The 102,150-nt window shown below is 41.8% G+C and overlaps 2 protein-coding genes and 1 pseudogene across 2 annotated transcripts; all 3 read left to right on the top strand.

Annotated features, from left to right (window-relative positions):
• Positions 1–9,546: 9,546 nt before the first annotated feature.
• Positions 9,547–10,311, top strand: LOC122647676. The gene has a single exon (XM_043841030.1). It carries the CDS (start codon positions 9,547–9,549, stop codon positions 10,309–10,311), a length of 765 nt encoding a protein of 254 aa, XP_043696965.1.
• Positions 10,312–19,907: 9,596 nt separating this feature from the next.
• Positions 19,908–20,666, top strand: LOC122647675. Its single transcript, XM_043841029.1, has one exon. It carries the CDS (start codon positions 19,908–19,910, stop codon positions 20,664–20,666), a length of 759 nt encoding a protein of 252 aa, XP_043696964.1.
• Positions 20,667–42,544: 21,878 nt separating this feature from the next.
• On the top strand, positions 42,545–102,035 carry LOC122647674 (annotated as a pseudogene).
• Positions 102,036–102,150: the final 115 nt, after the last annotated feature.

Genomic DNA, 102,150 nt, shown 5'->3' with positions numbered 1-102,150 from the left:
GGTATAAGATGCAACTATAATTGAAGGATAAGAAGAGAAAATCAGGGTATTTTTCTATTTAAATCAAATTGGATCCAATCAACATGATAAAATTGGGGATTTGGTCAAGTTCTTATCAATCCCTTAGTTTAGGACTGAATTGGGTTTAAAACCCAAATGAAATTAAGAGAAATGAGAGGAAGAATCAGGTACAACAATTATATTCAAGGCCTACCTGAAACTGAAGATGTAATTGATGATGGCAGCCCTCAGTTTTCAGTTCCAAGACCAACCTCCAAGCTAAGCTTTAAATTCCCTGGAACACTTTCATAGGAGAGATTTATCCGTTCATTCAAAGATTGCTATGCTCATTCAACTGGCCAATTTCCTATAGGATATCTACTGGTGGGACACTCTAATTCATGAGTATCTATTTGCCAATGATACTCACCCATAGTATCTATTTGGCGGTTTCTTAAAATTTCACCAGAAATCCAAATCATGTAAAAGTAAATAAAATGAAGTGAATAGAACCATGACCCCCCTTCCTCCTCCCTCCATCACCCAACACCCTGCCTCCACCACCCCTCCTGCAGGCACCGCCACCTTTACCAGCAACACTGCCCTCCTGCCACCTCTCCCCCAGCTGCCACCACAACCAACTCCTCAAACCCCTCCACCTCATCTGTTACCACCCCTAACCCTGCCCCATCCTGGTCATCTCTGTTGTCCAACCTCCTACCTCATCGGCTTCTAGTCACTCTCTCCACTTCATCGAACCTTCTTTGGACGATTGCTCTTCGTATGCTTTCTGTCCCAGCAGCCTTTCTTCACCAGAATCCTCTAAATGGCAGTCCTGCCTTCTCGGTCACTTTATTGGCTCCAAGCCCTGCTTCAATATTGTCAAGAGCTCTCTCACCAAGCAATGGAAAGCCCAAGGGGCTCTAGACACTTTCCTGCTGGACACTGGAGTCTTCGTGTTCAAGTTCTTCTCCGAGGACGTCAAAGCTCGCGCGCTTGAAGGTGCCCCTTGGCTCGTGGGATCTAAACCAATTTTCCTCAGACAGTGGGACTCCTTCATCCTTCTCCACAAGGTCGACCTCAGCTCCATTCCCTTGTGGGTATCCCTTCCTGGTCTCCCCTTTCAATACTGGTCACAAGATTGCCTTAGCAGAATTGGCTTGGTCTTAGGGAAGCCGCTATACTCAGACTACAGAACCTTGAAAATGGACAGGCTCTCCTTCGCGAGAATTTGCATCGACATCTCTGCAAGTGTCCCCCCTCCCTCCTCTGTCACTGTTATGGAAATCGATGGCTTCTGCTTTGAGCAACCGGTCAAGTACGATTGGCTCCCCCCCCAGCCTTCACTGCAAAGTTTTTGGCCATTACTCCAAGGATTGCTCCGGGAAAGACCCTCTCTCTACTACGGCCCCAGCTACAGGCTTGAACTCCTCTTCTGCTGCAACTTCTCGACCAAGCAACTCCTTCGTTGGCCCTGAAATAGTCTCTGTTGGTGCTGCAACAAACTACTCCTCTCTTCAAGTTCCCCCTACGGCATCGAGCTCTGTTTCTCTTCAGGGAGCTTAGATAAGCTCTCTCTCCAGGCCAACGTCTCGTGGTCGAAGTCGCCATTGTCGTCGTCGCCGTGAAATTTCGGCATCAGCTATTCCGGCATCAGAATCTCCTTCTCACAAAGCTCGACCTCCCTCGGACTCCTCGCCAACGCCGTACCTCTGCGAAGCTACTGCTGACCTGGCTCTGCCTGCTGACCCTGTTTCTTTGGCCACCGACACCAGGCCTGTTGCCTCCGGCGCCATCGTTGGCACTCCAACAACCCAGGCGTCAGGAATCACTGCTGCGCTAAACGAAAATTTCTCCATTTTGGGCACTGCTACTGTGCGAAGTTCTTCAATGCTCCAGGCTACCTCTTCAAGCTCTGTTTTGTCATCGCTGACCTCTGTCGCAGGTCTGCCCAGGGCTCCTCAGACTTTTTGCCCCTCCTCTGCAGGTATCGATGCTCCTTTGCGAGGTCATCCACCTAACCCCCACCCTATTCGTCCCCCTGATCCTTCTGAACCCTTTTCACGATCCAGGCTACCCCCCCTTTTACCTAACCCTCCGGGTCCCCCCTCCTTTCCCCTTTTTAACCAAACCACCCCTTCCTTAAACCGGTCTACTAATTGTGCCAGTTCTGAAGTTCCCCTGGCCCACCTCTTGTCTAAACTGGCCCACTTAAACCGCATCCCATCATATTTTTCTTATAACCTTCCCATCACACCCCCTCCCTCCACCTTAACCACTACACCCATAAACCCGCAACCTCCCACCCCTTTAACTCATGAACCCAACCACCCTTCTAACCCGTTTAGCCCCGACCCATATCCCTTGTTGACCCATCAAACCCCCTAACCCATACCCGGCTTTCTAGATCCATCTCTCCCACCCCTTTGCCGTTTCCCCTCCCCCTCTCCCCCCCTCCTCCCCTCCCTTCCCCCGTCTTGTCCGCTGGAATCCCCCTCCCTCCCCTCCCTCCCCTCCCCTTCCTCCTCCTCCCCCCCCTTTTGGGTCCTCCTAGCTCTTGTGGCAATGCTGCTCTCTTACCCCGCCTTCGCCCTACTATCTTGTACTTCCGTAGGAGATACAAAAGCGTTCCTCCACGCTCTTCGATGCCCCTCCCTCTCTAGTTTCCCCATGTCTGCCGGGTTCATTTGGAATGTTAGGGGGCTTAATTCCTTGGCCAAGCACCAAGAAATTAAAGCCATCATCAAAAGCTCTCACTCCAATTTTTGCGCCCTCTTAGAGACTAGAGTTCTGCAGGAGAATGCCTCTCGCATTGCTGCCTCCATTGCCCCCTCTTAGTCATTTCTCTCTAATTATAACCATTCCCCTAATGGTAGGATTTGGATTCTTTGGGACCCTTTGAAAATCAACATCTCCATCTCATACTCTTCCCCCCAGATTCTTCACCTTCTCCTCTCTCTCCCCAATTCCAATCTTTCCTTCTCTCTCTCGGTTGTCTATGCCTTCAATCGGGCTGCTGACCGCACTGCCCTTTGGAATGATTTGATCCACATCAAAGGGGGCATCGGGACTGCTCTTTGGGGAGTAGGTGGAGACTTCAACGTGGTCAGATTTCAATTTGAAAAGGTTGGAGGACGACCCCTTGACTACTCCACTGTCAAAGCCTTTAATGATTGTATCGATGACATCGACCTTATGGACCTTAGGTGGTCTGGCTCCTCGCTCACTTGGAGCAACCGTAGAGGGGGAACCGACTGCATTGCTTGCAAACTGGATCGTCTTCTTGTCAATGATTCTTGGCTATCCACTTTCCCCCACTCTCATGCCAACTTCCTTCTTCCTGGCCTCTCCGATCACAGTCCTTGCCATCTCCTTATCCAGCCTTACACCTCCTTTGGCCCCAAGCCTTTCAAGTTTTTCGACATGTGGACCTCGCACCCCCTTTTTCTTCCCACTTTCCTCTCTTTGTGGAGCTCTGCTGTTCACTGCCCCTCCCTCCCTCTCTTTGCTTTTGCCAAAAAGCTTCGCCTCACCAAGTCCGCCCTCAAATCTTGGAACTCTACCACCTTTGGCAACATCATTTCCAGGGTCACCTCCTGCCGGGCTGATCTCGCCTCTGTCCAATCCCATCTCCAAGCTGACCCCCTCAACCTCTCTCTTGCGGATGACGAGAGAAAGCTCTCTGAAGAGCTCTCCTCTCTTGCCTTCTCGGAAGAAAGCTTTCTCCGTCAGAAGGCCCGTATCAAGTGGCTTGAGCTTGGAGATTCCAATTCGGCTCTCTTTCACCGTTCTCTAAAAGCTAGGCTTTGCTCCAACTCCATCACCCTCCTCCTTGCTCGTGACGGCTCCCCCCTCTCCTCTGTCCCTGCCATCAAAGATGAAGCTGCCTCTTACTTCAGATCCATCTTCAACCCTCCCCTTCCCCCCTCCCCCCCTCGTCCCCCTGATCTTATTAACAAATTTGTCCCTTCGGCCCTTGCTAGCTCTCTTGTTGCAATCCCCTCTGACGAGGAAATAACCCAAGCCATCTTCTCCCACAAGTCCAACAAAGCCCTTGGCCCTGATGGTTTTAGCATGGGGTTCTTCTTGAGCTGCTGGGACCACATCAAGGTTGACCTGATCAAGGCTATCCGTAGCTTCTTTTTCAACCCCGAGTAGCTCAAGCAGATCAACCAAACCTTCCTTTGTCGCATCCCCAAGAAGGAAGAGGCCTCTTCCCTGTTTGACTTCAGGCCCATCTCTCTTTGCAACCTCCTCTACAAATTCATTGCCAAAATCTTGGCAACAGAATCCGGCTTGTCATTCCTTCCCTTGTCAGCCCCAATCAATCTGCCTTTATCTCTGGCAGAAGCATTGACAACATCATTCTCTGCTCTGAAATTGTCAGAGGCTTTGACAGAAAATCTCACTCCCCCGCTGCCCTCATGAAGATAGACCTCCACAAAGCTTTTGACTCCCTTAGATGGGACTTCATCTGTGAGGTGCTAGCTTAGATGGGTTTCCCGCCTCCTTTCATCCGTTGGATCTTTGCCTACATTTCCTCTCCCTCCTTCTCTGTCATTTTTAATGGCTCCCCTGCGGGGTTCTTCAACTCCGAAGTTGGAATTCGTCAAGGATGCCCCCTTTCCCCCTTCCTCTTCTCTTTGGCCCTTGAAGTCCTTTCGCGGAGTATCCAAGCCAAGACTGACATCAATCTCATCTCTCCCATTCCTAAATGCAAAAGCCTCAATCTCTCTCACCTCGCTTTTGCTGATGATTTTATGATCTTCTCCAAAGCCTCTCCCTCCTCCATCTCGGCCATCATGGACTCCCTCCACCTCTTCGAGACCCTCTCGGGCCTTCGCATCATCCTCCTTAAATCCAAACTTTTCCTTACCGGTGTCGGATTCTGACAAAGATACCCTCTTACGGCTCACTGGTTTCTCCATTGGAGCCCTCCCAGTTAAATACCTTGGCCTCCTTCTCATTCCTGCCAGGCTATCAAGTCACCATTGCACCCCCATGTTGAACAATATTCGGAAGCGTCTCCAACTTTGGAAAGGCCGTCTTCTCTCCTATGCAGGTAGATTGGAATGTATCCGCTCGGTCCTCCAATCTTCCTACATTTACTGGAGCGGCGTCTTTGGTCTCCCAAAATCCACCATCAAGGCCATGGAATCCCTTTTCAGGGCTTTCCTCTGGAAAGGTAAGGAAACATCTCATTTCCTTCACCCTATCAGCTGGAAATCTATCTGTCTCCCTAAATCCGAAGGAGGCCTTGGAATCCGTTGTATCCGCGACTCTAATACTGCGGGTATTCTGAAGTTGATTTGGAAAATCTCTTCAAAACACGATTCCATTTGGGTTAATTGGGTATACTCCCACCTACTCAAAAAGGACTCCATTTGGACTGCTCCCATCCCTGCTGATTCCTCCTGGGTCTGGCGCAAGATTCTGCTTTTGCGCCCTCTTGCCCTTAGCGCCACCTCCTCCTCTATATTTGACGGGTCCTCTATCTTCCTTTGGCTTGACCCTTGGCATCCCATCGGTGTCCTTTATAATCTTCTTGGTGCGAGAGCTGTCTACTCCACCGGCATTCCCAAGTCCGCCCCTCTCTGTCATCATTGCCCATGGTTCTTGGACCCCCTCCCTCCCCGTTCCCCCCCATTCTCCTGGTTCTGGGACTCTCTCCCTCCCCTCCCCCCCTTCCCCCCCTATCCATGCGGACATGACCATCTGGCGTCCCTCCATAAATGGCCTTTTCTCCTTTAAATCAGCCTGGAACCTTGCTAGACCCCATGCCCCTCATGCCATTTAGCATAGACTTATCTGGTTCAAAGGCCACATACCCAGGCATAGCTTTCTAGCCTGGAGAGCCCTTAGACTTAGCCTCCCAACCCAAGCCTTCCTTCTTCACAGAAAAATACCAGCCTCCCCCTCCTGTATCCTTTGTTGGACCGGTCATGAAGACATAGATCACCTTTTTTTTGACTGCCCCTTCTCTTCTACCATTTGGAAAAAAGCCCTTACCACAATTTGGCCTTGCATGTGGAGACCTCTTCCCTTTGCCAGAGAGTGGCTTTGGATGGACATGAGCTTTTCTTGGCATACCATATGCGACACTATCGGGCGACTTGTTTTTGGTGCAACACTTTGTCACATTTGGATGGAAAGGAACCTTAGAAGATGGACCTCCAACTCTCGTTCGTTCAACTTGATTTGGAAAGCCATCTTCTTTGATGTCTCCTCCAAGCTTCGTGTTTTGAATTTGAAGGCCCTCCCGGACACCCCAAGGAACAGGCATATTGTTGTTTACTAGGGTTTAGATGTTTCTTTTTTGAGAACCAACTAGTGGGTTCGCTCCCCCCCCTCTCTCTCTCTCTTCCCCCTTGTATATTCCCCCCCCCTTCTAGTCCCTTTTCCTTTTGGTAATACATTTTTTATTCACTAAAAAAAAAAAAGCTTCAAATTCCAAGTGATAGCTGAAATAATTCTGACCTACAACTGTAATCAGTAGAGAAGAAGGAAAGAGAAGAAGGGAGATCGATTAGGAAGCAAGGAACTTCCCTCACGATTCTAATTAATTGAATCGTGAGGGGAAAACATAATCTTTATATCAATTAACCCAAATACAATGGAAATACCCAATATACCCCAAGTACAGAAAATAAAATAAAACAGAAACAGCAATAAAACTCAGACATAAGATAGACCAACATACCCCCAGACTACTAATTCTAACGGTATTCTTAACACTCCCCCTCAAGCTGGAGTGTAGACATCACCAAGAGCCAGCTTGGGACAACCATCCAAGAACTGAGGTCGAAACAAGGTCTTCGTAAACATATCTCCAAGCTGAAACTGTGAACAAACAAAAGGAGTGACAATGAGCTTCTTCTGAACCGCATCTTGAACAAAATGACATTCAACGTCAATGTGCTTGGTCCGTTCATGGAAGACAGGATTGTTGGCAATGTAAATAGCAGCTTGGTTATCACAGTACATCTCCATGGGCTGATCACTGGAATAACCAAGCTCAATAAGGAACGAACGAACCCACATCAACTCTGCAGCTGTATGAGTCATGGCTCTGTATTCAGCCTCAGCACTGGAATGAGCTACAGTCGTCTGTTTCTTGCTCTTCCAAGTAACCAAATTTCCTCTAAAGAAGGTACAATAACCTATAGTCGATCGAGAAAATTTTTAAAATCTCGCTCCATGACCCCCTCCTCTATTTCTCCCTTCCAGTCTCCCTGGCAGGTCCCCTGAGCCTCCCGTTTGTCTGTCCTTCCTGTATGGCTTCCTCTTCACCTACCCCTGCTTCCTCCTCTCCTTCTCCTGCTCCCCCTTTGCATCCCCTGGTTTCCTCCCCCCTTGGAGTTCCATCCTTGTTGCTGGCTCCTCTCATAGCTCTAATGGTCTCCCCTTGCACTTCGTCCCTCCTTCTTCTGCTGGGCCTTCGAAGGTAGTCTGCTGTCCTCCTGATCTTCTCTCGGCTGAAGCAAAGCTTTGGGAAGACTGCCTTGTGGGTAACTTTCTGGGCCCTCGACCTCCCTTTCCCATTGTCAAACTATCCCTTACCAAGCAATGGAGCCCCCAAGGTACTCTGGATACTTTTCTGCTTGACAATGGATTTTTTATCTTCAAATTCTCCTCCTCTCTTGACAAAACTCGAGCCCTCGAAGGTGGCCCTTGGCTGGTGGGTAAAAGGCCAATCTTTTTGCTTCAATGGACTCGCCAAATCCAGCTCAGACGTTTGGATCTTTCATCCATTCCTTTGTGGATCTCTTTACCAGGATTGCCTCTCCATTTCTGGTGCACGGATGGCCTCAGTCTGATCGGCTCAGCCTTGGGAAAACCTCTATTTTCTGATGTGCGCCCTCGCAGGAAGGACCGGCTAGCCTTTGCGAGAATTTGTGTCGAGGTTTCTGCTGAGGAGTCACTACCTGCTTTCATCATTGTCAATGAGGGTGAGGGCTACTCCTTTAAATAGGAAGTGCACTATGACTGGCTGCCTCCTCATTGCCTGGTTTGCAAAACCTTTGGCCACGACTCTCAGCATTGTACTCTTGTCGCCCAGCCCTAAGCTGTTGATACCCCTGACCCCTGCTCCAACTCCTTTCCTGAGGCTGGCGATGGACCTGCTGTCTCTGTTGGTGTTGGTTCTGTCCTGGAAAGGCCTGTGATCTTGCCTAATGGTGAAGCCAAGAAGTCGAACCTACACTCCAAGGATGCTCGTTCCGCCTCTCGAGGTCGTTCCAGATCTAGATTCCGGCGCCGGAATCAGAGATGGAAGAAGAAGAAGCTACCGGAAAGCAACAAGGACCAGTCACTATCATTGCAGCAGCCCTGGTCAGATGGGCAGAATCGATTTTGCCTCCTAGCTTCGTCTGATGACATTGAGCTTCTATCGTGTCCCGAGAAACCACAATTTGAGGTCCTTCCTCGGAGCAGATCTCGAATGGCAGAAGATCCTGTAGACGAGACTTCTATTCTTGGCTCTGGCTTCGAAAATGGTGTTGCGCTTGCTTCAACGCCTTCGTCTACTCCTCTGGGAAGATCTGCAACTCCCTTGAGCTCTGGCTCTTGTGTTCTCCCCTAGCCTGTTAACGGAGAAGTCCTTCCCCTTCTTTCCTCTACTTTATCGAAACCCGTGGCACCTACTTCTGCTAACTTGGAACTTGTGGGGCCCTCATCTGTTGACCTTCTTCCTCCAAGTGGTCACGTGGGCTCTACCCAGACTGTCCAACTTTTTGAACCGGGTCCCCTAATCCCTGACCCATTTGCCTCTTTACCCAATTCCACCGCTGGGTCGGGTTGCACCAACTCTAGCCTCTCTTTCTCTTGGGTGGGTTTTAACTCACTCTTGGGACCTGGACCTGGCCCTGGCCCGTCGAAAACCCTGTCTTCTTCACCCGTTTCTCTAACCTCCCCTGTTTTATCTTGTCAGTTTCTCCCCCCCCCCCCCCCTTCTGCTCCCTCCGGCAGCTCCTATTGCCGGCAGCACCATAGTGAAACCAGGTCGAGAGCTGTGCTAACCAGGCTACTTGAGCCTTTGATGGCCCTCCAACCTTTGTCCCAATGATTCACAGAACTATTTGGAACACTTGCGGGCTCAACACCCCCGCGAAGCAGGCTGCTGTTCGTTTGCGTATTCGTGAATCTCGTTCGAGCTTTTGTTGCCTTCTGGAAACTCATATTAAGGAGCCTAACTCTCCCAAAATCCTTGCTTCCATTGCTCCAGGTTGGTATTCGATTTCCAACTACACCCACCACTCCAATGGCCGTATCTGGCTTTTGTGGGACCCCAAAAAAATTTCCATCTCCCTCTCTGCTTCCTCCTCTCAATACCTGCATACCAAATTCTCTGATTCCTTAGGCCATTTCTCCTTTTTTTTCTCAGTGGTTTATGCTGAAAACTGCCCTGCTCTTAGGACTTCTCTTTGAGCTGATCTCAGATCCTTTGCTAGCCAAATTGGATCCCAGCCTTGGGGTCTGGGAGGGGACTTCAACATTATCCGTTACAGTCATGAAAAACAGGGGAATGACCATTGTGACCTGGATGCTATGAATGCCTTTAATGACTGCATTGAAGATATTGCTGCTAATGATCTCAGATGGACTGGGTTCCCCCTTACTTGGAGCAATAAGAGGGCTGGAAACAGTCGGATAGCCTGCAAATTAGACAGGGTTCTTGTCAATGAAGAGTGGTTAACCTCCTTCCCTTCCTCCCATGCTTCTTTTGAGAACCTAGGCATCTCTGATCACTCCCCCATCTCTCTTGCTATCCAGCCTTTCACTTCTTTTGGGCCCAAGCCATTCAAATATTTCGACATGTGGTCATCTCATCCAACTTTCCTTCCAGTTGTGCTTGAAGCTTGGCAAAAGCCTGTCCTTGCCTTCTCCACCCCTCTCAGAGCCTTCTCAAAGAGGCTCAAAAATGTCAAGGCTGCCCTCAAGGACTGGAACCTAAACATCTTTGGCGACATTACTCTTCAAGTCAAAGAGTGCAAAGACAGACTTGCTTCCATTCAATCAAGGCTGCAGTCTGATTTGCTCAATGACTCTCTTGCTATTGAAGAAAAAGAGGTCTCTATTCAGCTCTCCTCCTTGCTAGCTAGGGAAGAAAGCTTTCTCAAACAAAAATCAAGAATTAAATGGTTAGATTTGGTGGATTCTAACTCAACATATTTCCATCGGTCCGTGAAAGCTAGAGTTAATTCTGACTCTGTAGTTCAGCTCACTCGGCAGGATGGCTCTGTTGTCAACACAGTTAAGGATATCAAGGACATGGCAGTCCAGCACTTCAAAGGAATTTTCACTGGGGCCTAGCAGGAGCATATTCCTATCCCTAACCACTTGCTCAACAAGTTCATTGTGTGAAACCCGGTCAAATTTCCGAATAAATTTAAACTTTTGGAACTTGTGTGATTTCAGGTTCCAGCTCTCAGTTTATGGTAGCATCGATGCTATGGACTATATCGATCGAGGATACAGACGAATCTCTCGACACTCCTATGGAGGACTCCAGGGAGTTTTATCAGCTTGCTCTGTTGGAGTCAGAGGACCCCCGTGAAACCCCGCACCGGAGTTACTTGTGCCGGATCTGCTCTCTGGAGGCCATGCAAAGGCTCTCCCTCAACTAAAATTATTGTAAGTATAATTTATTTATATTTATATAAGTGTTTTGTATGACCGATTAGGATTAGAGGGGGTGTCTACGTAAATTTACCCTGTGGGACCCACTTTCCCAGTGGAGAACACTGTCCCGGACATTTACCCGTGTCCGGATCACCCTTGATGTCGCATGACATCATTCTGTACCTGAAATAAGGTAATAAATACAAGAGAATTAGTTTTAGAAATAATTTATAACTAAAAGACCATCTTACCCCTTAGTGGTTAAATGAAACATATATATACAAACTTCTCTTAAATCATTCACTATTCACAAGTTAGAGAGAAACCTGAATTTCGTTCCAGCTTAGGAAAGAAAGAAAGAAAGTGGAAAAGAGAAGAGAAATAGGAAGAACTTGGGGCTGCTCTTAAGGTCTTGGCTCCCACATCCGACTGTGGACTAGGATCTCCATTACAAGGCTGTCTCTAACAAATACAGGTAAGCCTTGAGAAACTCTTGTTATTCCTCTCTTCTTCTCCTCTTCAATTGCTGGAATTCAGTCCAAGGATACCTGAAATAGAAACTCTGCCATTAAAGCTCAATTGACATGGACCTTGAATAATTGCTTGCTGTCCTGTTGTAATTGGACTCAAATATGCCTGGAATTCCATGGTGGTACCTCTATTCAGCCTAGGTTTTATGTCTAGTGACTAAACCATAAACCCTAACCTAATTAATTTAGGTTTGATTGAAGAAATTTCTAAATTACTTATGTAATCATGAAATTTGAACCCTGGATAGGTTGACCCACCTTGAAATGATGTTAAAACATCAAATTGGGCCCATGCATGTAAGGATCTGCCCAAAAATAGCAAAAACCCCAAATTCGGACACACTCCGGATGGAGTTGCGAGTCAGGGCGGTTGACCGACCTGTTGGAGTCTGCATCCGCTGGTCCTTTTGGTGCCCTTGGCCTGTTATGTTGGGAATTGTCTGACTTCAAACTAGACCTAATATATATTGTGTTGTTATGATATTAGGTCCGATTCTCTGCTATCCTTGTGTGCTTTCTGACCTATTGGAGAATTACCTAGTTGAATTAGACTTGATCCAGGTAAGGGATTCGACCTTAATTTCTGCGTGTTTATCACGTTAATTTCAACTTTATCTTTGAATGCCGTACTCATGCATCATCGCCTTTATACCTGGAGCGTGTAGTTTTCTAGCTTTTATTTAATGCATTAGACTGCATGTAAAATAGGTTGCACAAAGACATACTGCATTGCATTTGCATTGATTATTTATATGACTTGAATTTATGATGATGGAATTCGGTAATTTATAACTCAGATCATGCTTGCCTCATCATGTTTAGACTGCACTGGGCTAGGTTGATATTCATTACCCAGTACTACGCCCCTTACCAACAGGGGGAAAGGTGTTGGACAACCCGTGGCAGAGACCGATGTGTTAGATCCGGGATGCCATCTTCTGTCCCATGTTAGCGGGTCCCTAATTCCGCTGTGGGAATAAACAGGCAGGGTTGGTCATTTGGGGGTCTGTCGGGGTCCGATGTGTTAGTTCCGGAACTGGCGGGTCCTCACCGTGGTAGAATGGTTTCGCTCGGGTGACCGAAGGGTTAGTTCCGGGACCGAGGTTAGCATCTACCACTAGTAGTAGTACTTATACCTCATGAGACTTAGTAAGCTGTCTTAGGAGCATACTAGTTAAGACATGCATCGTGAATTCACGTGTATGCATGTTTCCCCCCCTTCCACTGCAGGCTCGGTTGAGAGCTCACCCCAGATGGGCGTTCTTCTTTTTCGGATGATACTCTGCTTTTTACCGTTCTTTGGTTACGTTTGGGATTGCTCCTTCTCAGGATGCTTTTCCTGTTGCTTTGAGTTGATACTCCTGTCCTTATTGAACACGATGCTGCGTGCTCCTGCGATGACTGCGCGTTCTCCTGAACGTCCGGCCTGACCAGGCTACTTTCCTTCCTTTTTGGTTTATAACACTTTTGTATAGCTATAGTTACTAACTTGTTGGTTTTTGAGCTTATCCTAGCTCTTTTTGGGTACCAATGTAACTGATGTACAAACAATCTTCTTTTGAATATAATACTATCATTAGTCTTTTCTTATTTATTGTTTATTGCTCTATTATTGCTTCCGCTGCAAATTTTAATTCTGATAATTATGGATGAAACTGCGAATAGAACACTGCATTTGCGATCCTGGTGGGATTCTCTGGGTGTCTGAGACATCCAGTCACACTTGGCCCTTTTTTACCGGACCGGGGTGTGACACAGTGCTCCAGAATTCTTAGATTCCCTAAGCTTTATTCCCAAAGAAGAAGAAATTGTGAAAGCTATTCACTCTCTCAAGGTCAATGGAGCGCCTGGCCCGGATGGTTTTAGTATGGGATTCTTCTTAGCTGCTTGGGACATCATCAAAGTTGACCTTATTGCTGCCATTGAGAGCTTCTTCCTTAATCCCATTCAAGTCAAGGGGATCAACCACACCTTCCTCTGCCTTATCCCCAAAAGGAAGGTGCCATTGCAATGAATGACTTTAGGCCCATTGCTCTCTGCAATCTGCTGTACAAATTCATTGCTAAAATTCTTGCTAGAAGGCTCAAGAGTGGTGGATTTATTGGTGAGTGATAACAAAGGTTTAATATTTCGCGATATATCGATATCTCGGGCCTACCGAGATACCTGAAATATCCAAAATTTGGCGAAATATGCCCGAAATATTGCATTTTTTCTGCAATATTTCGGGGGTCCATCTCAGGGAGTATTTGGCCATATCTAGGCCTGAAACTTCATGGGCACCCTTATTTAAGCTAAATAAACACATTTAAACCATAAAATTGCAAAAACATGAATTCAAATTGGTGTTTTGGGCTTGCACCCTTGATTGACATACGGTCATCAACCCTAATGTATAAATAGTTAAATACACATTGATTAGGCAGTTAAAGACGTAAAAGAAATGTAAACAAACTAATTCAAACTCATAAGACATAATTCATAATCATATTCTCATAAACTCCATAATAGATTAATAGTCAATAACTCAAAACTAGTCAAAACTCAATAGCTCAAATACTTAAAGCCTTAAAGGCAATACACAAAGTGTCAAAGTCACAACTCACAAGTTCACAAATTAGTGAAATCACAAATTCACAACTTACAACTTACAAGTGCTAACAATAGTTGCTGTGCCTCCCTGGATCAATCCCACTCATGCCCCGCTGTAGTCGACGTCCATTGTTCTCTGTTTCAAGGATATATGTGGACCACGGTATAGAATCGGAGAAGAAACGAGTGTAGTCATCCACAAGTGTTATGTAAATGGAGTCATCAACATACTGTAGGTATCCAATCCTAGGATATATGCTAGGGAGCCTAGGGTTACCAATCGATCCAGTCTGTGAAGAAGATGATCCAATGTGATATGTCGGCGGCGGCGCAAGAGGCGTTGGCATTGGCTGCATGTATGGCTGGTGAGGTTGGTAGCTAGGCCCGCTAGGGTATGCAAAGATGTCATCTACAAAAGATGATCCAGTATGTCCCTGGGATTGGGACTGGTAGTTATAGTCCCCTACCCCACTAAATTGCCCATATGATGATGATCCATATCCATATCCATATCCACCGTAAGGTTGTGATGCACCATAATCCGATGACAATGGAGTGGTATGTGCGTCAAAAGATGGGGCACGCCAATGTCCAGTCGGTCCTCCCTCCCTATCACCCATACTCAAACCACCAACAGAGTTAGATAGGTCATCAATGTCCATGTCATCAGGTTGCAACTGTGTTTGTCGACCCCTACGCTTCCTGCTGTATGGTTATAGGGGACGTCCTGAGGGTGGCATGATCAAACTGTGTCTCTCCAGTGAATCGGAGTGGCTCTACAGGTGTCGTATCCTGGCCTACCACATAACGCTCTCGTATGCCGTCAAAAGCTTCCCCAGCATCACTACCACCACCACCATCACCATCACCACCACTAGCATCACCATCATCATCATCTGAGGACTTAAACCAGTCTTCATCATCAGCAACATTGCCACCAGTGGGCTGGACTGGTATTGGTGAGGCTTCCCGTGCATGTATCTGACCCTCATCAGCCATATAATCATCCACATCAGCACCAATCTCGGAGGCTATTACGGGGTCGGGCCTACCTCCCTCCTGATCCAACACTGGCTCACCTCTATCCCTCACCCAATCCACAATAAGGTCCTCATCGTCTGAGTCAACTTGAAAGATGTCAGTGCGATCAATAGTGCCCCTCTGTTCCTCATGTCCCATGCATATGTGTTGCAGTTTCAGCCTCAAGTTGTAGTGCACATACACCATGTCAGATAAACGTTGAGACCCCAATCTGTTGCGCCTCTTGGAGTGGATGAGTGCAAAGGTACTCCAGTTCCTCTCATAGCCAGATGCGGAATATGTTTGGGCAAGGGCTTTGATTGCTATTCTTCTTAAGTTCTCAGCCGATTCCCCATACAACACCCACCATTCAGCTGCATTACAAGTTTACAACAAAAAAGACATGTGTCAAATGTTGTTTCACCTTTCAAGTTTCAACTTTTAAATTTCAATACATATGTAATTTAAAACTTAAAAGAATTACCAGCCCTCATACATTTCCTTAACTATATCCACATAGATATTTGAGCTCCTTCTCTCCCTAGGACATGCCAAATGAGCTCCCTAGAAACTCTATCATATGCCTTTTCTAGGTCGATAAAGACCATATAAAGATTCCTTTTGTGAGCTCTAAAGATCTCCATATTTGTTTGCACTCATCATGGATGATTTAACTAGACATATTCAAGATGCAGTCCCTTGGTGTATGCTATTCGCTGATGATATTGTTTTGATAGATGAGACAGTGGAAGGAATTAATGCAAAGCTAGAATTATGGAGATCAAACTTGGAATCAAGAGGTTTTAAGTTAAGCAGAACAAAGACAGAATATATGAGGTGTAACTTCAGGCAAACCAGGAAGGATGATGAAGTGGTGGAACTTGAGGAGCAAGAGCTACCGCAAAGTGAATGCTTTAAATACCTAGGGTCAACTTTTAACCAAGAAGGTGCTATAGAAGATGATGTTTTCCACAGAATTAAAGTAGGATGGTTGAAATGGAGAGGAGCATCAGGAGTTTTATGTGACAAACGCATGCCTACAAAGCTTAAGGGGAAATTATACAGGACAGTAATAAAACCAGTGATGACTTATGGTGCGGAAAATTGGGCAGTTAAGAAGCGTAATATAGATAAGATGAGTGTAGTGGAGATGAGGATGCTGAGAAGGATGTGTGGCAAGACCAGGAGAGATAGAGTAAGGAATGTTTGTATTAGAACCGAACTGGGAGTTGCACCAATCCAGGACAAACTTCGTGAGAGCCGCTTGAGGTGGTTTGGTCATGTGCAAAGGAGACCCATGGATGCACCAGTAAGAAAGAGTGACCAGATTCATTTGGAAGGAACTAAAGAGGTAGGGGCAGACCTAAAATGACTATTGGAGAAGTGGTAAGAAAGGATATGCATATGGTAGCGCTCGATCCTAGTATGACCACGGATAGAGTTGTTTGGAGGTCAAGGACCCGTGTAGTCGATCCCTCGTAGGGGGATGTTCCTAGGATGCTGCTTTGACTAATGCTTAGGCCTTGTTCTTCTTCTTCTTCTTCTTCTTCTTCTTTTCTTTTTTTTTCTTTTTTTCGACCCTTGTGGATCCTTATAGCCGACCCCATTTAGTTGGGATAAGGTTATGATTGTTGTAAAAGAATTACCAGCATCGCCGCGTGCTCTGCCTTGTATCGCAGCATCAGTTCCAAAACTTCCCAATGCATTCCTAAATATCTTGATCTACACCCATGTGGAAAATTAGTAAGTACTTCTTCACTACTTGTTTGAAAGCATCAATAAGTTGAGTTTCCAAATGAATTGTAAGACTTACCTCATTGTTGCAAATTGCTTGTAGTGCACCATCTGGCTCCAACTTCTTCACTACTTGTTTCACAGCATCAATAAGTTGTGTTTTCAACCCAAGCCTATTGTTATATTGATACTTAGGGTTCAAGTAGTATGCTGAAATTTGACATATAGAATAGAGATATTGTGAAATGCATAGGTAATTAGTAAATAATAATACTATGAATTAGTTACATAAAACAAATTTACTCACCAGCCTTATGTAGTGGATGCATAAGTTGATTCTCCCAGCGAGCATTGATGATATCCAAGAAGTGTTTGCTACTGCGAGGAGCCACACTGTAGACACTATCTTGCATCAAGTCCATTGCAGCATATAGGACTGGCATGGTTGGACCCTTGAGAGCGGAGTCAGCAATATGTAGAACTTTAACTACTGGCTCCAAAATTTTTACCACTTTGCTTAGTTTGGTTCAGAAGTCCTTAGATGACATCGTTGCTTGTGCTTCCCTCCCACTTGCAATCTTGGAACCATTCCATCCAAGTTACTCCTCATAAGCAAACATACTTCTCATCCCGGCCTTCTTTGTCTCAATGTTTTTTAGGGCAATGTAGTTAGTGGCAAATCTTGTGATGCCAGGCCGAACCAAGTCACCCCCACATTTTTGCCTTAGTAGATTGAGTGCATAGGAGTGGTTGTATACAAAGTTGGTGACTTGTCTTGCACTTTCAACCACAGTCTTCACCAACTTTAACTTTCCCATATCCTTTAGCATTAAGTCAATGCAATGGGCTGCACAAGGAGTCCAAAAGAGCCGGTACTTACTATTGTTCATTATCTTCTTACCGGCCAGCTTGAAGTTGCTTCCATTGTCCGTTACAATCTGGACAACATTCTCAATGCCCACATCTTTTTCCACTACTTCCTTTAACAATCTGTAAATGTATTTCGCATCCTTTATCTCTTTGGATGCATCTACAGATTTGAGGAACACTGTCCTCCCGTCACAATAAATCATGAAATTGATGATGGACTTTCTTGTAGGCCCAGTCCATCCATCTACCATTATAGTCACCCCATTTGTCTCCCACATACTCTTCATCTCCTTAATGTACTCATCAATCTCAGACTTTTGTTGAGGTAGATAAACATTCATTACCTCATATGGGGTGGGGCCCTTGAATCCTGGGCCAGCCTCTGCAATGTTATCTATCATGGTATCATAATGGGGGCCTTGTGCAGTGTTTGCTGGGATGGTATGGTATAGCATCCACTTAGCTATTGATTCTTTAACCAATCCCGTCATCCCCTTCCATGCTCCTTTGATTCTTGGTTGACTGCTTCCTTTCTTCTTATGCAATTTAGGATCAGATGCTGATGGTGGTACTGGTACTGGTAGAGGTGTTGGGGCTGCCCTTACACTTTGTGATCTTCTAAAAGGATTGAAAGATCTAGAACCTCCAGAACTGCCAGCTCCTCCACTACCCCCTACTCTCTGTCTCTGTTGATCATCTTGAAAACTTACTCTACTCCTTGAAACAGTCCGCCTAAAATCCCTAGCCTCCTCTGCTGTTTGTATGTCATCAGGTACTACAATGTCCTCATCATCATCATCATCATTATCATCATCATCATGGTATCGGCTTCCTCCTCCCATTGAACTCCTCACTGTATCCTCAAGTTGTTCTCTTATCCTTTGCTTGTCAGCCTTCCTCTTCTTCTTTTCCCTCAAACTGTCACCAATTTCTCTAGCTACTTGAATAGGCACCATATAACAACCTACAACATCTTTAGATCCTCCAGTCAGATGTTGTTTAAGTCTACTGGACCCACCTCCCGAAAACTGCATATGACAATAGTTACATTGGGATTTTCTCTTATCCCCATCAATGGGAGTGCCATGTAACCATGCAATGTCACCCCTATACTTGCTGGCTGGTATCTCTTGTTCCCTCTATTCTCTTTGCTCCCTCTGCGCCCTCTGTTGACTACTTTTCCCCACCTTTTGCTTGCCCTTCGCACGTTGTCTATCACGATCCGCCATAATAACACTTGTTTACTGCAATGTAAGTAACACAAATAATTAAAAAACCTAATGTAGATGCACTTCAATTGACACTTTTAGATTACTAATACACTTGTATAGTTATTTAATATTTTTCCCTTAACCCTTATATTTTTCACATAATTAAAAATAATTTTTTATATATAATGTTAATATAAATATTGACCTAACACAACAAAATCGAAAATTAGTAAACATAATATATATGTAATGCATTTCAAAACATGTAGAAATTACTTTAATATTTTTTCAAACTTAAAACGCATATTTTTCCTTATTTATTTCTTTTTTGTTTAATTTTTTATATATTTTTCTTAATTTCTGAAAATTAAAATAATTATTTATGGGCAGAAAAATAAATTCGACACCATGAAGTCGTGGATCGGCCCTTGGTGTCTAACATATATTAAATTTATTACCATCAAAGTCATATTACCCCTACTTATTTCCTATTTTAGTTGTAGGAAAATGAATTTTTAAAACCAGAAAATTTTTAAAAAAAAATACATATGGAAAAAAAATTTCGACACCGTGAGGCTGTAGATCGGCCTTCGGTGTCTGACATATATTAATATCATCACCATTCAATAACATTTGTACATAGTATATCCAAAAAAATAGTTATAGAGAAATAAGATTTACCTTAAATAGTGAAAAAAGGCTTGGAGGATGAGCTTAGATGAGCCTCCGACGTGTTTCCGGCGATAATGCGTCGAAAACTATGAAGCACAATGCTTGGAGAGTGGAAGAAAATCAAGGAGAAGAGAAGAAATGAGGAAAGAAGGGGAAAAATCAAAGCTGTGGAGGTCTCGAAATGTTGTTTTATTTGGCCCAAGTCACGTGACTTTTAGTGGTCATGTGCCTTATTTCGCCGATATATCATGGTTATACCGAAATATTATGAAATATGCCGAAATGTTACGAAATTTCGACCAAAATTTGATACTTTTTCATTTCGCATGTACATCTCGTCTCGGCCTTCACGAAATTTCCAAAATATGGCGAAATATCGCCGAAATTTCGCAAAATTTAGTTCCATGGTGATAACCAAACAGCCTTCATCCCTGGCAGGACCATCTCTGACAACATCCTTCTATGTAATGACATTGTTAGAGGCTTTGATAGGAAGAATCACTCTCCATCGCTGCTTATGAAGATTGACATCCACAAAGCCTTTGACTCTCTTCGATGGGACTTCATTGCTCAAGTGTTGACTCAGATGGGATTCCCTTTGCCCTTTGTTCATTGGATTAGCTCCTGCATCTCTTCCCCAAGTTCTCAGTTTTGGTTAATGGCAGCCCGGCAGGGTACTTTGGAGCTTCGGTGGGAATTCGCCAAGGTTGCCCTCTCTCCCCTTACTTGTTCTATTGCCATGGAAGTCCTCTCTAGGCAGATTCAGCTTTGTACTGACCAGCAGCTCATCTCTCCTATGCCCAAGTGTAAAAGCCTAAAGCTCACTCACTTAGCTTTTGCGGATGACTTGATGATTTTCTCCAAGGTATCGATTGCCTCCTTAGAGACTATTTTGCTTTGTCTCCAGCAATTCAAAGAACTCTCGGATCTTCACATCAACCCCGCCAAATCTCTCATCTTCTTTGCTGGAGTTACTGATGCTGACAAAGCAGCCTTCCTTGCCATCTCTGGTTTCCTTGAAGGTCAGCTGCCTGTCAAATACTTGGGGATTCCATTGATCTCAGCTAGGCTTTCGGCCCATCACTGCACCCCCTTATTGGACATGATCCGGAAGAGACTTCAGCTATGGAAAAACAAGCTTCTATCTTATGCTGGCAGGTTGGTCCTTATTAGATCAGTTCTGGAAGCCTCTTATATTTATTGGTCAGGTATCTATGGGCTGCCTCTCTCTACTATCAAGGCTTTGGAAGCTCTTATGGCTTCCTTCCTTTGGAAGGGCTCTGACTCCACAAGGTTCCTTCATCCCTTGAGTTGGGCTGCTGTGTGCCTTCCCAAAAAGGAAGGAGGGTTGGGCATTCGCCATATTTCAGAAGTGAACTCAGCTGGTATCATCAAGCTTCTTTGGAAGATAGTCTAAAAAAAAAAGAGCATTTGGGTTGACTGGATCTATTCGGGTTATCTTCGCCATGATTCTATCTGGACTGCCTCCGTTGTGTCTGATGCTTCTTCGATTTGGAGGAAAATCCTTACCAGCCGTCACTTAGTCCTTCATGTCATCCGCTCAAACATTGGAGATGGACAGTCTACTTATCTCTGGCTTGACAACTAGCATCCTATGGTATTCTGCTTCATCGGGCTACCCCCAGATCCAATTACTCCTTTGGCTTACATAGGCTTTCTTAGGTTGCAGATATTCTTGACCATAATGTTTAGGCTCCCCCCACATCAAGCCCTATCCTCACTCCTATCTGGAATGAGCTCCACTTGGTCACTAGAAGGGCTGCTTCAAGAGGTGATTGTACTACTTGGTCCTCCAACAGCTCTTGCTCCTTCTCTTCCAAGGCTGCTTGGAATTTTATTCGTCAGAAAGGCCCTGTGGTTCCTTGGCATAGACTTCTCTGGTTCAAGCATCACATTCCTAGGCACTGCTTCGCAGCCTGGAGAGCCTTCAACAGATGCCTCCCTACTCGAGCTTTTCTTCGCAGCCGCCAGATCTTAGTCCCTAGTTCTTGCTGCCTTTGCTGGAACAACGACAAAGACCTGAATCATCTCTTCTTTGAATGTCCTACTGCAGCTGCAATCTGGAAGGGTGTTCTCCTCAAATGCTGGCCTGCTCGAAGACGTATCCTCCCCTTCTCTAGAGAATGGATTTGGATCGATATGACTTTTGCTGGCTCCACGATTTGTAACTCAGTCGGGAAAATGGCTTTTAGTGCTACTCTCAGCCATATTTGGATGGAGCGCAATTTGAGAAAATGGACCTCCAACTCTCGGCCTTTACAAAAGATTTGGGATTCCATTTCCTTTGAATTCAAGCAAAATTATCTTTTCTTCCCCACTCTTCTTGTATAGACACCCCTAGGAACAGGACCATTGTTAATTCCTGGGGTCTCTCTAATGTAACTTTGGTTGCTCCGGCTAGCGCTTAGGCTGCCAGGCTTGGCTCTCTCTCTTTGAGGCCTTTGTTTTCTCTTCTTTTCTCTCTTTTGGTAATGAAATTTTTATTCACCCAAAAAAAAACCTATAGTCGATCTTCTATCACCTTCAGAACCAGCCCAGTCAGCATTAGAGAATCCAACCACGCTGGTATGACCATGGCGACAATACACTAATCCCTTGCCTAGAGCACCTTTGAGATATCTTAGAATGCGACAAGCAGCATCCCAATGTACTTGTTTAGGATTTTGCATGAACTGGCTAACAACCCCCACGGTGAAAGAGATGTCAGGACGAGTTACTGTAAGATAAATAAGTTTACCGACCAGGCGTCGATACTGATGTATGTCACCAAACTCTTTGTCATCAGAAGCACCAAATTTGATGTGGGGATCCATAGGAGTATCAATAGGTTTGCAACCTAACATTCCTGTCTCATCAAGTAAATCAAGAACATACTTTCTCTGGGACAAGCTAAGACCTCGAGAGGAGCAAACAACCTCAATGCCAAGAAAGTACCTGAAGCTACCCAAGTCCTTGATCTGGAAATGATCATGTAAATAATTCTTCACCTGTGTAATTCCAGAAACATCATCACCAGTAATAATAATGTCATCGACATAGACAACAAAGATGATCACTTTAGACCCCTAACGTCTAAAAAAGATAGAGTAATCAGAGTGGCACTGAGAGAACCCATAACCAGCCACAACACTATTGAATTTGTCAAACCATGCACGAGGAGACTGTTTTAGTCCATAAATTGCCTTATGAAGGCGACAAACCCGGAGACTATCCTCCCCCTGAGCAACATACCCATGAGGTTGCTCCATATATACCTCCTCCTAGATATCGCCATATAAGAAGGCGTTCTTCACATCCATTTGAAAAAGAGGCCTATCAAGGTTGACTGCCAAGGAAAGAATGATACGAACAGAATTCAACTGGGCATCAGGAGAGAAGGTCTCAAAATAGTCGACCCCATAGGTCTGTGTAAACCCTTTTGCAATCAACCGGGCCTTGAGCCGTTCCACAGTTCCATCGGGATTGTACTTAACTGTATACACCCAACGACACTTAACAAGATCTTTACCAAGTGGTAGATCCACAAGTGACCAAGTCTTACGAGATATCAAGGCATCCATCTCCACATCAATAGCATGTTTCCACCCCGGGTGAGATAAGGCAACTGTATAAGAGGTGGGAACAAAGGTAGAGTACAACTTGGTAGCAAAAGCACGATAAGGAGGTGGGAGATGAGCAACGGAAACATAATGAGCTAACGGGTAAAGGGAACTATTTTGAGTGCAAGTACGAGTACCTTTGCGCAATGGAATAGGGCGATCATCAGTATCCAAAGGGGGATCTGCAGGCAAGGTCGCAGTTGGTGGCGATAGAGGGGCAGCATCAATATTTGGAGGTGGCACAGGCGGCGGCTGCTGTTGTGTACGGCGATGATAGACTCGTAGAGGCCTGGAATCAAGATTAGCAACTAACGAAAGTGGAGGGACAGCAGCATCAACTAGACCAGCAACACCAGTGGAAGATCAACATTACCGGGAGAACCAACAAAATAAGGAGTATTTTCGAAGAAGGTCACATCAGCAGAAACAAATTGCTGGCGAGAAACAGGATCAAAACACCGATACCCCATCTGGGTACATGAATGTCCAAGGAACAGACACTTGACAGCCTAGGTGATAACTTATCAAGACCATAACGAAGAATATGAACAAAACATTGACAATCAAAAACACAAGGAGGAAGAGAGAAGACAGCCAGCTCCGAAAAAACAACATTAAAGGGAATTTGATTATGAAGAACGGAAGAGCGCATACGATTAATCAAGAAGTAGGCAGTCAATACTGCATCAGCCCAATAGATAGGAGGGGCATTCATATGAAACATTAAAGACCTAGTAATGTCTAACAAATGGCGGTTTTTGTGCTCCGCCACACCATTTTGTTGTGGTGTGTAAGAGCAACTAGTTTGATGAAGAATGCCATTGTCAGAACAAAAGGAAAAAACCTCACGCTGAACTATTTCCAAAGCATTATCAGTACGCAAAACTTTCAAATGAACACCAAATTGAATACGAATTTCCTTATAAAATTGTTGAAAAATAGATACAAACTCAGAGCTATCCTTCAAGAGGTACAACCATGTCATTCGAGAATGATCATCAATAAAACTGACAAAATAATGAAAACCTAATCGACTCTTGACCCTACATGGACCCCAAATATCAGAATGGACTAACTAAAATAACGAATTACTCCTAGACTCTGGACTCAAAGGAAAAACAATGCGATGATGCTTGCCAAGCTCACAAGCTTCACATTCGATATGGGAGATAGCTTTGCAGCTAGGAACCAGATGCTGTAGCTTGGATAAGGAAGGATGTCCTAGCCGATAGTGCCAATGTAATGGAGAAACATCAGAAGAAGTAGTAATGGCCGTTGTTGGTGAAGATGCCAAATCAAATTAATAGAGACCACCCTTCTCACGCCCGCCACCAATTGTCGTCCTTGTCGCAAGATCCTGGAAAACACAATTAGAAGGATGAAAGGTTATAGAACAATTTAAAGACTTAGTTAACTGACTAACAGACAAAAGATTAAGAAGCAACCTAGGTACATGAAGAACATCAGTCAAGAAAAGATTAGAAGACAAAGGAATATCCCCATGACCAGTAACAGGAATAGAGGATCCATCGACAATGGAAATCCGAGATGGAGTAGTAGACTGAGTAAAAGAGGAAAATAAATTAGGCTTACCAGTCATATGAGAAGAGGCACCGGAGTCAATGACCCAAGGAGAGGATGAAGAGGCTAAACACGTAGTAGTACCTGAGTGGGCAAGAGTGGTTGTGGGAGTAGAAGTACTACCACCATCAGTAGGAGACCCATGATTAGTGTTCGGAGGATGCACAGAGTCAGCCGCTCCATCAGAAACTGCTGCATTGGCAAACTGCTCTCGAGCCCACTGTGGTTTACCATGTTTCAGCCAGCATTTGTCAATAGTGTGGTTAGGGTGATTGCAATGAGTACAGCATCGAGAACGACCATCACTAGAAGATGAACCAGCCCCTCGAACACCAGAACCAGCCTCACGGCCATGGCCACCTCTAGAAGAGGTACCACCACTACGGCTACGTCCAGCTGTAGAAGTAAACAGGGCAGAATTATCCTTAGAGGCAGGGGCAGCATCAGTTTTAACCGTGGAGGGAGAGACAACCCTTTGTATGCGACAGTAAGCTTCTTTCATAGAGGGAATCTTCTCACCAGTCAATAATTGGCTTTTGATTGATTGAAGATCAGAATCTAACCCAGAGAGGAACTTAGCCACAAGTAATTCAAAACGTTGAGCCTTAATCACAGCAGCATCAGTAGATATAGGCTGGTACACATTGAGTTCCTCCCACATGCCCTTCAAAGAACTGTAGTATTCACCAAGGGATTATCCTTCTTGCTTGAAGGAGAAATTTTTTTCATATAAATCATAAATCTGAGAGAGATTAGTATCTTGAGAATAGCTCTCCTTGAGTTCTTCCCAAACACCCTTGGCAGTCTTATGAAACATAACGTTGGAGGCTATCGAGGGCTCCATGCTATTCCAAAGCCAGCGGAGGAGGGTTGCATTGTCAGCCTTCCAATCTTCATATTTAGCATCAGTAGAGGCTGGAGGAGTCATAGTAAGGTAAGTCATCTTCCGGCGAGCAGTAACATATACTTCAAAGGCTTGAGACCAAAGGAGATAGTTTGAAGCACCATTCAACTTGATGGTAGTGATTTGAACATTAAAGTTATCTATGGAAGGCTTGGAATCAGCCATGATAACCAAATGAACCACACCTTGAAACTTGGACAGAAGCAACCAACAAATAGAAGAACCAAGCCAAATAGATGTCAGCCACAGCAAAACCCAAAGTAGGGCAAAGACAGGAAATCCGATAAGCGTGAGACAGCAGTCAAGGAGAAGCCAATTTATGGCCAAACAAATTACCAAACAGTAGATAAAAAATATCTCAGACCAGCAGCCAATGAAGATCGATCTCAGCAGGGAAATCCAGGAGAAACAAAAAAAATCGATTTCCACAGGGATTTGGAAGATCGACCTTAGTAGGGGAAAAGTAGCACTCCAACAGGATTTGGAAGATCGATCTCATTAGGGGAAAGGCAGCACTCCAGCAATCAGATTGTATAGACAGCCAATCTTCAGCATAGCAGGGAACCCTAGTCCTTCATCATAATACGACTAGGGTTCAGGCCATATAAGACAGCATCTGGTTGCTGTGGACCACGATAAGAGAGGACAATAAAAAAAACTTCAAAACCGCAGAAGAGAGGAAGAATGTGAATCAGAATTAATGCTCTGATACCATGAAACAATTCTGACCTGCAACTGTAATCAGCAGAGAAGAAGGAAAGAGAAGAAGAAGGGAGATCAATTAGGAAGCAAGGAACTTCCCTCACGATTCTAATTAATTGAATCGTGAGGGGAGAACATAATATTTATATCAATTAACCCAAATACAATGGAAATACCCAATATACCTGATGCAGATTCATCACCCAAATGGGCTTATTTTATTAGAAATAAGTCTAGGGTTGGGATATATACATGTTGGGCCTTTGTTCCCAAGGGTTTTCTATTTATTAGGCCACTTTAGTGGGCCTGAAATAGGGGTATATAGGTTGCATACGGGATTAGCCCAATACTTAGTCTTATTTTTGTGTTTTTAATTGAACCGGTTTAAATTGGTTGCATCCAATTGGTTCAATTGGTCTAATTTAAGTGAAGTGATCCTATTGGCTAAGAGGCTCTTATATCCTATTGGCTAGTAGGGAATCTTCTTTTATTTTAAGTAGTTTAAGTTGTTTTTAAGTCATTAGTACTCTATTTTGAGTCTATTTCAGTTTCCTAGTCAGTTTAAGTTAGCTAATAGGTTAAGGATTAGTTTAGGCCATTCTTTTTTAGAGTCTAAGTCTAATTTTGAGTCTTTTATATAAGGTTCTAAGGGGGCCAAACTTTGTACACGAATTTGATTAATAAAAATTAGTTTTATGCTTGCTGCCATTGCTGCTACTCTTTGTGAGTGTATATCCTTGTGGATCTCAAGGTGGAAGGGATTGGTGGATCTCCAATCGACTCCTTGCATCGTGAAGATCGGGAGGGCTGCTACTTATCTCCTTGCATTGTGAAGATCGGGAGACCCCATTGTTCATCTTCAAAGCTACTGCCATTGGAGACCTGCAACAAGAAATTCTGCAACTATTCTTCTTCCTTCTAGAAGGTCACATACAAGGTGATTTTTGAGATCTACCAAGCCAGCCATCCGATTGAACTCAGATTTTCACCATACCTCTATTAACCCTAATTTGGGAAGTGATTCAAATTTGACCTAATTCCTGTGGCCTGATTTGAATATATTCTCATATTTCCCATTCTGCCCCTAAACTCCATTAAACCTGCAACTCAATTCTGCCCCCTACAGCAGAATTTGAAAACCTATCTAAACCCTAACCTCTTTACATCATTAGGATCCCCTAAACCTGCCCATTAATACCCTATAAACCTCTTTCCCAGTATCCAACCCAAGCCCTAGGAATTGACCTAAATCCTAGTGCTATCCATTCGAACCAGCAACCTCTTTTGTTATTTGATCCTGTTGTTTGGCTCCTAGTAGGTCTCCTACCTACCTAGGACTACATTAATACTCCAAGTACAGAAAATAAAATAAAACAGAAACAGCAATAAAACTCAGACATAAGATAGACCAAAATACCCTCCAGACTACTAATTCTAACGGTACTCTTAACAATAGCCCTTCTTTTACCTTCTCTTTTCTCCTCTTTTTCTCTAACTCCCAAGCTGGATCGGTTTAGGTTTAGATGTAGGAATGAAAAGAAGTTAAGGCTAAGTAACTCTTTTATAGTAGTGTATGACTAAGGCATGTTTTCCTTAGACAAAAACAGATTTTTAGAATGTGTTTTTATAACCTGATTTTCTATAAATTAACTTCCTAATTAGCTATAATTAAGTCATATTAGTGATGTCATGTGACATCAGTGGGAAGCCAGTGTGTATAGTCTAAGGAAAACTGGATTCTACATTGGGGATGTGAGTCCCACAAGTGATAATTACCATTCTGCCCTTAATATTTATTTTAAACAAATAGGAACAGTATAATACTTACATTTCAGGCTATGCAATAGAGAGTTTCTGCATGTGTGCGTCCAAGCATGTTTGACACATGTAGCTCAGATGCAGACAGCCTGCAGAACCCTCAGAGTCAAGAATGGCTCACTGAGATGGCTCCCCGGAATCTTCCATAGGTGAGTTAGAGAATTGATATGCATCCTCCACTAATGCAGCCCACAACATCGAGGCAACCATAGACACTGAACTAGAACCTGAAATCACACAAGTTCCAAAGTTCAAATTTATAGTGGATTTCACACTTATATCACCCAATTGCCTTTCAAATTCTTATTTATTTCAAGTTTGCCACTCTCCTTTGAGAACTTGATAAATTACAGATGTGCCACTTTTTCCTTATTACTTGGATATTTGGTATTTGGTGGGCCCAGAACGAACCCAACGGGGTATTTTATCCTTGGGATTGCATCATAGGGGACTTGATAATTAAATACAAGAGCAAGAATCAATAATGTCCCACCTTTACCCGGTTTTTTGGCAGTTGGGTGGGGATAAGGAGGGTGTTAAGTATAATATATCTTTCTAGTCTCCACCCCCGACAGAAGAAAAAAAGAATCAATGATATCCCCGAAAAACATTGAAGGGCCTACCCAGTACAAGGCTCCCACTACTGCAGTGTCTGGGGGGGGGAGATGTACGCAACTTTACCCCCCTCCAATCATGGAGAGGTGGTGTCCTTGATCCCTGCAAAAGATTAGCAAGCATAATATAGTGTGGTTCGTGGAGGTAAATGCCTGAGTATTCAAAGCTGGAGGAAGGTATGTCAAAGCAGACTTGTCTCTTGGAATTCTATCCAGTTTTAGTGAAACTTACGGGTGCTAAATTTTGGTTATTGAATTCATAGTTATCAAGGCGGAAAAGCGACCATGGCGTTTTAGAGGGGCAAATTTCAAGGCGACACCGCCATGGTGGCAAGGCGCCCGCCATGGTGGCAAGGCGCCCGCCATGGTGCCCAAGGTGTCCAAGGAGCCTGGATGCTATGGTGATGCCTTGATAACTATGATTGAATTAATTTTTTTCTTTTGTAAGTTTGAATTCAAACTGTTATTTGAGGCTCTGCCAATAGTTATGATAAATAAACTTTATTGGAGGGTTGAAATTATTGTCAAAACCCCAATTTCCTTGCCAAAGTATCTGTGGAACCCCCTTAGTTTTCTTTGTGATTTAAGCTCCCGGTTCTTGTTTAGGCGTTTATATCAACAGGGTGGTTGGTTCTCTAATGTTATTGCTTCCTAGAACATGGAAGACACACATTGTATAATGTGGAACCTTCCTTGTAGGTTGGACAGTTGATGGAGGTTTCAAATAAAGCTCTTAATGTAGAACTTAACTTATTCTTGGAAGTGATGCTTGGGCCGGTAATTTTTCTTTAATTTAATTTAATAAATTGTCAAGCTTGCTTTTGAGTCATGTATATTTGCACTCCAAATTCTTCTCTCTAATGTCATATAGGGTCTGCGTCCTATTCTTCCACCAAAAAAGACAAAAGACAATATTCTACTTTTTTTCAAGCTTTATGAACCAGAGATAGAAAAGCTCCGGTGCTTAGTGTTTCTTGCCCTCCTACTGTTTCTTCTCAAGTCATTTTTTTGGGTAGATCAAATAACGTGATTGATTTTAATTTTGTCAGGTATGCTGGATGGCTTTTTGTTAAGGGTATTGATGAGCCTGTGGATATCCTAAAAAGACTAAATCAAATGGTTGGCTTTGACCCTTATGGTGAAATTGAACTATATGAGGTTCATCTCTTGTCCTGTATTGCAATTTTCTTTCTTCCCTGTCTCACCAGGAAGGAAAATAATTCCATCTAATGTCTGTTGCGGAATAGTGGCCTTTTTTTTTATTTTTTTTATTTTTTTTGCGAACTCGACTTTGGTTATGCCATACATCAGGAATTCATTATTTATACAAGTTTCATGCCCATGCTTTTTTGCTGACCAGGAAATTAAGTTTCAGCCTAGTGTCAAGTGTAAACTTATGACAAGGAACTCACTTTTCAATCTAGACAGGTATTTACTATGTAGGGTTGATTGTATTGTTTTTTTGTTGCTTGCATTTTCTGTGCTGATTAATATAATACGTTTCCTTTGTTTACAGATTGGAGATGGGGACATTATTTGTTTACAGAAGTCTTCTCGTTCTGGACAATATCCTTATCCTAATGTTCCATCATTTTTGGAATCTGTACATAATCGCCAGGTATGCCCTCTCTGCAATCTGATTAAGTATGAGTCTATATGGACCATGTACAAGCATTCACTCATCATACAACATTTGGCAGCAAATTATGTACTAATGGTTATATTAGTTGTGTTTATAGTGCCATTGGCAGTTATTGTTGTAACTTGTAAGAGGAAGAAGGCATCCTTGAACTTTGATTGTAAAGTATATCATAATTGGCATTCTACAGTAAGGTTAGGTTAAACAATAATAGCTAATTCATTGGTATATTATATCATAAATCAACATTCTACAGTTCATGAGGTTAAACAGTAAAAGTTGATCAGTGTTATGCGCATGCAGGTTCAATATGATTATGACTTGTCCTAAATCTCAGTTTTGAGACCAGTTTCAGCCAGCCTCAAAACCGAGACTTGCCAGATTTTGAGCATATCTCGGTCGAAACTTGGTACTTTTTCTAGTCCAACTCAAAACCTTGGTTTCGAGGCCTTGAAGTTTTTTTTTGCCCTAATTTTGCTAAGATGCCTATTTTTAACTTTTCGAACCCGATCCATGCATTAGTTTCGCATAAAGAAGACTCAAAATGATACTTGTGGTTTTGACCCAAGTTTGATGGTGTGTACTGTTCTAGGAAATGGTATCGAACCTGAATCATCCCTTATGTATGCCAAATATTTAATGTAAAAATCGATCTCGAACTGGGGAAACCAGCGCGAGATCGATTGCAGCCAGGATCAACACTGTTATCGTGGTTTGGAGCTCTTGGTATTAGCGCCAAGGGCTAATACCAAGAGGGATGGGAGGTCTTTTTATTTGATTTATTTTTGTGTGTTTACTGTTTTGCCCTTAAGATAAGTTATATATTGAAGTTCAGAGGGAAATTACACTTATCGTGTAATTCCCCAAGTTCTCTATTTCCTCTCTTCTTCTTCTTCCTCTTCTCTGTATTTTATCATTAACATGGTATCAGAGCTAGGTTAGAAACTGCTACAGCATTCGTGAATCTCCTTATCTCCCTCCTACAGCCTACAATTGAGGATTGACAAGTTTTTGAAGATTTGAAGGACTCTCGGCTTCTCTTATTTTTCTGTTTGAAGGGGTGCAGCACCCTATGCTGTGTTTTGGGACTGTTTGAAGACTAGTTCATGGCATAAATTACTTTTTCTCTTGTTTGTGGATGTGTTTGAAGGAATTGGATGGAGTAAAGACTGTTTAGAAGACTCAAGTATCAAATCAGCGGCACCTACAAGGTTTTTTTTTTAAGATCAATTTTTTTTTGGGAGGACAATCGATTTCTTTGTTAGGGCTTTGAGCTCTTGTGTATTGCCTAGATTGTGAAAAATTCTGGTTATCCGTGGAATTGATCTTTGTCAAAGTTTTTTTTTGAGGACTCGATTTCTGTCCTCTTTGGATTTCTCTCTTCACTTCATCAATCCAACAAACTATAATGGGTGATGTACCCAAATCTAGTGATGGTTCGAAGTCTGTAACTACTACAGAAATTTTTTCTTCCTCCTCCAATCGTATTACTGAGAAGAAATTGGAGGGGATTACCAACTTCCTTCAATGGAAGAAGATTGTTGAGTTAGTGTTGACTGGACGTGATCAGCAGCATCATCTCTTCAAATCTAAGCCCGATGATGATCCCTCGTGGGACACAGTTGATGCTCGAATCTTGAGACAGATGCTGAACTCCATGGATCACCAAATCCATCAACACACATTGATACAGTGAAAGAGTTGTGGGAGTATCTCAATATTTTATATTCTGGACAAAACAACCTTTCTCGTATTTATGACTTGTCCCAGGAGTTCTACAGGGTTGATAGAAAGGGTCGTCCTTTGACCCAATATTTTGCTGATTTTAAGAGGATGTATGAGGAGCTTAATTCCTTACTTCCTATTACTTCTAATGTGGAACAGATGCAACTTCAGCGGGAGCAACTTGCTGTAATGGGATTTTTAGGAGGCCTAGGGAAGGAGTTTGACTCCGTTTGTTCCCAAATTTTTGGTGGTAACAAGATAGCCACTTTATCTGAAACCTTTTCAAGAGTTCTTCGGGTTTCTGGTAAAAGCACTACTGAGGTTGACACTTCGGCTTTGGCTTCTTTTCCATCAAACTGTGGGCCCAACAGTGGGGCTGGTAGTGGTGGTAATGTTAATTCTGGTGGTGGCCGTGGTCATGATAGTGGGGCTGGTTCTGGTAAGGCCCCTACTTCAGGTACTCAAGGTAGTTCTGGTGGTTCGGTGCGGGCTTGTAATTATTGTGGTTTTCCAGGACATATCCAACGTTTTTGTTGGAAACTTCATGGCAAACCAAATCAGCAACAGTTTGCCAACTCTGCTACTACTGAATCTCCTATATCTCCACAGCCTGAGGGTAAGACTGTGAAGATGTGTGATGAGGAATATGCTCGTTCTACACAGTTCTAGATTTCTCAGTCAGCCCAGCCTCCAACTGCCACCTTTGTTCAGACAGGTAATGCCACTGCATGCCTTTCGACTGCCTCTTCTCGTCCCTGGATTATTGATTCGGGGGCCTTCGACCATATGACTGGTGTTTCAGGTATACTTTCTTCCTATCAGAAATCTGCTTCAAGTGTCACTTTAGCTAATGGTTCCTTGGCTAAAGTAATTGGTACTGGTATTGTTCATGTTACACCTCTGTCTTTGTGTTCCGTCCTTTATGTGCCTGATTTTCCCTTTAACCTTTTATCTGTTAGTCGGTTTATCAAAACTCATAATTGTTCTATGACCTTTTCTTTGGATTCTTGTGTATTTCAGGATCTTTCGTCGAAGAGGATGATTGGTAGAGGTCGTGAGTTGGGGGGACTTTATATATTTGAAGACACTTCATCTATGGCGTGTACCGGTGTGGCGTCACCCCACCAGATTCATTGTCGTTTGGGTCATCCTTCCTTGGAGAGTTTGAAGCTTCTTGATAGTCATTTTCGGTCACTCTCTAGTTTAAATTGTGAGTCGTGTCAATTTGGGAAACTCCACCGTGTGAATTATCCTCTTAGAGTCAATAAACGGTCTTACCAACCTTTTGCTTTAGTTCATTCAGATGTTTGGGGTACGTGTCCTGTCATTTCTACTTTGGGCTTTCGTTACTTTGTAACCTTTGTTGATGATTATTCCAGGGTTACCTGGATCTACATAATGAAAAATCATTCTAAGTTATATTCTATCTTTTGTGCTTTTGTGAATGAGGTGAATAATCAATTTTCGCATCCTTTGCATGTTCTTCGTAGTGATAATGCTAAGGAATGTTTTTCAGCTCCTTTTGCTGATTTTATGACTCAACGTGGTATTATTCATCAGTCCTCTTGTGGTTACACCCATCAACAAAATGGTGTGGCTGATTGGAAGAATCGACATTTGATGGAGGTTACTCGTTCTCTTTTATTTGAAATGAAAGTATCTAAATCCTTTTGGGCTGATGCTGTTTTAACTTCATGTTACCTCATTAATCGCATGCCTTCCTCTGATTTACGTGGTGGTGTTCCCTTTTCTTTATTATTTCCTTCTATGCCTTTATTTGTTTTGCCCCCACGTGTGTTTGGTAGCGTTTGCTTTATTCGTGATTGTCGTCCTGGTATCTCCAAGTTGGACCCAAAGGCTCCAAAGTGTCTATTTATTAGCTACTCTCGTACCCAGAAGGGTTATCGTTGTTTTTCTTTTGAGTTGCAGAAATACTTTGTTACTGTTGATGTCTCTTTCTTGGAGTCTACGCCGTATGATAGTTCATCTTGTTCTCTGCCTGACTTGGATGATGATCTTCCCGTTTCTGTTGTTCGGTCTACTGGTCACCATGCTCCGCAGGCTGCCTCATCACTGACACCTCAACCTAGTGTGTTTAAACATCACCAATGGAAAGTATGTGCTTGGACCCCTGCTACATCGACTTCTGCACAGTCTCCTTCTTTGCCGGCAGGTCCTGCAATAGGTAATGATCCTTCTCCTTTGGAACCTCCTTCTGATCTTGATATTCCTATTGCTCATCATAAGGGGGTTCGGGCTTGTACCCAACACCCCATCTCTAACTTCGTTTCATATGATGGTTTATCTTCCACCTTCCATTCTTGTTTACACACGGTTGAAACTCATCCTGTTCCTAAGTCTGTTGCAGAGGCATTGTCTAATCTTGGTTGGCAGGCTGCTATGACTAAGGAAATGTTGGCATTAGAAGCAAATCAGACTTGGGATCTTGTTCCCTTACCTTCAGGCAAATCAGCTATTGGTTGTCGCTGGGTGTTTGTGGTGAAGGTCAACCCTGATGGGTCCTTGGCTCGTTTAAAGGCCCGCCTTGTTGCCAAGGGATATGTCCAAGTTTATGGTGTGGATTACTTAGATACATTATCTCCTATGGTGAAGCTTACTTCTGTTCGGATTTTGATATCTCTTGCTGCCACTTACAATTGGCCCTTGTATCAACTCGATGTCAAGAATGCATTCTTGCATGGTGATTTACATGAGGAGGTTTATATGGAGCAACCTCTTGGGTTTGTTGCTCAGTGGGAGTCTGGTTTGGATTGTAAATTGAAGAAGTACCTATATGGGCTGAAACAGTCCCCTAGAGCTTGGTTCGGCAGGTTCACTGAAGTGGTGTTAGAGTTTGGGCTGAAACGGTGTGATAGTGATCATTCTGTATTTTTCCGTTGTTCTGCGGTTGAAAAATGATTACTTGTGGTGTATATTGATGATATAGTCATCACAGGAGATGATGCTTCTGGTATTGATGAATTGACGAAACACTTGTAGCAGAAATTTCAGACCAAGGACTTGGGAAGGATGAACTTTTTTTTGGGTGTTGAAGTTGCTCAGTCGAAGAAATGAATTTCGCTCTCACAGCAAAAATATGTTCTTGATTTTTTGTCAGAGACAGGAATGTTGGATTCTAAACCTCTAGATACTCCTATGGATCCCAACTTAACACTTATTGCAGATGGTGGAGATCTCTTGCCTGATCCAGGGAAGTATCGAAGGCTCGTTGGAAAGTTGAATTACCTAACAATTACTAGGCCTGATATAGCCTTTTCTGTTAGTGTAGTGAGTCAGTTCTTGTCTGCTCCTTGGACATCTCATTGGGAAGCTGTGATGCATATTTTATGCTATCTTAAAAAGATTCCTGGACGTGGTCTTCTCTATAGTGATCATGGCCATGGGCGGATAGATGGTTTTTCGGATGCTGGTTGGGCAGGTTCTCCTGTTGATAGGAGGTCTACTACAGGTTATTGTGTGTTTGTTGGTGGGAACTTGGTGTCCTGGAAGAGCAAGAAACAGACAGCTGTTGCTCGCCCCAGTGCAGAGTCAGAGTACAGGGCTATAGCGCATGTTACCTGTGAGCTGATGTGGATGAAACAGTTGATGGCTGAACTTGGCTTTGTTGATAGTTCTCCAATAAAACTGTGGTGTGACAATCAAGCTGCTGTTCATATTGCTTCAAACCCGGTGTTTCATGAAAGGACGAAACACATTGAAGTTGACTGTCATTTTATTCGAGAGAAACTACAACAAGGGTTGATTTCTCTTAATCATGTTCGTACAGGAGAACAACTTGCTGATGTGTTTACAAAATCTTTGGGAAGTACAAGAGTGGATTATATTTGTAACAAGCTGGGCATGATTAACATCTATGCTCCAGCTTGAGAGGGAGTGTTATTGTGGTTTGGAGCTCTTGGTATTAGCGCCAAGAGCTAATACCGAGAGGGATGGGAGGTCTTTTTATTTGATTTATTTTTAATTGTGTGTTTACTGTTTTGCCCTTAAGATAAGTTATATATTAGGCCCTGGGCCCTGACGGCTTTAGTATGGGGTTCTTCTTGAGCTGCTGGGATCACATTAAGGGCGACAGACCTTCCTTTGCTTCATCCCCAAGAAGGAAGGAGCATCTTCCCTGTCCGACTTCAAGCCCATCTCCCTCTGCAATCTCCTCTACAAGTTCATTGCCAAAATCCTGGCAAATTGAATCCAGCTTGTCATCCCTTCCCTTGTCAGTCCCAACCAATCCGCCTTCATCTCTGGCAGAAGCATTGCTGACAACATCCTTCTCTGCTCCGAAATTGTGAGAGGCTTCGATAGGAAATCCCACTCCCCTGCTGCCCTTATGAAAATAGACCTCCACAAAGCCTTTGATTCGCTTAGATGGGACTTCATCTGTGAGGTGCTTTCCCAGATGGGCTTCCTCCCCCCCTTCATTCGCTAGATCCATGCTTGCATTTCTTCTCCCTCCTTCTCTGTCATTGTCAATGGCTCCCCTGCTGGTTACTTCAATGCCAAAGTTGGAATCCGTCAAGGGTGCCCCCTTTCCCCCTTCCTTTTCTCTCTGGCCCTTGAGGTCCTTTCGCGAAGTATCCAAGCCAAAACCGACCTCCATCTCATCTCCCCCATTCCTAAGTGCAAAAAACTCAACGTCTCCCACCTCGCTTTTGCGGATTTATCTTATGATCTTCTCCAAGGCTTCCCCCTCCTCCATCGCAGCCATCATGGATTCCCTCCACCTTTTCGAAAGCCTCTCGAGTCTTCGCATCAATCTCCTTAAATCCAAACTCTTCCTTGCTGGTGTCTCTACCTCAGATACAGACATCCTTCTAAACCTCACAGGCTTCTCCCTTGAATCCCTCCCTGTGAAATACCTTGGCCTCCCCCTCATCCCTGCCAGACTTTCCAGCCATCATTATACCCCCATGCTTGACAATATCCGGAAGCACCTCCAACTTTGGAAAGGCCGCCTCCTTTCCTATGCAGGTAGGTTGGAATGTATCCACTCGGTCCTCCAATCTTCCTACATCTATTGGAGTGGCATATTCGGCCTTCCCAAAGCCACCATAAAATCCATGGAATCCCTCTTCTGCGCCTTCCTCTAGAAAGGCAAGGAAGCCCCCCACTTCCTACACCCCATTAGTTGGAAATCCATTTGCCTTCCCAAATCTGAAGGAGACCTTGGAATCCGTCGTATCCGCGACTCCAACACGGTGGGTATCTTGAAGTTGATTTGGAAGATCTCTTCCAAGCACGATTCCATTTGGGTTAATTGGGTCTACTCCCACCTCCTCAAAAAGGATTCCATCTGGACTGTTTCCATCCCGTCTGACTCCTCATGGGTCTGGCGCAAGATCCTCCTTCTTCAACCTCTAGCCCTTACCGCCATCTCCTCCTCTATCTTTGATGGATCCTCTATTTCCCTCTGGCTCTACCCTTGGCACCCCAATGGTGTGCTCTATAGCTACCTGGGCACTAGAGCGATCTATTCCTCCGGCATTCCTAAATCAGCCACGCTCTCTGTCGTCATTGATCATGGCACCTAGACCCCTCCCTCCCCCTTCCCCCCCACCTTCTCCCGATTCTGGAACTCCCTCCCCAACCCCCTCTCCCCTAACCATGCGGACAAGACCATTTGGCTTCCCACCAACAATGGCCTCTTCACCTTTAGCTCAGCCTGGAACCTAGCCAGAACCCATGCCCCTAATGTCATTTGGCACAAACTCTTCTGGTTCAAAGGCCACATCCCTAGACATAGCTTCCTTGCCTGGAGAACCCTTAACCGTTGCCTTCCTTCTTCACCACCAAATCCCAGTTTCCCCCTCCTGCATCTTTTGCTGGTCCGGCCACGAAGACATTGACCATCTCTTTTTTGACTACCCCTTCTTGGCTACCATCTGGAAAAAAGTCATTTCTTTCATTTGGCCTCGCAACAGGAGAACCCTCCCCTTTGCCAGAGAGTGACTTTGGCTAGATATGAGCTTTCCTGGGCAAACCATGTGCGACATGATTGGCAAGCTAGTTTTCAGCGCGACCCTTTACCACATTTGGATGGAAAGGAACCTTAGGAGATGGACCTCCAACTCTCGATCATTCTACTTGATTTGGAAAGCCATCTTTTTTGACGTCTTCACCAAGCTTGGTGTTTTGCCTTTGAAAACCCTTCCGGACACCCCAAGGAACAGGCACATTGTTGTATCTTGGGGCTTAGATACCTCTTTATTGAGAACTAGTTAGTTAGATAGCCCTCTCCCCCCTCTTCCCCCTTTGTATATCCCCCCCCCCCTTTTTTTCTCCTCCTCTTTTGGTAATACATTATTTATTCACCCAAAAAAAAAAGTTAGATATTGAAGTTTAGAGGGGAATTACACGATATTCTCTATTTCCTCTCTTCTTCTTCTCCCTCTCGATCTCTCTTCTTTGTATTTTATCATTAACAAACGCGATATGGAAAAAATTAAATAAGTAAAACTCTCCTTTTTTTATTGTTTTTTTTTTTTTCTATTACATATGAAAGAAGAAGGTAGAAGAAGGGGGTAGGGGGATGGGCTCTCTCAGCCCTGGGTCTCTCACCAGTGCTAGCCTAGCTGTTGAACCATGGAATTTCTCCTATAACCAATGGCAACATGGCCTGAAAATTCTATTCTCCAAAATCTGATTCAAGTACAACTGATGGGGCCTATTTATAGCTTGGCCTAAGCTTCGCAAAATAGAAGATAGAAAATTGAAACTCCCTAAAATAGAAACTACTAAACCTGTCAACTTATTTAAAATAGAAACGAACTAGAATTAGAAACTACTAAGGCTTTATATATTAGCCTTCTAAAATAAAAGTGAGGACTCTAAAATAGAAACCAAATAAATTAGAAAGTCTTTAAAGGCTTTATATATGAGCCTTCTAAAGCAAACGGAAGGACACTATAGTAGAAACCAAATAAATTAGAAAGTCTTCAAAGTAGCACTCAATCTCCACCAACTTGTCCATATCTGCCACCAAATCACTGTTCACGGGAACGGTAACTTTTTTTTTTTATTTTAAATTTCTGCTTTGGCTGGCCTTAGGAAATTGCTCCATGGAACCAACAAAAACTTACCACATCATCAGACCAGGCTGCCTCTCACGGTAGTCGAATCCACAACCTTGTTGGCTGGGTTTGGGGCTTGTTCCTGTGGGTACATGGGCTTTGGATCTACATCAATATCATTTTGAGTTTACTTAAGATATTATTCATAAATAAGCAAATACTGAATCCATTAAAAGTAGTTAGAATATCAAATTCCAAAAGGATTAAAAGTCAACCCCCCAATTCAAGAACAAAAACTGGATTTTTGGCCGTAGGTGAAATTTTTAACTTTCAAATGTTGGGTTTTTTCTCAAATTCAAAAATTCTGTAAATCTTGTTATTATAAAGCATCACTAAAAACCAAAAGAGCGGCAAAATTATCTTTTATTGCTTTAATCAACATTGTGTTGAAAAACCCTAGCATTTGAATGTTGAAAATTCCACCTATAGCCGAAAATCGAGTTTTTGTTCTTGAACATAGGGGTTGTGATGCAGATTTATCACCAAACTGGGCTTCTTTTGTTAGAAATAAGTCTAGGGTTGGGTTATATATATGTTGGGCCTTTGTTCCCAAGAATTTTCTATTTATTAGGCCACTTTAATGAGCCTAAATTAGGGGTATATAGGTTGCATACGGGATTAGCCCAATTCTTAGTTTATTTTTATGGTTTTTTTAATTGAACCGGTTCAAATTGGTTGCATCCAATTGGTTCAATTTAAGTGATCATGTGACTTGGTTAAGTGGTCATGTGACAACTTAAGTGGTCATGTGATGTAAGTTGGGCTGGATTAGGACTCTATAAGTCTAGCCATGTTTTAAGTCTATTTCCTTTAGTATTCTAGTTTCCTAGTCAGTTTAAGTTACCTAATAGGTTAGGGATAGGGTTAGGCCATTCCTTTTTAGTGTCTAAGTTTATTTTTGAGTCTTTTATATAAGGTTCTAAGAGGCCCAAGTATTGAATACGAATTTAATTAATGAAAAAGCTTTTGTTTGCTGCCATAGCTGCTGCTCTGCTCTGTTGAGTGAACCTTGTGAGTAATATCAAGGCTACCTTGTGGGTAATATTAAGGTGAAGGGATTGGTGGACTCCGATCGACTCCTTGCACCTTGTAGATCGGGAGGTCCTTCTTCTTATTCAATCGAGCTTCTTCAAGCTGCTGCTGTTGCCTTTGAAGGAGAGCAAACCAATGAGTTATTTTTAATTCCCTGCAAGCTATCCTTCGCTTCTTCTTCCCCCCATCTAACCTAATCGATCCCCCAAAACCCTAGCTTTTCTAAATACATTCCAGCATTCATCCTTCGCCCATATTCACCCAAAATCAGAACATAACCTCTCCATACCAGTACCTTCACTTGATTCCCGTTCTGTCCCCATTCCAACAAGTATACCCTAATCCCCCTCTTCCCCATTAAAACCCAAAAATCCTAAAACTTACCTAGACCTATCCAACCATCCAAATCCTACAATATTACAAGTTTACAACCGAACTACCCCTACACTGCCCTTAACACTCGACCTTAAGCTCCAGCCCAAATTCCAGCTCTAAACCCTAAATGTCATCTCCCCTTCATTCCCAAAACCCGAAACCCTAAACCTAAAATTTTTGAAATTTAAAAACTTATTCAAATCTAACCAAACCTAGTTCATTAAGACCTTTAAAACCTGCATATTAAAACCCTATAAACCCCATTACCATTAGTTAACCCTAACCCTAATTTCTGCCCTATTGAGCCTAAGCTGTCCCAATCGGCCAGCCTTGTTAGGTGACCCCATTCTCTTGGCTCCTAGTGGGACTTCTCCCACCTAGGACTACATTAGGTTGACTTTTTAACCTTTTGGGATTTGATTTTTTTAACTTTTTGGAATTTTATTTTCTAACTCTTTTTATTGGATTCAAATGGGGGGTGTATTTGCTTATTTATGAAGAATATCTCAAGTAAATGAAATAAAATGAAACATTTACTTAAATGATATTTGGCATAAATAAGTTGGTTCAACCAGGTTCAGGTCGAAATTCCTTGGTTTCGTCAAGTTTGATGGGGATTGGTGAATTTATATAGGTGGTAAAGTCGAAACTTGGGAAATTACCGAAATATGGCCAAACATTCAAAACCAGGTACAAAATAGTATCACATAAGGTTTCGTCTTGGTTTCTTGCGAAATTTCGATCGAGATTTAGAACTATGCTACTATGCCCTGTAGTTGCCAAATTTGAACTTCTGGGTGGTTCTTCTAAGTCATCATAATGTACCCAAGATAATATCATTGTGTTGAAAACTAACTAGTGGTACTTGAGTTTATGATTTGTCTGCAGCACCTCCTACGCTTTTGTGTCATGTCTGTATGAGGATGGGATCAATCGAGGAATCTAGGGTATGGCAGTATTCTTTGCAGTGAAATATGGGGATTTTGGCTATTGGTTTCCTCTAGGATGAGAGGAAAGCTTCTTTGGCTCTTTGTCTCTAGTTGGCATTTGGATTATTTAGAAAGGAAGAAACAAAAGGATGTTTAGAGGATGGAATAGATCTTGTTAGGATGGAACTTATTACTGTCATGAGAACAGCCAGATTTTGCGTCTCCTGGAGGACTTTCATGGGATTCCCATCAATTACTTCTTGTGCTAATTAGTATCTGTTTCAACCTCTATGCGTGCTCTTGCTCTGATCCAGATCTTGGGTTTCTCCCCCTCCCAATGCTTTCGACCTAAACTTTAATGCTGGATCTTTGGCAACACTGCGCCGGCAGGAATTGGATGGTCTAAGAACTAAGATGGGAGTATTTTACTATCATTGCAGAGCTGGCGGTAGCAATGATGGTTCAGAGATTTCTGTGTGGATACTATTCTCGACACCTGATGGCGGTTCGCCCTAATCATAAATGGTTGAACTGCATATGAGGTGATCCTTGGAGATGCATGCATCTCATTTGACAGGGGTGGGAATGTTTTGTCTGTCTGCGGATGTGCAAGCCAACACAAGAAAACTGTACGTTGTTTTATAGAGTTCCCATGATTGTAATCTCATCTTGAAAATGGGTGGCCATTGTCCTTTTTCTTCTTGTTCTACTTTATGGTTGTGCAGCTTTCCTCTTTCACTTCTGTAAAATCTGTTATTCATTGGAAGAAGAAGTAGAAGAAAAAAAGGTGGCCTGAAAGTATTCTGGCCTTCAGAAATCAAAACCTTTTCTATCTAATTACGTATTACTTGTTATCTTTTATTACTCCATTCTGAATATTTAAAGTCTTGACTTACATAATTTGATGATTTAAAGGTTGTTCATTTCCGATCTATAGAGAAGCCAGAGGAGGATGCCTTTTTTCTAGAGTTGTAAGCATCAGTGAATATTCCTATCGCCCCTCTGTCTATTTTCTTTAGGTGTTTTGCTTTTATTGTTATTTTTAACTGTTAAAGAACTTGTTTCAGTATGAAATTCTCTCAATTCATTCCCTTTTCTCCTTGCAAATTGCTAGGTCAAAGCTTGACACATATGATGATAGTGTCAAAAAAATTGCTTGCAGTCTTTTTTTGGATGATCCATCCAAAATTAGTCTCATAGGCCATGATTATTTATCTCAACAGCCATATTACCGACCATATTTTCATGGGGAGGTGAAACATTTATCAGACATGCTGGAGGTCCACAGCAATCAGGTTGGTCATCAACCTGGAATCTGATTTCTTTTTCTTTTTCTTTTTTTTTGGGGTGGGGGGGGGGGGGGGTTCATGTCCTTCCATTTTTGGTAACCTTTGAATGGCATAATTCTCAACTGGAATTATTTTTCGACAGACTTCAGATATCTTGTATTATGGAGAATTGGATATCCCTCTGTCAGAATGGGAAGGTTTGCTAACTCAGACAGTTGCTCCGCCTGAAAAGGATGAGGTGAGTGTACAGATCTCAATGGTCATCTGCATGGTCCTTGTTTCTTCGTCTGACATTTTATTTGTTGTCTTTTTCTCTTTACTCTTTAGAGGTGTATACATGCTATCCTTTTTCTGTACTGCTAGTTCCATTCTTAGTGGGATAAATGGTGCTTTTTTATTTTTTGGTTTAGAAAATTCCTCAGTCAGCATATTTCTTTTGGATAAGATTGTCTACAATCAGTTATCAGCCAAAATTAAATTGCATTTACAGAAGAATTGCAGGTTCCAGAAAAAGAGTTTGTTATCTTCTTTTTACTTGCTTTTTACTTGTGGTAAGGATGTCTAGTGGATGCAGTTCCAGATCTTTTGGCTGTATCGGCTTAGTGTTATTTTTCCACACGTTCGGTTGAGGTGGCATATATGTTGATCCATTTTGATATTTTTCTCACTTCTCAGTTCACACGTACATGAACTAAGTATCACAAACCATCGTAAAATTCTTGCTATGTAGAGTACCCCCCCCCCCTCCTCTCCTTTTTGGTAGGCAGGGGGATGAAAATGTAATGGTTGCATAGTAACTGATCTGATGGGCCCATAATATTTGAAAATGATTTGCTTCTCTGTACATCTAATAAATATTTGTTCTCTCTCTCTCTCTCGGTTCAGTGGAAGTTTGGATTTATTCCATCGGGTGGTCCTAAGTTTAGTAATATTTTGAAGATCAAGACATTGTATTCCCAATTTCAAGTAGGTCCATTTGAAACTGTTATTTCTAATCTACTTTGTTTCCGCCTTTTATTTTATTCCTTGTGACATGAAATGTTGTGTCCCACCTTCAGATAACACATACCCATGGTGGGAATGGAAACAACATCTTGTACTAAAGCAATCTGGGACTGAGTAAAAGTTGAAAACCCTGCCAAAGCACTGGCTGAACCTTATAGCCTCCTTCCTGTACATAAGAAGATTTTGCATGGGCTTGTATGCAAGCTATATTTTGTTACTAAGTATTTAGTTTAATTCAGTTTGCACTCTCATTAGATGTGTCTCGAGGTGATTTGGGGGTTGTACAGTTGGTTTGTTGATGCTGGGGATTCTCTAGCCTTTCAGTTTGTGTAAATGGAAAAGTACATCGATCTCCAGTTCTTAGATTGTCCAATTAATGATTCCATAGTGATTCGAATGACACAATGCTGGTGACATTTCTTAAATTCCCTTCCCCATTGGTGTTGTCACCATGTGATTGGACTTTTCTGTCATCTTTAACTTCCTTTTTTTTTATGAAACAACAAAGTGAAGTGTAATCACACAAATCACACACCAATCCCTAAAGGTTAACCTGACTTTTGGGACCGTGGAATGGCGGATATACACAACACACACACCCGATGTGGGACTAAACCCACCTTTTTTTGATGAAATAATAAAGTGAAGTGTAATTACACAAGCTACACACTAATTCCAAAAGGTTAACTGACTTTTGGGACCGTGGAATGACAGATATACACAACACATACACCACACACATCATCAACGTAGCTGTTTAACTTGCTAACCCTGGTTCTCTTAGCTAATTCATGCGTGATGACTTAGTCAATGATCTGTCCTATTATTAAAACCATATGAGAATAAAACAAAAGGAAACCATGGCTACCTCTTCTAGCTCCCTTGAGTGAGCCAACCAACCTTCTCTTTACAATCAATTCAAACTTTTATCTCTTCCCGCCTTTTCCTTTGTGTCGCTGGCAGTTTTTGTAATATATTTCAAATTTTCATATCATGTCTGCTCTTTGCAAATTCATGATTCGTAAAAGCCACAAGTAACTTTGAGTTATATAAAGGAAAATTGATTCCTAATCCATTATCTGAAATTGTTATTTTTATTTTTTTTTGTTGTCATAGCTGACATCACAATTAACTAGTAGACGATACACAGGTGATAAACAAAATGTAAAATTAACTGAAGAGCTTTATTAGAATTAGGACTGAGATTTTAGAATAACACCTGATTTCAAATATTAGATTTGAAACCCTCTGCACAAGGACTAAGAGCCTACAACAACAAAAAAAATGGATGTTATAGAACCATCGAGATAACGGTGGGCCAATTAAGTTTCCCGTGGATTTAATGAACCTTGATTCGATTTAACTTCGAGAAATATAATGTCAAATTTTGAAATCTTCTTTGCAAATGGTTTCGATTGGTGGGAGTTTGCCCAATTTGGAGAAGCCGGTGTCAATACCACCTCGATTGCAAATGAAGAACGAAATTTCAGAGTCTACGTTTCTTTGAAGAAGTAGTAGTAATAATTGAGGACAAGGAGTCACTTCCAAGTCCACAGGATTTGATTCACCCAATTGTGAGGACAGGTTGCCAAATGGTGGGGGATCGTCACATGTCCGCCGCCTCATCCCTCCTTGGAGGAGAAGGAAGAGAGGTGAATTGACTGTTAGGAATCGCCACCTAGAATAGAATCTAGAATCCATGATGTGAATGTAATAACTCTAATGCAACGTCCATTGGAGACTACTGTCTTCACTAACACGAACATTATGTTTCTGTAGAAAAGAATGGTGTAGCTCGTCCATCTTCATCTTGCGAACCTAGGGTTTCAATTTCTCCAAAAGGTCTCGTGGGGATTTAGAAATGGTGCTGCAAACGCATCCACTTGACCTGAAACATTGCAATTGCAGTTTCATTGGCCATAAGGGAGGTTAGAGTCCAGATCAGCTCTTCGTATGTGAAGGCTTGATGTAAAGTTTCGTGATTGGCCAGGTTCGAGTTGTGCAAGAACTAGGTTTGGTCAGATTCGGACCAAGCCAGAAGGCGGATTCTATTCGGGCCTACTCTTAGGCTATGCTTTTTCGGGCCAATTGTCATGTTGGGTAAATGGAGATTGATGTTGTTGTGAATGGAGATGGACTACTAAATCTGGTGTTAGATATGTAGTCTATCCAGATTTGTTTATATCTATCCTAATCAAAACCATACGTTTTGCAATAATTGATAAAAATCGATCAAAATCAATGAGAAATTGATCGGAATCGGCTAAAATATGCCCTAATCCAAGAATCCTTTTTTTTTTTTTTTTTTTTTTGGGTAATAACCCAAAAAACCATAATCAACTAGATTCGAGATCGGCCATGGTGGATCCGTTCCTGATTCTTAAAATCCTGCTCCGAAAGAAAGGAAGGTCGTTAGTTAGGGAGTTGATAGGCACATTGGAGGCTGGAAACCATGCATGGTCTAGAGACATGAAATTCCAACTTCTTATAGTCTCCAAAGCCAATGTATGTACATTGTAGCTTCACGAGTCATGACCTGGCCTTATCAAACCCATTCCCTTATAATAACTCTCCAAGGCTCCTGGTTGCAAGTAACAAGGAAGAGATTAACAATGGACATACCAAGCGCTCATCTGGAGGAGAATCATAATGTACGCAGCTTTACTCCCCGCTTTGCAGAGAGATTGTTTCTTGAATACACCCAAATAAAAACTTTCCTTTTCTTCTTTCATTCAGGGATTGATCGATTTGGATAAGCCCTAGAATTGGTGTTTTGCCTTAACCCTAGTTTTAGTATAAGGATTGAACCTTTTCCTTTTTGTATTGGTTGCTTGCTTCATTGTACTTCTAGTCAAATGGGGCCTTGGAAGTGTTTTGTTATTCTCCATTGGGGGAATTTCCCTGTTTCTTTACTTTTGAGTTCAAAAGTTGAGATGGTTCTCAAACATCCTAACTATTGGTTGTGCTTTGTTTAATCAGCAAACAACATTTGAAAGAGGTATACAAACAAGCACTGACATTCCACTTATCCTGACTCCTCTCTCCCAAAGGACAAGAGAATATTCAAAAAGAGTATTCATGGCATCCCTTCATTTGTGGATCAAGAAAGAAAAACAAGAAATGTAAACATAGATCAGGTGAAGACAGAAACCTAAAGGTCTGTAACAGTTAATCAAATATATGAAACCAAAAGGCCAATGAATTGGATAGATTTATCAATTAAAGGAAAATTACCACTTCATCATCCAATGTAGATAAGTTGACCTTAATGATCCACTTAATTTTGCTATTTGGCAAGAATGATAATGACAATTTTGACCGTTGGTTAGAGAGTGGATGTTTAGATAGGCAATTTGTCAAATTTCATACTCAAACTCATTCTATACTCCTCTACGCATTGGCGCTTTTCGGCATAGTGTATCATTTTTTCTCTAGCCGCGGTACTTAATCAGGCAATGGGAGTAGGTTTAGTCGCCGACGATATCTAGGTACAGAGAAGGAAGATGAAGTTGGGAGAAAGAAGAAAGAGAGAGTGGTTCTATATTAGTTGTTAATCAAAAGGGTAAAAGGGTCATCTCACAAGGGCTCAGGGTTAGTTTGGGAATTACTTAAAATTTTACTAAGCCACGTCAGGATTTAATAGACGGACGCTAATGGCATGGGTGTGATAGTAATTTTTTGCAAACAAGAGATGGTCGAAGTGTAATTGGGGAAATCAAGGGGAAACCCAGAATTTTACCATGACTGAACCGTCTCTTCCCCTTTGATAGCTTCTCCTAAAAGCCACAATTGAAACCAGTCTCTTCTCTCAAATCTCTACCCTTTTCTATACTTTGTAGTTTTGAGGGAAAAATGTTTACCCCTGTTTTGATTTTAGGATTTTATTGGTTGATTTGAGTTGTACCTTTAAGAATCCCACGTGGTAAGCATCCTCCAAAATCAGAAAAATTAGAAGATATAATCTACCGAAAGATGGCTAATCGGAAATGGACAACCCGATTACAGTGATCGATCAGAGAACTATTGATTAATCAGTGAAGGGCAGTAGAGACCTGTCATTTCTTCTGCTGCAACTTCAATTTTAGAGGTTTGATTTTAGGGTCCATCTTCCCCAAATGGTTTAGGGTTTGATTTTCAGTTTCAAACCCTAAACCATTTGGGGAAGATGAGGGCAATTTGGTCACTTTACATTTTAATTTTTGTTGGTTTTTATCACAAGGGCATTTTGGTTATTATATACCCTAAAACTAACGTTTAACGTCTTAAATTAGCAGACAGGATCACAATGCTACAATTTGTTGAAAATTAGGGGAGTTTACAATTAGAAAAGTTGTAAGGGGCATTTGAACAAATGACCATTTTGAGGGGGGGCATTTGACAAAAACCTATTTTTATTTCCAAAGCATGAAGTATTCTCATTCCGCTGTGCGAGTATGGTTCAATCTTTAAAACCCTAAGTTGGTGTCGTTCTGTCGTATTTGATTTTGTGATCTCTCGTCAGGTCTCTCTGTGTATTGTGGTTTACATTCATAGATTTGCCATCCTAGGGTTCTGCTTCCGATCAGGAGGTTCTGAATCGACCTCAATGGCAATTTCGCTAATTCCATTTCAGTTTTATATTTGATATCGAGGGTTTTCACTCAAGTGGCAGGGTTTGATTTTACTGGATACAAGCTCTGATTCGTGCTTCGTTTTGCAGCATTCGTCTTTCGCCGACGGTCCCCAGGCAATGGAAGGTGATACTTTTAGTTGTTTTTGCGCACGGGTTGTGAATATTGTGACCTAATGTTTATATGTTTCCCGGATTTGGTTAGAATGGACCAAATTTGTTTTTGTTTTTTAATTTTTAATAAGGATATGGGAATTATAGTTGTCTCCTTAGTCTGTTGACGATGACTACTCTCAGGGTTTCAACGTTTTCTCTTTTCTTATTACTTTGCCACTTATTAGTGGTTGCGCAAGCAGAGACTGCCAGTACGGTTGAGAACCAGCCAGTCGAGGATCCTCCATTGTCGATATTCACGTGGAAGATTAAAAACTTTTCTAGTTTGAACGCCGATGAGGAGCACTTCTCTGAGGTTTTCTATGCCGGGGGTTATAAGTGGTATATGGATCTCTTCTCTTGTTTGTTTTCTTCTGCAAATTGATGGATACTTGTGTTTATTGCGATTAATCTCTGACCCTTGCATTGATTTTGGCAGGCGGGTGCTCATTCATTTAAAAAGCACGAACTATTTGTCCATGTTTCTATATGTTGCAGATTCGGCTATTTTGCCTTACAAGTGGTGTATTTACGCTCAATTCAGCTTGGCTGTGATTTGTCAAAACGATAGTAAAAACACATTTAGATATGGTATTCTCGTTCATCATATGCTCTGTCTTTTTATCTGGTTGGATATTTTTGTTGTAAAATCCTGCATTTTTGCTTGCTTAGGGGAAGATGCTGTTCTGGACCAAATTTGTGTTTCAGATGTTAATGCATGCACAATTGTGAAACCAGCCTTAATTTTGTTCTGTGATCACCCATTGAGTTCTTATTGTATATCTTTGTCACCGTACTCTCCCATATTCTCTTCTATTGCCTCACTTACCAGAGCTTTGCTGAAAGTTCCCCGGGACTTTTGGTTTGGACTAGGTGTATTCATACTGAAACTACCCCTGTGATCGCCATGCATCACAATATTTTTATCGCTTGCTGAATACTGGGTTTGCACAATTTGATTCCCTATTGCCTTACTTGCAGGAACTGGGCCAAAAGAGTTCCTTGGCCTTTATGTTATGGGCTTGGGTTGTAGTTGTTCTTGGGCTTTATAGGAGAAAAAGCTCATTCCACTGTGTAGGGTTAATTTGCGTTCATCATTGTATTGGAAATCTGGTCTTTTCAGTATGATTTGTTCACAGATTTCAAATTAAATAATTGCATGCGGGTTGGAATGATATTCTTGCAGTGTGTGTTCGGTATTTGTGTTTCTTGTTGGAAAAAGAGATAGGGAGATTGAGTATTGGCTACACCTATTAGTTTGGTGATAAGTCCAGTCTCCTACTTTATCAGAGTCAGAGACACATCATCGATTTAATGCTGGATTAAGTCGCCAGGGTTTTAAGCAGTTCATGCATCTCAGTCAACTACATGACATGCGTAAGGGATATATTGTGGGTGACACAATTATAGTGGAAGTTGAGGTTGCTGTCAAGGCTGTGTATGACTTGAAAAAGGAAGCAGGTTATGTTGGACTTGAGGGGAAAAGTGGAACCCATTACTTGAATTCTCTCTTCCAGACTTTGTACCATATCCCCTGCTTTAGGAAGGTGAAGCCTTGTATTGCTTTTCACGCTATCTAGTTGCTAAAATATTCCCTTGCTGCTTCCCCTTCCCTAATAACAAAGTATTGTATTTTATATCGTGTATTTTAGGTTGTGTACCAGATTCCAACAACCGAGAATGATATGCTTCCAAGGAGCACCTCTCTGGTTCTTCAGAGATTATTCTGTAGGCTTCAGTACAGTGACAATACTGCTGTGATGAAAGAGGTGAGAAAAGCTTTTGTATTCAACGAATGTGATGCACTGGAATTTAATAGGGATCTTTGTGAAAAGCTGGAAGATGAAATGAAGGTGCTTATTGCTTTTTCTTCCCCCCATTTTATAAGATCTATGCCTCTATGGAAGCAATCTGAACTTAGCATTTTATCTACTGCCTCAGGGAACTGGTCTGGAGGGTAGAATACGAGAGTTGTTTGAAGGGCATCAAGAATGCATCAATGTGGGAAACAAGTTTGAAAAAGAGGAATCATTTTATGGTATGTATTTTAGTTTCGTTATTGATTTTTCGAGGTTAGAACTGTATGGTCTTAATTAATATCCTTACATGGTAGTCAACTCTATATATTTGTGCCACAGGTCTTCGGCTCGATGTCAAAGGCTGTCTAGACATCTATGCTTCTTTCGATAAGTACGTGGAAGTTGAACACCTTGAGGGCCATAACAAGTATAATGATGTGCAACATGGACCACAGGTAAGATGCTATCTGTTCATGGTTAATGGTGAGCAGTATAGTAATCAAGGTTTAATATTTCGTGATATCTCGGACCTACCGAGATATCCGAGATGCCCGAAATATCGCGAAATATGACCGAAATATTGCATTTTTTCTGCAATATTTCGGGGTCTATCTCGGGGGGTATTTGGCCATATCTAGGCCTGAAACTTCATGGACAACCTTATTTAAGCTTAATAAACACATTTAAACCATAAAATTGTAAAAATGTGAATTCAAATTGATGTTTTGGGCTTGCACCCTTGATTGACATACGGTCGCCGACCCAAATGTATAAATAGTTAAATACACATAGATTAGGCAGTTAATATTTAATAATAGTATTTAACTTCATCACATATCAAGTTAAAGCCAATACACATTGATGAGTACCATGATTCTCATAAACTCCATAATATTCAATAACTCGCTTAAAGCGTTAAAGGCAATACACTAAGTGTCAAAGTCAGTAAGTCACAAGACTCGCAAGTCACAACTCACAAGTTCATAGATCAATGAAATCACAACTTAAGTTACAAATTACAAGTGCTAAACTGCTAATAGTAGTTGATGTGCCTCCCTGGATCAATCCCACTCATGCCTCGCTGCAGTCGACGTCCATTGCTCTCTGTTTTAAGGACATATGCGGACCACGGTATAGAATCGGAGAAGAAACGAGTGTAGTCATCCACAAGTGTCACGTAAATGGAATCATTAACATACTGTAGGTAACCTATCCTAGGAAATAAGCTAGGGTTACCAATCGATCCAGTCCGTGAAGAAGATGATCCACTGTGATATGATGTTGGCGCCGGCGCAAGAGGCGATGGCATTGGCTGCATGTATGGCTGGTGAGGTTGGTAGCTAGGTCCGTTAGGGTATGCAAAGATGTTATCTACAAAAGATGATGCAGTATGTCCCTGGGACTGGGATTGGTAGTCATAGTCCCTTACCCCACTAAACTGCCCATATGATGATGATCCATATCCATATCCATATCCACCGTAAGGTTGTGATGCACCATAATCCGATGCCAATGGAGTGGTATGTGCGTCAAAAGATGGGGCACACCAATGTCCAGTCGGTCCTCCCTCCCTATCACCCATACTCAAACCACCAACGAAGCTAGATAGGTTATCAATGTCCATGTGATCAGGTTGCAACTGTGTTTGTCGCCCCCTACGCTTCCTGTTGTATGTATGTAGGGGGCCTCTTGAGGGTGGGGGTGCGGGGGCACGTGCTCCGTGGTCCGTATCTTGTGTGGCATGATCAAACTGTGTCTCTCCAGTGAATTGGAGTGGCTCTACAGGTGCCGTATCTTGGGCCTCCTGGCCTACCACATAACTCTCTCGCATGCCGTCAAAATCTTCACCAGCATCACCATCACCACCACCAGCATCATTTGAGGACTTAGACCAGTCTTCATCATCAACAACATTGCCACCAGTGGGCTGGAATGGTATGGGTGAGGCTTCCCTTGCATGTATCTGACCCTCGTCAGCTCTATACTCGTCCGCACCAGCACCAATCTCAGAAGCTATCATGGGGTCGGGCCTACCTCCCTCCTCATCCAACACTGGCTCACCTCTATCCCTCACCTAATCCACAATAGGGTCCTCATCGTTTGAGTCAACTTGAAAGATGTTAGCTAGATCAATGGTGCCCCTCTGTCCCTCATGTCCCATGCGTATGTGTTGCAGTTTCACCCTCAAGTTGTAGTGCACATACACCATGTCAGATAAACGTTAAGACCCCAATCTGTTGCGCCTCTTGGAGTGGATGAGTGCAAAGGTACTCCAGTTCCTCTCACAACCAGATGCAGAACATGTTTGGGCAAGGACTTTAATTGCTATTCTTCTTAAGTTTTCAGCCGATTCCCTATACAACACCCACCATTAAGCTGCATTACAAGTTTACACCAAAAAAGACATGTGTCAAATGTTGTTTCAACTTTCAAATTTCAATACATATGTAATTTAAAAGTTAAAAGAATTACCAGCATCACCACGTGCTCTGCCTTGTATCGCAGCCTCAGTTCCAAAACTTCCCAATGCATCCCTAAATACCTTGATCTACACTCATGTGGAAAATTAGCAAGTACTTTTTCACTACTTATTTGAAAGCATCAATAAGTTGAGTTTCCAAATGAACTTACCTCATTGTTGCAAATTGCTTGTAGTGCACCATCTGGCTCCAACTTATTCACTACTTGTTTCACAGAATCAATAAGTTGAGTTTCCAACCTAAGCCTATTGTTATATTGATACTTAGGGTTCAAGTTGTATGCTAAAATATGACATATAGAATAGAGGTATTGTCAAATGCATAGGTAATTAGTAAATAATAATACTATGAATTAGTAAACATAAAACAAATTTACTCACCAGCCTTATGTCGTGGATGCATAAGTTGATTCTCCCAGCGAGCATTTATGATATCTAAGAAGTGCTTGCTACTGCGAGGAGCCACACTATAGACACTATCTTTCATCAAGTCTATTGTAGCATATAGGACTGGCATGGTTGGGCCCTTCAGAGCGGAGTCAGCAACATGTAGAACTTTAACTACTGTCTTCAAAATTTTCACCACTTTGCTTAGTTTGGTCTAGAAGTCCTCAGATGACATCGTTGCTTGTGCTTCCCTCCCACTTGCAGTCTTGGAACCATTCCATCCAAGTTACTCCTCATAAGCAAACATACTTCTCAGCCCTGCCTTCTTTGTCTTAATGTTTTTTAGGGCAATGTTGTTAGTGGCAAATCTTGTGATGCCAGGCCGAACCAAGTCACCCCCATATTTTTCCCTTAGTAGATTGAGTGCATAGGAGTGGTTGTATACAAAGTTGGTGACTTGTCTTGCACTTTCAACCACAGTCTTCACCAACTTTAACTTTCCCATATCCTTTAGCATTAAGTCAATGCAATGGGCTGCACAAGGAGTCCAAAAGAGCCGGTACTTACTATTGTTCATTATCTTCTTACCGGCCAGCTTGAAGTTGCTTCCATTGTCCGTTACAATCTGGACAACATTCTCAATGCCCACATCTTTTTCCACTACTTCCTTTAACAATCTGTAAATGTATTTCGCATCCTTTATCTCTTTGGATGCATCTACAGATTTGAGGAACACTGTCCTCCCGTCACAATAAATCATGAAATTGATGATGGACTTTCTTGTAGGCCCAGTCCATCCATCTACCATTATAGTCACCCCATTTGTCTCCCACATACTCTTCATCTCCTTAATGTACTCATCAATCTCAGACTTTTGTTGAGGTAGATAAACATTCATTACCTCATATGGGGTGGGGCCCTTGAATCCTGGGCCAGCCTCTGCAATGTTATCTATCATGGTATCATAATGGGGGCCTTGTGCAGTGTTTGCTGGGATGGTATGGTATAACATCCTCTTAGCTATTGATTCTTTAACCAATCCCGTCATCCCCTTCCATGCTTCTTTGATTCTTGGTTGACTGCTTCCTTTCTTCTTATGCAATTTAGGATCAGATGCTGATGGTGGTACTGGTACTGGTAGAGGTGTTGGGGCTGCCCTTACACTTTGTGATCTTCTAAAAGGATTGAAAGATCTAGAACCTCCAGAACTGCCAGCTCCTCCACTACCCCCTACTCTCTGTCTCTATTGATCATCTTGAAAACTTACTCTATTCCCTGAAACAGTCCGCCTAAAATCCCTAGCCTCCTCTACTGTTTGTATGTCATCATCATCATCATCATCATCATCATCATCATTATCATTGTATTGTCTTCCTCCTCCCATCGAATTCCTCATTGTATCCTCAAGTTGTTCTCTTATCCTTTGCTTGTCAGCCTTCCTCTTCTTCTTTCCCCTCAAACTATCACCAATCTCCCTGGCTACTTCAGTAGGGACCATATGACAACCTACAACATCTTTAGATCCTCCAGTTAGATGTTTAAGTCTACTGGACCCACCTCCCATAAATTGCATGTGACAATAGTTACATAGATTTTCTCTTATCCCCATCAATGGGAGTGCCATGTAATCATGCAATGTCACCCCTATGCTGGCTGGCTGGTCTCTCTTGTTCCCTGTGTTCTCGTTGTTCCCTCCGCCCCCTTTGTTGACTACTTTCCCCCACCTTTTTGCTTGCCCTTCGCACGTTGTCTATCACGATCCGCCATAATGATACTTGTTTACTGCAATGTAAGTAACACAAATAATTAAAAAATTTAATGTAAATGCACTTCAATTGATACTTTTAGATTACTAATACACTTGTATAGTTATTTAATATTTTTCCCCTAACCCTTATATTTTTCACATAATTAAAATCAATTTTTTTATATATAATGTTAATATAAATATTGACCTAACACAACAAAACCAAAAATTAGTAAACATAATATACATGTAATGCATTTCAAAACATATAGAAATAACTTTCATATTTTTTCATTATTTTTTAAACTTAAAACTCATAATTTTCCATATTTATTTCTGTTTTTATTTTTTATTTTTTATATATTTTTTTAATTTTCGAAAATTAAAATAATTGTTTAAGAGCAGAAAAATAAATCCGATACCGTGAAGCTGTAGATCGGCCATTGGTGTCTAACATATATTTAATTCATTACCATCTAAGTCATATTACCCCTAATTATTTTCTATTTTAATTGTAGGAAAATGAATTTTTAAAACCAGAAAATTAAAAAAAAAAATACATATGGAAAAAAAATTTCGACACCGTGAGGCTATAGATCGGCCTCCGGTGTCTAACATATATTAATATCATCACCATCCAACAAAATTTGTACATAGTCTTGTCAAAAAAATAGTTTTAGAGAAATAGAATTTACCTTAAATAGTGGAAAAAGGCTTGGATGATGAGCTTAGATGACCCTTCGATGAGTTTACCGGCGAAAATCCGACAACAATGTACTTGAACAATGGCTAGAGTGTTGGATGAGAGCTTGGAGAGCTGGAAGAGTGGAAGAATAGGCAAAAGACTGAAATTCCTTAGCAAATGCAGCTCTCGGTCGAAATATGGATCGAAATCTGCGAAATATTGTATTAAAGCCCCCCTTCACGTGACACTTTAAGCCAAAATACCATATTTCGTCGATATCTCGTGAGATATCGAGATATCGTCGATATCTCGTGAGATATCGAGATATCGTCGATATCTCACGAGATATCGACGAAATATGGTATTTTATCATTTCGACCTGATTTCGCATCTCGGTAAGCTCGAGATATACGAAATTAAGCAATATTTCGGCGAAATATCGTGAGATTTTGAACCGTGATAGTAATGTCGGAGCTTCTCAGGCTTCAAACTGACAGGTTATAGGGGCTTCCATGCCTGTCACGCATCACAATATATTATGTGTGTAAGGCATACATGATGACCATTTCTTGTAAGAAATCAAACTCTAGATTGGTTTTGAAAGTAGAAAATGACTTCTTTTAATCAGTCCCTTTTTCCATAGGTCTATTGAACTCATCTGTTATGGCCTTTAGAAGTTGCCGAAACTAATAACAAGTAGAAGAGACATTTTTTAAGTTTTATCATTTCTAATGTCTTCCTGTTTATTATTGGGTTCTTCTTCAACTTTCGTTGGATATAGATAACAATTTGTTTTATATTTAATTGCTTGACATGATGACTTAAACGTGATCATATGTCTGTTGACTTGCTTGAAGATGATTCTTAGAGGAAATGTTGTTAATTTGATTTTTCCAGGATGCTAGGAAGCATGTCCGGTTCATTGACTTCCCTCCTATCCTCCTGCTTCAGCTGGAGCGGATCGAGTATTGTGAATTTGGGAGCCGTATGGTGGAGGTTAGAAGTCGGCTACCTCTTATCCTACATCGTGATTTGTTTTGTATGATTGCTACATATTCTCCCCTCTTTATGTCTTTGCTTGATGTGTATTGTCTTGTTCAATCATCAATTAAGTAAAATGAGAAGGGAAAAAAAGTTGTCTGAATGTCATTATGGTTTAGGTTATGAACACTGTCCATTTGCGAAGAGAATTTAAGATCTTCTATTATGCGAAGTCATACATTATGCAATATGAAGCTATGAACGGCTTATATTAGACCTTAGGAAAAAATTTATTATAAAAGTCCAATACGTTGAAAATAACTCCTGAGGAGATTGATTTTTTTTTAGAAAAAAAATCTGTTATGGGGATGAGGATCTTTTTGTTCTCACAGTCAAGGTTTAAAGTATCGGTATTGGGTATCGTATCAGTTGGGTGATTTTAAGAGACATATCGTATCGTATCGTTTCGGAGATACGTATATGACAATATAGATACGTATAGAAATGGTCACAATACACATGGAAATACACTTTTGGAACAAAAAACAATATAAATAGACAATATATAATAAGTGTCATGCATAAACAGTAAAATAGTGAATAATGTATAACCAAACAAGTGCATTAAATTGAAATTGTTATAAAAGATGAGGTTTCTTACATGTTGTAATTGTCTATAGCCATGAAGAGTATTGGATGATGTTGTAGCACTCCTTGAATCGTCTTTTAGTTTAAAAGTGTGAAAAACCAAGATTAAATGCAAGATTTTAGACTCTTGGTTAAGAGTTTTCCTTCATTTTTTCGTTAGATTAGGAGTTGTATCGAGTTTGTGAGTGAAAATGGCTTTTTTGTGGAATGTGTCAATGGTATCGATATGTATCGAGCCGTATCGACCGATATGTATTGATACATATCGATCCATATTAAACCATCCATAGAACCCTTTACTAGACGTATTGATACCGATGGTATCGATACGTATCGGTCGCATCGTATATTCGTATTGTATTGGCCCGTATCGGTCGATACAATTCAAGACAGTTAATCTGTTTTTTAAAAAAGGAGACGTATCGGTATGTATCGTATTGGTATCGACCGATACCGATACGTATCAGTCCGTATCGTATCGGTCGATACTTTAAACCATGCTAACAGGACTATGATCTTAAGGGTTTTATTGAGAAAATAAACCCCTAGGTTGCTAATAAGAGTTTGGAGATACAAATATAACCTTAAATGAATTATTCTAATCCTATGAAAATCTTTTAGTGTGTTGTAAAATGTATAACTGCATTATTTATTTGATATCCTGATTCTCCTCATTATAAAATATTTTGTGTGTGTGTGCATTAACATTCTAATATCATGTAGATTCTCGTCCTTGACCATGCTTAAAAGGAATAAGTCTTCTCGGAGCCATAAATGTTATACATCTTGTCAAATAACTATGGCCGATCAAGGTGGATGTGGCGCACCTTTAGAGGTAGGATGTCAAATTGCATTGTATTGATCAACCCCCTAGTAGAAATGTAGAATATGCGAGCAAACTTTCCCCTTTTTTTTAAGTTGGTTTTGTTCACCTAAGCAACATTATAGGGGTTAATATGTGGCTTTGTCTTCAAACCGAGCTTTGGAATGGCATCATGTTCACCTAAGCAACTTTGTTGGGGTTAGGATGTGGCTTGTCTTCAAATCGAGCTTAAGATGGCGTCATTAGAGATGACATTTTACCATACTGCATGGTGTCGTTGCATCGTACTCGGTTGAAGAATATATTGTTGTGACGCCAATCATCCTCGTTAAGACCTTGTGTATCCAGTAGTGGACGAAAAACATAGCATTACTACGGCATGGTGTCGTTGCATCGTACTCGGTTGAGGAATATATTGTTGTGACGCCAATCATCCTCGTTAAGACCTTGTGTATCCAGTAGTGGACGAAAAACATAGCATTACTACGGCTCTCCATCACTATCATCATTGTCAACCTCACGCTCTGAAAGTACCATCTTGTTCTCTGTTGCTACTTTGAGGCAGTAGCCTTGAGTTCTTCGTTGTTAACAAAACTGACTAGACGATTAGGACACTGAACAGAGAAATGTCCGAACCCATTGCATGTAAAACATTTTATCTCAGCCCGCAGTTTCGAAGGTTTATCGGAACCACACAGAGGTGGAGAACATAGACGGTTTGGCCATGAGGATGCTATAGGAAAGCCACTAGCCTGTGGCTTGTTGAATGACTTCTCCGGTTGAGCAGGCTGCTTGCTCTTGCTACCATCCCGAGAGAAAGTGCTTGTATAAAAGTCTTTAGAGTATAGGGCCTCTCCAGACTTTCTTTTACTTGATATGCCACCTGTGTTCTGTCCTCAATCGTATACAGTCGACTGGATTTGGATGCTAGTGCGGCACTTACATGAGGATGCATGCCGTTGCGAAATTATGCTACCAATACCTCCTCATCCCACTCAAAATCAGATCGAGTGTCTAAATAAAAATCTGGCCACATACTTCTCAGTTGTTCAAACTTGATGTGGATGCGTTGCGTGTATTCAGTCGGTTTAAATATCCGGTTTATGACATCACTCATCTTAACCCAAGTAGTGACTACCATGATGCCTCAAATTCGATTTTACTAGTGTTGCTTGATCCACCAGACTCAAGCCGTGCCCTTTGGTTTAGCCTTTGGAAATAGAATCGTTTTGGTCTCAATTAACCCATAAAACCTTAGTATCTGAAAAATATCTCCAAACTATGAACCTAGTTAAGACATTGTTCCGGGTGGTTGTCCCCATAAAAACTGAGTACATGCAACCTCGCTCGTTTGTCAGCTCCATAAAGATGATAATGTCATCCAACTTCATGTAGTGGTGGCGGTGGTGATGGCAATGCACCACACTCCCTTTTGGGGCCAAAGTGGTACTAATCAATCCCTTATTTCATTTAATTAATCGATTTAAATTAGTGAAATATTTTATAAAATATTATTTTTTCAATTTTTCCTCCAAATACCCTTTTACTCCTTATAATGCCGGTATTTTTATTAATATTGGAAGCAATTTTCTGTCAAGGAGTGTGGCCTACGCAAGCACTCCAATGTGTCTCTATCTCCTCAAACAAGGAGGCAGAGGTGTCTTTTGATATGGGGAGGAGAGAGATAGACTCATGGGAGTGCCGGCGTAAGCCACACCCCCAGACATAATTCTTTTTCCCTATAAATATTATATAATATGACATTTTACGCCCTTATAATGTCAGGATTTCTATAAATATTCTATTTCACGTTGTCATAATGCCAATTTCCATAAATAGCATAAAACATTACATTTATACATGGTTGTATTGGCAAAATTTCTGTGATTAGTATTAAGATATTTCTTTCCGATGAGGGTGATCCCTGTTGTGCCTGAACCCCCGGGGTGGTGGGCCACATCATCCTAAGTACTCTTCAGTATGACAGATTCCGTCGGCCGTTTTGGGGGCCGTATGAAACAGAATCTTTTTTTGTGGGAGTCCGATTGATGCCCAGTCAGTTGCATTGGTGATGCAGATAGTGACCAACGCAAACCCTTTAGGGTATTTAGACGGAGATGAACAGAGTCCAAAGGAGGAGTTAACTACTAGGATTTAGTTTCCTAATTAATTTGAGTCTCCAAGTTTGGGTAAGTTTCCTTTTCGTATTTGGTTTCTTTTTTAATTAAGTGCATGTAACCGTGCAATTAATCTTTAGATTTGAAGAATGGAATAGTAAAGTGTTTGTGAAGAGCCTGCGTGGCTAGGTGTGCGTGTGCAAATTTTTTTTTACCCCCTTCTCTACTTCTTATGCGATTTCTTCCTTTCCCCTGCAACTCTAAGACCCTTCTCAGGTTTTTTCCCTTCTCTCCTAACCGGCCCTTCCTCCAGTTTGGTATCAGAGCCGAATGCATCCCCCATCAATCCCTTTTTCCTCTCTATACCTATTACTATTTTCCCTTTTCTTCCTTGAGTAAACTCACCTAGTGGTACCAAACTCCCTCCTCGATTGCAGTTTAAAAAAAATCCCCGCGACTCTCTCAGCCACTTACCCGTGCCCTTTGAACTCTACTAAAACCCCAACCCGCCACAACCCTAACCTTCCAGACACCCCACCTTCCCTTTCCCTTCTTCCTTGTTGTAACCCCCCCCCTAAAAAAAAAAGAACACTTCTCTCGAAAACAAAGAAGTCGAGAACCCTATCCCAGCCCATCCCTTCGATCCCCAACCAACTACTCTCCTCGCTGCCTCTTTCTTTTCCCCTGTGACTTCGCTCACCCCCCCCCCCCCAAAAGGTTCAACGAGTGAAAAAAGAGAGAGAGAAGGAACGAGAGGCATAGAACCAAAAAGAAGAGGCGATTAAAGAGTTTCAGAGCTGAGACTTTGGGGTACCTGATTTTCGTCTTCGTAGTAGACTCCCCATTCCATCCGCCAAGAGAATTGAAGTCCTGATCGAACTCGCATATAAAGTTTTGAACCCCATTCCATCCGCCGCAGGGTTCCTTTGGTTCTCCAGAAGTAGAAGCCTGATCAACCTGTCCCCGTGAAACATGATAAGTCTTCATTATTAAAGCTTTTTTCTTCTTCTTATTTTTCCCATTTTACCCCTCCCTTTTAACTCTTATCGCTTTTAGGCCGATTTTCTTTTGTTGCCAGAATTAACCCCTCCTTCCTATATCGATCACGTTGTGTAGTTACTAGTTAGAGTCTTATTTCCCATTATACCCCCACCCTATTCACGTCTTACACTTTATTTTTTGTTACTACCCCTAGTACCCTTGCCCCCTTGATGCAGTTGCACTTCCTTGGACCGACCCAAACCCATTTGGGTATCCATGCGTAGATGAATCGGGTCCATCTGGGTATTTGGATTATGTAGGGTAGTTAATTTATTTATGTTAACAAAACTGGAATTGAGAGAATGGCTAGAATAATCGATGTGATTTTTTTGGGTGAATAAGAAATTCATTACCAAAGAGAAGGAGAAATTACATAGCCCCCAGAGGGGAGCAACAAAGCAAAAACAGAGACCAGCCCTTAAAGAATAGGGGCCGGTTCAACAAGCGTTACAAAAGTGAGGCCCCAGGAAACAACAATGCACCTGTTCCTTGGGGAGTCAATACAAGAAGAAGGTGGAGCGGAGGCTAGTTTGGCCTTAATTTCAAAAGAAATGGAATCCCAAATCTGCTGATAGGAGCGAGAGTTAGAGGTCCATTTCCTGATATTACGCTCCATCCAAATATGATTAAGCGAAGCACAAAAAGCAAGCTTCCCAACGGTGTCGCAGATAGAAGAGCCTGCATAAGTCATATCAATCCATATACACTCGCGGGAGAAAGGCAAGATTCTACGACATGCAGGCCAGCATTTGAGCAGGACTCCTTTCTAGATAGCTTTGGCAATAATCGATGTGATTATTCAGCCCTCATATTTATAACTTTCATAAAATAACAGAATTACATAACCCCATATAGTCGACCATACTAGCTATAGGGAAATAACAACAGAAAAAATACCAAAAGTACCCTGATAAGATCGGATAACACATCTCAACACTCCCCCTCAAGTTGGGGCATAGATATCACACATGCCCAACTTGACTAAACTAGGATAAAACAACTTCCTACTCAACCCTTTGGTGAAGAAATCTGCTGGTTGATCTCCAGACTTCACAAAAGGGATACAAATCTGCCCACTCTCTAACTTCTCCTTGATGAAGTGTCTGTCAATCTCTACATGCTTGGTACGGTCATGCTGTACTGGATTGTGGGCAATGCTAATCGCTGCTTTGTTTTCACAGTACAACATCATTGGAAGATGAACAGAATCACGGATATCTAGGAGTAAACTCTGAAGCCACAATAACTCACATATGCCCTGGGCCATGGCACGGAATTCAACTTCAGCACTTGATCTTGCCACAACATTTTGTTTTTTACTCTGTCACGTTACCAGGTTTCCTCCAACAAAGGTGCAATAGTCGGAGGTTGATTTCCTGTCTGGATTACCACCCCAATCAGCATCTGTGTAAGCCTCAATGCGAAGATGGTCATGAGGAGACAAAAGGATCCCTTTTCCTAGAGCTGATTTCAAGTAATGGAGAATATGGAGAACGGCAGCCATATGAGTGGAATAGGGATCATGCCTGAACTGACTTACTAGGCTTACAACAACGGCAATATCTGGTCTGGTGTGGGAGAGATAAATCAGTTTTCCCACCAATTGTTGATATCTGCCCTTATCAACAGGTTCTCCATCCTTCTCTTGTAGACGGGTAGTAGCTTCCAAAGGAGTGTCACCAGGATGACAGCCAAGCAAACTAGTCTTTGATAGTAAATCTAGAACATACTTTCTTTGGGAGAGAAAGATGCCCTTTGGAGAACGGGCAACTTCAATCCTAAGAAAATATCTTAACTGTCCTAGATCTTTTATGTCAAATTCCCGTCCCAAGAAAGCCTTCAGGTGAGAAACTTTATTTGCATCATTACCAGTCACAACTATGTCATCAACATAAACTATAAGAAGAGTGACCTTTTCTCCCTTTCGCTTGATGAACAGAGTGTGATCAGCATTACTTTGTTTGTATCCATAGGAGACCCTGGCTTTATGAAACTTACCAAACCATGCCCGTGGGGATTGCTTCAACCCATATAGTGCTTGCTTTAGTCTACAAACTTTCCCATGGTTCTTGTCAGAGGAAAAACCTGGAGGAACTTCCATCTAAACCTCCTCTTCCAGCTCTCTATGAAGGAATGCATTTTTTTACATCCAATTGCTGTAGATCCCAACCAAGATTGACAACACAAGACAGTAAAACCCTGACAGTGTTCAACTTTGCAACTGGGGCAAATGTTTCCTGGTAGTTGATCCCTTAAGTCTTGGTGAAGCCTTTGGCCATAAGCCTGGCTTTATATCTATCCACTGTACCATTTGACTTTTGCTTGACAACAAATACCCATTTGCACCCTGTTGGTCTCTTACCCGAAGGAAGAACAACTAGCTCCCATGTCTCATTTTTAAGTAAGGCCGTCATTTCTTCCATCATGGTTGCTTTCCACTTTGGATCTGTGATCGCCTCTTGCCAATTCTGAGGAATAGAAACAGAGGAAAGAGAATAAACAAATGCACAATAGGAAGGAGATAAAGCATCATAGGAAACAACATTGGAGATGGGGTGTTGGGTGCAAGACCTAACGCCTTTACAGACAGCGATAAGTAAATCAAGAGAAGGATCCTTACCAGGTGATGTAGCGGGCTCTGAATCTGGATCAGGTGCAGACAATTGTAGAGGTGGTATGGTAGTGGTGGCAGTCTCAACCTGTCCTGTGCACTCCTGGGTATATACTTTATCAACAGGGATTAGACTGACTGATCTACGCCCCCCTGATGAGGAACCACTGTAGGAGTTGAAGTTAAGGAGGGCTCCCCCTGAATAGGAGCCGGAAGAATAGCAGACACGTCTTCAAAAACCTGATCCTACTCCCCCTGAAGAGGTGTCTGGGAATAGTATGGTAAGGATTCATGGAAGACAATATCCATGGAGACAAAAGTACGGCGAGTAGGGGGATGATAACATTTGTATCCTTTCTGGGTCGCAGAATAGCCCAGAAAAATACACAGAATGCTCTGTGGATAAAATTTCCCATGAGGATGATGATTGCGGATATAGCAGACATAACCAAAAACTCTGGGGGGAACCACAAAGGATGACGAACACTGAAGGAGAGGAACGGGGGAATGACCTTCAAGGACACGGGTAGGCACACGGTTGATACGGTAAGCAGCGGTAAGAATGGCATCACTCTAGTATTGGGAAGGGACCTGCCGTGCAAACATAATGGCTCGGGCTACCTCAAGGAGATGTCGATTTTTCCTCTCAGCAACCCCATTCTGGGCAAGTGTGTTAATATAGCTGGTTTGATGGACAATACCATGGGCGGCCAAATAAAGTTGGAACTGACCCTACTTGTATTCTTTGCCATTACCAGTGCGTAAAATGCGCAAGGTGGCATGGAATTGGGTCTGAACCATACGATGAAACAACTGAAAATAGTGGAAGACCTCACTTTTATGGCTCATCAGGTAAACCCAAGTGGTACGAGTATAACAATCTATAAAGGAGACAAACCATCTATGACCAGAAATGGAATTACAATGGGCAGGGCCCCACACATCTATGACGAGATGAAGGTCAGGTGACAAGGTAGACTGTAAATGATGATCTGTAGAGGAAGCCGAATGCAAAGGAGAAGGCTGACCCATGTCAAGGACATAGAGACCACCTTGCAGCTTACCAGCCCCAATCGTGTGCCCCGTTTCCAGATCCTGTATAACACAATGAGAAGGGAAAAATGTCAGTTTGCAGTTCAGATCTCTAGTAAAACTACTAATAGAGATAAGGTTGGTAGAAAATGAAGGAACATGCAAAACAGATTTTAAGGAAAGGGTAGGAGTGCAGCGTATGGAACCCTTCCCATTAATAGGAGAAAGGGAACCATTGGCTACTCGAACACTGTCTTTACCAGAAGATGGAGAGTAAAGATGAAACACAAGGGAGGAGCCAGTCATATGGTTAGTAGCACTGGAATCAATAATCCAAGGATTGGATATAGCCGGTGCACATAGACTATTGACTGGAATACCTGAGGCAAAATGAGAACCAGGATTGGCAGCAGGTGCAGGCGGCGTAGTAGGAGCAGCGGAAGAGGCCTGAAGCATGCGACGAAAAGCTAGGAGCTCATCCTGAGTAAGCCCAATGTTAGATGAAGGGGGAGGGGAATACTATCAGAAGAAGATTCTCCAAGGGAAGAAGCAGCCGAACCACTTGTAGACGCCTGATCTTCAGAAAAGAGGCAAAATCTTCAAATCCTAGACAGTCCTGCAGCTCCCATCGATCTGAAAAAATGGCATAATTGGAGGTAGGTGGGGCAGCAGCTAGATCATTATGATCACCCCCTTAGTGCTGCCCTGATGTGAGAAGAAGAACCAAAAGAAGAAGAGGAGAGAAGCTCGAGAGAAGGGAAGGGAGGAAATTCGAATGAGGGGAGGGTGGTGGGTTTTGAAAACCTAGATCAAAGGTTATTTGGCTCTGATACCATGTTAACAAAACTGGAATTGAGAGAATGGCTAGAATAATCGATGTGATTATTCAGCCCTCATATTTATAACTTTCAGAAAATAACAGAATTACATAAATAACCCCATATAGCCGACCATACTAACTATAGGGAAATAACAAAAAAGGAAGGAGCTTCTGCCATGAATGGCTTCAGGCCCATTGCCCTTTGCAACTTGCTCTACAAGTTTATAGCCAAGATCCTTGCCAGAAGACTTAAAGGTGTTGTGGACCCGTTTGTTAGTGACAACCAATCTACTTTTATTCTTGGCAGAAATATTGCAGACAACATCCTTTTGTGCAATGAGATTGTGAGAGGATTTGAAAGGAAAAACCATGCTCCTTCTATTCTTATGAAGATTGATATCCATATGGCCTTTGACTCGCTCAGGTGGGATTTCATTGCTCAAGTTATGATCAAGATGGGGTTCCCTATGGTCTTTGTCAATTGAATCTCCTCTTGCATCTCGACACCAATGTTCTCGGTTCTGGTGAATGGCAGCCCGGTTGGCTACTTTGGTGCTTCAGTGGGTATTCGCCAAGGCTGCCCCCTCTCCCCCTGCCTGTTTACTTTGGCTTTGGAAGTCCTATCTAGAGAGATCCAGATTTGCACTGATCAGAAGCTCATCTCCCCAATGGCCAAGTGCAAAGCTCTCAAGCTTACTCATTTGGCTTTCGCAGATGACTTGATGTTTTTCTCAAAGGCATCGTTAGCCTCCCTTGAATCCATCTTACTCTGTCTTCAGCACTTCCACGAGCTCTCTGGCCTCCGCATCAATCCGGCCAAGTCTTTATTATTCTTTGCAGGAGTTTCAAAGCTTGACAAATCAGCCTTCTTGGAGAAATCTAGCTTTCTTGAAGGCCGTATGCCTGTCAAATACTTGGGCCTCCCTTTGATCCCGACAAGGCTCTCTGCTCATCACTGCACCCTTATGCTTGATCTTATCAGGAAGATGCTTCAGTTATGGAACGGCAAGCTTCTCTCCTACTTTGGCAGATTGGTTCTCATCAAATCAGTTCTGGAATCGTCTTACATTTATTGGTCAGGCATCTTTGATCTTCCTCAATCTGTTATTAAAATCCATGGAGTCCCTCATGGCCTCCTTTCTTTGCAAGGGCTCTGGATCAGCTAGATTCCTGCACCCTACCAGCTCGGCAGCTGTGTGTCTCCCTAAAAATGAAGGTGGCCTTGTCATTCGTAGAATAAAAGATGTGACCAATGCGGGTATCATCAAGCTCATTTGGAAGGTTACCTTAAAGCAAAAGAGCATCTGGGTCAACTGGTTATATTCAGGCCTTCTTAAAAAGGACTCCATCTGGATTGCTTCAGCCATCTTCGACGCCTCTTAGGTTTGGCGTAAGATCCTAGCTAGCCATCTGCTGGCCCTTCAAGCAATTCGCTCTAGTATTGGTGATGGGCGCTCCACCTACCTATGGTTGGACCTTTGGCACCCTTTGGGAATCCTTCTCCAGTTGGTCTCTGCAAGAACCATCCATGCTTTGGGTCTCCACAGGCTTTCTCTCGTGGCTGATATTATTGATCAAGATGGCTGGTCCCCTCCTCCCCCTCCCTCCCTCAATCACATCTGGAATGAGCTCCACTCCATCACTAGGAAGCCTACTCATAGAGGTGATTATGTTACTTGGAAGACCAGCTCCTCTTGCTCCTTCTCATCCAAGGCTGAATGGAATCTCATCCGTCTGCATGGCCCTTTAGCTCCTTGGCGCAAACTGCTCTGGTTCAAGCTCCACATCCCTCGCCACTGCTTCCCAGCTTGTAGAATCTTCACCAAATGCCTCCCAACCCAGGCTTTTCTTCGCTCTAGATAGATCTCAGTCTCCCCTGCTTGTTGCCTCTGCTGAAACAATACTGCAGACTTGGATCACCTCTTTTTTGAGTGCCCTACCACTGCTGCCATCTGGAAAGGTATCCTCTCCAAGTGCTGGCCTTCTGGAAGAAGAATCCTCCCTTTCTCAAGGGAATGGATCTGGATTGACATGACCTTCCCAGGCAGCTCTATTTGTGACACGGTTGGCCGGTTAGCCTTTTGTGCAACTCTCAACCACATTTGGATGGAGCGCAATATCAGGAAATGGACCTCCAACTCTCGCTTTTACCAGAAGATTTGGGATTCCATTTCCTTTGAAATTAAAGCAAAGTTATCGCTAGCTCCTCCTTCCAGTTGTTTTGACTCCCCAAGGAACATGCTCATTGTTGATTCTTGGGGCCTATCAAATGTTTCTTTTGTTGTTTCAGCCGGCCGATAGCTAAGCTAGGGGTTGGCTTTTATTTTTCTTTCTTCCCTTCGGGGCCCCTTGTTTCTTTCTTCTCTTTTGGTAATGAATTTCTTATTCACCAAAAAAAAAAAAGAAAATTACCTCCATAGAGGATCTTCCTGGCATAAATCCGAATTGGTTTTCCGAAATAGTAGTCTTCTTTCTTAGGTGAGTTTCAATAACCCTCTCCAATAACTTCATCGTATGGCTCATTAACTTTATGGCTCTATAGTTATTGCAATTATGTATATCTCCTTTGTTTTTATATAGATTAGGACCACAAAGCTTCTCCTCCATTCATCTGGCATTTTCGTAGTGATCATGATCTTCTTAAACAACTTGTTTAGCCAGTATAGACCATAAGGTCCTACGTTCTTCCACACTTCAATTGGGATATCGTATGGGCCTGGAGCTTTGCCTACTTTCATCTTTCTTATCGCTTCTTTTACTTCAGGCATCATAATTTTGTGTATATATCTATGCGAAGAGGTGTCCCTATGAATGACGGTTTTTGCAGCCCTGTCACTCGTACAAGTACAGTGAACAATACATATGTTATAGACACCCTAGTCTTCCATGTCCTAACAGTACAATACTGTGAGTCTGTGACTGTCTACTAATATGAACTATGACGTGTTGGATCGAGTCCACTCATGGTCCGATGGAGCCAACATGCATTGTCCTCTGTCTGTATGACATATAAATGCCACGTCATAGTGTTAGAGAAACGAGAATAGGAGTTTGACTTCGGACCCTAGCATAGTTGTCACGATGTCACGGCGATCCAAGTCGGTGGAGGGGTGTCATGTCGATATATCGACATGTCGCTCGCCATGGCATGTGTCGACCATGTTTTATTTTTTATTTTCTCTATTTTTAATGTTTTAATAGATGTATACTCGAGCCATGTTTTATTTTTTTCTATTGTTTCTCAAGTTTTAAGAAGAAAATTCAGAAATCGAAGAGGGAAAGAAGAATTTGAAGAGGGAAAGAAGATAGGAAGAAGAAATCGAAGAAGAAATCGAAAGAAATCGAAGAGGGAAAGAAGAAATCGAAGACAGGAAGAAGAAATCAAAGAGGGACGCCATGGCGTAGGTCGCCATGCAACCTTCTCCAGCGCCAGGACGCCATGGCGGCGCCATGGCGACGCCATGACAACTATGGACCCTAGGTTCGAGAACTTGGTTTTGGTATTGGTTTCGCCCAACTAAAAAAACGAGTTGGTGCATATTTTTTTGTTTGAACTTGATTGATGGTTTCGGTGGGTTTTTGACCTAGTTTTTTCCATGAAACTTGGTATACAGCCTATTGTGGGCCATTTAAACACAATGACACTATCATACTTTCCAAAATCAAAGTCCAAATAGGAGTTTAACTTCGGACCCTAGGTTGGTAGGTTACGACGTACTAATAGACTCTATTCTACATATAATTTGGTAATAGAAAGCAATCAAAGCTTACAATTAAAGTAAAACAACTTAAATAATCATTAGAAATATAAAAGTGTAAAATACATCAATCTTAACATATACCTCTATCTATAATTCCACGCCATAGTTTCAAAGCAAGTTAACCGTTGCATTTGATACATAGGTTTCCCAATTCCCATGCCATAGTGCTGCTGAAGCATCGATTTACTCTTCCACATAATACATGAAAGTGTTGTCATAAACTGTTCAAAGGAACATGATCCTAGGGTATGGAAGAAGCGGTTGCGATGAGATCGATCCATAGCTACTGCTACCAGGCTGTTGAACTACCATCGGCATGTATGGTTGGGTTTGGATTATGAATATGTCGTCCGCAAAACCTGACCCATTGCTCCAACTGCCAAACTCATGTGCAGAGTGTACTAACTGCGGTTGCCTAAACTGACCATAGCTACTATATTCGGAACCGGTGCTCTCATGGCGATAATCATAGTCATACAGAGGCTGAGATGCATGCCACGACTGACGCTCACTAGTAGTATCTATACTCATGTTTCCGAAACTTTCAAGCATGGTCTTTATGGTCATGACTGTCAATCGTAACTCCTCGTCCTCATCATGAGCTTGTGACTGTCTGTGATGCGGGCGTCTCTTGTACGTAGTGGGGCAGCATGGTGCTGATCCTGTGTGGCATGAGTAAATTGACTCTCACCTGTGTAACGCAGGCTCCGCCTCCATCTCTAGCCCATACTGGTACTGCTTGCTCATACCCTCATGACGATCATCATAATAACCACCACTCACCATGCCACCACCATCACCACCTCCATCACCACCTCCATCACCACCTCCATCACCACTAGTTTCCCCATCACCATTAGATGGCATCCCATCTGACTGGTGTTCCTCATCATCAACCTGGCCAGCCGGATTCTCAAAAGGTTGAGGCGACTCTGAATGCACACGGCCCTCTTCCGACATATTGTCATCCACATCAGTACCCATCCATAATATAATTTATAGATGAAAAAAAAAAGTGACTGCGTGAGGCCCTAAAGCATCCAATGGTGTCCAACATACCTAAAAGCTCTTCCAAACAATAACTATTGATCCTATTTTTTTTCTACAATTTTTTGCAGGAAATTCATTTTTTTTGGGGAAAATTTTAAACAATATTAACAGAAATTATTTTCAGACTCCATCTAGTCTTGGATCGGCTAAAGTTGTTTATCATATATGAATTGACACCTAACCACCAAGATTTGAACCTATTTTTGGAGAAAAAAAGAGTTTTGGGGAAAAACAGTTTACCTTGGAATCCTCCAAACTTCTTCGAACTTCTTTGGATTTTTTGTAGTTCTAGTAAATTCGATGATTGTTGACGTATCTCCGCACAATTTGGCGAGTTTTCCGTTGAAAAAGGGGATCAAAACCTAATTTTTTCAAGTTTCTTGGAGCTTCACTGTCGAGACGTCAGTCGAACCGTCTCGACCGAAACAGTACACTTTTTCTCTTTCTCCCTGCATCTCGTCTCGCCTTTTCAAGAAACCGAGTTATTACCGAGATCTTGGCAAGTTCTTGTTCCATGGATTCAACTCATGGTTGACCTCCTTGTGTGTACCGGCAGCTAGATGCCTCAGTGGGACATTGAACAGCAGCAACAATCATTCATTGATACAGTGTATCAATGCTGAAAACAGAGGAAAAATAGAAAGAAGAATGAAGAGAGAAAATGGAATGTAGAAGGAGATATGAGCAAGGCCTCTCACCTATGGCCTAAGGTCAGTCTCTCACTCACCCTAATGGCATCACACCACTATTGCAAGGAATCTCACCATGCATATTGTATCTTACAGCAAAGGCAAACAAAAGGCAGACTTTTCTTAACTTCATAATTCGTGGGATTGGACTCGTAAGGCCCTAATAATATATAGAAGGAACTCCCTTCAGAAGGAAAGTAATAAAATAGAAACTACTTAAATAGAAAGTAGCCTATTTCTACCAAATGTCCAAAATAGAAACTAATTACTTGTAGTAACTACTAGTAAGAGAAATAGAAGCTAGAAAATAGGCCCCCACGCATGGACTTCTTTAAAGGACTGATTGATCTTTAAAGGACTGATTGATGGACTATACTATTGCTGGAAGAAGAAAGCCAGCAGAAGACAGCAGGGAAGCAATGGCCGGCTGGACTGGGATGGAGACAGTAACTGGCTGGGCTGAGTTAATTTTGTTAGTAGTTAGTTTTATTTTTTAATTGGGAATAGCCATCAAGATTTCCTAGCTTGAATAGGAGTTTAGCTATTAGTTGAAGTTTTTAATTCTCAGCAAGTTTGTAAACACTCAGTCTGAATTTCATAGTTGGAATTGGATTTCTTTTAAACCCTATAAATACTGTATAGCTTTTCAGCCAGTTACAATTTGATTAATAAAATTCGAGATTGGCTTGCTGCAAGACAACTGTGAGAAACAGTGGGTGAGAGACCCAGACCTGAGAGAGGTCGATTGTTCCTAAATTCTTCTTCTTCCTCTGTTCTACCACAAGCTACATCCTTATCTGAAATCTGATCAATAACTGTTGTTGCTGACTGGAGATCGACAACTTCATTCAACAGATTTGAGTTGTCTTTTCTCTCAACAACATACTCCAACCCATAGGCGAACTTGAACAGTGTTTAATCTCTGGTTTACAAAACTTGCGGATGCTTAGTTTTCCTTGTGTTTTCTGCATATGGTTGATCCTTGGTTGACTTTGGGACATGAAAGGCCTCCCCTAGGGTGCAACTCGACCTGGGTTTAGAGTCTTGTGGCTTTTTGTTATTGGACTGCTATTAAAAATCACCTCAAAACTGCAAATTTAGGATTTCAGAATTTTGATAAATACTTCCTAATCAGCCATCTGATTGATTTCTAATCTTCGGGTTCCAAACTTGAAGGGTATCCGTTGGCTTGGTTGAACTTAATTTGATTTTTTAGTCAATCTAGGGTTTTCGGGTTCCTATCTGAGAAGGGTTTTGACTTAGGATCCTATCTGGGAGGCTTTTAGAGTTATTCCAATTTAACCCCCCCATCATTAAGTGTGGCCCATTAAGTGGACCGAGCACAACAAGAAGGGCCCAAACTGGGATGCTCGATGGGCGAGCCTCACTGGCCCTTCTCTTCTTCCTTCTTCGATCCACATCAGAGATGGTTTGATGATATGCAGGAAAGACAAATGTATTGAGGAGTGAAGAAGTGCAATTCAAAGAAACTATTAAGTACCAGTGGAGCGGGTAAGAGGTGTGAATCAAGGTGCTTCCAAAACTTTCGATGACTTGTGATTTAGCAAAAGATGTCTCTGTATAGCGTAAAATAGTGGCATAAGGTAGTTGTTGTGATAAAGCTTTGTTTTAGTTTAGACACAACTTTTCAGGGGTACTTTTGGACCATTGCTATTCTGATGCATACAGATTGTAGATTGCAAGGCAGTGTATAATAGCATCAGCAGAAACTAGAAAGGCTTCCCGACATAAATCTTGATATAAATATACTTCAGATTAATGCTGTTTTCCGTTTTCCCTTTTTAATACTGCATTGAACCTTGCAACTTTAGTGACCAACTTTGCCAACGTCCACTGTTTGTTACTGCTATGTGTAGTAGTGTTGGGGATGCTGTCTTTTGGTAGAAGCTTTGTACCGAGTTTTTTTTTTTATTTTTGGCGGGGGGGGGGGCACGAGAAGTCGGGGGGGGGGGGAGATTAGGAGGATGTTGCTTCCTTTTAGGGTAGGGACTGATCCTATCATGGCACTGCCACCTTGTTCCTTCTCCTCGCTTGACATCTACTTGGGTTTGACTGAGAAAACTATGATTCATGTCAAATTTCAGATTGTTGTTTTATATACCAGTTAATGGCTCTTTTTAAATACGTATTTTTCGTAAGCAGCTGGGTTGCTTCTTTTGGCCATTTGTTTGGTTGAAACAGTGTGTATATATATATATGGTAGAAGCTTTGTACTCGAGTTTTTTTTTGGGGGGGGGGTGAGATTAGGAGGATGTTGCTTCCTTTTAGGGTATGGACTGATCCTATCATGGCACTGCCACCTTGTTCCTTCTCCTTGCTTGACATCTACTTGGGTTTGACTGAGAAAACTGTGATTCAAGTCAAATTTCAGATTGTTGTTTTATATACCAGTTAATGGCTCACTTGAAATACGTATTTTTGGTAAGCAGCTGGGTCGCTTCTTTTGGTCATTTGTTTTGTTGAACCATTGTTTGCGCTATAAACCGAATTTTTTTCCCCCTCAATTGTAATAGTAATTGAATTTCTTTTGCTGGAAGAATAATTTCACCCATATTACCTATTTGATATTCTATTTTGAAAATGGTTGAATTTATTGGCTTTCACTGTTGTAGATAAATGATCGTTGCGAGTATCCTCATCAATTGGACCTTGATTGGGGTGGTGGAAAATATTTGTCTCCTAAAGCAAATCGGAGTGTTCGTAACCTTTATACACTTCACAGGTATTAGTTATATCAGGATTTACACTGTCTGGATTCGACCATTTAAATATTGATCATCGTTTGAGTGATGTTATTGGGTTGTTGAAATTACTCAGTAAACAAATTTCTTGCTTGATTGTTGTTTGGTGAGTAGTTTTGCATTTACCTAGTCTAACTATAATGTTCTTTTTTTTTTTTTACTGTATTATGTATTTTATACTCAAAAGTAGAATTTAGTTCTTATACTTCGATTTTATCAACAAAAATTATGCGGCTTTACTTTTAGGAATTACAATCTTCTTTCCCTTCATCCTGCCCCTTACTCATCCATGTTTGTTTTGCAGTGTTTGGGTACGCTGTATTTGTGGGTATGATGGACCTTATTATGCTTTTATCAGGCCAACCCTTTCTGATCAATGGTGTGTATACTATCCTTGAAATTGTGGTGTTTGTAATCATTGAACTGTTTTGAAATTTAAGAGTATTGCTGTGTGTTAGAATAATGTAATAAGTAAACCGTGGGGGTATTTTTGGGTTTTTCCCACTCCAACCGAGTCGTTGGTGTGGGGGTAATTGTGTAAGTTTTCACTCCTTTCTTCTATTATAAATAAAGAGGCTTGGATGTTCATTAATACATCCAACCATTGAGCTCTAATTCTCTCCTGTTAACATGGTATCAGAGCAGGTTTGAGATTGAGTTCAAATCCCTCTCTTTTTTCTCCCACTTCTTTTTTTTTCCATCAATCTCTTTCTCTTGTCTTTTTCTTTCATTGTTACAGGGCAGCACTAATGAGGTGATCCATGGATCTAGTTGCTGCCCCTCAATATCTCATTCATTAATGACCTAATTCTTCACAAGATCGATAGAAGTTGTGGCTGTTGTGCCTCTCCTACCTGTGATTTTTTAAGTCTTCAATTTGAGGACTGATTCCTCCTCTATCAGTGAGGATCAATTCTCCCTTTTTAGAAGATCCAGTAGTGATTTCTTGGACAAGCTTCTATCTTTCAGACTCTTCCCTCTATCGATATCAACGAATTTTAGGGTTTTTTTCAAAACCCTGACAATATCGATCTGGGGTTTCTGGGCATCTGTTGCTGCTGATTTTTGGAGTGTCTCACCATCATCTCAGGAGAACTCGATTTGACTGTTGGCCCCTTCTGCATCTTTTTTGATTGTTGTTTCAAATTGGCAGCCTCTTGCGATTTGGGTTTTGTCAAAACCCGGACAGGATCGATCTCTTTATTGGCTCAATTGTTTGGGCTGGTTTTTTGAGGATATTCTGGTCTACACGAGGACAACTCGATTCTGGTTTGGTGTATTTTTGCCGGCTGGTTTGTGAGATCTGTTTCACATCCATCTACATCGATTTCTTCAGTCACCATGACTGGTTCTGACATCTCTACTGCAAATTCTGGTTCCGATGGACAAGGTCGTAGTGAGTATATTCCTTTGGCTGCTAATACTATAAAATTGGATGGATCCAATTATTTGATGTGGTGTAGGACTTCATACCATGATATTGCTGGTAGGGGACTTACGGGACACATTACTGCCACTTGTGAGAAGCCGATTGAGATTGGTTCTGCCCAAGATCGATGGATCTCTAATGATTCCTTGGTTATGTCCTATTTACTTGGTTCTATGCAAGCTGATCTTGCTAGTGGTTATTTACTCTTGGACACTGCTTCTCAAATATGGTCTGCTGCAAAATTAACTTATGGACAGCTAGGGAATGATTCCCAAGTGTGTAAAATCCGGAAAAAGGTTCATGACACTACCCAGAAGGACCTCTCCATCTCTAACTACTATGCTGCCCTCCGCAGTTTATGGCAATAGTTAGATCATTCCTCTGATTATCAGCCTACCACTGCAACTGACATTGCTGCCTATCGGAAGCATGTGGATAAAATCAGAGTTTATGATTTTTTGGCTGGATTGAATGTTGAATATGACCAGATTCGAGTCCAAGTTCTGAGCAGAGTTCCTTTTCCTACATTGGAGCAGTCCTATGCCTTCCATTCTGAAGAAAATTGTAGGGCTGCTATGTTGCATACACCCCCCACTGACCGATCTGCTTTACAGACTGTTGCCACTGTAGCTCCCATATCTGATGGGTCTCTTCCCACTAGTGATTCTTCTAAAGGGACTGTGAAGTGTGAACACTGTCACAAGCCCTGCATGCACCCTTGGTTTCAATCAAGAGAGGTCAGGCCTACCAGAGGTTGCATGCCCATCCTGCGAAATAGAATTCACTCCTATACAAACACACAAGCAAATACAACTCACAATGTTACGTGGTTCAGCAGCAGTGTGCCTATATATCGACGAGATAATGCCCAATCTTGGTCTTCGTATATTACCAATACACTCCAACTCAATATAGTTTGACTGCTCCCACAGTCCAAGAGCCCCTACTCCTGCTTCTGACAGTGACATAACACTGCTAGGGCAACGACTCCCCTCCAGTCAAGCCCTATAATGTAAGGTGATTTAGAAGTAATTAACCCCATTAGGTTAAGCAACTCAGACAGCAACCAACTCTCCTAACCGCAGGCTTCTCGGGACTAAAAATCCCAGATTTTAGAGAGATAAACAGAATGTGAAAGCTAGAGTCAAGGCTAACTCTATTGTTCAGCTCTCTCAGCAGGATGGCTCTATTGTCAACACAGTGAAGGATATTAAGGACTTGGCTGTCCAGCACTTCAAAGGAATTTTCACAGGGCTGCAAGAAGACCATGCTACTGTCCCTAGCCATCTGCTCAACAAGCTTATCGCCCCTGAATTTCTAGATTCCTTAAGTGTTATCCCCAGAGAAGAAGAAATAGTGAAAGCTATTCACTCTCTCAAAGTCAATGGTGCTCAGGGCCCGGATGGCTTTAGTATGGGCTTCTTTATAGCTGCTTGGGACATCATTAAATCTGATCTTATTGCTACAATTGAGAGCTTCTTTATCAATCCCAACCAAGTCAATGGGATCAACCACACCTTTCTCTGTCTCATCCCCAAAAAAGAAGGAGCCATTGCTATGAATGATTTTAGGCCCATAGCCCTCTGCAACCTGCTGTACAAGTTTATTGCCAAAATCCTTGCTCGAAGGCTTAAGAGTGTGGTGGACCTATTGGTTAGTGATAACCAAACAACTTTCATTCCAGGCAGGAACATCTCTGATAATATCCTAGTGTGCAATGACATTGTTCGGGGCTTTGAAAGGAAGAATCACTCCCCCTCACTGCTATTGAAGATTGACATCCACACAGCTTTTGATTCTATTAGGTGGGACTTCATTGCTCAAGTGATGACTCAGATGGGGTTTCCTTTACCCTTTGTGCACTGGATTAGCTCTTGCATCTCTTCCCCTAAATTCTCAGTCTTGGTCAATGGCAGTCCGACAGGGTATTTTGGAGCCTCAGTGGGGATTCGGCAAGGCTGCCCTCTTTCCCCTTACTTGTTCACTATTGCCTTGGAAGTCCTCTCCAGACAGATCCAGTTTTGCACTGACCAGCAACTCATCTCTCCTATGCCCAAGTGTAAAGCCCTCAAGCTCACTCACTTGGCATTCGCTGATGACTTGATGATTTTCTCCAAGGCTTCAATTGCCTCTCTAGAAAATATTTTGCTTTGCCTCCAGCATTTCAAAGATCTCTCGGGCCTTCGTATCAATCCCTCCAAGTCCCTCATCTTCTTTGCTGGAGTTTCGGATTCTGACAAAGCTGCCTTCCTTGCCTCTTCAGGGTTCCTTGAAGGCCAGCTGCCTGTCAAGTAATTGGGGATTCCTTTGATCCCGGCTAGATTGTCCGCTCATCAAGGATTTAAGTATCGGTATTGGGTATCGTATCGGTCGGGCGATTTTAAGAGACATATCGTATCGTATCGTATCGGAGATACGTATCGACCGGTGCAGAAACGCATGAAAATGATCAAAATACACATGAAAATACACTTTTAGACAATAAAAACAATATAAACAAGCAATTTGTGTCATATATCATGCATATATATTAAGAATTGTGAATAATCAATAACCAGACAAGTGCGGCACATTGAAATTGTTATAAAAGATTAAAAGATGAAATTTCTTACATGTAGAGTCACTCTATTGCCATGAAGAATGTCGGGGTGGATCAAAGTCATGTCTGTAAGGGTCTTCAAAAATAGGAGCGACTATTGTGATAGATTTTAGGGTAAATATATAATCTTCTTGGAATGTGATAGAACTATACATAATGTAGTACATATATTATATACGTTAGCATTTGTTTTAAATTTTAGAAGAAATAAAAAAAAAATCATTTTAAAGAAGCAATTTTCGGTTTTGGGTAAAAAATGCAAAGAAACATGGATTTTGAACTCAAATCTTTGTAAATGTATACAAAGAATGCAATACTAAGTTAGTTTAACATATTCCCTTTGAATCATAGCAAAAAAAATACCAAAAATCAAAGATTTAAACAAAAGAATCAAGTTTTTTTCAAAAAACCTACCTTTCCCTTCAAGAACACCTTTTGATTTCGAATGGGGGCTGTTAGATGCAGCAAATGATGAGATTTCACCTCCTTTAGGATTGTTTTTGGCAAAGGAATCAAAGCCCTCAACAAATCTTTGGCAAAAACCAAGTTTAAAGATGTTTTTTGATGGGTTTCTCAAAGCTGGAACTGTTTTTTTCCGCCAGCCTGCTCCTGCTCGAGTTTTTTGTTCTGAGAAGACTTGGGCCCATGTGGTTTTTAAGTTGCCGATACGTATCGAGACGTACATATCGATACATATCGAGACGTCTCGATACGTATCGTTATTTCAAAAATAATAAAATAATGATTTAAATCATGTCTCGTCTGTATCGATACGTATCGACTGTATCGTATCGTATCGATATGTATCGGTCGATACATACCGATACATTTGAGACATTTACATTTAAAAAAAAAAAAGATACGTCTCGACCTGTCTCGTCTCGGCCACGACCGATAACGAGACGTATCGGCTGAGACGATACGATACGCTCCGATACTTAATTCCTTGCCGCTCATCACTGTACTCCCATGTTGGACCTGATCCGTAAAACACTCCAACTCTGGAAAAGCAAACTTTTATCTTATGCTGGCAGGTTGGTCCTCATTAGATCAGTTTTGGAGGCTTCTTATATCTATTGGTCGGGTATCTATGGGCTACCTCTAGTTACTATCAAGGCTCTCGAAGCTCTTATGGCTTCGTACCTCTGGAAGGGTTCTGAGACCTCGAGGTTTCTCCATCCTTTGAGTTGGGCTGCTGTTTGCCTCCCCAAGAAGGAAGGAGGGTTAGGCATTAGAAGAATCAAGGATGTCAATTCAGCTGGTATCATCAAGCTTCTCTGGAAGATTGCTTAAAAAAAAGAGAGCATATGGGTGGATTGGATTTATTCGGGTCTTCTTCGCCATGACTCTATTTGGACTGCTGCCTCCTTAGCTGATGCCTCTTGGGTCTGGAGAAAGATCCTTGCTTGTCGTCCTTTGGTCCTTCAAGCTATTCGCTCCAACATTGACGATGGTCGATCTACTTATCTTTGGCTCGACAACTGGCAACCTAGGGGAATTCTCCTGCACCAGATCACCCCTAGATCCATCTACTCCTCTGGTTTTCATAGGCTTTCTTTGGTTGCTGATATCCTAGATCACAATGGTTGGGCTTCACCCCCAGCTGGCCCTTCCCTTACTGCCATCTGGAATGAGCTCCACTCTGTCACTAGAAGGCCTATCTTTAGAGGTGACTGTGTTACTTGGTCTTCGAGCAACTCTGGCTCCTTCTCTTTCAAGGCTGCTTGGAATTTTGTCCGGTTGAAAGGCCCTTTGGTTACTTGGCATAGGCTTCTTTGGTTCAAGCATCACATCCCTAGGCACTGCTTCACAGCCTGGAGAGTCTTCAACAACTGTCTCCCCACTCAAGCCTTTCTTCGCAGCCGCCAGATCATGGTCTCTCGCGCTTGCTGCCTTTGCTGGAACAATGATGAAGATTTGAACCACCTGTTCTTTGAGTGCCCTACTGCTGCTGCCATTTGGAAGGGTGTTCTCCTCAAATGCTGGCCTTCTCGTAGAAGTATCCTTCCCTTCTCTTCCCTAGAGAATGGATTTGGGTTGATATGACTTTCGCGGGCTCCTCTGTTTGCGACTTGGTTGGGAAGTTGGCGTTCTGTGCTACTATCAACCATATTTGGATGGAGCGCAATTTGAGAAAATGGACCTCCAACTCTCGCCCTTTCCAGAAGATTTGGGATTCCATTTCCTTTGAAATTAAAGCGAAGTTATCTTCTTTACCCCCCTCTTCTTGTATAGACACCCCGAGGAATAAGACCATTGTCCACTCCTGGGGCATCTCTAATGTCTCCTTGGTTTCTCCGGCCACTGTTTTGGCTGGTAGGCTTTCCCCTTTGGGGCCCTCTGTATTTTTCTTCTCTCTTTTGGTAATGAAATTTTTATTCACCCAAAAAAAAAAAAAAAGAATGTGAATAATGAACCAATTGATGGGGCTTAAGTGTGGATCGAAGGGAAGGTCTAGGGATAGGGGATCAGTCCTCCATAGATGGGCTGGTTCTGATGAGCAATGGTGCAAAGGTTTCAGAATTGAAAGGTTTAAGAACCAAATTGGGAGAAAAGTGAGGTTGAACAAATCAGCCAACTGATTGGCTCAATGTTTGGATTGAGTGGAGGGTATAAGGGGAGGAAATTGTGCTCCAAAAATAATTGAATTTTGATGACTGGATGTGGAGATCTGAAAGGTCCAGCAGTAGAGACTTGGGGACCAAGTCAGGCAATGTCAGCAATGGAGGAAATCTGATATTGATCAGATCTGTGGTCTGATGTTAGGGATAGTCTGCAGCAGTACTTATCATTTATCAACCTCTGATTATGAAAACCAGCCTGCTTGATGGGCTGAAACTGGCAGCAGTAACTTACCAAACTATGGATTGAATTTTGGAGAAGTCAGGGTTTGAAACCCTGTAAATTGAAATCGATATGGCTGAATAATCTTCTGAATTCCAGCAACTGGTGTAGATCTTCAATACCCCAAAAGTAGGTGATTGAAGGAAAAGAATAACCAGCAATAGTGCAGCAACTTGTTGAAGATTCCTATGGATTTTCCTTTCACTGTTGAACTCGAAGACAATTAGACAGTTTTTGAGGATTTTGTGATTATCCCGTTCATAACAGAAATTGAACCAAAAGTGGAAAAATACTCACTTTGTCTTTCCGTCCCAAGTTTTTTGAAGAACGTGAACCACACTTGCAGGACTATATTTCAAGCTTCAGAGAGCTACAAGGGCATTGTTACGGGCTGAATTCTGATCTCCATCATACCAAGCTGATTCCTCCCTTGACCAAAACTCGTGGTCGAGTTTTTTTAAAGAACGGGAGAATTGATACAGTACAAAATGGATCTTGTGGTTCTCATATAGAACTTGGTCCACATGTTGGTCCAAGACCAGCTCCAAGCCAAGCCCAGACCTTGTAGATAGGCTGGTCAGGACCTGGGCCTACGGAGTTTATTTTATATGTTTTTTTTTTGCTACTTGGGTTTATTATTTTGGAACAGCTGTTAGAGAAGGCTTTTGGTATTTTTAGTGTATTTCTTTGAATTCCAAGAGTTAGTTAATTTTCTTGGTTTATGTTTTCTATTTATTGGGGTGGGGTTGAATGTATTGGGTTTTGTTTTTTTTTTTTAAGGTGAATAATAAATTCAGTACCAAATAGAGAGAAGAAATACAAGAACCTCCGAAGGGGATTAACAAATTAAAAAATCAACCAGCCAAAGCCTCAACTAACAGGGGCAAAAGCCTGTAAGGAAACAAAGGAGAGACCCCAGGAGACAACATTGAGTCTGTTCCTTGGGGTGTCGGAACAAAAAGAGGGAGGAGTTGACGACAACTTCGCTTTAATTTCGAAAGAAATGGAATCCCAAATCTGCTGGTAAGACCGAGGGTTGTAGGTCTATCTCTTGATATTGCGTTCCATTCAAATATGGTTGAGAGTTGCACAAAAAACCATCTTTCCAACCGTATCACAAATAGAGGAGCCAACAAAAATCATATCAATCCAAACCCAGGGAAGGATCACAATTTGGTTAGCAATGGAACCGAGATCTGTCCATAAGGAAAGCCTATGAGAATGGCAATTGTGAGCATACATTACAGTGAAAAAGAAAGAGAGGTGACCCAAGCAGTCCGAGAAACTAAGGTGAAGGAACTGAGAGAAAGAGGATAAAAGAGAGATAGAGATTTTACGAGGATCCCATAAGACCCAAATACGACCATTAGGATGGTGAGTGTAATTGGAGAGGAAAGACCAGCCGGGAGCAAGGGAATTTAAAATTCTTGCAGAGTTGGGCTCTTTTACGTGGGTTTCTAGAAAGCAACAAAAGTTGGAACGGGAAGAACGAAGCTGAGAGCAAATAACAGCATGCTTAGAGGGGGATTTCAGCCCCCTAGTATTCCAAATCATTCCCTAGATCATTTGGGAAGTGGAAGAAGAGGCAACAAAGGCCCATTGAGCCTATATATATTGATCGGGACTGGGATGCACTACGGTGACGCCGGCGGTAAGAGCAGTCATATGAGGGAGCAAGATTGGTCGGAGGAGGAGGGATCCTGTGAGAAACTAGGGGGGAAGAAATTGTTGGGTTAGCGGATGTAGAAGAAGATGGTAATATCGAGTTTATAGAAGTAGAGGGTTTAAAATGTGGACCACCTGGATTCCTGACCCGAGAACCCGAAGGAGGCATGATAAGGGAGGAACTGGTTATATAAGAAACAAACCCAGGAACAGAAGGGTCAAAAACATTTGAACTATGCTCGCACGTGGGAACCACATGTGGAGCAAATAGGGAGAGAGGATTGTGGGCCACTGGAGAGGGGACAACAGAAGCATACTCAAGGCTTAGAGCCTTTTTACCTCTTGCAAACGAAAAAATATAAAAAGAGACGATGCATTGGCACAAGGAGCCAAGACGGGGTTGTGTTGAGAAGTCAGCAGCATCGTCGCAGAGGCATTAGAGGCGTCCCTAGGAGAGCTAAGAATGGAAGGGTTTCTTAAAGTGTTCTTAGACATGCGAGACCGACTACGAGAAATAACCTCAAATTGGAGCTTTTCGAGGCAATGGCTGAGGTCAGAGTCCTCTGTAGAAGCCAAAAGACTGAACCTGTTCTGACCTTCAAGGGAAAGCTACTACTGCGATAGCATCAAGTCCTTTGGATAAGGGTGTCAAATGGGATGGTTCTCGGTATTCGGGACGGGTCTGTACCGGTTCTGGTACCAAAGGTGCCAGTCTCAGTACCGTCCCGTTTAGTTAACGGGACCAAACCTTGGTCCCGGTCCAAATTATCAATGGGTTGGAATGGTACCGGTTCCTAAATGGTTCTAAGCTTGGTAGGAAAAGGGAGAAGAACTTTAATAGTTTCTAATGAGATGGTTTAATTAGTAGTGTTGTGGATCTTTTCACTATTATGATATCTATGGCATTCCTTACTTTTGAAAGTAATTTAGAATAGGAAACCATGATGAATTGAAGTTCATGGTTTTACTTCTTCAGTTCTTACTAAGCTTCTCAAAACGACCACTAAGAATTAATTAGGATGAAATAAACAAGTTCATATACAATTTTAGTGCTATCACCAAACAAGTTTATAGAAATAGAAACTGAAGGTCTATCAGCTGAAACCTCCATAAGAGAAAATGCCACCCAAATACATCTAACTCCAGCCATAAAACTTGAACGAAAGGACATGAAATATACCTTTTCAAAGGGTATTGATAGTTCTAGTCCCATCCGATTCCTAACCGGTATTTCGGTACTGGTCCCGTTGGGAATCTTGTCCCAGAACCAGCCCATCCCATTTATTATTCAGTACCAAAATCAGGTCCTAGTACCATTGCGTTTATTAATGGGACGGTCCGATACTGGGTTTTAGCAGGGCGGTTCCCGGTTCTGGTCCCAAATTGACACCCTTACCTTTGGAGTAGCAGAAGGCTAAGCCTCTTTCCGGCGGCGGATTCTAGTTCTTAGCCAGCCTCTAGAGCAAGAACGACCGTCAATCTGGCGTTGCAAAGGCGGCAGAGCTTCATGGCTTACATCCAAATCTACACCATCTTGGAGATTCAGAGCAGCGTTCGAATGGACTTTAGGAGTGCAGAGGCTGGATTCATGTCCAAAAGATTTGCATGTTAAGCAGTTAGGCTGCTTCCAATCAGTGCACCTCTTGGTCGAAGGAGAAATCTTCCTCTTTCACCATGATGAAGGTTGGTAGAGGGTCTTCAGCAAAAACGTTTATACAAATCCTCGCGAATGCCAACCTAGCCTTCTTCATGGTTCTCACATCGGAAAAAAGGGGGGGGGTTCCCAGGACTGAGCTGACAGTACTAAGGCCCTCGGTACACCAGTAATGGAGGGGCAGCCTAGGAAGGGAAACCCAGAGAGGAATAGTGGAGAGGTCAACTCGCCGGAGTTGTAAATGACAGTGCCACTATCTCAAGAAAATAGGCTTCTTCCCAACCAGCCAAGGACCACCCACAAGGGCACGAACCTTATCAAGCCCAGTCAAGAATTTGAAGATGAAAAAACCATTGTCCAGAAGATAAATATCCAAACTACCTTGGGCACGCTATTACTTGGAGAGGGAAAGCTTGACAATATGAAAGGGTGGCCGGTTGCCTAGAAAGTGTCCGACGAGGCAGTTCTCCCACAGTTTGGCTTCAGCTTCAAGGAAATCAGGTGGTCAAAGAGCCACCTTGGATGAGCCAACAGAAGAAGGGGCAGGCCATTAGAGTGGTTTGCAGAGGCTGTAGTGAAAAGGGAGCTCCGAGTCGTGAAATTCGTGGGTTGCTGTTACAGCATCTAGAACGTTGTAGAAAATCCTCTCTCGAGAAACCCTTGTGAGATACAAGTAGCTGTTGGACTCAGCATTTGCCAAGGTGGGGCTCCTTCGTCAGGCTTAGGTTGATTCCTACGGCTGGTAGACTAGTGGGACTCCAGTTCTACATCTATCTATCCATCTTCATCATCATCCATCTTCATCTTCACCACCACCAGCATCATCTCTATATCAGATCTGACTCTCCATCTTCCATCCCTTATATTTCCTATAGTTCCCAAGATCTGAACCAGATTCTGAAGCCCATAATCCCTTCATCTATTAACTTATAACCTACCCCATAAAAGTCCTATCAATTTAGTATTCTCATCCAGATAGATCCTGGTATGCTAAGCCTACCCTCTCCGCATCAACCAATCTCCCAATTAAGAAAAAACCATGAAATCCCAGTTTTCGAGCACAAAAAGGTCCCACGAATGCTTCTTTCACGTTCTCCCATGAATTCTGAGCATATGGGAAAAATTGGGGGGGTTAATTTCGACTTAAAATGTGGGAGATATGGGCATTTGAAGTTGAATCCACAAAATGGTATCTTCCTGGGGGGCAATTTGAACCTTTTAATTAGAGCTCGTGACAATAGGAGACATCACACCCTATCAGCTGCAACTGTGGCCGTTGGATCAAGGCTCCAAAATGGGTGTCAGATGGTGGCCATTAGATCTTGTGGTCTACCAAATGTTGTCAATACACCTTAACTTAGGACCACCGAAGGTCTACAAGTGAGCATGCTTCATAGTCACGAGATTAGAACCATGGGCAACGATCCAGATTCCTTTAAAAGGAATCATAAATGTACCAATAAAGCATGTGCGCATTAGCCATTGGAAGATGATTCTGTGTTGCGGACTACCACAGGCTATACTTCTGATCAATATGGTGTTACGCGCAAGAATATAAGCCATTTTAATGTTGTGCCTTGATATGAGCCGATGAATTATATATCCAGATCTAATGGCCGTGAAGATTCTGGAAGTGTAAATTTAAATTGCATGGACTGGGGTTACAAAAATCACCCGAGAGAAAACATTTTGCTCACTCACTCAGATTAATTTTTGAAAACAAGTGAGCCAAGTGCATGATGCCCCTCACGTGCATGCTGCTGCAAGGTTGCCATGCCACGACCTGGAACGCCCCTGTGCATGCCCGAGCCACATTCGACCCCTGCTGCCTTGAGGGATGAGCTTCTAAATAAGACTTGCAACTTATGTGGCTTGCTGCTGCCTATGATGACTCACTCACTTGACGGAGGGTGACTCCACCGCATCCCTGCTGCCATGGTACATGACCTTGGGCCGTAGCCTTGCCATGTGTGACCAGATGTCCGTGCTAGTTGTGCCATGCCGGCCATCTCAAACCCATGTAATCATATGAACCCCATGAAGACAGCTACTATGGCTGCCATGTGGCACCCCCTGCCATGCCATATTTTTTTTAATTGTGTCACCACATGCCATTACTTCACTTGTTCCATCATATGTCAGCTCATTTACGCATTTGCACACAGATACGCACGTCTGTCCTTCCCAGACACTTGGGAACACTGCCACAATACCGAAGATGTTGCCAACAATGACAAGACACCTCCAAATTTGTCCCAGTTGCCCAACAAATTACAGTGTCTTATTGGTGGTTTTTCTTGATACTGGCTTTTTGCCTTTCCACTAGTCAGATGGGGTTTCTGTGTGGGTAGAAGCATTGGCTTGTGCAGTCTGATTAATGTTTTTGATAGATCTTAATGCGCGACTGCCTCATGATTCCATATTATAGTTTACGAAATGAACTGTTCAGGATTTTTGTCAAGCTATTTTGTATGGTCCAACAGTGTTGTTAGTATATCAATCAATCTTTAATTCTCAATCGTAACATTTAAGTTGTTATATTCAGGTTCAAGTTTTATGATGAGCGGGTAACAAAAGAAGATATGAAGAGGGTCTTCGAAGAGCAGTATGGTGGTGAGGAATTGGTAATATTCTTGCAACTTATATGCTTATAAGTGCACTTTCTCTAAGGATCCTTCAGTTTATATTTCATTTTAACATGTGCTCATTCTTTTCACCTTTTCTCTGAACAATTACCATAGCCAAATATTGGCTTCAGCAACACACCCTTTGACTTCAAGAAATACACCAATGCCTACATGCTTGTCTATATACGTGAAAGTGACAAGGAGAAAATAATTTGTAACGTGGATGAGAAGGACATAGCTGATCACCTTAGGGTAGGATACTTGTCGTGGAAGAAAGAACAGGAAGAAAGAGAGCACAAGGAAAGGGAAAAGGCAGAGAGTCAACTTTATACAATCATAAAGGTAAATATATGTAACATGGCTTTTTGAATCATTGATTGTCTAACCAGAGGTGGTAGAATTGGTGAAACTCTTGCTTTTCTTACTATGTAGTTGTTTCGACCTAACTTCTTTTACTAAGTTGTTCTTTCATACTATTAGGTTGCACGAAATGAAGATCTCAATAAGCAGATTGGGAGGGATATTTATTTTGATCTTGTGGATCATGATAAAGTCAGGAGCTTCCGTATTCAAAAAAAAATTCCTTTTATCCTTTTCAAGGTATACAGTAAGTGTTTGCATTGCATCTCATTAAGTTTAGCTTCAAGGGACAAGGATTTTATGAGTTGAGTTGGTTCTTGTTGAAATAATTTCGGGGGATTATTTTCTATTGCCATATAGAGTGATTGTTGACGTGCCTAGTTGGCATATATATATATATATATATATATATATATATATATATTTTTCTTTGGTGAAAAAAAAAAATATTACCAAATCGAGAGAACCAGATAGGGGGAACGGGAGAATACAAAGAGAGAGAGAGGGGGGGTAGAACTATACAAAGACACCTGCCCTACAACCCCTGAATGGGCGGGCGAGGAGCCTATAAAGAAACATCAAATTTCCAAAAATAAACAATATGCCGATTCCTGGGGGAATCCAAGAGAGAACCACAATGGAGCAGTGGCCAGGGAAAGCTTGGTACTAACATCGAAGAAGATGGCTTTCCAAATCTTGTCAGAGGAACGAGAATTGGAGGTCCATCTCCTAAGATTTCTTTCCATCCAAATATGAGAGATAATTGCGCTGAGTCACAGATAGAGCTGCCAGAAAAAGACACCTCTATTATTTGAGAGAGAGAATGGAAAAAGAGGCAAAGTTCCAATGTAGTGTCTGTAGTTTTTCTTTCATCATGGGTAAGAAGGTGTGGATGTTAAAATATGTTATCTTGCATTGCAAAATGCAATATTATACGCATTAAATATAGCATAGTTTCTTTATCTTTCCTTCAGATTGCTCTTACAAGTTCCCCATGATGTTGATCCTCTTTGCCTTTTTTGTTTCCCCTTATTTTTTGTTTACTTACTCGGTTTATTAAAAAATGTTCATACATGCAGAGAACTTGAAATAATCAAGTTCTTATTTTTCCTTTGAGTTCTGTTTATCTAACTATTGAAGTGGTTTACAGGAACTGGTTGCTAAAGAGATTGGCATTCCAGTGCAGTACCAGCGCTTTTGGCTGTGGGCCAAGCGCCAAAACAATACCTATCGTCCATGCAGGCCATTGACTTGTCAGGAAGAGCAACAATCTGTATGTCCTTCCATTGTCATACCGTATTTGTTTTATTTGTTTTCAGCAACTATATTTAAAAGTTATCATGAATCTAGCACTACATGTATTGCTTTTTTTTTCTTGCTGCTTTTTCCCTCTTAAAATAAGTTTTTGTCATGAATCCAGCCATAGATGCATTGCTTACTTCTTGGTGCTCTCGATTTAAGATCAAAAAGGGGGTGACCTACTCCTCCACTTTACATTCAAAGTGATATTACAGAGTAATTGTCATCCTGATTTTTGTTGACAGGGCCCTTTTCGTTCATGTGTGTGTTTGTCCATCAGCTGGGATATGAATTCTGTAGGTGTTGAATGAGTTAGATGCATTGCTTACTTCTTGGTGCTCTCGATTAAAGATCAAAAAGGGGGGTGACCTACTCCTCCACTTTACATTCAAAGTGATATTACAGAGTAATTGTCATCCTGATTTTTGTTGACAGGGCCCTTTTCGTTCATGTGTGTGTTTGTCCATCAGCTGGGATATGAGTTCTGTAGGTGTTGAATGAGTTAGATTCATTGCTTTCATTTGATGAGGAGAATGAAAAGGGTTTGAGTTTAGATTTTAAAGCATTGATGAGAAAGCTATTGTTTTTCTCCACGTATACCACTATAAATTTTGACTTGGGGTTGTAATTATTTTAATCGCTTGTTTCGTTTGGTGAAGGGAGTCATTCCCCTCGGCGGACTACTCTTTACTTGGTCAAAATATTTCGCCTTCTGAAGTATGTGATGTGAAATTCTACATTCAATATGCCCTTTGTGATGTCAAGAAGGAGAAAGTCGCGTACTTAATTGTGAACCATGTCTCGTTGTTGCGCTTCTATTTTGGCACTCATTGTTCTTAGACGATGCAAAGCTTTCTTAGACGATGCAAAGCTTTCTTAGATGTTTGTCCTCTCCCTCAATGCTGGGGTGATGTAGGAGCACTTCCTTAGACTGGGCCGAGCCTGTTTGAGAGCCCCTACAGAGTACCTGTCCTGAATTGAAATTTGGCTCTAGTAGGATAATTAGATATCTATTTTCTTTATTAGAATGATTTGTAATCTTCTTATTTTTGGAAGTTTAGCTACGTAGGATATTTGGTTTCCCAGTTTGATTTATTCTTAGTTTCCTAGTTAAGAGTTTTTAATTTTTAGGAGTCTTTTTTTATATATATGTAATGCAATGGAACATGATCGCCGGTTGATTGAGAAAGAATTGGTTTTGAGTTACTGTGGTGTCCTTGTATTCTTTATTTTCTTCTTTTTATTTCTGTTGTTTTATTTTTCCCATATTGCGTGCATTACTTGTTGGGGTGGGAATAAGCCGTTAGATCTCCCTGGATATCTGCCCATTCTTCCTGAGATATTGGGCAAAGGATTCCCTTCCTTGGGCGTCTTAAACCTTGGGACACCCCCCATTCCTTTTCTGTTGTGAGAAACATACCTGCAACCGAGACTGGTTCCCAAACTTCTGCCAAGTTCCATGTCCAATATTTCTCATCAGCCCTTAGGTTGCTGATTGGAATAGAGTTAAGAGTTGTCAGACTGTCCCCAAATCCTGGTTCGATTGGAGACCCCATTGAAGGGTTCTAACATATGATTCAAAGACCCCTTTTACCGCTGGTTTCTGGTTTTGTATATGGCTGAGAGATCGTGAGGTTGAAGACGACCCTTTCCCCCATGATTCATTTCCTTTATTTTATTCCTTCATTTTCCTTTAATGCCGCTAACTATCTCTCTTATCCCCTTATTGTCACATCCCCGGCCCGGTTCATAAGGGCCAAGTGTGATTGGATGTCTCTGGCATCCAACCAACCCACCAAGATCGTAAGTGTAGTACCCTATTTACAAAAATTATCACAATATACAGAATTTAAACGCAGCAGAAGCAATTTAAATACTAGAAATAAAGGCAATAATAAAGAAGACTAGTGATAATGCAATTATATATATTAAGTGAAGTTTGAGTTACATAGACAATCTCACACAGTAACCCAAAACAAAAGATATATCTACATAAGACCAAGTATACAAAAGTGTTTTATAAAAAAAAAAGATAGGGAGATAGCCTGGTCTATCAGGCACTTCAGGAGAAAGCACAATCGTCAGACGAGCACGAGACATCGTGCTCCACAAGAACAGGAGTATCAACTCCATGAGCTGTAAGAGGGTCCTGAGTAGAAGAAACTCCCACAGAAACACCAGCAACAGCAATAGGATCATCTAAAAATAAGGAATTCCACAGGGCTGAGCTCCACTGAGCCCAACAAGGGAAAACATACAAGCATATGCAGATAGTCCATGATGAATGACCTAAATTAAGTATGCTCGTAACATGGATACCAAGTCTCATGAGGTATAAGTACTACTGTAATAGAATGATAGCCTCGGTCCCGGAAACACATAACCAGACATCGGTCACCCGAGCGAAACCATTCTACTACGGGGGAGACTCGGCAGCTCAGGCATCAAACATCTGATGCTAACGAACCCCTAGTAACTAACCCTATTGTTTGTTTCCACTCCTGTAACGTTCTTTGGAAATGGGACAGTAAATGGCATTTCGGAATCATCCCTTCGGACCTACCACGGGTTATCCAATACCTCTCCCCTTTTGGTAAGGGCCATAGTACTGGGTTATGCCAGTCCTAACCATATGCAGTCTAATATGATGGCATATGTTTCAATAAGAGTAATTCAATAAGCTATCCAGTAACATCGTCATAAACCATACAGTTCCAAGAACAATAATATGTGCAATGCAATATGCAGATGCATCCTAAATCATGCACATCTAATGCAAAGAAATAAAAGCTAATAAACTATATGAATAGAGTTGTAGGAATGATGTATGATATGACATACTTAACAAAACTGCAATTAATTTCACAAACACACCAAAATTAAGGTTAAAATCCCTTACCTGAGATAGCAGACTAGCCTAGCCAGATAGAATGCCAAAACTCCAAGTAAACCACACGAAGATAGAGTCTAATAGTCCTAGATAGACGCAAAACATCATCAATTAGTTATGGAAGGTGCCCTAGGTCAAATCCCTAACATTTGGGTTCAAAACTGGGCCAAAATAGTGAACCGGATTCACACTAGTGACCCTACGGTCGACAGGTTGCAAGCCTGCAACTCCATCCGGTCCAGAAGTCAGAATTGGAGATTTTTTATGTGTTCCTTGGATCTTGACAAGCAAAGGTTCAATTTCATGTTTCAAGGCTTATTTAGGGTGGGTTAGTAGTATTGGGTTAATTAAACCCAAAACCTCATTTTAATTTGGGGATTTGTCCCAATTAATCAAATTTCCTATACTAGGGTTTAATAGGGTATAAGATTCAACTATAATTGAAGGTTAAGAAGAGAAAATCAGGGTATCTTTCTATTTAAATCAAATTGGATCCAATCAACATGATAAAATTGGGGATTTGGTCAAATTCTTATCAATCCCTTAGCTTAGGACTGAATTGGGTTTAAAACCCAAATGAAATTAAGAGAAATGAGTGGAAGAATCAGGTACAGCAATTATATTCAAAACCTACCTGAAACTGAAGATGTAATTGATGATGGCAGCCCTTTAGTTTTCAATTCCAAGACCAACCTCCAAGCTAGGCTTCAAATTACAAGTGATAGCCCTTCTTTTCCCTTCTCTTTTCTCCATTTTGTTTCCAACTCCCAAGCTGAATCGGTTTAGGTTTAGATGTAGGAATGAAATGAAGTTAAGGCTAAGTAACTCTTATATAGTAGTGTATGACTATGGCATGTTTGCTTTAGACAAAAACAGATTTTTAGAATGTGTTTTTATAACCTGATTTTCTATAAATTAACTTCCTAATTAGCTATAATTAAGTCATATTAGTGATGTAATGTGACATCAATGGGAAGCCAGTGTGTATAGTCTAAGGAAAACTTGATTCCACATTGGGGATGTGGGTCCCGCAAGTGATAATTACCATTCTACCCTTAATATTTATTTTAAAAAAATAGGAATAGTATAATACTTACATTTTAGGCTCTGCAATAAAGAGTTTCTGCATGTGTGCGTCCAAGCATGTCTGACACATGTAGCTCAGATGCAGATAGCTTGTAGAACCCTCAGAGTCAAGAATGGCTCGCTGAGATGACTCCCCGGAATCCTCCATAGGTGAGTCAAAGAATTGATCTGCATCCTCCACTGATGTAGCCCACAGCATCGAGGCAACCATAGACACTGAACTAGAATTTGAAATCACACAAGTTCCAAAGTTCAAATTTATGGTGGATTTCACACTTATATCACCCAATTGCCTTTCAAATTCTTGTTTATTTCATGTTTGCCACTCTCCTTTGAGAACTTGATAAATTACAGATGTGCCACTTTTTCCTTATTACTTGGATATTTGGTATATGGTGGGCCCATAGTGAACCCAACGGGCTATTTTATCCTTGGGATCACATCATAGGGGACTTGATAATTAAATACAAGAGCAAGAATCAATAATGTCCCACCTTTACCCGGTTTTTTTGGCGATTGGGTGGGGATAAGGAGGGTGGTAAGTATAATATCTTTCTAGTTCCCACCCCCAACAGAAGAAGAAAAGAATCAATGATATCCCCAAAAAACATTGAAGGGCCTACCCAGTGCACAAGGCTCCCACTACTGCAATGTCTGGGGGGGGGGGGGAGAGATGTACGCAAATTTACCCTCCAATCACAGAGAGGCGGTGTCCTTGATCCCTGCAAAAGATTAGCAAGCATAATCTAGTGTGGTACGTGGAGGTAAATGCCAGAGTATTCAAAGCAGGGGGAAGGTATGACAAAGCAGACTCGTCTTTTGGAATTCGATCCAGCTTTAGTGAAACTTACGGGTGCTAAATTTTGGATATTGAATTCATAGTTATCAAGGCGGGAAAACGACCATGGCGTTTTAGAGCGGCAAAATTCAAGGCGACACTGCCATGGCGGCAAGGCAACTGCCATGTAATGTAGTCCCAGGTAGGAGTAGTCCCACTAGGAACCAAGGTAATAGGATCACCAAACAAGGCTAGCTGATTGGGGCAGCTTAGGCTAATTCGGGCAGAATTAGGGTTAGGGTTTCGAGATAGGGTTTTATTTGGTAATGATGTACAGGTTTTTAGGAGTCTAATGGTGTAGGTTTGGATTGATTTGGATGAAGTTGGAAATCTAGGGTTTCGGGTTGGAGGCCTTGTAAAAATGGAGTGTTTTCAGGATCTAGGGTTTAGGGGTGGATTTTGGGAAAGGGGTTTATAGGGTATTAATGGGCAGGTCTAGGGAGTTATTTTGGTATAAAGAAGTTAGGATTTGGATGAGTAACGAAATTCTGCAATTCTGGACAGAATTGAGTTACAGGTTTTGGGTTTAATGGAGTGGAGGAATGGAGGGGATAGAGTGGGAGTTATGAGCTGGATTTTGGATAGAGTGTGGGGAGAGGTGTGGATTAGGTTAGAGGATGACGCGTGGTTCGAGATCTCGCCGAGTTTCTCGATTTTTCAAAAACTCGAGACGAGATGCCATACGCATTATAAAAGTGTACTTTCTTAGCGAGATCTCGGTATCGTCTCGGCCTAGCCAAATGAGTCCAAGTTTGAATATATTTTCCTTTTTTTTTTTTTAGTTTTAAAAATTCAGTTTCTCGCCAAGATCTCGGCGAGATCTCGGTATCGGGTTAGAACCATGGATTTTACCCATTTAACCCATGTGCCCCTTTTATTAAAAGAGGCTACTTGGACAGAACTCGCAAATCTGACTGAGTTCTGTCCATAGCCTCTAAAGAAAGGGGAAAACAGCCCTCTCCCTCAATTTTCTTCCTCTTTCCTTCAAATCTTGGGTGGATTGCATGGTTTCAAGTGAGATTCAAGTGCTAAATTGAAGATTCAACTCCAACAGTCAAAGAATCATCACCTATTTGAAGGATTTCAAAGGTATTTTCTAGTTTCCTCCAAATCTAATTTTTTCAACAAAATTTGTGTAATCCTTGATAGATTCATGTGGTTTTGATATGTGTTAAACATCTTTCGCCGATCTATCACTTGATGGAGTCGGATTTATTTTTCAGTTATTAATTTATTTTTTATAATTTCTGGAAAAATAAATGTTTTATTTGGAAAAAAAATAACAAAAAATAGGATGAATAGTCATTGTTTGAAAATGATTTTCATATATGTTAAACAACTTGGGATGCTCTACAGTCCCATGGATCAATATTTTATTTTCACCCATATTTTTTTATTTTTCAGATTTAATAAAAATATTGTAAAAATAAAAAATATATATATAATATTAAGAAAAAGTACTTGTTTATGGAAAATTATGTACAACTTATGTACATAATATTCAACTTCAAATGGTGTCAAATACATCATTACATTATATTTTTCTTATACTTTAAGGTATAAATATTTTTTAAAAATTAAGAAATAAATACTAGGGTTAGGGGATAAATAAGAGATAGTTATTTTGTAGTTCTAGTAGCTTGACATTATGTTTAACAGTTATGAATAACATACTTTTAAGTCTTGAATACCTTTAAGTGAACCATGGTTATTAATACATGCTTTTTATGTAACAGTGTAAAATATAAGACATTTTATACACAATGTCTGATATAGTATGACAATATGGAGTCCCAAGTCCACAGACAAAAAGAAGTCCAAATGCAATTATTGTGGGAAGTTGTTATCTGAAGGAGCCACCAGGTTAAAACAACATTTGTCTAGTACAAGCAAGGATGTTGCCTCATATCCAAATGTTCCTACCCAAGTGAAAGTGGCAATGGCACAACACTTGAAAGGAGGAAGAATAAAGAGAGTTGAGAGGGAAAGAATACAAGAGTTTGATGAGGCAGTACTAGAGAGACCTGGTGTAGAGGTCCGTGGCGGAGATGATACTGACTTTAGGCCTCCACCTGGTGAGTTTCAATCAGAGGCTGAATGGAGAATTTACTAGCAGACTTTAGCTGAGACTAGACAGTTTTCATTTTAAGAATAAGAGCATATGAGCAAGCAAGCGGGGTTGGTGGATCTGGCTCAGCTGCACTAGTGCAAGATGGGAGGAGGAAAAGCACTGGGACAAGAAATATACGACGACCCCCCAACCCGACCACGAGTACAATCTCCAGATCCTATTTTTTTGTAGGATCCAACAATTTTTAGGCAACAAGATGCCTACCAGCCAACCATCCCGCAAATGTTTGGTGGCAAACAAGAGGAAGCATGAAAAGCTTTCAACAAGTTCATGGGTTACCATGGCATTCCAGCCAATGTAGCACAAGGAACATACTATAATACATTCCTTGAGGCTGCTACATTGATGGTTTGAAGCCAATGTGGGAGACATATGGGATTACTCTTATGGCTGATGGTTGTACTGGACCTACTATACTGTCCATCATAAATTTCATGGTCAGTTGCAATGGGAAGACTGTATTCTTGATTTCTATCGATGCATCAAAACATGTAAAGGATGCATCATACTTATATAAAGAGTTTAAGCAAGTGGTGGAGGTAGGACCAAAGAATGTTATCCAAATTGTGACGGATAACGGTTCCAACTTTAAAAAGACTGGAGAGAAGTTGATGAATAAGAAGAGTAAGAGGATCCGGCTCTTTTGGATTCCATGTGCAGCCCATTCTATTGATTTAATGCTGAAGGACTTAGGGAAAAAGACTTTGGTGGTGGGTGTGGTAAATAAGACAAGACAAGTGACAACTTTTGTGTATAACCATGCTTATACTTTGGCCTTGTTGAGGGAGAAATGCAATGGTGATTTAGTGAGGCCTGGTGTTACTCGATTTGCCACCAATTACATTGCATTGAACAGCTTTCAGACGAAGGTGATAGGTCTGAGGTCTATGTTTGCAAGTGAACAATGGTTTGGTTGGCAAGGTTCTAGGTCAGAAGAAGGGAAGGCAACACAACAGACCATTGCAAGTGATGGATTTTGGAAGGATTTGCATAAAGTGGTTGCCATATTAGAGCCAGTGGTGGCAGTACTGAGGATGGTTGATACAGAGAAGAAGCCTACCTTGGCCCACATTTATATTGCCATCCAAAAATAAAGGAAATGGTTAGAGCTGCTATACCTCGAAGTGCAAAGTCCTACATTAACATCATTGATGAGCGGTGGGAGAAGCACTTGAGTCATCCATTGCATAAAGCTGGTGAGTTCAACATACTTTACACTTTAAATATTAAAACTTTTTTATGTTTACATATTCAAAACCCAAAGACATCAAGTCACTAAAAAATCATATTTGTGGTGTCTGCTTTACCAGCATACTATTTGAATCCAAAGTATCAGTACTCCCATGATCTTGGGTTAGATACAGATTTGTTAGAGGCAGTTCAAACTGTTATTGAGAAGTTGGAACTTTGGTACTTTGGTAGTTAGTTTATGAATGTAATTACTAAATAGCAAATACTAATGTCTCAAATTGAAAATAGATCAAATACTTCAGAGAGGCCTCAGAAAGTTTCGGTTGACAAGCTGCAGTGGAGGATAGACAAAAGTCAGACCCTGGTAGGTGGCATAATATTACATTTATGAATTATAATTTTATCCCTTCAGAATGTACATATTCTTAATATTCTATATTTGTAATGCAGCCGACAGGTGGGTGCTTTATGGTACAAGTTCACCTAACCTGAGGAAGGTAGCAATGAGAGTGCTCTCACAAACTTGTTCATCCTTCGGATGTGAGCGCAACTGGAGTACATTCTCATTGATACATTCAAAGAGGCGGAACAGGTTGGGTAGCGAACGACTGGAGCAGCTTGTGTATGTGCACTACAATATGAGATTAAGGATGAGGCACATACGTGAAGGAATTGAGGCCAATGATAAAGAATCCATTGAATTGTCCAACATTTTCCATGAGGACTCTGATGACGATGAGGATCCTCTATTCCAGTGGGTGAGGGATCGTGGTGCACCCGATATCGATTAGCCTGGGGGTAGGCCCGACCCCACCATTGCGCTTGTAACCGGTATTGATGTTGATGAATATATGTCCTCGCAAGAGGGGCGTACACATTCAGAGTCACAGAAACCTTTTGAGTCTGTTGTAGGAAGTCCTACTGATGATGATGATGGTGGTGATGATGACAGTGGTGATGGTGGTGGTGGTGGTGGTGGCGGTGGCGGTAGAGCGGTGGTTATTATGATGACCGTCATGAGGAGATGCGCGAGCAGTACTAGTATGAAGTGGGAACGCAGGAGGGCCCTTTGCATTTCACAGGTGAGTCTCAGTTTACCATGCCACTCAAGATCAAGACCATGGTGGTCACTCTAAAACATACAACAGAAAGAAGGTTGCAAATACTCACATGCTCAGGATGATGACAGCAGTATGAACACCATACTTGTAAGTTTTGGAAGCATGAGTATAGATACTACCAGTGAGCATCAGTCATGGCATTCATCTCAGCATCATCATGGCTATGACTATGGCCAGGAGAGCACCGGTTCTGAATATAGTGGTTATGGTCAGTATGGGCAGTCAGTAGTTGAGTTTGACAATTAAAGCTCTGGGTCAGGTTTTGGGTACATATTCCCAGTCCCAAACCAGACATACATGCCTCAAACTCAATATGACAGTAGTAGTGGATCTTACACCTCATACCAAGTTACCAACAGCCTCCCATGTTCCCTAAGATAGGGAGATTGGTATATGTTGATGACAACACTTATATGGAGGTTGTGTCACACTATGCGCAACACTTCAGCAATTCTATGACATGGGAATTTTTTGTGGATCAATATGGTGATGAATTTATTACTCAATCACATTTTATGTAAAAAATTTAGAAAACATTGATGTGATGTACTTTTTATTTGAATGTTTTGATTGATATGTACTAATTTGAATGTTTTGATTGCTAATTTGCTATGTTTTACTAAATTCTGTGTAGAGTAGGTTGTTTTAGTACGACTCGTCGCCTACCAACCTATGGTCCAAAGTGAAACTCATATATGGACTTATTTTTTGGGAAATTTGGGCATGCCATTGTGTTTAAATTGCCTGAAATAGGCTGAATATCAAGTTTCAGACCCAAAATAGTGTAAAACCCACCAAGTTGGGGGTCCAAGTAAAAAAAAAAAATGCAGCAACTCGCCGAGATCTCGACTCGTCTCGGTTTCTGGCTGGGCCGAGATGCCATTGAGACCCGAGTTTTAGAACCTTGGGATGAAGAGGGGAAGGATATGTGTAGGAAACTAAGATTACTTACTGGTTTGATCTCCTTCAGAGGCAGCAGCAGTAGCAGCTTGAAGAAGCTCGATTGTAGAAGAAGAACCTCCCGGTACTGGATAGATGCAAGGAATCGCAGGAGTCCACCCACCCTATCCACCTGGAGATCCACAAGGATATACACTCACTAAGAGCAGCAGCAATGGTAGCAAGTATAAAGCTAATTTTTATTAATCAAATTCGCATTCAATGCTGGCCTCCCTTACAAACTTATATAGAAGACTCAAAAATAGACTTAGACACTAAAAATGAATGGCTTAACCCTATCCCTAACCTATTAGGTTACTTAAACTGACTAGGAAACTAGAATAGTAAAGAAAATAGACTCAAAACTCTGTTGGATTTATAGAGTCCTAATCCAGCCCAACTTACATCACATGACCACTTAAGTTGTCACATGACCACTTAACCAAGTCACATGATCGCTTAAATTGAACCAATTGGATGCAACCAATTTGAACCGGTTCAATTTAAAAAACATAAACATAAACTAAGTATTGGGCTAATCCCGTGTGTTACTTATGTACCCCTAGTTTAGGCTCATTAAAGTAGCCTAATACATGGAAAACCCTTGGGAACAAAGGCCCAACATGTATATAACCCAACCCTAGGCCTATTTCTAAAGAAATAAGCCAATTTCTATGATGAACCTGCACCACCATGGCGGTATGGCGCCCAAGGCGTCCAAGGAGCCTGGACGCCATGGCGTTGCTATGGCGATGCCTTGATAACTATGATTGAATTAATTTTTTTCTTTTGTAAGTTTGAATTCAAACTGTTTTTTTAGGCTCTGCCGGTAGTTATGATAAATAAACTTTATTGGAGGGTTGAAATTATTGTCAAAACCCCAATTTCCCCACCAAAGTATCTGTGGAACCCCATTAGTTTTCTTTATGATTTAAGCTCCTGGTTCTTGTTTAGGCGTTTATATCAACAGGGTGGTTGGTTCTCTAATGTTATTGCTTCCTAGAACATGGAAGACACACATTGTATAATTTGGAACCTTCCTTGTAGGTTGGACAGTTGATGGAGGTTTCAAATAAAGCGCTTAATGCAGAACTTAACTTATTCTTGGAAGAGATGCTTGAGCCGGTAATTTTTCTTTAATTTAATTTAATTTAATAAATTGTCAAGCTTGCTTTTGAGTCATGTATATTTGCACTCTCAATTCTTCTCTCTAATGTCATATAGGGTCCGAACAAGACAAAAGACGATATTCTACTTTTTTTCAAGCTTTATGAACCAGAGATGGAAAAGCTCTGGTACTTGGTGTTTCTTGCCCTCCTACTGTTTCTTCTCAAGTCATTTTTTTGGGTAGATCAAATAACGTGATTGATTTTAATTTTGTCAGGTATGCTGGATGGCTTTTTGTTAAGGGTATTGATAGGCCTGTGGATATCCTAAAAAGACTGAACCGAATGGTTGGCTTTGACCCTTGTGGTGAAATTGAACTATATGAGGTTCATCTCTTGTCCAGTATTGCAATTTTCTTTCTTCTTTGTCTCATCAGGAAGGCAAATAATTCCATCTAATGTCTGTTGCGAAATAGTGGCCTTTTTTTTTTTTTTTTGGCGAACTCCATTTTGTTTATACCATACATCAAGAATTCGTTATTTATACAAGTTTCATCCCCATGCTTTTTTGCTGACCAGGAAATTAAGTTTCACCCTAGTGTCAAGTGTAAACTTATTGACAAGGAACTCACTTTTCAATCTAGTCAGGTATTTACTATGTAGGGTTGATTGTGTTGTATTTTTGTTGCTTGCATTTTCTGTGCTGATTAATATAATTTGTTTCCTTTGTTTACAGATTGGAAATGGGGACATTATTTGTTTTCAGAAGTCTTCTCGTTCTGATAGTTCTGGACAATACCCTTATCCTAATGTTCCGTCATTTTTGGAATCTGTACATAATCGCGTGGTATGCCTTTTCTGCAATCTGATTTAGTACGCCTATATGGACTATGTACAAGCATTCACTTGTCATACAACATTTGGCAGCAAATTATGTACTAATGGTTATATTAGTTGTGGTAATAGTAGCATTGGCAGTTATTGTTGTAACTTGTAAGAGGAAGAAGGCATCCTTGAACTTTGATTGTAAAGTATATCATAATTGGCATTCTACAGTAAGGTTAGGTTAAACAATAATAGCTAATTCATTGGTATATTATATCATAAATCAACATTCTACAGTTCATGAGGTTAAACAGTAAAAGTTGATCAGTGTTATGAGCATGCAGGTTCTATATGATTATGACTTGTTCTAAATCTCGGTTTTGAGGCCGGTTTCGGCCAGCCTCAAAACCGAGACTTGCCAAATTTCGAGCATATCTTGGTCGACACTTGGTACTTTTTCCAGGCCAACCCGAACCTTGGTTTCGAGGCCTTGAATTTTGTTTTTGCCTTGATTTTGCTAAGATGCCTATTTTTTACTTTTCGAACCCAACCATGCATAAGTTTCGCATAAAGAAGACTCAAAATGGTACTTGTGGTTTTGACCCAAGTTTGATGGTGTGTACTATTCTAGGAAATGGTATTGGAATGAGCAGAGAATTGGGTTGTGGGATGAACCTCCTTCTCCAGCTCCGACAATCTCTGCTGGCCTGATCCTCCTACCCCCATGCAGCCTCTGGCTCCTGTGCCTGTCCCCCCCTTGCCCCTCCCCCCTTCTCCACCTGCTTCACGTTCTCCCTCCTTGCCTGCTTCCCCCTGGTCGTGTCCCCTACCTCCTTGGCCTATCTCCTGAAGCTCTCTTGTTTCTTCTGTAGCTGGTTCTCACCCTGATGGCCTTCCCCTCCACTTTGTTCCTCCGAACTCTGCTGGCTCTTCAAAGTTTGCTCTCTGTCCCCTTGAACTTCTTGACTCGGAAGCCAAGCTCTGGGAGGATTGCTTGGTTGGCCATTTCCTTGGCTCCAGACCTCCTTTCCACACGGTAAAGCTTTCCCTCTCCAAGCAATGGAGACCCCAGGGTTCCTTGGACTATTACCTTCTAGATAATGGCTTCTTTATTTTCAAATTCTCTGTTGCCGTTGATAAAGCTCGCGCCCTTGAGGGTGTACCTTGGCTTCTTGGTAAGAAACCCATTTTCCTTCGCCAATGGCATCGACACCTTCAGCTCTGGCATGTCGACCCTTCCTCCATCCCCCTCTGGTTTACCCTACCGGGCCTTCCTCTGCATTACTGGTGTACAAATGGTCTCAGCTTGGTGGGCTCCGTCTTGGGGACCCCTCTCTTCTCGAACGTCAAATTTCGCCGCAAAGACAGGTTACCGTATGCTTGTATCTGTGTTGAGGTCTCAGCTGCTGAACCTCTGCCTTCTTTCATCACAGTCAAGGAGGGAGACGATTTCTCCTTTGAACAGGAGTTGCACTACGAATGGAAACCACCTCATTGCGAGGTTTGCAAGACATTCGGTCATGGTTCTCAGCTTTGCACCCCCAAAGCTTTGCCTTCCTTGCTTATAATTTCTGGGGTGGATGGAGACTCCTCTGGCCCTGCTTCGGTTGTCGGAGAATCAGCTGCCTCTCCTGTTGTGCACTCATCTCAGCCTCCCCTTGTTGACGCCAGTTTGAGCTCTAAATCCACTATAGCAGCAACAAATCGTCGATCGCCTTCGCGTGGTCGAACTCGTCACAAAATCCGTCACCGGAATCATCGTCGGAAGATGATTGATCCGCTAAG

This window comes from Telopea speciosissima, unplaced genomic scaffold, assembly GCF_018873765.1.
Source record: "Telopea speciosissima isolate NSW1024214 ecotype Mountain lineage unplaced genomic scaffold, Tspe_v1 Tspe_v1.0116, whole genome shotgun sequence".
NCBI classification, from domain to species: Eukaryota; Viridiplantae; Streptophyta; class Magnoliopsida; order Proteales; family Proteaceae; genus Telopea; species Telopea speciosissima.
The sequence above is the reverse complement of the archived record's forward strand: the minus strand, read 5'-3'. Positions and strand labels throughout refer to the sequence as shown.

Excerpts from the sequence above, each read along its gene's own strand:
- LOC122647676 (XM_043841030.1), top strand. The coding sequence starts at position 9,547 with ATGAATGCCTTTAATGACTGCATTGAAGATATTGCTGCTAATGATCTC.
- LOC122647675 (XM_043841029.1), top strand. The coding sequence starts at position 19,908 with ATGGCAGCCCGGCAGGGTACTTTGGAGCTTCGGTGGGAATTCGCCAAG.